General features: G+C 44.8%; 2 protein-coding genes and 1 long non-coding RNA gene across 7 annotated transcripts; 2 read left to right on the top strand and 1 right to left on the bottom strand.

The window, feature by feature from the left end:
- The first annotated feature begins 340 nt into the window (after positions 1–340).
- Positions 341–48940, top strand: LOC142564864 (uncharacterized). The gene is made up of 8 exons (XM_075676043.1): positions 341–498; positions 8662–8780; positions 13120–13182; positions 20277–20416; positions 24808–24845; positions 34425–34533; positions 38812–38877; positions 48811–48940. The coding sequence occupies exons 1-8, from the start codon at positions 390–392 to the stop codon at positions 48872–48874; spliced, it is 708 nt and encodes a 235-aa protein (XP_075532158.1). The 5' UTR covers positions 341–389; the 3' UTR covers positions 48875–48940.
- Positions 48941–59186: 10246 nt separating this feature from the next.
- LOC142564634 (uncharacterized) lies at positions 59187–141812 on the bottom strand. 3 transcript variants are annotated; one of them, XR_012824636.1, is made up of 4 exons: positions 141658–141812; positions 133874–133949; positions 118307–118392; positions 59187–59581 (listed from the first exon to the last, which is right to left on the bottom strand). It is a non-coding gene; the product is annotated as an uncharacterized LOC142564634 (long non-coding RNA). The 3 variants fall into 3 exon arrangements; XR_012824634.1 differs by lacking the exon at positions 118307–118392 and adding an exon at positions 82880–82968; XR_012824635.1 differs by lacking the exon at positions 59187–59581 and having other exon boundaries at positions 115896–118392.
- LOC142564632 (uncharacterized) lies at positions 95859–133905 on the top strand. 3 transcript variants are annotated; one of them, XM_075675701.1, is made up of 10 exons: positions 95859–95969; positions 108051–108113; positions 118452–118630; positions 119025–119087; positions 121474–121604; positions 123847–123923; positions 125602–125652; positions 129764–129872; positions 130352–130414; positions 133737–133904. In XM_075675701.1, the coding sequence occupies exons 1-10, from the start codon at positions 95906–95908 to the stop codon at positions 133807–133809; spliced, it is 873 nt and encodes a 290-aa protein (XP_075531816.1). In that variant the 5' UTR covers positions 95859–95905; the 3' UTR covers positions 133810–133904. The 3 variants fall into 3 exon arrangements, with proteins under 3 accessions (XP_075531816.1, XP_075531820.1, XP_075531819.1); XM_075675705.1 differs by lacking the exon at positions 118452–118630 and having other exon boundaries at positions 133737–133905; XM_075675704.1 differs by lacking the exon at positions 125602–125652 and having other exon boundaries at positions 133737–133903.
- Positions 141813–144179: the final 2367 nt, after the last annotated feature.

The following is a 144179-nucleotide window of genomic DNA, read 5'->3' as shown; positions in this document are numbered from 1 at the left end:
TTTAACCAGCAACTGAGGAGGAAGCAAGGTAGGTTAGAGAATTAACCAAATTCATTATGAAAATCTCTCTGGAACTATCGAACAACAGAGATGAGTGATTGAGGTCTTTTATTGAGATCCGTTGAACTTGTCACTGAAGGTGCCCTCTATTGTCAATCGGTGGAGGCCAACAAAAATGCTTTACGAATGAACAAAAGGAATCAGTAAACACTTCCAAGAAAATCTTCTTCAGCGTCATCTATAACTATTCTTGATATTCTTGGTGAAATGAGCATCGCTAAAAGCAGTGACGTCTATTCGACACTGTAACTAGCATTTTAAAACGCAGAGTTAATTTGACTCTGTGGAGTCAGAGGTAGTATATATAGAGAGAGCACAGAGAACATTCTATGCAGCGCCAAGGTCTAATCTTTTTCTTAGTAAGCATGGAGAAAACTGGCATTCTCATTCTGTTCCTATACACATGTATGGGCATTGGGGCAACCTCCACAAAGAGAGGTAAGCACTAGTATCCGCCTTATGATGTTTGAATCGGCAACTGAACAAAGCAGAGTACACTCAACCATCGATAGAAAGAGTAATGCAAGCCTTAACGTAGAGGTTCAAGAAGGCAGAATTGTGTATTACAAAGGAAACAATGGCAGTCGATATTCTATAGTTCATATTACGCGCTGAAATGGGAGTGGTACGGACAGATGAAAGGTTTACAATTAGATTCACGGATCTTTGCCAAGAGAAGGGAGTTGCGGTTGTGGACTTCAGGTATTTAGGTATTGTGATGAAATTACAAAATTTACAGACCAAAGATTGGGGTGGCAGGCGCAAGACAGGTAAATTTATATCATGGGAAGAGCCTTGTCTTCCACTGGACGTAAAACGCTGATGATGATGGCAACCGTGATTTTTTTTTCTGTAATGCAGTAAAACAATATGTTGGAGCAAAGTACGAAGTAGTATTTTTGAGAACCTTCCGGACACGAGGAACAGACTGAAAAAAATGCAATACAAGGAGTTGTAAACAAATGTCTACTAAATGGTGAAGATATCTCCAATTTGGACAATTCATTATTGGCTCACATTTAGATGTATTGAAAAGTGGCTTGGCTCCTCTGCTAGTTTATCACATACTAAAAAATTGTATATGTTCAGTAACTTCGAGAGGCATCACAATATTTGTTCACGTGCCGAAAGTTTCCTTACAACTGAAGTATATCAGCCAGAATATTGCCACGGAAATCATTTATTTTTTGTTTTCTTTTTTTTGCTACGCAGTATTTTTTTTCACGGCGATACACCCGGTAAAATATTGCTTTGGTGAAGACGCCTCGTATTAAGAAGAATGCCCGACGCGAGAGGGACAAATTGGTCGATGCGTCAGTGACCGCCGCATACGCATCAAGGATACCTTCAAGTGCTGATTGTTCGAAGAGATAGTAATATGCGCGCCGGTCATATCTACGAAGCCTTCACTGTGCTTTGCTACGGGCATTCAGGTGTCGGCTTGCCATCAACCTCCGTGGTTGACATAGAGACTAGCGTAACTGGCATAGGTTCTTTTTTAAGGCTCACTTTCAAGGCGATCCAATGCCTTAGAAAAATCTAGAAATATTGCGTCACCTTGAAACCCAGCGTCTACCAAGAAGTGCCTGTCGTTAATAAAGCCGTCAAGTTTGGTGTCGCATGACCAACCTTTGTGCACACCGTGCTAATGCTTAAATATATTGTTATGGTCTTCAAGGAAGTAGAAGGCTTGCCTGTGTAATATATGTTCCAGCTATTTACTAATAGCGCTGTTTAGGGAGATGGGACGATAATTAAGCGGGAAATCACCGTCACCTGATTTGGGAATTGGTATTATTTCAGCTATGCGACAGTCACTAGGAATGCAGCCAGTTGACAGTGACAGCGAAAATGATGCGGTCAACATGAGCCAAATACTATGCGATGTATTCTTTAAATTTCTTTTATTGAAGCCGGACGATCAGCTATAGATGATGTTTTAATATTGCTCATTAGAGTGATTACACCAGGCTCAATGATGTCTATGTCGCGCGCAGTGATTCCCACTAATAACCTTAATGTAGGAAATGAGTTACCATTTTCAAGAGTGAAAATTGTTACAAATGTTATCTTTATTAAGTTGGGCGCATTCTGAATTGGGGGCAGGAATACCACTGAAATCAGTAAGGTGATGTCAGCATGAATTCTAGGTTTCACCATGCAGCGAAAACTATGAGTAATATTTTTTTGCAAGAATGGTAAATCATGAGAAAAAAACTTATGGCGAGTACATTTTGGCAGTGCCTTAGAAGCCTTTTCATACGTTTCATATATAACATGTGCACTCACCAGACGAACGAGCTTGGTCTGCTATGTTGCTTGTTGCTACACCAAGGGAAACAGCTTTTGGAGGAAATGGATAACATGGAAATAAACTTGTCGATGAGGTGACTGAAAGTGACTTTGAAGTGGACCCAGTTCTGTTTATTGGAACGCGAATGAAATCAGGGTAGAAACTAATCTGAAAAAGCTCATAATTCAGTGTTTATTGCGTCAGAATTGGCGTTGGCGCAACATCTCATTTTATTTTTTGGTAATTTTCCTGTTTCTGCCACGAACATTATTGCATCCAGTGATTACATCATGGTCAGGGATACCGTCTTCATGAGATATCGGGAACTATATCAGGGTTGTTAGTTAAGACGAAGTATAGTATATTGGCAGCAGTTTGAGTGGGTGCTTTTTGGTTGACTAAAGAGGGGTGTTAATAAATACCCCAGAGAAATGCTCTGAAAACATTGTGCGGCTGCATTCATGGCCGATACGGAGACCCTTGACGAGTTAATATTTGGAAATTGAAATGCACCCATATTGCAATAACAACATTCGGAAAAATTGAGCACACCTTTCTCACAGCTCGATGATACTAATTAGCAAACGCACCAGGCATGTCGAGTACACTGTGTAAAACGACAATTACCATACTAAATGACACACCCTGCAAGGAAAGACAAGCCCGATCAAGAAAACAGTTAATAATGTTGGGTGCAGCTATGAATTCTTGCTTTATCGCGATGAGCGCTGCGTCCCCTCTACGCTGTGGCCTATCACCGCGAAAAAACTTGGAATTGGATGCACTCGTTTAGATGTAGTTATTGTGAATGGCGTCGTTATGCCAGGTCCCCTTAGGCAACACTACAGAAGCCTGTCATATATCAATGAGCCATGAGAGCGCAATGCCATTAGTGACGACACTTATTGGCGACGAGTATTGGTGCATATAAAGCGGCACTTTTTATCGGCGCCACAATGCGCTCTTACTGGCGAGCTGGTATGTGAACCTGAGCTTAAGGAAACCAAGGAGCAATATCGTTCATAAATCGTTCAGTTGTGTTCCACTCGTAAACGTCATTGTTAAGAAGTGTTTGTTCATAACGAGCCGTACTCAATCACGATCGTATTAAATTTTTCACAAGAACACGAGAAGCTTCCATCGCTTTTCACGAACGCCTTCCAGGTACCTTCGAGAAAGGCCCAAATTAGTGTTTTTCAACCTATAGCCTCAGCCCAGAACAAGTTCAACAGCCTTTTTATGACAAAATCTGCCTATAATAGGCCGCCTTTTCTCAGACAAAAAGCGGCCCACACGATGTGCTCTCGCGATTGACGTCACCCTAATCGCAAGTTTATGAAGATAAAAATTATTTATTAGTCGTTCTTACTTATCTGAAGTTTCAGACTTCACCGAATCTGTTATGCCATAAAAGAGAACACTAGGCCTCGTAGAACAATTTTCTAGGTCGTCAATTGTTTTTCTTGTACAACTACCAGACCGTTGTCGGTCTTCACGATGGACTTGTTGGCCTGGAGTCCCTTTCGCTGGCTTCTTCCTTATTGAATTCCAACGTTCGTTCGGTCGCCTAATCATTCCCTTTTTCGGTCACTCTCCATACCGTTCTTACTTTCGTATGTTTCTTTCGTTCGTCACTTGTAGCTTTAGGTTCTTTGTGCGTTCGCTCGCTTATTCGCTCTTTTGCACAGGCTTTCGTGCGGTCGTTCGTTCATTGGCACATTCGCTCACTCAGTCATACTTTCGCGCTATTCGATTACAATGACAATTACGTCGATAGTTCTTAGACACTTCTTCTCTAACGGCCGCTCGGCCCCGGTTACGTAAAGAAACAGTAGCTGCCATGTCTTGATTTCAGCTTGGCCCACCTAACAGGAACAGCGCTATCCCCGGCGAGGCTCTGCAGTTGCGATAACACCTCCTTATCTGTCGTAGCGGATGCCTACATGGACACAGAGACACATTATAAACAAGTGATAGTAAAGCTGCCTAAGGTATGGGAGGTACACTACGGAATGCAGGGCAAGAAAAAAAAATATCAGTGCCCTTCTACTCTGCGAAGGATGACCGGCAAAGCTGTCTATGTGGCCCCTTAATGGCGAACAGTACCTGCGCCGCGGGTCAGCCTGGCATTGCACTATCTACGGCATCTGTCCACGTATAAGGAGGTTTTTGCTTACAATGACACGAAAATTTCCTTCGGCGATAGAGGTATACGGCTTCGCTGTAAAACGCTATAACACGAGAACTGTTATCGTTTTATCAGCGCGTGCGTTATCGTGTTATTCTTTGTTTTTTCCTGCGTCAAAGTTTTGCAGAAAATAAAATGCGCCCTGTGCAGGTTGCCTAGTCGCAGACGCCTGTCGACTGGTACTACATGCCCCTTGTGGTTGACTCAATAGTTTTCATTTCGCTAGGAATTATAAGGAAGCTACAGGCACATTTGTGCCGACAACGTCCAGCTGTAATGTTCCGTATGAAGTCCAAGGGTGATAACAGTGTCGCAGAGCATGGTATCATGTACGTGGGAATGAAAGCGTGAGAGGGTGAGCCGACAAAGGCAGCTCAATCTCGTCCGCGCAAGGGTAGGAAAGCGCGGAGCAAGTGCGCCGTCTTCCGTCGCGCGCGACGCGACGGGTAGTGGGGAGAGGAGGCGGGGGTTCCACTCCGGCGGCTGCAGCGTATGGCGCGGCCGCGCGCCCCCGATCTTGCAAGTGATATGCGATGGAGACACAGTACGAGTGCTGATAGCTTGATATGCGCTGTGTTTTCGCCGCTTGGTGCGCGTGGAAGCCATAGACAGCACGAATATTAATTTGCTCGCTCCTGCTGCTGCGCTTCCTAACTCAAGTGCTTTGACAGAGAGCTTCCGTGATAATGAATTACGTTCGTGTTTGCTTGTCTACCAGTTACACCAGGCTTGTTAAGTTAGTAACTATGCCAATGTTTACGAGTTCAAACTGCCAAATAATGCACCATCATTACGACGTATATTTGTCTACCGCTATGGCAATGGATGCTTCGTTCTTAAGGCAAAACTGCGACTTTTATTTAAATTTAGCCTTGTTTTCGGAGGTACAACAACTTATTACAACAATTATCTGGAAAGATACCACCATGGGACTTCAGTCAGAAAAAAAAACAGAATTTATTGTGGTACCTCGTTTGGGTAAGAATCTACTCTGGTAAATACCATTAGCGTTATCTTCGATATTGGGTTGTGTTGTGAGAAGATGAGGTCACCGGTGAATAGCAGCCTAACATAAGAAGTTGCGCTGTCGGTCCGATGGTGGCTCATGTGTGTTCCGTTGACGTCCCGAATTCTGTGTGTTCTCTATCCCAGTAATTTTTCGCTGAGTTCTTCCCAATTAACTATGAAGGGCAGTAGTATATTGAATTGCTGCGTAACAGCGAGCTTTCGCGCACAAATCACGGCAGTACTCGAGCAGCAATTTATTTTTGTTTTTGTTTGAGCTGCCACGAGTAAGAGATCCGCGCATCAGCCCAGAATCGCGGGACGCCGTATGCTTAACCAGGACAGGCTCAGTGAACTGCCATTGCAGTATTTGATAGCCGCCATTTGCAAAGTTGAAAAAAGTATATGGTCTTAAGGGTCAAAATCCATTTCTGATTATGAGGCAAGCCGCAGTGGGAGACTCCGCAAATTTTGACCACCTGAGGTGCTCTAACGTGCACCTAAATCTATGTACCCGGGTGTTTTCGCATTTCGACCCCACCGAAATGCGGCCGCCGTGGCCGGGATTGGATGCCGCGACCTCGTGCTCAGCATCCCAACGCCGTAGCCACTAAGCAACCAAGGCGGTTCTCCACTGTTGAAGATTATTAGCTTAGCATTGAAGCAATATAAAGAGAACCGCGTTGTTGGACTACTTGGTGCATTGTGCTTAATAAAAAGCCAGCCAAAAAGGCGTACACAGCAGACATACAAGAAGATAGGAAAGACGCCTCTTTCCTGTGTTCTTGTATGCTTCCTGTGTGCCTCTTTTTGGCTGTTTTTTACTGAATGCAATATATGAACGCTATGTATTGCCACGGCCGAAACGCCTTGTATATGAGGCGTGTACTGCAGCGTCACTCCTGTCCCGTGTTTCCCCATGACCACTTGGTGCCATCTGGTGGCGCGGGCACGACGACTGCGCGCGACTTCCGAAATGCATAGCACGACTGGGCATGCGCTGAGAAGCTCATCATGCCCCAGCCGCGCTCCTCATTTGCGCCTCTTTTGCACATGCTGCGCTAACCAGTAGCGCTGCCGAGAAGTCGGCGCCTGGCCGCCTAAACAAGAAAAGGCTGTGAATGATTCTCTTTCTCACCGCAGACTAAAGGGCTAAATACAGGGGGGCAAATTGGTGCGGAATTCATCGAAGACCGGCACAGTTCGCAAAAGCGTTGGTGTAAAAGAAGTTCATTGACAAGCGCCTCATTCCCGGTGCATTTGTAGTGCAGCTTGCTACAGGAAATATTTTCACCTATGTCTTTTTCATAACATTTACCATCATAAGCGATACCTGTTTTCATTGTTGATACATGCCACATCTTTCATATCAGCGTGCCTCGACCACCATCATAACGTTCATGTTCCCAAAAGTTACACAGTTACCCATTCCTTGTCATTTTTGGCTAAGACTGCAAGAAATTGGAACCAGCTCACTGGGTATATAACAGGCATCGGCAATCCCTTACGTTCTAAAAACGCCTCAGCACTTTATTAGCCTGTCTTCAATCATTATTTAACTATATTCTCTTTATTGTATTTCTGGTTGTTGTATTACATATTTACTATACATATTGCAATTCTGAGGTTATGTATTGCTGTTATATTTTTCAATCCAAGGTATTTTCTCAATTATTCTTTGCCTATTATGAGACTGACACATTCATGTAAGATTGCCCCTCCCTTTCTTGAGGTGCTGCGATGTACGCTGAGGGTAAAATAAATAAATACAATAAAAAATTTACCGTCGGGCTTTTGTTGTTTAGGAGCATGCTATGAAGTAAGTTTGATTATGCCGAGGCCAAGGCAAATTTGAAAGGCTTTCTAATGGCACATTCGGCTGGTCAAAATTGGCCATCGGGTACTCCGCTAGGCGAAGTGCAGCCGGGCTCCGCTCCCGCAGTATTGATGAAAGTGTACGCTTCTTTCCACTGCCCACATTGCGCCATCTATCGGCCGTACTGTAAGGTCAATGCTCTGCGCAGGTTTGAATCCGCCTAGTATCGGAGAAATGAAAGTGCGTTTTTTGTCTATTTAGAGGGGCCCGTTCCCAGTAACAATTACAGACAGACAGACAGACAGACAGACAGACAGACAGACAGACAGACAGATCCCAGAACATCTGTGGAGTACATAATATGCATTGGTTACCTACGTTTCTGCAAGCGTTTATATAGCTTGTGTATTATGGTCGCGGGAGCACGTTAAATTACCGGTCAGTGGCGGTGATGACATTATCAAGGCCGTCGTCGGTACCACTTGAGCACAGACCTATGCTACAGCAAGTTCTTGCGGACAACGAGATAACTCACTCAAATAATTTGTTAAACATATGATAACACAATATTTTGCCGGTGAGAAAGCTTTCAATAGGACTGAACATATTGGTTCTTAGAAAACGTTACCGAGGTTTCTGTCCAAGATCGTACGCATACTATGGTCCCCTGTACGCAGACAATTCATATAACATTTCAGATGTCTTGTTCAGGCTTTCCTTAAGTACGAAATACTGATAAAAATATATTCGCTTTTATCTTGAGCTTCTGCACGCTCGAGAAAAAGTTTTCAACATTTTGTTGTTTGAGGCTGCATATTGTAACAAATCCGTAGTGCCACGTGATACAGGATGGATAGCAAATCTTTCGTGTCTACTTAGACTATGGTGGACTTTATTCAAATGTAAAAATAAAAGTGATAAATTATATAGAACATTTATTCCGGCAGAAAAATTAATTGATTTATGACACCGTGGCAGTGTGTGCGTCATAAACTCTTAAGGATGTGCAATAACTTATAATAATAATCACCCCGGTTAATAGTTTTACAGCGCACAACTGCAGACTAGCATTAATGCACTTGAGAGTGTAGCGAACAAAATGATGTTTGCACAGAAATTTACCTTTGAGCGACAAAATGGTTGGTATGAGCGCGTATTTAGACTTCTGAGAATTTCCAACGAACCAGCCTGAGCCTGTTGAAAAAACTTAAACAGCTAGTTTGCCATGTTGTACACATTCTGGTTGAACGTTTTTTTTTATGTATAAGCAATCTGAGTTCAGCTACACCAATTTTACAGGATATCCGACAGACCCAATAGGCCAAGGAATCAACGTGATGGCGCGTGTATTTTACGACAGTCATTTCAATAATTCTGATGCCGATCTCCCGACATACTTCAACCATACATTTCAAAAGGTAATATACAATTTTCTCTTCTGGCAAATATAGTAATAAAAAGAATTTTTTTTGCTTCCTGAACGCACTTTAATTCGTTCGCTTTGGATACCGTAGTGTTCTTAAATGGTGTACATACAACGCGACCTAAACCTTCAGCACAACGAGAAACTGGTATATTTATGCGAAACTTAATTCAGAATGGCTTTTTTTGTGCTTGTATATCATTCAAATGTAGCAAAAAGCCGAGAATATAATGAATGGGTCAAGAGTCTATAGTTTCTGACCCCAAAAAAAATGTTTGTGGTAAATGGAAACGAACTTCTAAATCATTTTGATATCAAGCTTTATTGATACAAGGAAACGTAAGAAGACGGCTTGTATTGCCACATGCTGATGCAGCAAACAATGTGAGGGAGTGACTAAAGTGTTTGACAATTCCAATACTCCCTGATGCGAAATTGGAGCGCCTCTCCCCATGTGACTAAATTCCGCGGCATACTGAGGCAAAGAATGTGACCGAAATCAACGCACCGATTGACAATGGGCTGGTGCCACCAACCCCTTCACAGTAGGTGGCGCAGTATGGGAATACCGACGTGATGAACAGTATCAGAACCGGCTGTTGAACAAGACAACGAAATCGCGCGCAATTGCAGGAGCGTGTTTGCGAGTTTACGAAGAAGGACGACGACGCTGAATCGAGGAACGGGCGCCAAACAGCTGCGCTCTAAAGCTTTATTTCAGACACCGAGCTCTTAGTGCCCAGAGGTGGATCACAACCCTATATTATATAGTCGTCATCTGCTTCACGAGCCATAGCTGGTCCTTAGAATTTGAGCTTGCATGTTGGGCCTCCCAGTGGTTCTCTGTACGTAGTTGCGCGGCCGCAGTCTGTAGGTACTTGTTGCATTCCCACAACATGTGGTAGACAGTGCTTGCGTATTGCAGGATTTACTGTCTAATCTTTGCGTTGAGAAATACATCGCCTTTAATACAGAACCGTAAAAGTAAATGCCTATTCGAAGTCAGCATAAGGTTATCGTTTCTTCTCTGTTAAGCTTGCAGAGTCGATCTGGGTATTCCCACCTCTTCATACAGTGTTCTATAATGTCACAATGTTTGTCTGTACGCTATCGCGCAATCTGGCGCTACACGATGTCCTGATGAGGTTGCCTGGCGTAAATCTCCTGGGGGGGGGGGGTGAAGGGGCATTGCCGGGGAACTGAATTTTTAGCAGCGGTTCGTCCCAAGGTGCAGACGATGTAAGTTACGGGGACACGTCCAAATTGATGATATTGATTGTAGGTTTGCTAATTATTCCTGCGAGGAAATGACGACAGGCTGCCTGCGACTCTAGCCATAGGATAAAAAACATCATATTCCTCCACACTAGAAAAATATGTGCCCCATCAGGAGCGTGAACCTTCTGACAAACAACTGCTGATTTGCAGGATTGATCACAACATAACAGCACAAGTGTTTTCCCTACTGCGGTGAACTAATGTAAGAAATTACTCGTGAAAGTTGTCGCTAAGGCTATTCACTCAAAATAATGCATGCCTGCAAAGCTGAAAGTAAAGAAAATGAAGAAAACCTATTCTGAAAGTGATTTGTGGCTATCGCTTTAGTGTGTTAACTTATACCCTAAATGAACTATTTATTCTTGTAACTAGCAGGCTACACCTGCACTTCTGATTTTGAATTTGATTTATGACAGTCTGTTTGGCTGTTAAACTACAACGATCCAAAATTTCTTGATGACAGTCACTGTAACTAATCTTCAAGCTATTACAACAGGCATCGTGAATGAGTTTGTTAAGGTTATGCAGCAGTTTTCTAAAATCAGACTAAGGTCGAAACGGTACACTAACACGAAAGATGCACAATTGATTCTATGTAAGGAAGTGTCAGAACTGTCAACTAACGTTACATTTATTCTTGATGATTGAGCCCGCATTATATAGCGAATGCGGGCAATGGTAAAGGGGAGGTGTTGGCATAGAGCCATCTGAACTAGCAACATCGGTGGCAGCATACCTCCCGAGTAGCTATGCCTTGTCTCCAGACGAGCAATTTGACATGAGCCCTTTCTAGAAGCCCAGTGGGGCTCAATCTCATGACCTTATTACAGCCACCCTTCTTTCGTTTTGAAAGCTTATAATTTGTCAATGAAGGACGGCACTGTCCCGCTGTGGGCATCTTGCATAAACTAAGAATTTAAACATCTATATAGACATATTGTAATTAGGGCAAGAATAATTACGGAGCTATTTATGCCAAACGAAAGCATGTAACGATATTTGTTTGAAGTTTGCTTGCGAACATTAGTAGGCGAGCTCACTTGCGGGAAAGCAGCAACGCAACGAAGTACGCAGGAAAACGACACACATCGGTGTATAGGTCAAAACATGTATATTTCTTATCAATGAAACTGCATGTCACCACTCATAAGTAGCAAAGGCAGACGGAAACATTAATTTTTGGGAAGCCCCATTACAGGCCCCTATATGACATAGTAGTTCTGCGGAAACCCGCAGGGTGGAGAGAAATGTTTAACAAAGAGAAAATCAGACATCCAGCCGTTCATAGCAATTGCTACCAAGGAAACCCATATGGGTTCCTCGAAAGAAAAGCCTCGCAGTTGAAAAAAATCTGCGAGGCTTTTCTTGCGAGGAACCCTTATGGCCTTCCTTTGTAGCAATTCCTACGAACCGGTGGATGTCTGATTATCCGTTTATTAAGGTTCTTACATGTGTGGGCACCTAAACACTGTTTCAGCCGGTATTAGCTAAAAGCATGCATCCGTTAGATAAACACGGTGCATACTTAGGATTCTTTTTTCGAGTAATCATTCGTGTGTTAAATCTTGGCTTTGCTCTGCAGCGCCAGCTTACAATGAGGATTGGGACACTTATGTAGTGGGGCTGATACTCCAGACTAAACAGCGTCCCATACGACCAATGCTTGCAATTGAAGCGTTTGCCTCGAATATGTCAGATATGCCGTCAGTTTTGTTGACTGGGACTCAGACTGCTTTTTCTCCCACAAAATGCGGTGGTTCTTTTCCGCGTTCTTGCGGACTTGCTTTTTGTTGTTTTTCCAACTCTAAAGGTACTTAAATATGTGAAATATGGGAATGAGAGCAGGCTGCTATGTTTAACATTAAGAAACATCGTTGCAGCGCACAACTGAACACGGACAAGAAGAGAAGGATAACACGTTCGTGTTGTCCTTTTCTTTTCGGCCGTGTTCAATTGTGCGCTGGAACGATGTTTCGTAATGCCAATCACAATCAACTAGCCCAGCTGTCCAGTTCTTATTGTCCTTCTCTCTTCTCGTCCATGTTCAATTGTGCGCTGGAACGATGCTTCATAATGCCAACGACAACCAACTAACCCAGCTGTCCATATTTAGTGCAATGTTTGAACATGTTCAAGCAAATTATTTGTCTGTCATGAGCAACGCAAACGCTTTCTACTCATTTATTTTGATTTTCCATATTTTGCACCTTATTAATAATGAGCTGGCAAAAAGGAAGCAGTGCCGCTACATCATCATATATGATGTGGCTGGGGAACGTGGAATCGCAAATTGCTTCCTTTTACAAGGGGATACACGCAGCCAACAGGCAGCAATAGAAATGACATACAGTCCACGCACGATGAATCGCGGGGAAACTTACGTAGGTTTTAAAGAAGCTTGGGTCTGGGTGGTTGCATATAAGTTCCACAACTGTACTATTTTTTTATGAATGCCAAAATTGTTCTTTTTTAATTCTAAAACAAGTGAAATGTTTACACACACCTGCATTTCTAGTATAAACGTATTCCCCATATAATTTTTTTTATTGTCCGAGGGACGGAAGATTTGTGCCACAATTGCTACAAAAAGCTGCTCATGGCAGATGATTTCATTTTCTGTTGTCAAAGCGCTTGCATAGAACACGACTGTATCATTGAGTCTAAATATCAAGCTCCAAGATTATAATGTAAATCTACCTTACCTTTCGAAAACATAATGAATAGCAAATAGGATTTTAATAGAAGGCTTTACATTACACCTCGCTGCCGATTATGCCGCGCTCATGTTGATTAAAAAAGTGAAGCACTTGAGTCCTCGGCATTTCACTGCAGTTATGCAAGGTTCCATTGCATTGTTTTTTCAAGCGTTAGGTGAAAGCTGAGAAGGCTAAAGTTAAAACTAAAATGAACTTTCTCATTCACTGCCACTAAACTTCACTACCTGTGCGGCTCTTAGCACTTAACTATAATGTCCGGAGGTAAATTTCTTCTGCCCTAATTACAAATAACAATATTCGGAACAATAAATATACTTTTCATTTGTACTATGCTTTCAGGTTCAAGAAGGGTTGAACAATCGATCCATCATGCTGAACTTTACACTGCAAGAGACTACACAGGTAAGTATATCACAGTTGTAAAGTAGGTATTATAGACGCTTTTCACCACTCCACAGTGGACGCCGCAATGGTTGATGACCGTGTGACACGTTTACTGCTTCCTTCAGGTGGCCTTCGCTGCCTCTGTTTACAAAGGAGGTGCATGACGATGGCAGCCTGCAGTGCATCAGTGTTTACGCATTTGTCACTAGAGTAGCGGCGTGAAGGGCCCGGATATTTGGCTGAAAGTTCAGAAAACAGCTATGAGATGCTTATTTATCCTTTCGAGCTCATTACTCCTTGGCCAAATGCCTGTTCACTGCCCAATTATTCGCGAACCAGAAGAAATGGCTATAACTTGTTTTTATAGCAAATGTACGTACTATCAGCCATTGTATTAGGCAAGCATTACGGTGATTTGCTCATTGTTACTTGTTTATTAATTACCAACGGTCTGGACCACCGGCTCTCCAGTGTTTAGTTCAAAAACGTTTATGTTGGAAGGTTATTAAGAAGCTTTGGCTGCGTACTTACTCATGAATATGTTGTAACAATCCACCCGGGTTGGTGAACGAGGGAGCGCTCGAGGCACCCTCGGTTACATGCTCCGAATCGTGGTAGTGATGAATGATGATTGACCACCGAGCAGGTATGCCGTCGGTGTTTATTGGTGCGGTGACCAATGTTGCCTACTGAAGCTGACAGGCCACTCAGCCTCGCGGGCCAACGCAGATTATGCCCGAGGAGGCGTCACATGCTTGTCACACTCCTTACCCCCAGTTTGTTTGTTAACTAAAAGAAACAAACGCCCAAGTTCCGAGCATAAGGCTCTCCAGCCGTCCCAGACAAGCTGATGGTACCTGCTATCCGCCTGGGTAGCTGCGTTGACTGGCCGCGTGTGGCAACACCGGGTGCTGCCTGAGCCGACTCCGCTCTGTCTGGGGGGTCCGAAGTGGTGGCCTTGTGAGTGGTGCCGGACTTGACACGGGCTCAACGGGCACCGCACCACTGGCAACGCTTGCTGTCTCCGAGGCAGGCAGCGCTCCTCTGTAAGCGACTGGGGTTGCCGCTAGACCTCCTGCGGGCTGGAACTCTGAAGTGGCAGTGAAGGACTCTAGCTAGGTCCCGAGGCGAGGCCTAACATGGTCGGCGTGTCTGTTCCACGTGACCCCATCTGGCATGCCGACGTGCAGCGACGAGGCGCTGGCAGGAGACACCACCTGTCCGGCGGACCAGGGTGGGCAAGGACGGAAGTTCCTCGCAAAAACTGGAGTGCCCGACTCCAGCAAAGGCCCGGGACGGCACCCTCGGTCAGTAGCCAGCTTCTGTTTCAGCTGCTTCAGGAGCACTGAGGATCGGAGGTCCGGGTGCATGACAGGACGGCATGACTTCAATACATCTGATTTCTCCATTTAGGTTACCTAATTGTCGCAGTAAGTGGTAGGACCAGGTATAACAGGCTGTCGGATCGCCCTACGTGGCAGCTTGGCGACCCCTGAAGAACGATATTGTCATGTAGTAGTCACTGTGAAGAAAGCAGACAAAGTGAGAAGGACGAAACTAGAGTTTTCTTGGGCAAACTTGTGCCCTCAAAAACAGGCTACACTCAAAGAGCGGCGACAGCGGCGAACACAGTCGGCGATCGTCGAAAAATCTGATCAGTGGGTCAAGCGCGTCGGTTTTTATACATCAGTCGTCGAATGTTCCAGAGTAATCACTGGCACCCGCGTGCTTTTCACAAAGTTCTACATTATTCGCGTCCCGCACACATGCGATCATATTACACAAGGTTCCGTCACACACAGCGCATGAAAGCGTCGATAACATTCCAGAAACTTCCGATACATGTAGGCGCGTCCTGCGCTGTGCGATAACATTTGTTAGGCGGTGAAACGTGTTGTCCGATAAAGACAAACAAGTGCACGTGTCAATAACCCCCCTCTTAAAAAGCATCGACCTGATGCTGCAAACGAAATTAATAAATGGAAACACAAGTAGCAAAGAGAACAACAAAATAAGGAAGTTCGTCATTGCCTGTAAAATGGTTTACGGCGCCCAACTTGGGCCACCTCAGATCGTGCGCGGCGCCACTGCGCGAAATGCCGTCGCCCACGACCTCATAGTCCAGTGCGCAAATACGCGTGAATGACCTTGAAGGGACCGAAATAGCGTCGCAATAGTTTCTCACTCAGACCTCGTCAGCGTATAGCGGTCCAAACCCAACCACGGTCACCGGGCTGGTAGACGGCGAAGCGTCGTTGGAGGTTTTGTCGGCTGTCGGTACGCTCCTGGTTCTTGATCTGTAAGCGGCCCAGCTGTCGGGCTTCTTCGGCGCGCTAAAGATAGGTAGCGATGTCAAGATTCTTTTCTTCAGAGACGTGCGGCAGCATGGCGTCGAGCGTCGTCGTCGGGTTCCTGCCGTAAACCAGCCAAAATGGCGTGATCTGTGTTTCTTGAACCGCCGTGTTGTAAGCGAATGTTACCAACGGCAGGACGCCATCGCAAGTCTTGCCTTCGTCGCAGCCTCAAGTAGCCTCGATCGCCGACATCGTGAAAGAAGAGGTGCACCGATCGCTTGGAGTTCCTCAGGTGCAACCATAATCACCCCGCACCTCCACAATTACGCGGCGCTACCACGTGACATCTGGTGGAGGTGCGGGGTAATTGTGGTTGCACCTCAGAAACTCCAAGCGATAGGTGCACCTCTTCTATCACGATGTCGGCGATCGGGGCCACTTGAGGCTGCGACTAAGGCAAGAGCTTGGCCAGTTCTTCGCGCACAATGGCCCTGATGGTCTGGCGCAGATCGTCCGTGGCCTATGATTGAATTTCTGCGTAGTTGGTAGAGTTTGTAAGGCGGTTGAATTGCCGGTTCCGCATTTCGAGTGCGTTCTCGATGCTGGTGGCCTCACGAAGGAACTCTTCTACGGTCTCCGGTGGACTTTGTATTATTTCGCCGAAAGGTTCTTCCTTCACACCACGCATGAGTAGGCAGACTTTCTTCTCTTCGGGCATATCCGGGTTGGCGTGGCGCAACAGACGGCTCATTTCTTCCGTAAATATGGCAACGTGCTCGTTAGGTAGCTGCACTCGGGCGTCCAGCATAGCTTCGGCCCTTTCCTTGCGCACTACGCTTGTAAAGGAGTGCAGGAAGCCGCTACGGAACAGGTCCCATGTTGCCATGATCGACTCCCGGTTCTCAAACCACGCTCTGGTGGCGTCTCCTAATGCAAAGTATACATGCCGCAGCTTGTCGTCGGAGTCACAGCTGTTGAAAGTCGCGATTGAAGTCGTGACTGTGAAGAAAGCAGCCAAACTGAGAATGACGAAACTAGCGTTTGGTTGTGCGAGCTTGTGCCCTCCAAATCAGGCTACGCTCAAAGAACGGTGACAGCCGCGGCTACAGTCGGCGATCGTCGAAAAAATCTGATGAGCGGGTCTAGCACGTCGGCTTTCATAATCAGTCGTCGAATGTTCCAGAGTAATCGCTGGGACCCGCGTGCCTTCCACAAAGTTCTACATTATGCGCGTCACGCACACATGCGATCAAATTACACAAGGTTTGGTCAAAGACAGCGGATGAAAGCATCGATAACATTCCAGAAACTTCAGACACATGCAGGCGCGTTCTGCGCTGTGCAACAACATTTGTTAGGCGTGAAACGCGTCACCCGATAAGGACAAACAAGTACACGTGTCAATATTTCTCTGAGAGAACTGACGCTTTTGGTGGTGCCTATCGTAGCGAGCCTTTTATGAAGCCTGAAACGCTGCAAGTCACTCACAGACAATCTGGTAAGCCACGTGATTGCGACCAACCGCGTGATGGGCGTATTCTGTCATGTATTAGACACCTAAAATAGCGGGGTATTAAAAGCCATAGTGGAATGGCGACCAAAGATAAGGTAGACGGGATTGAAACAGGTGGCATCATGACGTGGCGAATTGCACACCAATGTCCCATGCGTCAAAGTGCTGGCCCACTAAGAATGGTGTTTAACCTACATAAACTTGTCTGTAAGACTGCGATTCACCTGCTCAGTCAGTCCTTTAGTTTGTGCTGAGACGCTCTTTGGGCTTGTGTTCAGCGCAGCTAGAATGAGGCGTCTTCGAGAACTTGCGATGGGAACTAAAGGCCACGATTTGTCACCAGATGCGCTGGTGCGCCGGGCAGGAAAAAATACTTCCTGAAGTAGAAAGTCTGCGATATGTGTAGCGCAGCTCCTGGGCAGAACACCTGAAATATAAAAAAATATAAAAGCGCGTCGCACAGACTATTGCAAAGACTAACCTTTGTTCTCGGTTATATACGTATGCAAATGGTAAAGAATGTCCGCATAGACACATCAGAGAAGATCTGTGGGAACATGAATTGAACAAAGGTGGCATGCAGGTTTCTTATTGTATATTCTAAGATGTATTACAGTCAGAGCAGAGACAAGCTGGGCTCACAGCAAGATACAAAAGAACAGAGTACTTATGAAAATTCAAAGACGTGAAACAGAGAGCCAGAAATAAAATAGAAAAGAAAAGCTTTGCGCACATGGCCTGTTTCACCGCTGAAAGAGGTCACAAGCCACAATGTAACGTCGCACAGAGTAGTACAGGTCTGACCCGCAAAAGCGACGTCCAACTCTGCCGTATACGTGGGTGGTACTAAGGTACTCGGCAGTGGTTGCGTCACGGAGCTCAGCGAGAACAGTACAACGGAGGTGACAAGGTACGACTAGCAGTAAATCTGGTTCATGTGCATCAGAGGTAATGTTGTCAGAGGTGATGTTGTCGTCATAGACCACGTGAATTTTGACTGAGCCATCTGATTGGCAAATAGTGAAGCCCTCTATGATCAACCATAGAGGGCCTTCTTTTCCCTGCTCGGGTTATGATGTCCCAAAATTCAGACGTGGTAAGCACGAAAGCATCGGCATCCTGCACACCGTTGTCAGGAGGATCGAAGGAATGAGGATAAATGTAGCAGGTGTGAACATGCATGATGCAGGACTTGTGCATCGCAACAAAAGCTGGCTCCTAAAGTCAGAGTGTCCAACTACCCAGGCGGGCATTCAGGTCTTTCAATGACAATGATCAGCAGCGGATGGTCCATGGATAGGTGGATGCCTGCATGAATGGATTGATGGATCGACGGATGTATGGACGAATTTTACTGTGGTCGTTTAGGGTGTGCGTTAGCAGGCAGCGAGCCGCTACCACGTGGGGACGTAAAGGCCGAGCCTCTCCGCCGCGGCGCGGGCCCGTTGGACAACCCTGAACAATTTTCGAGTTTCGGCCTGCCTAGAACTGCATCCCAGCGTGAAGAAGTGTTGCTTTCATAGCCGTGCAATGCAGGACACCACGAGACCTAGATATCAATTTTCGCTATACATTGCATAGTGCACATGCATTTGTTGACTTAATTTCGCGGTAAATCATATGAAGAATTACGGGGTTTAGGTATGTGCCCGTTTGTAGAAGCCATAGTGTTAAAGCCACAAATCTATTGAGTTCTTAGTGTGGAAGGGGGTAGATACTCCGAGCTAAGTAAAAATGCTTAGCAAGTTCCTTGTACGAGCAAGGAGAGACCCTATTATCTTTACCCCCAACGTCACACTGCACGGAAACTACGTGGTCGATGATTCCTCTTGCAGCATTGTGTGCCGACTCACTGAGTTCGTGCGGGGCAACCTCAACCTGTCCCGTGTGGGCTGGAATGCAGATGACTGAAAAATAGGTGAATATTATTGGCGGCACAAATAACGGTAAAGTATTACCCCTCTCAATGCCAGAACAAGGATTTCGTGCTTGTTGAAACATTTTGCTCTCACAAGAGGGAGAGGCGGCTGGTGTGCGATTGAGCGCTCGTCTCCTTCGTGCTTTTGGGCCAATACGCCACCTATGGCTTGGCCACTGGCATTGTGTGAACTTCAGTTTGAGAGAATGGATCAAAGTGACCTATTATTGGTGGCCTTGTGAGGAACTCGATGAGGGTGTAAAAGGCGTGGGCTTGTTGACGACTCCACACAAGTACAGTTTCCTTCTCGAGAAGGTTCATCATTGCCCAGGTGATATCTGCCAGTTTCTTTTACAAAAAACCAAAACTAATATCGCAAGGCCACAAAAATGCGTGTATAATGTCCATAATGACATCCTACTACCACGATATGGCTGACAGCATGTCACGTGGCATGTCTCGTGTTTTTTCTCTTCGCAGAGAGAAGCTTTCCTTTAACGGCATGCACATACGCGATGCCTCGTAACAATATAATTGCTGTCGAATCTCTGATGTGATGGTCAGCGGCACTCACTATACATACCTGACTGTATATGACTTGCAGCTCGTGCAGTGAAACCATTCTGATGGTCTCGCGCCGTTCGAGGGAGCCTTGCATTTCGGCTTTGGCATCGGTTGTCATCACCTTGCAGCTGCTCTACCGAGCAAGTGATACACAATATTTTTCTTCTAAGTATAAGCTAGTGAATCCTTTGCGCAAATGTAGTAGCCGCACTTACATCTTATGGTACCCGCTGTGGCTGCTCTGTGGCTATGGTGTTGGGCTGCTGAGCAGGAACTCGCGGGATTGAATCCCGGCCGCGGCGGCCGCATTTCGATGGGGGCGAATTGCGAAAAGACCTCTGTATTTAGATTTAGGTGCATGTTAAAGAACCCCAGGTGGCCAAAATTTCCGGAGTCCTCCACTACGGCGTGCCGCATAATCAGAAAGTGATTTTGACACGTAAGAAACCCCATAATTCAATTTTTAATTACATTTTGTGGTAAACCTTGCAACTTGAACAGGAACAAAGAACAAAAACCAGACATTAGGAAATGAATAAAAGTAATGGAGTCCTTGCATTATGGGTTACATAATCAGCTACAAAATCACGAAGGACCACCATGAAAACCACTCTTTCCATACATTTCGAATCAGCAATAGCTTCTGTCAAATGAATACGAAGAGTTGTGTCCAAAACAAAAAAGAAAGCAAAATGTGCGTATAAGCCCTAGCAATGTGGGATGCAAGCTCTCGCCAGTGTTGTTAGCTGCATTAAAAAAGCAAAAGAAATGATTCTTTGTCTGCGCCATAAAGCACGTGTGCTCCTGGGCTCTTTCTTTTCAGAATGACAGTCTTGCTGTGTTTCTTCCTAATGACACAAGGCGGCAATTAATAATTAATGGAAGTGCCACACTGGAAGCCCTGATAACTTTGGCACGCACTGAAACTCCAAACCTTACAGCATTATATTATTACTTTTCTGGGTGAGTAAATAATAAAGTTTTGTCAACTAAACCAATCTGGCAAATTTCTACCGAGTAAATCATAATAATAATCATTATAATATTCAAAAACAACAAACAATTGTGACGGCGTTAGCAGCTCGAGTCAATTGGGATGGCACATGCACCACTGCGATTAATAAAAAAATGGTAATCGATGGAAACCAACATGTCTGTCCCCCTATCGAATGGAATTGTTTTTGTCCCCGTTCTCCTCTATAGCAACAATTTCTTATGTACAATAAAACACTCACCGTCACAGATATAGCAACTCTATTTTCTCCGACTGACTGCTTGATTCTCCGTCGCAGTTTGGTTTATGTTGTTTCCATTTCGTTGATGACGAGAAAGAATTGAAGTGAAATTTACGATAACAAAACGGTGGTACATGGCGGGAGGTAATTCTAGGATCAGTCTTTGACAATGCTAGTTCCATCTACCACAATATATCGCGGCCTAACGACCGTGAAGCCATGGCTGAGCAACAGTGCACTCCACTCCAAATTGTCCTAAGCCTACAGAAATGATCTACCAGGTCATGCACGGATTGTTACAAATCTTATGACTGCAAGTACTGACATATATATGAACAAGAAGAAAGGATATCGAGGGGCCTGATTTTCATTAGGCGTACGTAGGAATCCAAGAAAGAAAGAGACCAAGGATATCATAGGAGCAAATATGTGTACCGAACAAGGGTCTGGATCCGAGCGAGTTGGGCAGGCATCATTGTCATTAAGGCAGGCCAAGCGCACCATCCCACGGATGGTGGCATGAACGGTGCTTCTTCCAACCTATTTTATTTGCAAGAACCTCCGTATATATATATATATATATATATATATATATATATATATATATATATATATATATATATATATATATATATATATATATATATATATATATATATATATATATATATATACTTTCTGTCTTCCCCCGACCGTGTCTTTGTGCGCCTGACCTGCCTTCATCATCATCAGCCTGGTTACGCCATTTGCATGGCTTAGGCCTCTGCCATACTTCTCCAACTACTCCGGTCATGTACTAATTGTGGCCATGTTGTCCCTGCAAACTTGTTAATCTCATCCACCTACCTAACTTTCTGCCGTCTCCTGCTACGCTTCCCTTCCCTCGGAATCCAGTCCGTAACCCTTAATGACCATCGGTTATCTTCCCTTCTCGTTACATGTCCTGCTCATGCCCATTTCTTTTTCTTGATTTCCACCAAGATGTCATTAACTCGCATTTGTTCCCTCACCCAATCTACCATTTTCTTACCCCTTAACGTTACACCCACCATTCTTCTTTCCATAGCTTGTTGCGTCATCTTCAATTTAAGTAGAACCCTTTTCGTAAGCCTCCAGGTTTCTGCCCCGAACGTGAGTACTAGTAAGACACAGCTGTTATATACTTTTTTCTTGAGGGATAATGACAACCTGCTGTTCATGATCTCAGAATGCCTCCCAAACGCTCCCCACCCCATTCTTATTCTTCTCATGATTTCAGTCTCATGATCCGGATCCGCCGTCACTACCTGTCCTAAGTAGACGTATTCCCTTACCACTTCCAGTGCCTCGCTACCTATTGTAAAGTGCTGTTCTCTTCCGAGACTGTTATACATTACTTTAGTTTTCTGCAGATTAATTTATAGACCCACCCTTCGGCTTTGCCTCTCCAGGTCAGTGAGCATGCACTGCAGTTGGTCCGCTGAGCTACTAAGCAAGGCAATATCATCAGCGAATCGGAAGTTACTAAGGTATTCACCATTAACTCTTATCCCCAATTCTACCCAATCCAGGTCTCTGAATACCTCCTGTAAACCCGCTGTGAATAGTATCGGAGAGATCGTATCGCCCTGCCTGACGCCTTTCTTTATTGGGATTTTTTTGCTTTCTTTATGGAGGACTACAGTAGCTGCGTATCCGCCACAGATATCTTTTAGTATGTGTACACACGGCTCCTCTACACCCTGATTCCGTAATGTTTCCATGACTGTTGAGGTTCTGACTGAATCTAACGCTTTCTCGTAATCAATGAAAGCTATATAAAAGGTTTGGTTATGTTCCGCACATCTCTCTATCACTTGATTGATAGTGTGAATATGGTCTATTGTTGAGTAGCCTTTACGGAATCATGCCTGGTCATTTGGTTGACAGAAGTCTAAGGTGTTCCTGATTATATTTGCGATTACCTTAGTAAATACTTTGTAGGCAACGCACAGCAAGCTGATCGGTCTATAATTTTTCAAGTTTTTTGCATCCCCTTTCTTATGGATTAGGATTATGTTAGCGTTCCTCCAAGACTCCAGTACACTCGAAGTCATGATGCATTGCGTATACAGGGTGGCCAGTTTCTCTATAAAAATCTGCCCACCAACCTTCAACAAATCTGCTGCTACCTGATCCTCCCCAGCAGCATACCCCTTTACATAGCTCCCAAGAGTTTTGTGGTATTTCGAATTCCTCTAGACTATTCTCTCTTCCATTATTGTCGGGGGTGCCACTGGTACTGTATAAATCTCTATAGAACTCCTCAGGCACTTGAACTATCTCATCTATATTAGTAACGATTTTGCTGGCTTTGTCTCCTAACGCATACGTCTGATTATTGCCAATTTCTTGTTTCTTCACTGCTTTTAGGCTTCCTCCGGGCCTGAGAGCATGTTCAATATGTCCATATTATACTTCCTTAAGTCAACTGTCTTACGCTTGTTGATTAATTTGGAAAGTGATGCCAATTCTATTCTAGCTGTAGGGTTAGCGGCTTTCATACATAGACGTTTCCTGATCAGATCTTTTGTCTCCTGAGATAGCTTACTGGTATCCAGTCGAACGAAGTTACCACCGACTTCTATTGCACACTCCTTAATGATGCCCATAGGATTATCGTTCATATCTTTAACACTAAAGTCCTCTTCCTGAGTTAAAGCCGAATACCTGTTCTGTAGCTAGATGCGGAAATCGTCTATTTTCCCTCTTACCACTAACTCATTGATCGGCTTCTTATGATGCAGTTTTTTCGCTTCCCTACTCAAGTCTAGGCTAATTCTAGTTTTCTAGTCATTTCTAGTCAATTCTAGTCACTGCAGGGCACCTTGCCGAGCACGTCCACATCTTTTGTCATGCTAGAGTTAGCGCAGACTATAAAGTCTATTGCATTTCTAGTCTCATCATTCGCGCTCCTCTACGTCCACTTTCGTCCATCCCGCTTGCGGAAGAATGCATTCATTATCCTCATATTATTCTGTTCTGCGAACTCTACTAACAACTCTCCTCAGCCATTCCTAGAGCATATGCCATATTCTCCCACTTACTTGTCTACAGCCTGCTTCTTGCCTACCCTGGCACTGAAGTCGCCCATCATTATAGTGTATTTTGTTTTGACTTTGTCCATCGTCGATTCCACGTCTCCACGGAAGCTATCCACTTCGTTGTCATCATGACTGGATGTAGGGGCGTAGACCCGTACGACCTTCAATTTGTACCTCTTAAGGGTCACAACTAGACCTGCCACCCTCTCGTTAATGCTATAGAATTCCTGTATGTTACCAGCTGTGTCCTTATTAATCAGGAATCCAACTCCTAGTCCAGGCTTATTATGGATTAGACTTGACTTATGACATTACCCTCCGTTATGTAAATGGAAATATTTTTACTTTTTTAAAATAATTCTTCGCATTTTAAGCGCGGTTCTCTCCCCAAATGAGATAGCGTGGCGCCGTTTTGCTAGCCACTTTCTGCTGTATTCATTTTTTGCTATTAGAGCTAACCATAGCAGTGCTAGCCAATGCCACCACTCACTGAGAAGAAAAAAAGGTTCACAAGAAAAAACTACTTTCAGGTATGAAGGCATGCTTAAAGAAACAGGCTATTTGTAGCCGTAACTGCATTATAAATATTTCTGGAAACGAGGAACTCTGCAGACGAAAAGTTTCAGTTACGTAATCCTTCATTTAAGGTACCAGAGCAGGTTATCCAAAATATTTGCAGGTACTGCAGGTCACCGCCTTAAGCCCTTTCTTTCCTTTGAAGCATACTTTAGGATACAATACTGACCGGGATAGTTCGAGAAGTATGAGAGAGGACTTTGCCCTGCAGTGGGCGTAACCAGGCAGAAGATGATGATGATACTTTAGGATGCTTGTTCATAACAATTCTTGCACTTGGAACAGTGCAAACACGTGGAAACGGACAAAAGCCTTTCTTTCAGCCTACAACTTGCGCAGTACCGTATTTAAATTTACCATGTACAACCCACCATATTTCTTATTCTTTTCAAAGACCCAATTGAATTCGTGTACTCTTTCATTGCCAAAATATTAAAATTGACAGAAATTCACAAGTATGTTTATTCTTCATGTTTTTCAGGTACGAAATATTCGAAAACTCTACATATCGTGCTGACGGTACGGTTTCTGATCTTATGTTTAGGTTCTTATTTAAGAATTTTCATTTATAGCCTTCTTCACACAAAAATTCACTTCGGCAGTGCTAAAACGTGTATCGTTTACATTATATGTTTTGACAAGTCAAAAAGTCACAGCCATGCTAAGCTTTACTGAGAAATGTAGATTGCATGCTGCTTTCCTTATGGTGTTCGTACTCCAGAAATGTTTCTAACATCAGGCATCTCTTTTTTAAACAATTTCCTGTGAAAATCTGGCTCTTGGTGACCGGCAGGCGCTGAACTTATTGGGTATTAGTTCAATTGTATTCAGCCTTAGTCAACACCTACCAGCTGTTTTAAATACGGACAAAGAGCCTGAAAAGCCTTGACGGGGTCGGTGCACCATAGCACGAGATACAGTGGCACCAATTCCACACATGTAGAGGAGAAAAACAGTTTTCATGAAAAGGAAAACCTTCAGAAATATACTAAAACAATGCAGACAACAGGCAAACATATGCACAAAGAAAATCTTTAAATATACAAAACTATTATGAGAAATTTGTTGTATCAGAAATTAGAAAAAAAGTAAGTGGTATTTCAACAAAAAATAAAAAAATGGCGAGGTATACATATATGTTGCGTAGCTCACTCAAAAAGATGAAATTATATCCGTGCCAATTTTCGACCAACTCATGTAACGATGCTGGTAATGTGTACCTTAGCATTTGCTTCCCGTTGGTTGTGCGGCATATATCAACTTTCCATGTTTCCGGATAGCGTGTGTTGGATGTAGGGCAATTTTTGAGCAACCTCGCCAGTGATTTCACAAAGTAATTATACTTGTTTGTTTCCAGCTTTTGTTGTCGAAGTAGACTGAAAGTGCACATACATTGTATGTTAGCAAGCTTTAGCTTGTTGAACATGGTCTCTGTGTGACATAGATAAAGTGCTTTGAAAACAAGGCCTACTGCACACTTCTGAAAAAAGAAGTTTCATCCATATTTTCTTTAGTTGTTGTCCCCCGAATTGATGTTTCATAGCTCAGCGTAGAAGAAAATAAACTATTGTACAAAATACTGTTAATGGTAAGAATAAACGTAAATGTATGCTGACACATAATACCAGTTACTCTGGAGAGTTTTTTCGTCAGGTAATTAACGTGAGCATCTCAGGAAATAATTGGTAGAAAATTACGCCAATAGTTTTAAAACTTTGTATGACTGCTATTTCGAACTCATTTAGAAATAGTCGGGAGATTCCGCAGAATTTATTTCGTGGGTGACAGAAAACTGCCGTGGTTTTTTACTAATGTCCACCTGTATTTCATCATTTGTAGCCCACAATTGAATGCCACGAAGGGCTTCATTTGCGCGAAAAGATGCGACATCCAAGTCGGTAAAATATAGCCTAGTATCGTCAGCCTATAATATATACTTGGTGGTATGATCAATGTTAACAATATTGTTAATGTAAAGAACCATGAGAGAAGGACCGAAAATGCTTTCCTGGGTGACACTAAATAAACTGGTTTCACAAAAGAAGATTGCACATTTATCATGACAAAGTGCGACCGATGCTGTAGGTACGATGAAATAAGTGACAGAGCTTTTCCTCGAATGCCATAGTATTCATATTTTTTGTGAAGTATGTTGCGATTAATACGATCGAGTGCTTTTGTGAAATCCAGAAAAATGCTAAGGACCAAGTTCTGACTTTCAAACATTTTGAGTATGATTTCACATTGCGTGAACAATGCCAGCTCGATAGATTTATCATTCCTTAAGCCGTACTGCGAGCCAATTAGCATGTTGTAGCGGTTAGTAAATTTAATATAAATGCGTTAAAATTATTTTTTCAGGACGTTTTGAAAAGATGGTAGAATGGAGATTGGACGGCAGTTTCTAAGGTCATTCCTATCACCTTTTTGTAAATTGCTTTAATTTTTGCGCATTGCATTTTGCGAGAAAACACCGCACATGAAAGACATTTGCGAATGATATGCGTTAAGCAATGCGCGATCTGGTCAACAACGAATGTTGCCGCTTTTATCTGCAGATCCATCATATCTGTAGCTGTGATGTTTTTAAAGTCGTATACGTTGTAATAATTTCCGATTCAGATACCGACCGCAGAAACATTGTGTGCTCCCAGCCCGGCTGCATGCAAGACAGGCTGTCACCTCCAGAAGATGATGGGAGATTAGAAAGAATGGAATCCTTAAATGTGTTTGCTTGCACTGCTTCAGACATTTCCACGCTGTCTTTCAATCTCTTTGTAATAGGTTCAGTATTTTTCTCAAATATCGTATTTAGTTATTGCCACATCTCCCCAGAGCGGTTGCTCGAAGAAATGAAGCGGTTATAATGGTACCTGTCTTTAGCAATAAGAAGTTCTTCAGTGACATGATTTCTGTGTTTTTGAAAGCACTAAGCATACGACATCTAGCTTGAATGGATCTTCTGTAAAGCTGCTCTCGTTTTATTATTAGACGCAAAATGTAAGTAGTTATTCATTGCTTACAGGCTTTCTTTGGTCGGGTAAATGTGCTTTTTTGTGTGTGTGGAAAGCATGCATTGTAGATGAATGTAAACTTTTCTAAGAAGCTGTCGTAGGTGATTGCAGGATTATGTTTACTGTGAACATTATCCCAGCTTGCATGTGCGATAGATTTACGAAACGGGTTTAATGTAGGAGAGTTAATTGACCTGTGAGAAATATGTGCTACTGCTGTAGAGTGGTTAATAATTTTATAACGTTCATATACATAAAAAAATATTGGAAGATGGTCACTGAGGCACCGGTTATTGACACCAGAGTGCGCATGCCGCAAATCAACATTTGTAATGAAGAGATCAACAAGAGTTTCTGTTGTTGTCAGCCTCGTTAGTGAAGTCGCTGTTCATTGCACGCAGCCTTCTTGTCTTTTCAAGCGGGTCATCTCGCTTCTGTCGTCACCTGAACTGTAAAATAGTGCCTTTCTGGCATGAACACGGTGACAAGCTGAATGTCATCTGGTGCAACGCTCACTCCAAAAAGCTGTCCAAGTTTGCAAACAACAGCAGTGACGTCCTCGTGGAGGGTTTCCTCGATAACTTCAATTTCGATTTTTTCTTCCTCGAATATTGTTCGAAATGTTGTAAACGATACTCTGCGTATGCAAGGCGTTTTTTTATTCCATCAAGTTCAGCGCGTAGCTTACTATTTTCATCCTTGAGCTCAGCGGTTTCTGCCTTGTTGGGGTCGCACCTCTGTCAAATGTCTTCCAAGACACCATTCAAATGATCCATACTGCGAACATCACCACGAAGTGCTGTTCACTGTGCTTTCATCTGCGTGTGAAAGGCCCTTTCTAGAGCCTCACAGGCTGTATTTAGCTCCTGGCGTAGTTCATCTCTAAAATCATTCATTGGCGCCTGCACGACTCAAGAAAGAATTAGCGCACACAAAAGCACACGTGAATGCAAGGTGCAAAGTAAAATGTAAGCAAATGCAGCAGTGACAGCTACTGGACCAAAAATGGCACCCGCACACAAGCATTAACCAATAAAATAGGCAATCTAGATGCGTGAGATGCTTTGACTGCTACGCTGCCACTGCTGCCAAAGAAATGAACGACCGCGTAATAGCTAGTTTTAAGCAGCCTGGTGATGCTGACAGTGCCAAAGGCTGCAGTGTTCAGATACGCAGGTGAACCACTCGTGTCCAGACGCTGGCAATGCGCAAAAGCGGTCGTCGTTCTTATGGCTGAGCTGAATCAGCGCAACCGATAGCAACGACAAAATTTCCCGGACTGCCTTCTAAAGCATTGCAGTATGTTGCTTGTTGGCAGCAGATACTGCAATGTATCTGCTGTAAGTTGGCAGCAGTAATGTAAGTTGGCAGCAGGAAACAAGCTGTAAAATAGGCAACGTAGATGAGTGAAAGGCTTTGATGGCTACGCTGCCACTGCTGCCATAGAAATGAACGCTCGCTGGATAGCTGGTTCGAAGCGGTCCAGTGATGCTGACAGCGCCAAAAGCCACAGCGACCAGATACGCAGGTCACTCACAGGACTTCAAGACGCTGACAATGCGCAGAAACAGTAGTCAACCCTACGCGCTGAGATGATTCAGTGCAACCGAGAGCAGCGGCAAAATTTGCTGGGCTGCCTAATTGCATAATTACATTATTAATACAGCCGCTAACCATAAGATGTGTCATGGCACCATATGGTAGCATACACGTGCAATCGCTATTAGCGGCGAGAATTAGGAGTGGCGCCCTCTCGCGATTGCCGTCATGGACAGGACGCCGCTCGCTCCGGCTCGCTCGGCTGCCGCGCGCGCTCGTTCCCTTCATGTATGCTTGGGTATATGCCTGGCTCGAGCCGTACGTATTGAAGGATACGTCGGCTTCTTTCAGCTGCCATGCCTCAACCACAGTTTCTTTTTCAAAAGCGCGCGAGTCGAGAAACTTCGCGGCTTGGATATCGCAAGCTATGTAGCGTTAAAGGGGTCTACTGGTTTTGCAATGCACATATGCGCAGTGTCTATCCGTAAATTTAGCGTAAAAAGAATCGCTGCAAATTCAACACGCGAAGTTGTGTATGATGCCTCGCTAAGCATTTAACATTCCCTTAGTACTTAGCTATGAGAGACATTGCGTTTTACGTGGAAGAAAAATCTTGGTAACTGGCATCAGTATGTTATCCGATGTTAGAAAGACACTGCCCAGCGAAGCTGTAATCATGATTCTTATTACACTGGTGTGTTGTTCTATTCAAATATGGCAATTCATTAATGAGTAAAAAATAGGCGCGTTTTGCTTATGAAAAAGCTTGCTGCTACTTTCATCCTCCTCTGAAACAGGCCTCCAAAAACGCATTGTTCATGGCTGCTAACACGACGGCGTCTCATGTAGAGTATTTACATAGTTATTTCACAAACACCATAGTAGCAATCACCCGAGAGAAAAGCCTCGTTGTTAAGATCGAGAGCGAATCAATTGAAAATGATAAAATGTTTCATAGTGGCGCTCAGTAGCCTTTATCGACAATATGGCACACCCATGATCACGTAACGGTAGCAATCGACTGTCGGCATGGCGAGGCACGCTATGTTCGCGAAACCCATCAGTTCACTACAACTTCGAATTGAAAACATAAAGCATTCTTTACAGCGCCAACTGGAATGGCTAAAGTATTCTCGAGCTACTACAGCGCAGCTTGGATTGCCTAGAAAAGAAAAATTCAAGCACCTTCTGTCTCACCATGTCTCCATCCAGCGTTCTTTAATTATACAAACGGATAACTATTCGCTTCGTCGGTACATAAAAGAGAACCTTGCTCAACTGCAGGGTAAATAAACTTTGCTCCAATCCAATCGCAAACATTCATAAAGAAAGCACCACAAGCCTTGCATATACTTTCATTTGATTTCTGACCCTCCACCGGGGGAATTTCGATGTCTTCAATATGTCCCATACTACTCATGATTGACGCTTAGGCTTCTTTCTGTCGGCAGCCATGCGGTCCAACAGGCATACTTCACTAAAAAAAATTCGGCCGAGCAGCCTGTGTCAGTTCGCCAAACAGATTCGTCATGTATATTCCTCAAGCAACAAGCACCAGTGAATTTCTCAAGCGAGTTGAACGTGTATCACGGAAAAGGAAATATATATTGGTACATTCCTATTTGTATTTTGTAAATAGCTGTTAGCCTTCATTAACTTTACTTCAAATTTCCGCCGCTTAAGATAAACAGGGGAAGAACCACCTAATGTTGACAAGCAGTTAAAGAAGCAAGTGGTGCTTGTATAATCTAAACTCCAGTATTATTTAAGTCTTACTGCCGAGCGTTTCTGTGAAGAAATGCAAAAATTCGATATTATACCATGAACTACTCGTCGTGAGCAGACCTGTTTTAAGGGATAAAAATCAACTTAACTGTTGCAGAAGTCATATACAGCACCGTTTGTGACATACTTGTTGCATCGCGGCAGGTTTGGTATCATAACTGGATTCCTGTATGCCATGTTTTTGCGATTGTCCATCCGCGCATGAAAAACCCGCAATGGGCTCTTTTGCGCTTCTTCGGCTGGCACTGTAGCGTTGCCTTTGAGAGCTGCATTGTTGTCTAAGAAATTAGCTCTTTCAATAAATGTTCGCAAAGGAAGACGCCGTAAAAATATATTTGAGACGACCACCATAAGTATACAAGCAGATATAACGAGGGCGAAAAAACGGAAACACCACAGAAAGCGCCCGGACAACACCCGAACTGTAGCAGACGACAGGCGCGAGTCCCTACCCTGACGTCACGCGAGCGGCGCTCGCAGCGCCCCTGAAGTTCGTTCTCGGGGCTAATGCTTGTGCTGTCTCTAGCAGCAGCAGGGTCTGAATGGAGCACGACTGTCAATGTTCCTTCCACCCGCAGCCGTGTACTGCAGCTGGCACATGGGCACAGTGTGACAGGAGAACCTGAGGGGTATCTACATGAAAGCTCAACCAGATTATTAAAACCATAAGACGCCACAAAGCTGACACAGGACAATCCGTGTGTCTCAGATAGCTGATCGACAATGCACTATGCACCCTTTGCAACTGTGGGTAGGTATTGAAAGCCTCACCAGCAACCGCAGAAACGGGTGAACGATACAATGAAAGCCATTCGCCTTATCAGAAAATTGCGTTGCGACCAACTAATGGTGGAGCCGACATAGGCTGCTGCAGTCCGTAATGCGGAAAGAATGTGGAAAAAACTTAACACACGTATCCTTGAGACCTCGAATATAGCTTCAATTTCACCTGTGAGGACATACGAGTAAAACTTTCCGTGGCATCGAAACTAAAGCGTAAGAGGTAGAAAATAAGAAATAGTACTCAAAATGGGAAACATTGAGCCAGTTGGTCCCACGTGTTAATGAGGAAGGCAACCGCGACTTGAGACGAGACGTGACGAAGAAATGGACAGGACGAGCGGTACCGTTCGTAGACAAGACATATTATTGTTTATTGCTGATTGAACGAAATGTCACTAATGTGTTTCACTGGGCTCGCACATGTTAATCTTTATATATGTTTCTATATTTCGATAACAACCGCATCCGCTTTGCTTAATTGGGAATGACGTAACTGAATGTCAATAAATCACAATTACGTTCGCTTACCGCATTGCGAACTTCACAGGTGTCAAGATAATAGAAAGTCAATGACGATTCAGGAGTTACTGCCGCAGAAATGTGTTACTATTACGGTACACCTTCTTGAGGTCCAGAATGCATGACTTACCTAGCGTTTACAACATTTAAAAGAGTTGTTGAGGACCTCTGTCGACCCTTTTTTCGCCTCTTTCTGAAGCGATGTGTAAATGAAGATCGCGGGGAGGAGACCATCGACAGCAGCGCTATGTACGTACAAGGTATCCCTACAACTGTACTACAACATTTAAAAGTATTCAAATGCCACGTAGCTATACGTACCAACATAATGTTTGCCGTAGCTTAGAGATTGTTCAGATTATTTTTCGCATTCGACCTAATTACATAATTAGTCCTCATCATTTTACCTCTCAAATGTTATTACTACATGAAAAGTGCTAATGAAACAATTTTAGAACAACATAAAAACTACCAATGCAGTTTTCTGTTGCTCAATACGTGCTGCATAAAAGTGTTTTTCTGAGCGTGAAGCAAGCCTGCGCATACACGCAATGTACCTGCAAGTGAAAAGTCTTAGCATGTTGAAAAGTTCCAACACGCTACAGCAGCCATCGCCTCGCTCAAGAATGCACACCGCCGACGCTTGCAAGCAAAATGCACGTTATGCCTACGGTTTGGTTCAAACAAAGGTGGTCTCAAACCGAGCGAAACTGTTACATCTATCGTCCGATGTCCCAGGAACTCCACGTTAGGCAGCCAGATATTGGGTCTAATCCATGCTTCTGAGACAAAGGTACGACGAGAGAGTTTTGCAAGCAATCACAAGGACATTTGCTGCACCTTTCATGCACTAATTACTGCGAGCCGAATCAAATCACATATACCGACGAGCGCATGACAAATCAAGGATGTCTAACTCAGCGCAACTGGATAGCGTAGAAAACTGTCGCCTCTTCACCCTCATCATGAACACCACCACCTAATGGTTTGCGCGTACGGTCTCGCGAACAGTGGTGGGTTTGTTCGATCGTGTTCGTCCACTCTGGTATTCGGCTCCTACGCCTCTTCTGGGACGCTCCCGCGAAGCCCAAGAGAGGAAGAGCTTACGCCCTGTCGCGCCCGACTAACCCAACCGTCAGGTGTCCCTTGCTACGTAACATTTGCGCCATCTCTCGTAATATGCTGCAACCATACCGACCACCCCCAGCGCTTTGCTACGGAGAGAAGGCGGATTACAGAAAACCTGAGAGCCATGCTGGGAAACCAACATCAGGGGACGCGTGAATGTCGATCAAGTATCCCCACAATACATACATACATACATACATACATACATACATACATACATACATACATACATACATACATACATACATACATACATACATACATACATACATACATACATACATACATACATACATACATACATACATACATACATACATACATACATACATACATAAACGTGCGGTAAGCTGAGGAAAGTTCTGAAACAATAATAACAGGATTGAAATGATTTCTAAAAACCGCAACATTGATTCTATGCTTTCTATCTACCTCCTTTCGTACTGCGATTTGATATCACACCTTGGAATTTAACAATGAGGACGAAAATTAAGGACGAAGACAGAAGAACCCGCTCAGCCGCTTAGACAATAATTGAGAGCTAGAAAGAAAATAACAGCAAAATGGGGCAAAGCATACAATACTATACATGCTTGGCACTATTCTATTCTCTAACAAGGAAGTTCACGCGCTTCTTAATTATACGCAACAATTGTTGACATATGATAGCTTGAGTGAGCTCTCAGGCATACCGTGCAATAAACCCATGCGCACGCTCACTTTTGTATTCTCCTTTACTATAAACGGCAATTTTTTTGGCAGAACAATACAAAATGGGCGCGAGCACGCTTCGCTTTACGTCTACCAAGTTGGTCCAGCGGCTTTGATTTACCGCTCGATAAGGGAAACTAGCCTAATATATTTGATGACAGCAGGAGCTTTCAAAAGGCGCCGTACATTGTAAATTATGCACCATAAAAACAAAAGTATGCATTTATTTTATTGCATTTTGTTGCTACTTTCGGATGAACAATTTTTATTAATATTTCCTACACTTTTTGTACATGGTACCTGGGGCCTGGTACAATGGTACCTTGCTATCATTCCTGAGAACTGATTTGCCATGAGAATACATTATACAAATCATATAATTTTTTTCCTAATTTCATCTGCCTGTACTAAACGGAGTATGTATAAAATAGATTCAAGATATTCTAATTATTTTTTCATGTGTTTTCTTTTGCAATTATTTTAAATATGTTAAGTCTAGCATAATGCACAATCACCATAACTTTTAAATATCTCTAATGAAACTTTCACTTGTTGACAAATCCTACTTCTTATAAGATTTGAAGCTATTGTTGTAACTCTACGATTTGTTCTCTTGTAGATCTGCACACCAATAATACATTTTGTACCGGGGTGCCTGCTGCGACAGTTCTTAATACGCTTCCCCTACCCGGCTTTTTCCTAACCGCTTACAAAATGACAATATTTACGTGAGTAAAGCTGCTTATTTTTCGAATACTTTAGTTAATACAAGCTGATACCTTGACAACAAGATGAACCTTGTCAATTTTCATATATCTGCTTTTATTTCAAAGTAACTTTGAGATTGAAGCGGAGCAAAATATCATATTTTACCTATTCCAAAAGCTTTGCGTTCACTAGAACGAACAATAATTTTTCCCACTTATAAACTGGGTGCCAAATGGCTTGTCATAAGTGTCATGAAACTGTAAATGAAAGCGCAGAAAAGTGTTAGATTCTTTAAAAAAATCCGAATTCCACCAGAAAGGCGAAACATTGATTTGTATTGCAATGTATCAGACAAATACGGAAAGCTAGGTTCTTACTTTTTTAGCAGGCGTAATACCGAGTAATTATTCCGACACTAAATAAAAGCAGATGACAAGCATGCACAGTAACCAGAAATCTTACGATGACCATGTACACTCGCTGTCACACGGTGGCGTTATGTGCTCTTGCCGCGAGCATAACGCATACGCGTATAACGAGGTCTTCGTGCTACCACTCATTTGACCACTTTTACTACTGTCCCTTTCCCGGGCAGGTAATACTTGTTCTCTGACACCAGGCCTGCACCAAGACAGCACGGGAAAAAACATCAGCCACTTTGGCTCACCCTTAGGCCTGGGGCTCCCACCAAACATTCAAAATGCGGTGCGGGGAAAAGGTGTGTTTTAGGCTGCCAAAAAATGCTAGAGGATGAGAGGCATGTCCTTCGTTTCTCGCTAGTAGAGGAGCAGGGTGAGATTAGGCCAAGACCGTCCAAGATTGGACACGTTAGAAGAAAGCATGCATCAGGCCACCATCGACCTCGGTGGTCCCTTCGATGCCTCCCGTGCACTGACACGTCACGCAACCAGCAAGAAAGAACCCGGATTCAGCTTCATTCTCTTTGCACTTAAATGTTATTTGTTACTGCTTATGGACGGCCATGACCAAAATGTGGCTGGAAATGTCAGTATATTTACTGCAACGATAAAACTGCTTCTACACGACCAGTGAATAAAGCAAGGAAATCGCTCAAAGAAGCACTGCAGTGCGATGCTACACAGTTCTGAATATTTTAAGCGTGCTGAAATGTTACATGACTAGTGTGAGCGATATTCTCATAGCATAGTGCAGATGTCTTGAGAGACCAGTGTTAATTTTGTTTTATCATTTGATCTAGCTCACGTCAACTGGAATGATTAGACGCCATAATGTTCACTTACGTACTTTCACTACAATTTTAATTTTTGTTGTTAAACCCTTCCTGGAAGTTATGGCAGGAGTGAGTCAAATTTCAGATAAAGTATGAATACGTCCCAGCTCCAAGCACCAGCTACTAGACTCAAAGCCACAACGGTATGTTTGCTGCCTCTACAGTCATTTCTATGCATCGAGACATCGGTCCTTTGATCTGTGGGCCGGCAGAATGGGTAGCAGTGAATTCACTGCTACTCTCTCTGCGGAGGCTGCTGGCCTCTTGGGAACCATTACATCATAATAAACTAACTCGGACGTCATGGCTAGCGGGTGCAGACAGTCAGGCGCCCAGCTGCGTCACTGGCAGTCTATAGCAGAACGAGGTGTTACAAGTGTGTTGAGGCCCGTAACTTGACTGGTTCGCAAAAACACACAATTTCAGCCTCCGAAACAATCTATGACCAAGTGCCAAAATGAGGAGCCGGTGACCGAGGCTGTTGCCGTGTCACTCCTTTCGCGTACAACGTACAAATACCTGAAAGGTCACGCTGCGCGGATCGGTGTGTTCGTTGCATAAACTCTTGGTTTCGGTGCTACCAGGATGTGTCGTGGAAAGCGACCAATCACTCATCGCTGGGTTTGCTACTTCAGAGGAAGGTCTAGCTCGGAGGCTCTTATCTAAATAATTGGAAAATGAGAAATTGTTCCTCTCGGTAACCCATGCACCAAAGGCAATGCGGTTGGTTGCATCCAAAAGAAAAAGCTAAAGTCTGGTGAGTTTTGGGAGGTTATTTGAAATTGCACTTTAAACCTTCGTTGAAAATTGTTGAATATAGCACAACTGCAGAAAACTATCAGGTTTGCAATTGCAAAACTAAGCTATTAAGAAAGTCATCTAAATTTTGTAAATCACATCTAATAATATATTTAAAGCGCACAAAATTTGTCTCAAATCTACCACTGATGTGTCTGTAATACTTGGCAAAACCGTTGTGGACGATCTACCCATTACAGGTACGATATCAATTTATACATCCAATTCCTTAGGTTTCAATGTTCTAACGGACGCAGTTGACAGAAATGGTATAGCTGGTTTTGTAGCAGAGCTGTAAATTTGTAAAACTTTTGCTTCTATGGTTTCAAGATTTACTAAGTTCTCACTATTTAAATTCAGCCGTAAAATGAAAGTTTCTCGGATGACAGTAAGTAGAATCTTATCTTTTCACTGAAATGCAACAAATTTGCTTCAAATCGGCCCAATCGTTCTATCGGCAAAGCCTTTGTGCGTTTAAAAAGTACTTGAATAGGCAACATCGGATTATAACCTGAGCTAAAGCTTTCTCTTAGCCAGGCAGAAGACAATGAGAATAACAATGCGTTGTGAACGATTCTGAAATCACGGTCACTGTAGCAGATGGTTCCTGCCGCTTCGTGCCCGACAAAACTATCTGGGTACCTCAAATTTGGCCATTCCGCACTTGCCACCCATGACACTCTAGTGTTTATTGCCCTGAACCCTGAGGATGCGCAACCGTTTGGCACCAGTGGATGTGAAGACCAGTCCTGACGCTAACCGAGTTTTCCCCATGTGGAATCCGCGTGACTACATTATCAGGGGCATTGTGGCCACGGAGCCCTGGCTAAAATATCCAAGTCCGAGACCGCAGCGTCTAGCCACAGCTCGTTGAATTCTTGTCCGGTTCCCTTTTGCCTCACAAGCTGCGATGTCGATGACGCTGATCACGTTGCAGGTCCAACAGTCACCTTAGTTTTCCGAAAACAATGACACTGTCCCGCGGAACCTGTAGTGAGAGTACACCATCCGAACAACAGGCGGAACCTTGCACATTGGTGTATCGAAAGTGGACATGGTAGAGTAGGCATCCTGATACTCGACAAGAATTTTCAGGTTCCCGAACGTCCAAAATCTGGCTAACTTTACATGTTCAAATTTAGTATGGATTCTGCAAACTAGTTGATGGAGCCTTTCAGTTTCCAATGTCCAACTGGAGCCAGGAGTACCCTTGAAACAGAAAGGATCTCATTCCCAAACTTTCTTGTGAAAGTAAAATAGTAGATAGCATGAAGGTTGCCTCTTCTATGTACTGTTAGGAGAACGGACAGCCATCTCAGATGCGCTGATAACTAGAGGGCAACCGCCATGCGATAGCTGTGAAGTCAAGCCGCTCAATGCACACCTGGATTCTGGAAAGCAGCGGCGTCTTGTCATTTGTACAAGGTGAGGCTACAGCCATTTGCAAAAACATCTCCACGGCGCTGCCAACGATGCCATTAAAAACTATTTTTCTCTACCTAAACCCAACTTGGTCTGAAGACTGAACAGTGCTCACTAAATTCTTCAGGATAGCTCGAATCAGTCGTGTGAGAGCCTACGCACAACATTGCAGGGGGACGCCAATGCTTGTGAAAATAGTATTGCGCGATTGCATTAGTGGCCGCTGTGGCCTGCTCTCAGTGGCAGTGGAGGGAGTTTAACATGTTAAAGCAGCGCGGGCGACCCACGCCTCACGCAGCCTCATGGTAATAACAGAATGGACGCAGGTGGAAAAGAATTGCTCATTATCCCCAGCCAGATGTGCAGCATGCACCGCTGAGGACATGCTGTTCGTCGGGGAAGAAGTTGCAGTGGAAGGGGCGCTATAGCCTCCAGCAAAGCCATGGTTCCTGCTCATAAGCAGCCGGAGCCGCACGTTGAATGCCAGATTTGGGAACAGTGTAGCTCGAAAGTCCAAGCCAATGAGTCGAAATTCTTGGCGAGTACCTTCCGCTCACTGGTACCCTAGTATGTCGTCCTTTTCTCCTGGACTTGTTGGCTGCGATGACAGAAATTATTGTGGCAGACCCCAGTAAGTATAAAAGAGTGAGCTTTGTGATCTCTTGATGCCAAATTCTAAAGACCCCGTGTAAAGAAACCACACTACGAAGGGCAATATACGAATTTCATTCACGTGAGAAAAATTTACATCATAATATCCTCCTCACATAAGTTGTGTTGACCTTTTCCTTTTACTAATTACTCTTGTTTGATGGTAATTACGCAGGCTTGGTTCAACTCGCACGCCACAGCCGACAGAAGAAGATTACAACAGAATGAACGCGACCTTCCAGTACGTATTATTCGATATTTACGAGTTTTATATAGATTGAACTCCTGCAATACTTCAACATTTTTGGGGCTATCTCTGCTTGTACGTAGGTTCGTATTTCAGCGTTTCGCCGCCTACCGGGTTCACCTGCCAGTTAGTATTCTGTGATGAATTACTCAGCTTTCTGAATCATTGAGCCTATGTGGTCAGAGTGTGCCTTTGTAGTGTGTACAAATTTTTCACTTGGGTAATATTGTTCTGAACTGTGTATTAGACGCACTGTAAAGCGCCAACGTCAGTTCACATATAGTACTGAACTATTGGTAGTCAACCTCTCAACTACTTAACCATTGCCATTATCATGGCGAAAAAACAGCGTGTTGTCATAACTCTAACCTATGCGGCAAACGTTCGAACAAAACAGAGAATTTTGAGAATCAGCTAGGAATCGCACTAACAAGCAAGTGTAGGATTCTGAGACGGCAAAGTAAAATATCATGCAAGAAGAAATAATATCCCACCTAAACGAAAGAGCTAAATGTAGAGTTCAGATTCTAACAAAACCTTGCCCGAAAGATATAGGCGTGTATTAGAGGAACAATATTCATTGTCAAGAAAGTGAGAGGGTGCCGATAGTAGCATATCATTAGACCTTATGAAGAGGATAGAGATATATAAAACTAGATTGTGAAAACATGTTGAAACTTTGCTGTGCTCAGTACCAGACAGCGATACAGTAAAAATAGGCTAAATATTTGCATGTTCGCGTTTCTATATTTTTGTCGTCCTCGTGCAAATGTTGCGCTGGCTATACCAGCCAAATTTCACGCACTTCGATAGGCTGAATCGATGAATATTCATACCTTTTTATCCAAACAATATTTTCGTACTTTTCAGGAAATAATATGCAGTTTTTTCTTCAGAAACTCAGAACGTTGAGTAGAATACACGTACAAACGCTTGCATGCATTTTTATATTACGTGTAGAATGTTATACAGGAAATGTCTGCAACCCACGAAGGTATGAAATCATTACTGAAGAAGCAATATTGCAATCTTAAATAGTGCTATTTTAAATCATTCATTTGTGAACTAGGGTGTTAGGTATGATGTCATAAATGCAAAAATAAAAAAAAACATGCCTCTCATAATTTTTTTTACATTTTTTCGGGACCGAACGCATAGCCATGAGAAACCACCGTGAAAACGGCAAATATTAAAAAAATATCGCAGTTTGGTCCGAAAGGCGAAGCATTCATAGTGATACCAAATTAGTAGACAGATAAACAAAGTCAGGATAGTAGTCTTTTTGGTCGGATGATCTTAACATTCGCTTAGTAACTAAATTACCGAGCACGCACACGCGCACAAGCAAACATAAAAACTTTTTACTTGATGATCACGGGAACTCGCTGTCAAAGCGCCGGAGTGAGGGAGCGCAGAAGCAGTAGCAAGCGAATTGACCTTCGTGCTGCGTCTCGTTCAACGTTAACTAACTGGCGTGAACATAGTGCCCAGGAAGCTATAAGCCCACAGCACACCTAGATAGATACTGCACTCAAGTTATATCGCTCTCAATATAGGGCCCACGAGGCCGCGTCATACGCAGCAGCCGCTGGAGTAGAACACCCTCCTCCATCCCGCCTCCGATAGAGCTCGCATGGTCAGTTCACATTCGCATGATTTCAATCGTACACACACCACACGGCACGACGATAGTGTTGTCGGCCTTGGACTTTTGCAATGACCATGAATGAACGGATAACGAAGACGACAAAGGTGGAGAAGAGCATGATGACATAGAGGATCGTAATGGCAGCTGACTAGTGTAACTAAATTCCGGAAAGATATTACCGCGCGTTAAAGCACTGTACTTGGCGCAGCTTTTGGCACAAACAAGACGTGGATGACATTGCAACCTCGCAAGATGCGACGGTCGCCCCTTATTAAGGGCCATGCTTTCGAATGTGAGAACTTCGTTGCGGTGATGGAAGAGCTTACTACACTTGGCCTACTCGCAAGCGCAACCAATAAAGCCAAGGTACCAATGAGCGACGTCACCAAAAGAGCCACCGTGAAAATCAACATGGAACTAGCAGAACATCAATGTATGAGGAAGCAAATCGGAAATAATTGTGACGTTCAAGGTGATACAGATCGGAACCGGTTGCCGGCTCTGCGAGGCATAATAAATAAAACAGAACAGTTAACCCAAACGCCAATGCAGTTGATGAAAAAGCAGCAAACAAATTTTATTGTACTTGCCGCAGCCACAATAAACCGAGGGACGGTGAAGTTGAAAATGTTCGATGATAGCACAGCTGGTCCGCTCTCTCGGTCGGATACCTAACATGCCCCCGTACCTAAGTTGCAACGCTAATAAGTATGATTTGCACCTCATGCAACATTTGAAAAAGTCATTGGAACGTGGAAACAAAGTTCACCAACAATTACGCTACTTGCTAGTGGAAAATTTTAGCACAGCTCTATATGTCTTCATTTCACAATATTTTGGCTCGCAAGGCACCCTGTTTCCTGCGGCGGGTTGTTAAAGGGGCCAAGTGCAGCGCGACTGCCTCGCTAATCTGGAGGTTGCGAGAGCCAGCGCGTGAGTTACGCGAGGGCGCAACTCGCAGCAGCCGCAGCCCACATACCTCCCAGATGACTCGCGCTACAATGGCGCCATCTCGTAGTAATCACCCCCGCTCTACGCTTTTCTTCCCATGCTTTTGACATAATGTCCTCCGCTTTCCACCTCGTGGTTCCGCAACACCTCCTTTCCCACTTTCCTCTTGGCGTCTCTCATCCCCACTGCGCTGCACGTTCGCTTTCAACTTTCGCTATGCTCGTTCACTCGGGTACGTCACCGCTACATCCGATGCCTATGCTCGCCGCAGGAACGGGCGACTAAGAGCTGGGTGATAAAATACTTATTCAGGTATTTCAACAGAACCAAGTGCGCCTGTCGGAAAAGCAGCTTTTTACAAGCAGAGAGGCCGCGATTCACTGGCCTATTACTCTGAGAGGAGGCGCCTACTGCGATTGCGGATCTCTCACTTATAGATACCTACATAGTGCCGCTAGTGATACACATGATGATAAACGATTGCCACAGTCAAGTCCAGGTTAAATCATGGTCCACTTCGGAGGAGCTTGCCTATTGCTTAAAATGTGTATCATTCGAATCGCGCCCTCAACACCCGCCGATATGTGAGGTGCAAAACAAACCGAAAAGGGAATGAACATAGTACAGAAGAGGTTACACTACAAATATGAGTTGTCAGATCTCTAGTCAAAAAGAACCTACCTAAAAATGTTCGGTATATCCGTCACCGTCAGCACATCTGCGAGGGAGCTACCAATATTCCTTGCGAATCAAAACATTTTCTTTGCGACCATCAGAATCAATGATATCGAGATTACCACGGTCACTTGATTTGACAAAGATTAAATATTTGCCGGAAGAACTCTCAAAGCTCAAGGTTCATAGAAAAACTGTCGAGAGCTCGCCAAATTGACAGATGCAGAAGTGACAGTCCGAGATCTAGAGCTCACCGTGAGAAGCCTTCTCATGTGAAGAGTGGAGTTCAATTTTCTCTTGTCCCCGCCTGACATAAAGCTGTCCAAGATGACACTTTCTTGAAACGGCGTTGTGACCACCGAGAATTCCAACCTTACTCAACCACAAGATAGGACCCTCACAAGCTCCGACAAAGTATCCTTACAATTTCTGGAACTTTTCTTTGTCGGCACTCATTCCTCTGCAATGACAGGAATCAAAAAGCGTTTCAAACTTTGAAACAAATGTGTTGTAAGGAAGGAAGCCTTTGGGTTAAGCAGTGAAAAGAAAGTTTGGCTTAAACAGGATCTGCAAGGAATGTTGGATTTTCGTATCTACACACGTTCGACCTCTCCCTTTGCCTCACTCATTATCGTAGTACCGAAAGAAGACGGACCCTTTACCTTGTGTGGACCCTTTACCTTTTCAAATGCAACAAATTGACGAAAAATGTATGTCTGTATAATTCTCCATGCTAGACCTCCGTAAAGAAAATTATAATGTGCCCGTGAAAGGCGTAACTCATTATATACGCTGCCTTCATTACACCTTTCCATATCTACCGATACAACCCGATACAATTTGTGTGGAAGAAACTGGCGGATCCGACGCACTGTGGGAACTGATCGAAACTTTTTATGCTATCTGTTTTGATTGAGAATTATTAGCGGTGATTTTTGTGGCGAATGTGCAATTTCTTCAGCTTTAGTCTAATACGAGAATGTTGAGTTAATGCTACACGTTACCTTGGGTGCACCACCACTGTTTCTCTGCGTAGTCTACAGAATTCTTAGGGAGACGAGTTTGCTTGAGGCTTTGGGAGTCATCTTTAATAAGGTCTGAGAAGGTTCATCCTTATTATTGCATCACGTGGGGCAGGGTATCGTGCCAGAAATGTTAAACTTTAATGGAATGATGCGGCTGTATCTAATGCAACTATAATAGTTGTATGTCTACATTTTGTACAAACATTCACAGTCTTCGCTGCGCAAACCTTCTTTCGGGTCTGGGTGTCCTCGACGCTGAGTGCAGGCATTCGAGTCATTTTGCTGGCACATGTTTACGTGCTCCTTCTACAAACGTGGCCAGCATGCTGTTGTGGCGGCAACTCCAAGCAACTTACTCAAGCTTTTGCCGATTGTATTGTTTACAGTATCACCTCCCAGCACGCGACCTCCACAGTCCAGCAGCTGCAATTTTATCGCAAAGGAAAGAAACCACAAACTGTGTAATGCAGCCGCGACGGTGCTGGCTGGGATGCGCAGAGGCCAGCGCCATCTGTTAGCATTTCAAGAAACGCAGCTGAGCGCACGACCAAGACTACTGGCGAGCGTCACTTGGTGGTGTTAGCCACCAAGTGGGTTAGCCACCAAGGGCTAGCCATTCACTGTGGATTAAATACTCCCCACAAGAACTTTTTTAAAGGATGTTGTGGGCTCTATTCCTCCTGGTCTTGGATCTTCAGAGGGGACGCCACGTTTCTCCCACCGCCATGGCTGAAGACAGTACGCCGTCATCGCAGCCCGCGCCCACCGCTCCGGCAATCGTCATTCTTTCGCTTCCCCTCGATGCCGGCACATTTTGTGGTACGGACAACAATGACGTGGACAATTAGCTCTTATTGTACGAGCGCGTCAGCAAGCACCACTAGCAGGATGAGACGCCTATGCTCGCCAACGTGCATCTCTACTTACGGGCCACAGCTCGCGTGTGGTTTAATACGCTCGAGGAAGCACTCACGAGTTGGGACGTGTGCAAGGAGATGCGCGAATCATTTCGCCGATCGGTCGTACGAAGAATGACCGCCCGGCAGGAACTAGCGGCCAGCGCGCAGACGTCGACGGAATTGTACGTCGTGTATATACAACACGTGCTAGCCTTGTGCTTGGTCATTCACAAAGATACGCCGGAGGCGGGATAGGTTGGCCACGTGTTGCAAGGCATAACTGACGATGCCTTCAACACACTCATGTGTAAGCACTGAAGCACGGCTCACTATCATAACCGAATGCCGTCGGTTTGAACAAGCAAAAGCAGGCGCCTTACTCTCCGCTTTGTCAAGCTCCCGAACATGGCTGCGGCATCCTCATGCGAAGATCCCGTGACGCCGCCTCCGTTCTCGACGCATAACCACGTCAACTGGATTTTTCACCAGGAGCTTCAAGCGATAGCTCCAGCCGCTTATCAGCCACCTTCTCACGACAATTTGGAGATAATATTCCTCATTGCAGTCATCGTTCGTCAAGAGATTGAAATATGGGCATTACACAAGTCACCTGTGACGCACCTCAGCCCATGCGCGCTTCCGTTCCTCGCACTGAACCCTTCACCGCCCCAATTGTTGCTGCTGCCGCTTCCGCTTCCCGGTTCATACCCCGTTACAGAAATCCATCTGAGCGGAGGACACCAGAAGATCGACGAATCTGTTTTTCTTGTTCTCGGGCCGGTCACATTTCACGCCACTGCCGCAATTGTCGATATTACCGACAAAGCTTCCACGGTGACCGTCGCCGTAATCGTGGCCCGTCTTCTAGCACACCTCTTGTCGACAACCATCTTCCGGCCCTTGAACCTCACCTTCTATCCTGGCGCTCTGCACAGACATACGCCGGTATTGTCGCTCCAGGACACTGATCTAGCCGCTCGCTGTTACCTCAGTGTCGCCAGTCACGCTCCCCTCAACGTCGTCGCTCTCCCTCGTCCGCTTACTCAGGCAATCACTCGAGAAACTAGCCAGTGCAGCTCCGGGAGGTGAGGCTGCATTGACGACAAGACGGAAAAACCTCTTAGGAACCCCATTTCAAGACGCAAGTTGCCCGTGGTTATCGTCCACGGCGTGACCGTTACTGCTCTCATTGATACTGGCGCTCACATATGTGTTACGAGTTCTACGCTCCGACGCCACCTACGGAAATTGCTGACACTTGCCGTCTCTCCTGCTGTGCGAGTAGCTACCGATACCCGAACAGGAGTTCTAGGTTCATGCACTGCCTAAATTATTGTTGCCGGCCACCACACTTCAGTTGGCTGTTCTCGACGCGCGCCCTCATGATATCATTCTTTGCATTGACTTCTTAGCCACCCACTCTGCCCTCATCGATTATTCTACTGGCATTTTGCGGCTGCAACTGCCATTGTCTATTGATGACGCTGCATCGCGTAACGCTTGCCTACGGTCTGTGGAGTTTCTACGACTACCTGCTCAGGCTGTTACCTATGTCCTTCTGTCAGCGTTCCCCCAGTCTCTTATGGGGACTATGTGGTCGCTCCCCTCACAGATGCTATCCTCTCGCGCAACATCGCACTTCCTCACCCATAGTGGTTATTGCCAAAAACACAACGATGCTACCAGTCTTCAACTTCTCTACTTCGACCTATATTCTTCCTCAAGGAATTTCACTAGCCGAACTGTCACCCCTGGAAGAATGTACAGTTTCTCCATTCGGTGCTGACACTGAGACCGTGCCCCAACCTTTAATACTGGCACCAATCAAGGCACTTCTGAAGAGTATCATATGCCCCGACCACTTACCTTCCCAAAGTAAAGCACTACATGCTGTCCTATTTGCTTTGACATTTTTTATGCTGAGCAAACTCCACTAAGCCCTACATAAGTCATGGACCTTAGCATCGAAAGTGAAGATACCAGCCCCCTTCACAAGCACCCATACTAAGTACCTCACTCTGAGCGCCAAGTCATTGAAAAGGAGGCAGACAATATGCTTGACCGAGACATGATAGAGCCTTCCTATAGCACTTGCGCATCCCCTTCGGTGCTTGTTAAAAAGAAGGGCAACAGCTGGCGGTGTTGCGTCGATTATCGCCATCTCAACCCGTTAATGAAGAAAGATGTGTATTCTCTGCATCGAAGTGATGCGCTCGACTGCCTCCATGGTGCTCCATGTTCTGCCTCCATGGTTTCAATGGTAGATTCCCGCTCGGAATATTGGCGAAATTGCCGTTGAAGACCGCGACCGCGAGAAGACCGCCTTCATCACAACCGACGACCTTTACCAAGTTAAGGTTATGCCTTTTGGGTTGTGTAACGCAGCTGCAACTTTCGAACGCTTGATGGACACTCTTCTACGCGGTCTTAAGTGGTCAACCTTTCTCTGTTACCTGGAGACGTCAACGTTTTCTTCCCCAGCTTGGAAAGCCAACTCCTTCACCTGTCGGCCATTGTCGACATATTTCGCCGGGCTGGCTTCCAGATCAATTGCTCTAAGTGCGCCTTTGAGCGCATATTGACACCTATTTGACGCTACTGGTGGCCAAGCAGCTCTGAAAACGTCCGTGCCGTCCGTGAGTTGCGGGTCCCGCGGTCCACACATGAAGTACGCAGCTTTCTTGGGCGCTGCTCCTAATTTCGCCGCTTTGTTCTCAGCTTCGTGCACATGCTTGGATACTCATGGACCTCCTGGAAAAGAATGCGAACTTGGGGCGCGGCCCAAGTGACTTCCTTTGCATCGTTGATTTCTGCCGTCATATTACAACCTGTGCTGGCTCATTTTGACCCAGCTGCTCGAACAGAGCTTCGCACCGACGCAAGCGACCATGGCATGGGTGCTATCCTCGCCCAAGAAACAGAACGGATCTAACCGTGTGATAAACTATGCTAGTCGCCTCCTGTCACAGTCGGAAAAGAATTACACCATTACTGAGCGGGAGTGCCTAGCTCTCATCTGGGCTGTCGCGAAATTCCGTCCTGACCTATATGAACGCGCGTTCTTGGTCATAACAGACCATCACGCACTCCGTTTGCTCTCAACACTTAAAGACCCCACTGGGAGGCTCGGCCGTTGGGCATTACGACTACAGGAGTACACGTTCTGTTTTGTACCAACTTGACAAGTTACACATTGACGCCGGCTGCCTATCCCATCACCCCGTTGAACCAACCTACTCCACTGAAACGGACCCCGACATCTACGTCTGAGCAATCATAGACTTCATCCATAAGGCCGACTAACAACGTAGAGATCCATAGTTGCTCTCTTATTGACCATCAACAATGCGGAACCCTCGACTTCTTCCTCCAATTGTTCTTGCTTCTGGATAACGCTCTTTAATGGCGTAACATGCACCCCGATGGCGCAGAGCACTTGCTAGTGTTCCCATGTCCTCTACGCAGATATATCCTCGTTCTGATTCATGACACCCCAACTTGTGGGCACATAGGCGCCTCCAGAACTCATCTCATACGATGACCTTTTCTAGAAGAGCCTTTATCATTACGTTCGCCGCTACGTAACATCTTGTGACCTGTGTCAGTGCCCAAGAAACCTGCGGCTCAACCTGCTGGTCTCCTTCAGTCAATTAACGTTCAAACCGAGCCGTTTTATCGAGTAGGCCTGGACTTGCTCGGCCCTTTCCAATTTTCACGAAAGCTAACAAATGAATTGCAGTCGGTAGAGATTATGCCACGCGAAATGCACTTACTCGAGCGTTACAAACCAGGTGCGCCACGGACGTAGCCGGCTTTCTACTGTACGACGCCGTGCTCCAACATGGTTCTCCACGCCACCTGCTCACAGATCGCGGTAGCTTCTTCCCGTCTCGTGTGGTTGACGATCTACTTCGATCATGTGCTACCCATATATATATATATATATATAACTTCCCCACCTCATATCACCCCCGAACCAATAAGCTCACCGGACGACTCCACCGTACACTGACCGACACGCTTTCAACATACGTTTCTGATCATCACCATGATTCTGACGTTGAATTTCCGTTTATCACATTTGGATATAATTTATTGCGTCATGACACTGCCGGCTACTCAGCCTTCAATCTTCTCTTTGGCCGCCATCCCTTATCACCTTTTGAAACCTTGCTCCCTTCTGATCCGACGTTAACGTCCACGACTTCCTATGCGCAAGATGCCATCAAGCGTGCGCTCGTCGCGCGCACTAGCACGCGCTCGGCTCTCGTCATCGCAGACTGCACATAACTACCTTTATGATCGTCGACACTGCGATACTGCTTCTCCACCAGGCTATCTCGTCCTTCTCTGGCTCCGATCTCGTCGTGTCCGCCTCTGTGAGATGTTAATATCGCGGTAAGTCGGGCCTCTTCGCGTGCTACGCCTGGTGACCTCTGTCACCTCTGTCACCAAACCACGAAATGGCACCTTACATGTTTCTCGCCTCAAGTGTTATAATTGTCACAACCCCTACGAGCACCGGGACGGGGCTTCACCGGCCGGGAACAATGTTACGAACAGTGTCGAAGACAAAGATGTTGTAATGGGGCTGGGTAAGAGTTTCTCCTGTCGGACTGAAGGACCTGCTAAAACCTGTGTATCCTGTGCAATCTTGACTAGCCGAGTGCTAGCCGTTTACTGTGAATTAAATACTCGCCGTAACAATATGGTTGCTTGCATTTTGCAGGCGCTGCATGAAAAAAGAAGAGGAGGCCAAGGAGACGACGACTTCATACTGTTACCCTTGCTAGACGAAAGCAGAATCTTTAAAGTTTAGAAATGTTTCTGCGATCAGGAAATAAAGTCAAGTGAAATCAGTTGAACCTTACTTATTTGGTTACGCCAACTGGGTCAGAGCTGTTGGCGAAACCCACTCTGGGGAATCGGCCATGAATCGGGAGGTGAAAAACTTTCATCAATCTTTTTCGGTATAGATTAAGGTGAAGCTAAATTAGTATCTTGCGAACGGGATTTAAATTGCTTACTGCTACGGATAAGATTTATTGAATATCTAAGTATTCCATCAAAAAAGAATCACGTGAGCAGAATAAGTATTAAGAAGGGTTCTAACGGGCAATTTATTTGTCTCAAGCAGAAAGATGCAGAGGGCTTCGCAAACGTTCGTGTGGCTGTAACCCAGTACTGTAGCCCCAATGGAAAGAATTACAGGAACATACAAATTTAAGACTAGCTTGTGAAAGGGCTCTTCAAATAAAAAAAAACTTTTCCGTTGAATAAGGCAACGGTGGCAAGTCCAAAAGCAGTGTTACAGAATTTTACTCTGATTGCCTAAATTACCCAATGTGATAGAGCCAGACCTGATCTGTGGAGGTAAAGGTTCAGTTCACTCGGCACCACAGTCTCGTAATCGTTACTTCAATTTTTCTTTTGGAGCATAATTTGTTGTTCCAAGGAAAATTGAGATGCGGAAAATCAGACGTTGACAACAATTTGCATATTTGCAGTAGCATATTTTCTGAATCGCGCCGCAATAACAAAAGCTGACGTATCTAAAAGGTGGATTATAGGACCATCGCGAGATGCTAGTTCCAGTGTATCTGCATATTCGTTTAGGCCTATACCTTTGTGGCATGGCACCCACCCTAAGCGAACACGACGTGTCTTAGGAGAACAGAATAAACAGTTTCTTATAATTCTGACAATTTTGATGTGCTTAGTTAAAAAGAAACAGACAGGCAATCAGTTAAGATTGCATCTGATGACAGAGACGATGGTAGTTTGCGTAAAGCTAACACAATTACCAATAATTTCGCCTGAAAGATAGGCGTTAAGTCAGGTGGTCGAATGAAGAAAGACTAATTTACATGTTATGATACAATGCCCACACCTGCGTTTTCTTCAGAGACAGAACCTTGAATTGCTCTAACGGTTCTTGTATCCACTTGTGCAAGGTAGTCTTTCAAAATACTTCTCAGCTATTAATTGGGCAAATGGTCAACATTGTTAGAAGTATATCAGGAAATTCAGTTTTAGCGTCTGCAACGCAGCAATTTAGAAGACCACCTCGCATAGGAGAACATTTTTCGGGTACAATAGTTTTTGTACGAGAACAACTTGAGGGCCACCTGAGCGATACCACAGATGCTAATATATGAGGCCAATTCAATAACGAAAACGTATTGTAGCCTCCGCTGTGGTCATCCATATACTTTTACAAAAGCTTGTACTCTTCGGGTAGGATTCCGCATGAGAAGAAAAGGAAGGCGTGCTTCTTGATATACGGCATCATTCGCGGCAAATTTAGAAATCCCCAGACATAAACAATGTGCATCTCATTCTAATGTAACCAGAGGCCCAATTTTGTATGCACGTCAGCCAGAAAAGAAAACGCAGCTGAACTCTATAATCGAGAAAAAGTGCATGCAATACATCATAAGGCGAGCATACCGATGCAGCACTTATCGACTGCTTCAAAGTCTACCAAGAATTCCTCTTGCCTGTGCTCCCATTGAGATGATATGCTATATATTCGGACTCCAATTAAGTTTTTCAGTATACATTGCACCCGAATATTCAGATAAATTTGCTTGTGGGATACTTTCTTCTCGGTAAAGAGTCAAATTTTGCACAGGAACGCTTTCAGAGAAAATTACGATGGCTCTTTATCTGATATTAGGAGAGAGACTAATACCATCAAGCCACAATTATAGTCAGCTCCTAAAGGACTGCAGAGTTTGGTACAAACCATGTAGATGTTCCGAGTGAGTAAAAACATGTTATGTCTTCAGCGTATGCGTACACATGCACATAGTGTTGCAAAGGTACAGTACACAGCAAAACATTAAACAGGAATGGCGATAGGGTTGATCCTTTTAGTAGACCTCTTGACGGCTGATGCGTTAATGAAGACAATCCGCGTTGAGAGAAGTAACACTCCCTGCCGTTTAAAGATTCGTGAACTCACGCGACAAGATTATTTTGCATCCGAAGCGCGTTTATTAGGCTTGCATGATCTAGACTCATACGCCTTAGCGAAATTGAAGGTGACAAACGCTACATATTTTTTGTCTGACATCAACCTCGTTCAAGACGACTTCCTTGTTTGACAAGGACACATTGATCGAGCACCCACGTCAGATGGCAATATGGCATCGGCTCAAAATCAAGTTCCCTATCAGGCAGTACCCTTGTGGTCATTTAATGTTCTTCGAAGAGCTATACTAGGCTAGAAGAGATATGGGCCTAATAGTATCTAATACATAAGAAGCACCTGGCTTTTTCAATAATGGGATTATTTTTGTAAGTCTCTATTCTGGAAAAATCAACGCATTTTCTATACAATTGTTTAAGTTACAAGTATTGTGTGCGAAGGTATCTTAAATGAACTTTTTATTATTCCCGTACTAATGCAATCGGTACCTGGCGCTCAATTAGGGAGCTGGTTTAGCAGATTTTTTTCACTGCGGAACTAACTTCTTCGTCGTCTTTACCATGAGGAGGTGGCGCTTCATGATAGTGTAAAATTCACCTAAAGCGCCATTCTATAACTTATGCGATATCTTGCACTAATTTGGCCAACTCGCATGGTGCTGGTACCACATAGTCGACGTTTATTTGTGCCTGAAGGACCGTTTTATTTCTCAAAAATTAAATAAGTGCCTTTGTGTTGGCGGCCTTTGAAAGAGAGCCCTAGTGCTTACAATGAAAGTAATCTTCCGTACTTGAAAACAATCTTTTAAATGTTGCTTCCTCGAATTTACAGTCTCTTCAACTCCTAGGACATTGGTGATGGAGTAGTTTTTTTTTCAAAGCTACCTTTCTTATTCTGCAATCACGTGATTACTTTGTGTTCCACCAAGAGATAGAACACCTACTTTAGTGCAGTGCACAGTCAATTGAAACTTTTTACTGTATTTTTTAAAATAGCAAATAAATTTATGGCTGTTTCTTCAATGTCCAATTGCCGATTATACAAATCCATATGTAAGACATTTCTGAATTAGCTGAAATTAGCACAAGTTTTGAATGCATAGTAATTTTCCACGCCACCCTCGCCCTTAACAAGTTTTTCTATCGTGTTGCGCTAGGACTCATTAACCGCGCCCGGCTAGGCGCGGAGCGGTGGACCAAACTCTCAGAACTCATTTTCATCACCTATTCTTCTTATGTTTAAGGAAAGTTAGACCCGGAATCTGCTATCTATCTGTGTCTACTTGTGCAATAAAACTTCAATACATGACAAAATCTTTCATCTAATAATCCCTGCTTCCCGGCTCATGAACTCCATATATAATTTGAATATGTGAAATTTTTCCACTGTCGCAAAGTGCTAACAGATTCAATCTGAGTGTGAACACAAGGGTGCGAGGCCAATAAGGTTCTTAGATGCACGAACATTGTGTCCAGTAATCGCGTAGAAACTGTTTGTAACACTGCCTTGAAAACAAAAGCATAGGTTTGCCATGTAAAGGATGGTGTGAAGTTTGGAGTACCAAATAATTCATTCGAGGGTTTTACATTCCACAATCACAATATGATAATGAGGCACGCCGCAGTGGGGCGCCCCGAAATACTTTTTAGAGCACCCAGCGATTCTTTACCGCGCACCCTATTCACCAAAGCTGGGCATTCTTGCATTTCGATTCATACGAAAAATGGGCACGGTGGCCAGCAACGACACGTTCAAATCACTATGCCCCAAGAGTTGGTAACCTAAGTGCGGGAACGTCACAGTGTGGGATCAACGAGCGAACGGAAGTAGCCCCCATTCAAGTTATGATTCAAAATATTTAAAGCCACCTTGCAACGTACCAGGTAAAGCTTGTCCAACGGCACCGATGACATTGCCTCATTGCAGCAATTCGGTACATCGTAGAGAGTGCGTGATGTAAAAGAGTGACTCTATGATACAATAGTAAAATTGTATTGTCCGATTTACGTTGGCACGATGCTCGAAATATTAGTACTGTAAAAAAAGCTACGAAATTACCTGTAGAGCCATTTTTTCCGCATTTCAGAGCCATGGAACAAGCGTTGCAACCACGGTGGTGTATCATGGTGTGATATTGATATCAGTGGTATAAGCTGTAGATTTGTGTGCGTTTATGCCTCGAGCAAATTACATTAGCGAGAATGCCTTCTTTTTATATCCAGAACAACATTTCAGTACTGATTGTGCAATGGTCCTTTTTGGAGACTTTATTTGTGTGTCAAGCGTGCAAGATCTTACGGCACTGAAGCTGGGACGCGATCGAAGTAGTGATGCATTCCAACGCTCGAGGTGTGATTACGACCTTGTAGGCACTGGGGAAAATGAAAAGGCGAGATGTCGCTACAGGAATGTCTAAGGCATCATCATCATCATCATCAGCCTGGTTACGCCCACTGCAGGGCAAAGGCCTCTCCCATATTTCTCCAACAACTCCGGTCATGTACTAATTGTGGCCATGCCGTCCCTGCAAACTTCTTAATCTCATCCGCCCACCTAACTTTCTGCCGTCCCCTGCTACGCTTCCCTTCCCTTGGAATCCAGTCCCTAACCCTTAATGACCATCGGTTATCTTCCCTCCTCATTACATGTCCTGCCCATGCCCATTTCTTTTTCTTGATTTCAACTAAGATGTCATTAACTCGTCTTTGTTCCCTCACCCATTCTGCTCTTTTCTTATCCCTTAACGTTACATCTATCATTCTTCTTTCCATAGCTCGTTGCGTCGTCCGCAATTTGTGTAGAACACTTTTCGTAAGCCTCCATGTTTCTGCCCCGTAGGTGAGTACTGGTATGACACAGCTATTATACACTTTTCTCTTGAGGGATAACAGCAACCTGCTGTTCATGATCTGAGAAGGCCTGCCAAACGCACCCCAGCCCACTCTTATTCTTCTGATTATTTCCGTCTCCTGATCCGGATCCGCAGTCACTACCTGCCCTAAGTAGATGTATTCCCTTACAACTTCCAGTGCCTCGCTGCCTATTGTAAATTGCTGATCTCTTCCGAGACTGTTAAACATTACTTTAGTTTTCTGCAGATTAATTTTTAGACCCACTCTTCTGCTTTGCCTCTCCAGGTGAGTGAGCATGCATTGCAGTTGGTCCCCTGAGTTACTAAGCAAGGCAATATCATCAGCGAATCGCAAGTTACTAAGGTATTCTTCACTAACTTTTATCCCAATTTCTTCCCAATCCAGGTCTCTGAATACCTCCTGTAAACACGCTGTGAATAGCATTGGAGAGATCGTATCTCCTTTCCTGATGCCTTTCTTTATTGGGATTTTGTTGCTTTCTTTATGGAGGACTACGGTGGCTGTAGAGTCGCTATAGAAATCTTTCAGTATTTTTACATACGGCTCGTCTACACCCTGATTCCGTAATGCCTCCATTACTGCTAAGGTTTCGACAGAATCAAATGCTTTCTCGTAATCAATGAAAGCTATATATAAGGGTTGGTTATATTCCGCACATTTCTTCATCACCTGATTGATCGTGTGAATATGATCTATTGTTGAGTAGCCTTTACAGAATCCTGCCTGGTCCTTTGCTTGACAGAAGTCTAAGGTGTTCCTGATTCTATTTGCGATTACCTTAGTAAATAGTTTGTAGGTAACAGACAGTAAGCTAATCGGTCTATAATGTTTCAAGTCTTTGGCGTCCCCTTTCTTATGGATTAGGATTATGTTAGCGTTTTTCCAAGATTCCGGTACGCTCGACGTTATGAGGCATTGCGTATGCAGAGTGGCCAGTTTCTCTAGAACAATCTGCCCACCATCCTTCAACAAATCTGCTGTTACCTGATCCTCCCCAGCTGCCTTCCCCCTTTGCATATCTCCCAAGGCTTTCTTTACTTCTTCTGGCGTTACCTGTGGGATTTCGAATTCCTCTAGACTATTTTCTCTTCCATTATCGTCATGGGTGCCACTGGTACTGTATAAATCTCTATAGAACTCCTCAGCCACTTGAACTATCTCATCCATATTAGTAATGACATTGCCGGCTTTGTCTCTTAACGCATACATCTGATTCTTGCCAATTCCTAGTTTTTTCTTCACTGTTTTTAGGCTTCCTCCGTTTCTGAGAGCATATTCAATTCTATCCATATTATACTTCCTTATGTCAGCTGTCTTATGCTTGTTGATTAACTTCGAAAGTTCTGCCATTTCTAATAATATTTGGGGTTTTACGTGCCAAAACCACTTTCTGATTATGAGGCACGCCGTAGTGGAGGACTCCGGAAATTTTGACCACCTGGGGTTCTTTAACGTGCACCTAAAGCTAAGCACACGGGTGTTTTCGCATTTCGCCCCCATCGAAATGTGGCCGCCATGGCCGGGATTCGATCCCGCGACCTCGTGCTCAGCAGCCCAACACCATAGCCACTGAGCAACCACGGCGGGTAAGTTCTGCCATTTCTATTCTAGCTGTAGGGTTAGAGGCTTTCATACATTGGCGTTTCTTGATCAGATATTTCGTCTTCTGCGATTGTTTACTGGTATCCTGCCTAACGGAGTTACCACCGGGTGCATGCGGTGGCGTAGAGGTAGAACACCCGCCTCGCGTGCAAGAGGTCCCTGGTTCGAATCCCGGTGCCGGCAATTTTCCACCCGATTAAAAAAAACCGCGTGTTGATAAAATTGCATAAACAGGCCTGGAGTGTGGCCTGATGCCGGTGACCAGCACCAGTAACGCACTCCCTCACCAGAGCAGGATTGGCCACCCTGGTGCAGTACTTGGCCACAACCTCCTATATCAACAATGAACAACATGTCTAAGGCAGCTGGCATGCAATGCTTGATCGAAGTTACGTTTCACTTTATGCTCTATCTCCTATTTATGGTTACACAGTGCGCACTGTATCCTTTGGTAACCATTGTCATGACTCAGCATCGTTGTATAGCCATCGGTACCAAGGGTGGCGTTCGTGCTGGGAGTTGTTGAAGTTTAATAAGCAATTATTTCCACGTAAGTGTATCCTGAACATGCTACTGAGCTTAACGCTCATCTGTCGTTCCACCAGGACTTGACTCCCTTTGCTGTGTGGGAATTATTCAAACAGCAAGGTAAAATGACAGTTATCAAATAATCATCAATATTGGCCTTTTAAAAAAAAAAGAGTAATTACAAAGCACTGTAAAGACTTCTGACTGAACTGCATGAGCTTAAATGCCTGCACCAAGGTTAATATATTTATGGAATCCATAGAACCAAGGCGTAGTTCCAAGCTTTGCGCACAAAATACAGAGGTGAAGTAGTGCGCGCGCGAGCCCAGCGTTTTCTCGAAGAACAGCCTCCTAGTAGGTCCCTAGGGGATGCGCGCCGTCACGCGCTCTCTAAACAAATTCTAGATATATAGTATGGTAGAATCATTGTTATTGAACCGCCCCTATTAAATAAAGCGTTTTCAAACATTATCAGAAAATATTTCAAGGCCATAATCCATTGGATACAAATGCATCTGCTAGCAAATTTGTATCATTGCTGCCCCCAGTAAAATTAGATGGTTATGGTAATACAAATTGAAACATTGATATTATTGAGGTAATTGGATGCATTGTTTCATTAGCGAAAGGCAAGACGCCCGGCCCGGATGGCCTTACTGGCCAATTTTAACAGAGTTGTCGTTCGCGCTTATGACCATCATTAGTTCGGATATACCGTGAGACCTTCGAATTAGGGCGCCTAACCACCACAATGTAGGAAGGCGAAACTGTCCTCATAACCAAAGGCCGTTTTTCTTGTACTAGTAAAAGAATGTAAAAATTACTCTAACAATCAAAGATTATTTGTGGCTTGTGGTGCTAGCGTTTACATAGAAAAAAGTTGAGGCTTTGGTTTTGACTACGGGCCGCAATGTCATCGCTGTCAGCGCGTGCACGGACATGATAAGACACAATCATCTACATAAAGAATAAAGTTAAAAGAGATGGTAACAGGCAAATTAATTATTTCGATTAAAGAAAGTTGTGACCAAGAATGCAGCCTTGGGGCACTACACATGTCACATCTACAGTAGTAGAGACAAAATGGTAGCGAAGAAAAAGAAAGCCTGAAATCCAGTTAAGTAGTTGAGGAATATTCACTACATGATCCTGATATGTCCTTAAGGATATCAGGACGTGTTTCAGGCGCTCAAGCTGTGTTTAAATATCTGGAACAAAGACGACGATATTTTAGCAGGCAGCAAAGGCATATGTCTCACTTTAAGCTATGCAGCATAGAGTCCATCATGCGCTCGAAGATGGCAGGCGCATTGTAAAGGTCAAAAGGCATGACATCGAATTATTAAAACCCTTCAGGTGTAACATAGACAGTGTCGTGGCGATCGGCATCTTTCACGGGTATCTGCCAATACCCAGAGCGCAGATATAAAGATGGTACTGGGTGCGTTGTGAGCAATCAAGGGCATCATCGATTCGCGGCAAGGAATAAACTTCTTTCAGGGCGATATTAATAAAGCGGCGGCTCTCTACGCATAAGCGGATGGAACCATCCTTTTTCTTTACAAGAACAAGTGCAGAGGCTGAAGGACTGTGTGATGGCCCGAAGACGTCCCGTCCTTGCATGTCACCGACCTGCTCTGTAATATCGCGGCTTTCTATTGCGGAAACATGATGTGCGCCTTGACGCAGCGATAAATTAGTACCAGTGTCTACATGGTGAAGAACAGTTCAGGTGGAGCCAATCACAGGCTGGGCAATGTCAGATGGATTGCGTAACTGGCACAGCAGATTGAGAAATTCGTGGCGTTCAAGATGAGAGCTACGGCGGCGATAGATGTAACGAACAGATCTATAGTCGAGGAGCCGGAAAAGTTGAGTGCCCTCTGTACATTAAAGCCGCTGGTAGACTATTCATTTCGCCCGTTGAAAATCTCTCAGGAGTCAATGTGTTGCATGCATCTAAGTGATTCTTCTCAAAGCACCTTGACGGGAAAATGAAGGGGATTGGTGATGAAGAAGGTGCTGGAGCTGATCGAAACAGCGAGAGTCGCATAATACAGAAGAAGAGGTTCCGAGTGAGAATAATGTTCGACGGCTCGAAGATTACGACTTCGTCCGCATGGCCGCTGCTGATTATGGATAGAAGAACTGAGGTGGTCGGAGGAAGATCCATGCCTACCTTGACAACGAGTTCGCTTCTAGAGTGATGGATGTTGTTCAATGATTCATTATACAGCGGGAAGAGCTCTAGTTGATGGTGGGCGCACCCGATTGCGACACTGGGAAGCGAGAGAAAGTCCCAGCCAAGTATGATGACCTCAGCGAAGTGCACTGGTTGCGGTCGAGTACTGTCTCGTGCAGTGCGTTCGCGATCATGCTTGCGCTTCGGCTGGCCTCCTCTTCTTCATTGCACAAAGAAAAAGCACTTTTCTAGAGGAAGTGAAGAAGTCCTCCAGTGACTAAGACTGGGCGGCCAAGGCATTCCCCAAGACGAATCGTTTCAACGTATTCTGACTTCTCATGTGCTACGTCAATATTTCTGTTACATCACTGCTCATACAGGATCTCCTTATTGGCGCTGCAATTGCTCAAAGTTATGACACGAAATAAAATGAGGCTACGGACTATAAGAAGAGATTTCAGTATGATATTTGTATCCAAGGCCTCCGTCTCCTGCTAAAGATTATAACTACATCCGTATGGCATAATACTGCCGCTATCAACTGTTCAGTCAATATACCGTTGTTACCCTACATCTGTTCGTTTCCCCTTGTTCGCGCTTACAACAAACAATGACTTAAACTCGGAATAGTGGCTGTTATATTATACGAAATTATTCTTCACATTTCTTTTTTTCTATACTGAACATTTCCAGCAATAACACGATAAAATGTATTGAACTTGCAAATGTAGGTCCAGTTTTACCATCAAATTCCCATAATTTCCAATTAAAATGAAAGTATATTTTTTTCTGGTCTGGATAAAGATGCGATGAAAAGTCTATAGTAGGTCAAATGTTACTGTGTATACGTTTTTTTTTATTCTATTACTTACACCATACATAATGAGGAACAGGAAGAATTGAACGGTAAATGTCAGGTTGAGAAGGTGGAAGGTGCATTTGAACGTTCCGTGGATACCTGCTACGGAAGATATACCAAGCACCTTTCTTATTGGAAATATATCAATTCGAAGAACATTAAGATCATACTTCAAGGGCCTTGCTCGCGACATTCCTAAATATATGAAGAGAGGTATTTAGCCAGAATAACAGCAACACTTCATTTATATATGTAATAAGGACCACCATTGTTGGTTGTACTCGCCTCATTCAAATAAGGCATTTCGGCCATTTGATTCACGTCACTCCATCCCGGTCTAAAGACGTATTGGGGTGTCATGCTTGAGGTAATCTCTTGCCAATTCATGTCGCCATAAAGTCCAAGGTAGTTTCTCCTCCCCTGTGAAACGTTTCCGTAATACAGGTTTTCCGCAGCACCTATTCGAGGGCATAGCTGAGTCGCTGTAGAAGGCCATATGCCACCATACCACCGACACTGGTGCTGAAAAAGGAGAAAAGTGAGAGAGGCGAACGTTTTAGGTAATGCCATATGTCAATAAGTTATCTCATGGGACTAAGAGGGTGACCGGGAAATTTGGTGCATGTAATTTTTTTGAGCACCCTGAAAGTTGTAACGGTTATGCGCTATTTTCAACGTGGACAAACTCAAGAGTGATGAATCTGGCATAAAACACAAGCGCACGTATTTATCCTTTAAGAAGAAATGCAGTGTATGAGTTTGCGCTAACCTGTGGAATGTTTTATGAGGTAAAGCGGGAAGATGTGATAAGTGCTTAATGCAGCAATCTAACTCACTGGAAGATGGCAGCGTAAAGCACCTGCCTGTTCGTCGTACCTTATGCGTGAAGAAGCGCAAGCCGAATTTTGATAGCATGACAGCGCTAGAGTGAGCTAGTGGCCAAAGGACACGCGAAATCTTAGAAGCTTCCTTAATAGCAAGATATGGCCCATATTGATGCGTAAGCGAACAATCAGCCAACGTTTTCAAGGAAGAGCTTGATTTTTTGGTGTAGTCAGAGTCTTGGCTAGGGAGTCTTCGACGGTCACGCGTTAGTGATTTTGCTTGCGGATGCGCATTGTTTGAAGAGGCCGCATTGTTTGCTTTTAATAAACCAGCTGCTAGTGTGCGTTCGCCCTTCCTTCTACTTCGGTGGCTTGTTCCTAGCGTAGCTTAACTTCGCAAATTATGGGTTACCAACTAGCCTCCCAAGACACTCTCCTTGAGTTCATTTCTATGGTTCTAGACAACACTTATATTGCATTTCGGTCCTAGCTGGTTGTTCAACTGCAAGGTCACGAGAAGGATCCGCTCCGTCAATGCGATTTCATTGCAATGAAGCACTGACTGTTCCAGGCTATGTCAGCTGGTATAGCCCCCAGGTAAACGGGAATGGAGTCACGAGTGCCAATTTCTCCCCTTGTGCTTGGTAGGCAAAACTGCCGAGACAAAAAAGGAAAAGAAAAATAATGTGTGCGACCATGGCTACGGTTCGACGAGCTCACGACTCTCTCTACAGGCGTCAATGGAAACCAACAGAATTTGCATATAACTTTTTAGGTTGCTTTGCTCCTTGAAATATTGTCGTCTACGCCGTTCGCCTTTCAATTTTCTTGTCGTACTCACAACATGTGTACAAGGCATCTCCTGAGAACTCTTTTTTCAGCTCAATATGCACTAACCAGCACTCCATGGCGTGCGGTATTTTGTTTCGCCAAAGCTTAAGTAAACAGAAAATGTGGTATCTTAGTATCGCATTCAGTATAAATAGGTGCATTCTTTACTGCGATCTCACAGGCAGAAGACAGCTTCCTACAACTGCTCAGACAGAACGTTACTACAGAGGTCATGTTTGTTTGCTGTGCACAATACGGCTCTAAGAATGAAATTTTCGTTGCAGAAGCTAATTGTGAATAATAAAAAAGATTATCCAGAGTAGCAGATCGGCATCTTTCATATAGTAGTAAAAGCAACTTCGTTTTTTATTTTTACTGTTTAAGTGAACCCTGTGCCGCCGTCATGGGACTTCGCTAAAACTATCATCATTAGCAATGGCTCGAGCGTTGTCTTCTTCCACATACGGCTCCATTGCCACTCGTCATTCCTGCGCGGAATTTCACTTCTACCGTCGTAAAGGCGCCGCTTACGCGTGTATGAGCCATTGCTTAGGAGGTATCTTGCGTAGGCAGTCTGATAGATACCTACGCAAGCTACCGCAAGGGGAACATCTCTCCCGCGGCACTAGCGATCCTCACCGAATGGAAATCACCGGGATGGGCCGTTGAGCTCGTGTGGGTCCCGGCTCACTCGCAAGTGGAAGGCAACGCACTCGCCGGCCACTATGCCCGAGAACTGTCAAGCCGGGCTGACGATGAGCCAGAGCTACCGCACCCCGTGACAAGTTACAAAGAAAACACGTAAATGTACAGAAGCGGCAGATATAGGCTTCCCCGTGCGCATCCGCAACTCAGTCGAATGCGGCAAACGATCGTGCGACGTACGCAAGTGGGGTCGCTAGCGCATCCCGTGCTCTTGCACAACATGTTCCCAACAGAGCATGACACTTCATGCCTGTTTTGCAGACGATCAAAAGGCACTCTAGCACACATCCTTGCTGAGTGCACTAAGCTCAAGAACCCCCCACCATCCCCACTCCCCACCCTCCCTACCCACCACCCTCCCCAGCCCCAACACCCCCGGGCGATGGGAGACCTCGTTGTCCAGCTCCGACTTACCAACCTAGCTCGCGCTGGCGACTAGGGGCCAGGAACTGCTGGACGCATATGGGAACTGAGAAGAAGGTTCCACCCCATCTGGTGCCAGCGCGCACCAACCTTTACTAAGCGCTCAGTATAAAAGTTGATTCTCTCTCTCTCTCTCTCTCTTAAGGAGGTATGAGCCATTCCATGTCTTACGTGACAGACATGTTTAATTCTGAAGCACTAGAATTTCATTGTGAAATGTAAACGCTGGCGTTTGCCGTCAACTCAAGGGCAAGGAATGCAAGGTTCGGCGTCTCAAGACAAGGCACTGCAATCGAAGGAACCCCGTCACACCTGTCATTGGCCCATAAGGCAGTGATAGCGCTTTTATGTTTTTTTATATGACTGGCCTGCGTGAGCGCCTTCACCTAGGGGTAGTGCTGTCTCAAGCACCTGCGCATACTCACCGCCTTCTTCTCTTTCTTATTCTTTAATTTCTTTCCCACACAATAGGATATCAACGAGACGTTTTTTCTGGTGAACAATCTTTTTCTCCTTTTTCTTTATCTGCTTCTCTCTCTTTCTCTTCTAGTGACGCGCACCCATCGTGTATAACTGGTAAAGGTTACAAGTGCGGGAAATAGCCTAATAAAATTTTACAAAATATATTAGCTGGTTTCTGGCAACTCATGTTGTACCCTCGCTCTCTGAAGTAATTTTTCAACTGAAGAGAATGACAATGAATATGGTTCCTTCTGCAGAAAATTATTTGCAGCATCAGTTCCATTTCTAATCATTTACTGCATGTTGCATTTATGCATTTACATTGTGTTCTGTCTAAAGGCTTCCATCTTCGCCCCCTGAATTCTTGCTAGCATTATCAGATTACATGTTAGCTGATTACTAATTATGGCTGGAGATTTTTTTCCTGACATCAGTTGATTGGGCTTCCAGCCCCCATCTCACCCGCTCGGCAACAGATTACAAGATATAATGCTGGCAAGTCACATTGTTCAAGTTGTTCATGAAACCATGCGTGAATCTGAAGGGGGTGGTGCAATATGATATCTTGCATTATTCAGCAAAAGTATTGTTGATTATGTCTTTTGTGTAGAGTATGCTACATCTGACCATAAGTTGGTTCTTTTTTCATGCACCCTCAATAAGTGCGTGAAGTCTCTGCTTAATAGTAAAACTGTCCAAAACATTAATCAGGCAAATGATAATGCGATTCTAACGAGCTCAAAAGACAAGACAACTTGCGAAACCATGATGTCATTACTTTGTGGAATAAATTTAAATAAACAGTTCAAAAACGCATTTACAATTCGTTCCTACGAGTACAATAAGCCGCTTAATTATAATCGTTAATTGTCCCTGTTTTTGCAGCAAGTCACAATTAGCACCTTGATATCTTTTATCGCTGCTTCAACACGTGAAAATCATTTCAATGGTAAGTCGCCCATGAGCATGAGTTATGCTCATTGGTCAATCAGTGCTAATGGTAGTTTATGATGGCTCATATGTTGACGTCAATGCTTACGTGAGCATTCTTCAATAATCATCGACTGACTGAGCAGTTAAAATTGGCGGTTAGGTTAGGGGGGGGGGCGGGGGTGTTACGTACCCTGGCAATGGGTGCTCGATGGATGACACCTATCCGAGTTTAAAATGGATGTCTGTAAGGTACGCAAGCTTCTTAACATCTGGAGATGATTTTCTTGGGTTACATTAAAGCACCCGATCAGGCGTGATGCTTCAGAGGAGGTGCTTTCGATGAGCTTTACGAATTATGGTGGCGTTGACAAGTGCACACGAGTAAGCTTTTATGATCGCGTGCGCTCAACAGGGATTGAGCTGGTACCAAGGTGGCAGGTATGCTGTGTTAGGATGCGTAAGAGGAAAAGCATCGTGATTTTATGTTCGTTGAAGTTTGACGGCATGCACTATGTAACGCACCAAGCTGTGAATAAATATACACACCAAGGGAAATAACACCCACGGTGGCTGATTGGATGTCGAAACACGTTTTTAGCACACTTCCTTTTAGTAAAAATATCTAATCAGCGTATACGCGTTTACGCAATACCCTAAGTGTTCCATTTATTATTTTCGGTTCCTTGGACGCTGTTATGTGCGAAACATGCTCCTCACAAATTTTAATAATGCTGTGGGAAAGTAAACTTTTCCAGCAAGTAAAAAAAAAGCGTACACCATTTTTTCCACGCGGTTGTCAGGAAGTCATTGTTACAGCACGCCATATAGTCCGGGAATGTTCCCGGAATAGTGTCATTCTGTGGGAAATAAAAGCACGCGCCTGTGCCTATAAAGGAATTGATCAAGCTGCACGCATCTAACACGAGTGGACTAATAAAGCGGCGGGGTGATGTGAGAGCTCATTGACCAGCAGATCCTGCTAGAGTGATAAAGCGTCAGAAATCGCCTGCGTATTGAAAAAAAGAACGCGATAGACAAGCAGTAGATTTGCGTCGTATATCGTGTGACGTTGGGTAAATCCGCCAAGGAAACTCTGGAAATAATTCGCCAAGAGTACGTCATTGCTGCTATAGGACGCAGTGACTGTTTTGAGTGGGATTCTTGATTTAAGGACGACGAAACCTCAAAGCAAAACAGCCAGCATTTACCACGGTGACCAACCAGAATAACACCGGATAATGTTGCGAAAATTGCAACACTGATTCGAGAAGTTTGTCGCCGAACCATTCATCAACGGTGCGGATTGGTATGAATTGATTACAGGCAGTGTCCAGCAATTCTCACTGAGACCTGCAAATACACTGCCTCGACAGGAATTTCATTCCTTCAGTTTCCATGGCCCACCGAAAGCAACAGTGCATTGATTTGCGTATGGAGCTTCTATCACTGCGCGTGCGCCCACTACCTCTATCAACCAAGTCATCCCTTCTTATGAATCGGGCGTTTAAAGGCTGCGGCCCTGACAGGAAGCAGCAATTTTCGCACTTGAAGAGCGAGTTCAATAAGACCAGAAAAAGCAAAATAACTGAGGAATGCTATCGTTTGCAAGCTCATCGTTTGCAAGCTCATCGTTTTCTTTTATTTTCAAAGGGCAGACTGTTAATTCGTATTTCTACTGTGTCGGTCTGCGACGCCCACATATCGAAATCCAACAACAATTACTTGAAACTGGCTGTTGCAACAGCGCAACACGCCCAGTCACACCTCCATCACTAACATCCCTTTTGCAGTAAAGAGCACCACGGCAATTTTACCCCATCATCCCTATATTGGGCATGGCCGTGCAATCAGCATGCGCATGGCCAGATTACACAAAGCAGTTTGCAGTCTATTAACTCTATGAGTCACAGACGTGGGATATCTTCTCTGAGAAAGAGTGACCGTAAAAAAAGGAAAGCCCACATCAAGCGCACTGGTTCTATACGGACAGCGTTGTATGTGACTTCACGCTGGTGGCAATGGCGGCTTTTTTGCAGTTCCAGCACTAAAATTTCATTTTCAAGAGCGTATTATAATGCATCCAATAATATATAGAGCATAAAATTTTGCACAGAGGTTACTGTATGCCCAAGTTATGTGAAAGTGTGTTTTTCACACGGTGGAAAATGTTCTTGCACTTGGCCTTTATGGGAGTTTTCACCGGATTACTTTTTAGCTTGACCGATTCGGCGTTATAGCAGCAGCAGCCGCGCTCAGGAAAGTCTAGGAAAGGTTAGCAAAGGGGAGGAGGTGGAGGAGGCAATTACGTTTATTCATCAGCAAAGACGAGTACTCAATGCCTAGCTCCTGGGGACTATACCGTGCTCTAGGCCCGTCGTATCAGCTATCGCTGGTCGTTTGGGCTCGAGTTGTACATAGGGTCTTCCCACGGCTCATGTGCAAGGCTGGGCATTTTAGTGGGTTCCTGTGCTTTGGGGCAACCCCATCTAACATGCAAAAGGTAGGTGTACCCATGACATACGGGTCTTTGGTGCAGCATTGTTTTGGCTGCATGGTGTGTAATATGTGCAAGGGAGGGATAGGTGACCTCCTATAATGCTTTTCGCATGATAAGCTTTTGCAGTGGCCAGTGCACTCGACGAATGAGTCGGTGGTGCCTCATGATGGCATTGTAATGTAGGGGCGCTTGCTCAAAGGTTGGTCTAGCACACACTTCGTGCATCGCCCTGATGGCAAGAGGAGCAACTGCAGTGTGCGCGCGCTAATTTTAGGCGAGAGACTCGGGGCCTGAAGTGCATACGATGACCAGGTAGGCCAGTTGGCTGTTTGCAAGCATGTGGTGTGCAATGATTGATATCCTGCCTCATCTGTAAATCCGCGATGCTGTTAGTGATTACATTAATGTGTATATGTGAACCCATGAACTGCGGTGAAGATTTTCGCAATATCGATGGCCGTACCCTTCGCGTCGATGGTACTGGTGGTACAATTGGGGCCTGACGATACCTCTTGCAGTTGTTCATCGACTACGGAGACCGTCATTGCCGGTCTGCATAGGAAGTTTGTTTCGTCGGCATTTTTGTATCAGGCAGGCGGTCCTATACTTACTCAAGACGCTTCGCTCTTTCTCTTTTTTTGCCTGCATGGTGGTCCGGGTTCACATACAGTGAAATCAGGGGCATGTTGTATGCGTGCTCTCACGTCGGAATCATGATTGACGTTTGTTTGTAGTAGCCCTACTCCGAAGGACAACATAGGTGCGTTAGCACGATCCTGACAGTTGATGATACGGCGAAGCGCTCCGGCTAACTTGTTAGGCCGCGGTCTGATATTTGTCTAGTCTTACGTGGACCCACAAAGCTTTGAATTTGGCTGTGGCGGTATTCGGAAGTACACCCAATAATTGTTCCTAGAATTTTTATAATAAAACATCGTAGTAATATTCATCATGGAGGGTTTGATACGTTTAACTTTCAATGAAAATGTAAAGGTAAACTATGTTTGAACGTAGGCGACGCTGCGGATTATGAGAGATTGTACTTGAATGTCTCGCTTAGAAAGTACTCTTCTTTTTTATGCAGATACAGATTCTCCTTCATCAGGCGATGTTCGTTGGTAGAGATTCAATTTTTCGTACTGACTAAGTTCTTTACACAGAGCTCAGCTTTGGATTTTTCTACTTTTGTATGATGATGGTATATTGCACATTATGGGCCCAGTAGATTCGTAACACTTGTCACTATAGGATGTTGCTGCAACAGTACTGACCTCTTTCTATGGCATGTGCCTCAGGGCCCTAGCGTTCAGTAGTCTATATTAAAGTAAAACTTGACATCCACCCGAATTGTATCCTCATGCTGCGGTGCGGCTGGATCTTACTGTTCCCTTTCGTGTAAATTCATCTACCTTGCGGGCGTCCGCAGAAATCATTTGCCAAAAGTATGTGCTCTGTCCGAGTGGTTACTTCCTACACTGTTGAAGCCGCAGGACTCCTTAGCCAATAGGAAGGTAGAATGCTCATCGAGATGTGTTTATCCCGACCGCGTCGTCTGCTAAGCGTGTTCATGACCAGCTGTGTACACCTGCTTCACGGTTGCTGTACCAACACAGGAAATGTTTCGGCACTGTAACCTTCAGCTGTGCTTCACTCACCGTGGTTACTTAGGGAATATAGTGTTTCGCTGCTAAGCACCATGTCGGGTGATCGTCGTCTACATCCGAACATAATTTACCTTCACATTTTCATTGAAAGTTAAGCGTATCAAACCCTCAATAATGAATATTACTTCGATGTTTTATTATAAAAAGCCTAGGAACAATTATTGGGTATACTTCCGAATACCGTCACAGCCAAATTCGAAGCTTTGGGGGACGACGTAAGACTAGACAAATATCAGACCAGCGCACGGCTATCCCATTTCGGTGGGGGTGAAAAGCAAAATGACCCGCGTGCTTTGACTTGACTGCGTCTTAAAGAACCCCATGTGGACAAACTTAATCCAGATTTCCCCAGTATGGTGCTCCACATAATCAGGTAGTGGTTTTTGGGCGTAAAATTGCGTAATTCTTTTCAGCTGCGTCTACATGAATTTGACAGTGTGCCTTCACTTTTCTCCTCAGGTCCTTGAGCCTCGTTAGCCAATAGTAACAGCTAACGAGGCTTCTAAAGTTCACCGAAGCTACAGCATCTGCTCGGCGTTCATTTGGCTTTTGTTGGCCACCATCGTTTGCCATACTATTGGCGCTGGTCAGCTGAACCAGTTGTGCCATCTGTCGCAACCGCTGGTGTTACCACCTCACTGCCTGAAGACTGAGTCACCACTGTACAGTGTGTGCTTTCACCAGCTCAGGCACAAGTTTGCCCAATAAAAATTTATTTTATGACTCGCTGCTTTGTCACTCTGTGGGTGTTCACCGTCACTACAACGGAACAATGCCTGTCTTAGGCTGATTGTAGCGCAGACCAAACGTACTTGTTCTCCGACGTGTAATGCGTCAATTTCTTCATGTACTTCAAAAGGATGAAGGTACCACAGGGAATGTTATGCACGCGTCAACTCTAAATATCTGAAAGACTTGCCTGCAGCGTTCGCTTCGCTTCTATTCCTGTAAGTTCACATGCGTTACAGAGTTCACCTTGGTGGAATGTAACTGTGTCATGCGGTGAAGCCTTAAAATCCCAGCGATTCGCTTCAGTGAGGAGTGGCAAATCATGCGCTCTGCAGCTGCTGCTCCTGGATTCTTAAGTTACGAACATGTTGAAATTTAAACTTAATTGCTCCTATCCACCCGTTATTTTACCATTAACTACCCTGAGCGGGGAAGCGCAGGCTTTGCACCGGACAGCTGATCGCTCGTCGCCTTTAGTTTTTTTTTTTAAAGGACGCAACACCTTTGTCACTTGCAAGCATACATGCACATGCCCTTCTGTAAAATCGGTGAGAATATGTAAATCGCCGCGAGAGAATCGAGCGCCGGCGGAGGAAGGCGCCTGGAGGCGGAGAAGAAAACCTGGCGCCGTGGACAGTATTGACGAGCGCGCTGGACACACTAGAGTTCCTGTATTCGGGAGCAGAGTTGTGCATAACTTTTCTGGCGCCGCTCGCACCGCTGTTCGCCCAGCGCTATCGCGTGGTACAAAAATGACGTCAAATGTTCCACTTCGCCGCGGCGAAGCCAACTTTACGGGCGCGGCGCAGATTCCTTTTTGTCAGTGCCATCCAAATTACAATCAGCGGACCGTCGAGCGTGCATTCCACTGATTAGCTGCAGGTTGAAGGTACGGTACTCGACGATATTGTGTTAATAGTTTCGGTTAATTGGCACGAAAAACATCATTTTGACAATTGTATTCCTGTATGTCGTGGTGCAGCGCACCAAACTGCACAAATCGCACGGAAGGTGGCAAAGCTTATTACGCGATGCCGGTGGGATGGACGAGACAAGCCAGCTCCGAAAGAGACCAGGATATGCGAATTGCGTACGCCTTGTTTAAACAGGTAAGTTCGGCTTGTTTACATTAAAACAGCATTTATCTCGAGTAACACTCCTGTACACGCTGAAATGCGTACGCCTGGCATGAGAGGTTGTTCAATTGTGCAATTTTTGGGTATACGTGCACCGCGATACAGACACGGGACAAAGAATGGACGACACGTCTTTGTCGCGCTGCACGTATGCTCAAGAATGCTAACTTGCCAACTCGACCAAGTCGTTGTGTAGCTGTACGATTGTTCTGACAACGCGGTTCTATAACAGTGTGTTTAAAACAGAGTGAATACAAGCAGATGCAATTTTCCCGCTGCATCCTGGCTTTTCTCCACTTTGTTCTTTTTAATTTTTTGGTCGGCGTTCTGCTTTTTTTCATGTAAGGTCGATTATTGCCCTCGTGTTCATTGTTTTGTACTATGCGAAAACATCGCGCGCTCCCACTGGTGAGACAGCTGTGATAGCTTAAGCATTTACTGCACGCAATAGGTTGCTTGTTCGATCAGCCTAAGTCGCCGTGAGGAATGCGAAATTTTTTGTACGTTTAATAAGCGCTGTGTTCTAGAAATACAGCCCGTGTAGTATGAAGTGATAAAGAAAATTGTGTTGTCATGTTACAGTCTGCAATCTGTGAATAATGACTTAGTAAGTTTGCCATCCTATGCGATTAGTGCAATAAAAATAGCCTGTTATTAATAAGCTGTTGTTACTCTTAATAACTTGTTCCTTTTCCAGTGGCTTTGCATTCTGCCCGCAAGGCTCCAAGAACTAGCACTAATCCTCTGCTGCCACCAGCCATTGCTCATCCATTCTCTTGTACGAGATAAATTTGATCTAGAAGCTCGTGCATCTTGAATAGTTTTCCACTTGGAGATTTGCCGCTACGAAGCAGCTGTTAAGTCTGCAGGATTAATTGTAAAGACAAGCTTTGCATAAAACGTGCGCATGTGAAGACTTGAAATGCATTTAAGTCTACGTGTCTGTACCGCATATATCGAAAACGTACAGCAGGTGTGAATGACGGTTAGTGATGAATGAGAGTCACTGTTGACGGTCGCTGACATAACTGCAGGCATGATATTCTCTTGGTATGATCATCATTCGTCTGGTTTCAGCAACCAAAATCTGCTCACATATTTATCCACCACACGTGTGAGAAGTTTTCTTTAAACACCCTTTAAACATTCCGTGCCCTCAGGCCACCGCGAGGAAACTTCCTATGCATGCTGAAAAACAATGCACCGCTTTTTGTGGCAAGGATCAATTCTTGGTCCGCTTCTGTTTTTACTTTATATAAATGACACTGTGGAACAGATTTATGTGGGTATTAGGTTGTACGCTGATGACTATGTCCTGTACGAAACATTCCTCTGTTACCGATCAAATAAGACTGAATGATGCCTTTAAAAACATAGTAACATTGTGCAATGAATGGCAAATGGAAATTACCTTCCATAAAACGGTCTTTCTAAGGATATCGTTAAAAATAACCCTTTATTGAACAACTACAATGCCGAAAACATCATGCTGTCTGAGGTAACCGCATATAAATACCTTGGCCTCTGCATTACTAACACTCTCTTGTGGAACAAACTTGTTGGCATTATCACAGAGAACTGACTTCGAAAACCATTTTTCCTAGGACGCTCTCAAAAATTTGCTACATCTCCTGTGCGTTTCCTTTCTTACAACGCCATCATTCGGCCAATGTTGGAATACGCGATTTTCATATGGGATCCCTTTACTAAAAGAAACATAACAAAACTGAAAAATTTCAAAAAATGGAAGTACGATTCATATATAATTCGTATCGCCGCACATAGTTAGAGAGCTCCTCAAGAGAAGTGGATTGCCAACTGTGGCACAAAGGAGCCGAACATGCCGCTTAAAATTTTTATTTCAACTCATAAAAGGGCACTACAACATTGATACATCGCGCTTTATGACTTTTTCTACTGGTTATACTACACGTCATCGACACTCGCAGACAATAACACCGTTAACTACTAAAAAGAATTGCTTCACATTTTCGTTTTTTTAGAACTATTGTTGAATGGAATAATCTTACTGATGACGCTGTAACCAAATGCTCACTGCCATTATTTGAGTCACATTTACGTTTATGTAGTTAGCGATATACAGTGTAACTGCATGCCATTGTACATAGCGAGTGACCTATGTTATGTACCGCTGTATTTATTACCTAAATTTTTCGATTTCACTTTGCATGAACCCTGCTGAGGTTCGGGGGACAGGACCGCAGTATCAATAAATAAATAAAAAAATTATTGCGCGTATGCACGCGAATTTTTGAGCTGTTCCACCCACGGGCATATTCAAAATTCTGTTTCGAGGGATCGAGGGGGTCCTACTCCTATATGTACGTTCGTGCGTGTGTTTCTATATCTGCATATATATGTACATACAAACTAAACATTTCAGGGGGTTGGCACCCCTGAGGCTGAGCCAGTCGTTCGAGCGTAGCCTGCATTAAAAGGTGTCATCTTGCTCATAGCTTGGGAACAATTGCCGCAAGTAGCTCATCACCAACAGAGAACAACGCAAATAGAACACCGCGCTGCATTTGCTTTGTGCGCGCTCGAGGAATGGCTTCACTGCAGAGCTGGAACACAAGCTACACAAGCGGCAAAGCAGCGCCACCTGTAGGAAAGTCTAGGAAGCCTTGAGCGAAGCAGGTAAGTATTGTTCCAGTAAATGCTCCTACAGGGAGCTCGCATAGCTTCGCCATTGTGTTTCAACTCCGCAGCGAAGCCACTCCTCGTGCACGCAGGAGGCAAATGCCGCGCGGTGTTCCATTTGCGTTTTTATTTCCTAGTCGCGAGCTACATGCGGCAGTTCACAGGACTGCACTTGTTAATGCAGGCTACGCTCAAATCATTGGCCTAACAGGAGGCTCGTAGAGTGCAAATCCCCCGATATCTTTACTTTGCTTGTACACAAATACACCCCCATACACAAACACGCACTGACGTACGTGCAGGGGAGTAGGACTCCCCTCCTCTCGAAATAAAATCCGGACTTCGCCCATGGCTTGAACCGCTCAAAAGTTTGCAACAATACGCGGTGCAATATGTTTCAGCGCGAATATAAAATTTTCTCGCCGAGGCCAAAAGGCAAGAAAGATTTTCAAGGACGTTTAAGGAAAATTTCATACACGTAAAGCAGACAATTATGCGAGGGCTTTTTTGTAGCCGACACCAGCCGATTAATACTTGCCACCAAGAAAGCTATCACCCCGGCATTTACACCAGAGGTCGTTAACAGAGCATCATTTATGCCAGTGTTAATGAGTTTGCAGTGGAGTTATGATTTCTATGAAGTTGAGCTGATGTGCCTGTAATGAGGCCTGAAAAGTAGTGGCTATAAAGGGCGTAAAATCCATGTGTAATAATATTATGGCAATGTGAAGGGACGGGTACTATGTGCATTAAGATGAATTGCGAGAGAATGCTACGATATAGAAAATATGTCTGGCGCTAAAATTGGCGAGAGCACTACTGCCTCATTAGAGCCCTCGAAACACAAGGGCTCGGAAGCATGTTCTATAGAAAACAACTATTACAGCGGCATCCTCTGGAAATAGGATGCCGCGCGAGCCTTCGGACGGGGAGGTATGTCTGTCACACAACCAGACCTGTGTTGAAGACCTACTGAAATACACTTCCTTCGCTTCCACCCGGTGAGTGCTTTTATTCCGCCTCACGTTGCGTGCACCAAGGGTCTCGTACGGGGCGTAGACTCCCGATTAAATCCAACTGAAACCCTGGGCACGCTGTCCACAGCAGGCGTCATTGCGATTTACCGTTGCAAGCGACTGGTAAATAACGAGAGGATTCTGACGGAATCAGTAATAGCAACGTTTGTGGGCACATAATGTCCGTCGGAAATGAAGGTGTGGCCTGTTTTGTTCCCTGTAGAGTCACTCGCGTCACGTCCAATCCTATGTCATATTTGTTGGAGATTCGGGCACATTGCAGGAGCATGTAAGTCGAGATTGCGTTGCCGCACCTGTGCAGGTGGCCATACTTCAAGTGAATGCTCTGCACAATCTCAAAAGTGCTTCCTCTGTGAGGGAACACACTCAACAAACTATTCGAACTGCTCAGCGCACGCTCAAGAAATACAAATTCTTCAAATAAACGACAACCGCCACTGCTCCTGAAGAGATTAAATTGCAGTTATCAAAGACAGAGCATTCGCACACTCTGGCGTTACAGCGCGCAACCACTCCAAGCAAGTATCTTAATCTTTCGGAAGCAATTGATTCTGCTGTGGAAAAAGCTATGGCTAAAGGTATGGATAAATTGATTTCCAGCCTATCTGACTGCTTAGCCCAAATCATTTCCAGCCAGATGATGCAAATAATGCAGTCCACTAAGTCACCGATGCAGTCCTCTGTATTTAACGCCAAACCTCGAATGCATAGAGATGAGGTAGAGACGCCTTCTACATTTGTAGAAAATTTCACAGACACTACTCCGCTAGTCTAACCAGGCGAGGATGAGCCCTCTTATTCAGACACGGTTAGTGTCACAGATATGGAACTTTACCCTCGAGCTCCCAAACGCATGGGATCTCCCCCCCCCCCAATTTCTACAATTATGAATCCAAAACCAAGAAAGCGCCAACCATCTCTTATGAATAAGGAAGCATTCTAAAGGTGGCAGTTGCCGCTAATGTTCGATCAACACCATTGGACAATTGAAAGTACAGCTTTAACATATTTATCTTGCCTATCGATTCAACTTATTCCTGGTGCCATACTTCAAGAAACATGGCTTCCACCAGAGGAAAATTTTTATTTTAGAGGTTTTCATTCTTTCCGATTAGAACGACACTCGCGAGGTGGAGGATTACTAATTATTGCTCCTAGTAAAATTTGTCACAAGGCCAAAATTTCATTTCGTATCATGGATTCCAGTTGTGACATTTTGGAAATAGATTTGCGCCTCCCATGGTATCATCCATTTTCAGTTATACATGCTTATTTCCCCACCGGTGTGCAAAGCACGCGTCAATTTGATATGGCTGTGGCTGCCAGTAGAAAATAAATTTTGTTTACAGAGCATTTTAGTTCGTATCACATGTCGCATTGGCAAGAACAGATTTGTGGCATAAGCGACTATGGGACTGGGCTATTGATAGCCCCTTTCATGTCAGAACACAGGACAACTAACATTTGCGAGAGGTCACTTTCGTTCCGTCTTAAATTTCACATATTGTAGCGCTGGCAACAAGCTTTCGTCGTGGGTGGCAGCTGACTCAGCAACCAACAGTGGTCATCGTCCTGTGTCATTTGAAATGATTCTTCCAATAACATCTTTAAACTACAAGGCATGCGCATTTGTGAACTACAAGAAATTTAAGACTCCCTGGCATTCAGCCGCTTCAGAACTTGCTTTTGCCAATGATACGAAATCGCTTCAACCATTCGTTCAATTATAGAGGGTTCCCAGAAGCAAGCTGGCTTTGTAACCCTTCGGCTAAAGGCACCAATTTTTGTTGATGAAATGACTGTATGCGGGACTATGGAAAAGGAAAGCTGCTTGGAGAATGCTTCTGCACAATGAGTGCCGGACAAATTTGAAAAATAATCAGTTTCACCTGGTGTAGTTAGGTGTGCTGTTTCTTGACCCAAAGATGAATATGATATTCGGCCTTACAATTATATATCAAATGAAAAAAATAAGCGTGATCTATTCGCCTGTCTTCGAACTAGGAAGGTGCTACCAACGCCCTTAGCATAAACCTTGGTCGTTTTGACCCGGCAAGAATTGAGCACCTCCCTAGAAGAGATTGCCAAAGGCTTAGAAAGTCGATTTACTGCCCGGCTTCTGGATATTTGTTCTGCATTAGATCGTTCGGCTGGATGTACTCCAATTTCCCTATCTGAGCTAAATGAGACTCCATTATGCTCGCCGAACACAGCCCGTGGCCCTGGTGGCGTCAGAGATGCAATTTTAAAAATATTGTTACAGGAATCGCCTAACATTCTTTTATAGCTGGTAAATTACTCAAATACGGTTGCAGTGGAAGCTTGCGAAAGTAATATTGATGCCTAAGAAACAAGAAAGAAGGAATGTATTAGAGAAAATTAGGCCCATTGCGCTTACATCAAACGTAGTAAAATTAATTGACAGACTTCTTCACATTCGCAGCATGAAATTTATTAATTATAATTCTATTCTTAGTCCCTGTCAGATTGGTTTTAGGGCCAGCTGCTCCATCTGGCATGCCTACTTCGACTTAGCCGCATACAACTCGCTCGACGTCACAAGCAATACGCTGCCTTAGTGACTCTTGATGTCGCTAAAGTACACGACACCAAGGCGCACACTCCATTGATAAATCGGTTAACATCCTGTGGTGTTCCTGTGCATATAGCAGCGTGAATTCAGTCATATTTAGGTGAAAAAATTGTAATGCATCAAAAGCGGCTTTTCTTCTTCTATTTACAAACAAACGGGAGGCGTACCGCAAGGCTCAGTCCTTTCCCCGGTGTTTTTTAATATTCTCATGAGCACCATACCGTGTAAACAAGAAGTGACTACTCATGTTTGCGCAGACAAAATTGCGTTTTTCGCATGTGCAAACAACAACCACACGCTATACCAACGACTACAAACTTACGTTTGTGCTCTGGAGAGGAGGTTAGATGTTAATCACTTTATACTCAATGCCAGCCCATGTTATGCGCGTTTTTACGATACATGAGAGAGTGCACATCTCACTGTCTTACCACCTTCAGTATACACCACAGGTAGAGCCTGCTAAATACCTTGGAGTTATTTATAACGCATCTCTCAACTGGCGCCCACACATAGATAAGGTGAATAGAAAAGGTACCCTTGCAATTGGCATATTGCGCAGGCTAAGCAGTCGTCGAAGAGGACTGAGAAGAGATACACTCCTAATGATATATCGTATACACGTTCGCCCTGTATTAGAATTTGGTTGCGTGCTCTTCTCTGGAGCTGCAGCCTACAAGTCCCGTCCTCTAATCCTATTAGGAAGAGAAGCGTTATGTCTCTATTTGGTCTTCCTAAATTTGTTGCAAATCCTGTTCTTTGTGTAGAATCCCGTGTTCCTCCTCTTTCGAGCCGGTTCCGCCTTTTGACAGCACAGACCTCCTTCAGCATTTATGAATCACTGCTGCGACGTCCCAAAGCAAAATTCATTTCACAGCCAGCGTTGTTTTTCGGAGTCATCTGGCCGCGATTACACACTCCGCGAATCACATTTCTCCCAAAGCTACTTGATTCTTTGGAGGTCCGCATATGCGATATTCGCGGCAAAGCTGTTGCCATGGATATTAAATTCGATGACATGTTTTCTAATAATGCAAACTTACGTCCACATCGTATTCTAAATGGTATATACAAGATAACTTGAAGAACCTTCAAACAAACATTGTAATTGGGGCAGATGCTTGACAATGTTAAGAAAAGTTAGATGTAGGAGTATTTTCCCTCATTCTTGATCGCACATTTTCTCTTCGGCTGCCAGCTTTCATACCGATCTTTTTAGCTGAATTCATGGCAGTGGTGCTGGCATTACGCAAATTTGAACGATTAATTACGTCAGCCATGGTAATCACTGATTCGTTATTATAGCGCTCATCCCTTAGTGCATCTTTTGATTCTGACGTAATGAGGACATTTCATTCATTGGTACCTGGATAACTGAGAAGCGCGCGTTTGATCTGGGTGCCTGGCTTTAAAGGAATAATTATAAATGAAATTGCAGATTCTCTAGCCAAGCCATGGATAAGTGGCCCGATTCTCCCTTATTGCCCGTTCACTACGCATGTTACTACTGCTAGATTTAGCAGGAGTGTCATTATGCAGGCAGTATCAGTCTCCGCAATTACAAACTCTGTGGATTATAGACACCTACTATATCCTTGGCAGAGATTTTTGCCAAACAAAAAATTGAAGTGTCCATTAGGAGGCGGCGCTGCCGTATACGTACGTTGAACTTCCATCTACCCAGGTCTGGCCTGGTCCCCTCCCCATTATGCTCATTCTGTGGCGAAGCGCAAACAATAGACCACTTCTTGTTGTGTTACAGTCGTTATACTGTAATAAGACTACTCGAAATCCCGCTTCACAATATTGGTCTAAGTTAATCAGTGCCTGTGATACTATCTTTTGGAGCCTCCATTATGTTGTTCAGTCACAGAAATGTTTGCTTGGCAAGCAAAACTTACCTAATTGAAACCAATCGGTTACCATATTAGATTGATCGTCCTCCCTCCCCATCATAGCTTTCTTTCATTTATTATATATTCTTAGATATTATTTATTTTATTTTTCTTCCATATGCGGTTTTCTTCTAATTCTTTTTCGCCACAGACAAAAAGTTTACTTTTACGCACCAAAGTTCAAATTGTTAACTCCTTTGTTTTTATACACATATTTTAAACACCCGATTCACGACCAATGCCCTACTGTGGGTATGCGCCACAGCCACTGATGACAATACCAACACCAACAACAGCACCCCTATGCCAAGGTCTCGCTAGTTGACTTCGTGACAATATTTGTTATTTCTTCAGTGTTGAAATTTCGGCTGCCCATTCTCCGCTCCTTTTTCTCTTTCCCAAGTAAATATCCTATTTACAAAATGATGCGTTTATGGCCATAGCCTCTGTTGCTATGCCCTTCCTCAGCAATGACCACTTCTCTCAACTTATCATGATTTCCTTTTGTCATCAGGCAGTAATCAATGGTGGATTGCTTATATTCGAGTTGCCCTGTGATGTCGCCATCAAATGTGGGCGCCGTGTTCACGATAACCAGGCTACGTTGCTAAAAGAAGTATAGCTTTACCTTCACGTTGTTGTCCGTATAACTGTCTAGATCCTGCGTGTGGGCATTCATACCACCTAATAGAAAAATTTCGGCATCATTGCCTAAACTCAAGATCAGCCCATAGGCATTTCACTAACTCCTGATTCTTCTCTTGGCAATTTTTTCCCGTCCACATATACGACACGCCCAGCCTTATTTTCTTTCCAATCAACGTGCCTCATAGCCAAAGATGCTCTAGGCACCTTGAATTTACTCTTTCCCATTCGACTCGCAGATATATGAGCATTCCGACTCCCTTTCGTGTGTAATTAGTTTCCTTGCACCTTTCAGTAAGGTAATGTTCAATGGGTGGTGGCTCTTCTAAATGTCTCATTGGTGTGTTTCTCATACTTCCATATTTAACTGCTCCTCTATCTACAAACCGTTTTCCTCTCTTTTGTCGCCCTACATTTTACTGTAGCTAAGTGCGTGGTGAACTCTGTTCTTTCTTCTATTCCTCGTTTTTCTGTCATTGATGATGCAGCTAGTCTGAGGTTCCTCTTGGGACCGTCACTTTCTTTACTGCTTACCCTTGCCTCCTGAGTACCCGTGGGCCCCCCGAAAGAACAATTGTAGGACCAGCAAACCACCAGCCCACTTCTCTTCCAAACGTGTCATTGATATGGATTCCACCTCGTTGAAAACCACCATACCTTCTCCCTTCCTTGTTTACTTCCACAACCACCAAACATTTCTCTCGGTTCGCTCTCCATGTCGCCTCATTAGTGGCCCCAGCTCAACTTTGTACGTTAGTGTCACATACAGGCACCTCCGGCCCCGTGCGCACCCCACTCTGCACCCGATGGGGACATTTCGTGCAGGTCGTCTACACCCTTTTCCAAAGGCTGGGCTAGTCCTGCCCCTTTCCTTTTTAGCACGTCATTTAGGGTGGCTGCTACCACTCCAGGGTTGCGTCCTTGTGCATTCTTCACGAGCTTTTCTTTAGCTCGCTCCATGGCATAGCCGAATGTCTGCCCTCGAAACGTCCCCACCACATCATTTTGACAACTTTCGCTCTTTCCACAATCGCCTCTGAGCACCTCGTTAGATTTGAGTCACTGGCGATTCTTATCTTATCACTCTCACCTACTGAACAGGTCGCTTCCTACTTCTATTTTTCATCCTTTTCCGGTGATTCGGATTTGACACGGGACACTGGACCCTTCGTCCCTGCTTTCTTTTGTGGTAGCTTCAAGGAAAACGAATCTCCGTCCAGCTACCCATCCCGTGCGCTCCTCGCATTCCACGCGCTTTGTCGCCCCTTCCGGCCTCATCACGCCGGTATACGGCTTTCCATCGTCACTACCATTTTCCTTCATGAGGGCAATCCTGTTGAGTTTTAAAGCGACAGCTTATGATTCCCAAATCCCGGAAGCGCCTCCTACTCGAAAACTTTCGCCATATCTCCCTCGCTTCATGTGTTGGAAAGGTGCTCGGGCACGTCATCCTCACACGCTTACACAGACACATGAACGACAGCGTCCTCTTTTCCAATACCGTGGTTGGCGTCCGCCCGAAACTTTCTGCTAAAGATATCAGGATTCAGCTCAAGCACCAAATTATTGATGGCGAAAAAAGCTCCAGGCTGGACACGAGAGCCATTTTGGGCTAGGCCTAACCAAGGCCTTCGATAACGTCACGCATGAGGCCATACTGAACCAACTGGCACAACTCCAGGTTGGACATCGAACATATAACTACATGAAGAATGTTCTTACAGGTCGCACGGCCACCATTACCGTCGGAGGGTTCCAGTCGCCAATTATTCACTTCGGCAGCAAAGGCACGCCGCATGGATCGGTTCTATCCTTTTTTCTGTTTAACGTGGCCTTGTTCGGACTACCGCCTGCATTAGCTAGCATCCCCAACCTCAAGCATAGCCTCGACGCAGACGATATCACCCTGTGGGTTACCGGGCGCACCGACAGGGACATCCAAGACACACTGCAGCAAGAGATCAGCGAGATCGTTGCATACGTAGAACCGCGCGGCCTGGCGTGCTCCCCACAGAAATCGGAGCTCCTTCTGTACAAGTCTAATTGGGGAGGTCGAGGTCCAGACCCTCACACGCGTGAGATAGAACTCCACGTGCACCAGCAACGCACACCTACTGTACCTAGCATTCGTATCCTTGGCTTACGCATCCAACAAAACGGCAGAAACACGGAGATACTCAAGCAATTAGATAATCATGTACACCAAACCACTCGCCTCATTGCACACATCGGAAATCGACATCACGGCATGAAAGAAAGCAACCTTACACGCCTGGTAACCGCCTAAGTCCTGAGCAGGATCAGCTATGTCGCCCTGTACCTTAGCCTCAATGCAACTGACAAGCTCAAACTCAACACCATGATCAAGAGGGCCTATAAACAAGCCCTACATCTTCCCATAACCAACTCTAACGAGAAACTGGACGCCCTCGGCATTCATAACAGCATAGATAAGCTTATTGAAGTGCAGCGTATTAGCCAATACGAACGGCTCACCAATTTCAATACGGGCAGGCACATTCTAGGCACCCAAGGCATAACCTAGACCACCGAATTCGGACCAAAAGTACTCATCCCTCCAAATACTCGTGCTCAGCTAGTTATGCCGACCATACTTCGCAATATGCACCCTGAACACAATCCGGAGTGACGTGCAGAAAGAGCTAAACAACTACAAAAACGCTATGACCAATCCGCTGACGTAACTTACGTGGACGCAGCAGAATACCCCAACCAAAACCCCATTGCTGTCGTCGCACTCGCGGGTTCGCAGTACCGCCTCGCCGCGGCCGCATCAATATTCACCACGCAACCCGAAGTAGGAGAAGAAACGGCCATCGCTTTGGCCTACGCGGCTACCAATGCACACTGCATCAGTGATTCAAAAACGGCCATTCGTAACTACGCAAGAGGACTGACAGCACCCCAAGCGCAGAATATTCTCTCTGGCACTTCTCCTTGAAGGTGACGCCGCGTGCATATCATCTGGGCCCCTGGTAATTCGGGTCTGCCTTGAAACAAAGCCGCCCACGATGCCGCCCGAGCTCTCACACACCGGGCACATCATCCTTCTCCTGCGTCTTCCGATCCCGACCAGCCATCTGTTCTGCATCGCGGTTACGTGCGGGACCGAATTGTCACGTTCAGAGAAATTCTCCTGCACTAGCGCAGAGAGCGGTCACGCTACCCCCAGCACAGAAAACACTGAATAAGTCTCAATCCACCACTTGGCGACATTTCCGAACTTTTCACGAACTTTTCCGAACCCCGTGATTTACAACCGCATGTACCCCGATGCATACTCCCCATTCTGCAAAGCGCCCGAGGCCTGCGCGGACCTCGATCATATTATCGGGCAATGCCCCAAAGCCTCACCCACCAACACCTCCCGCACTAACACACGCATCATAACTACGGCAGAGCAGTGGGAGACATTGATGCTCAGCTTGGACCCAGAGGAGCAGCTCTGGGCCGTCCGGATGGACGAAGACCCCGCCAGAAAGCAAGGACTGGCCGCCGTCTGAGGAAGGAGGGATTAGCGGTTAGTCTCCCGACCCCCGCCACCCCTGAACCCCATCAAGAACATAATAAAATTTTATCTCTCTTTACTCACCGCGTCGAGCGGATTCGTGCCGTCGCCAGCAATTTGACCTTTATTTGACAGCAGCTGTGCCGTAGCCTTCGCAACGCATCACGTGACTTGCCGCGACGAGCTCCGCCGCCACCGCCTTGGCGCGTGCGCTCTCCGGAGCTAGTTATACGTCGACGTCTGAACAAGTGACTCACTGCGTACCTGCCTAAGAGGAGCGCCGCGCTCTTCTAGCCAGTGCAAGCAGGCCCCGCAGACTCTCAAGTTCAATAAATGGCCACAGAGCGCGAAGAAATTGAGCGCGCGCCGCTGCTAATGAAACAAGTACAGTAGAAGCACTCAAGGGATGCCCGTGTTAGTTTTAATATTTCATGCTAGGGGCGCCGTAATAAGGCCAATTTTTTATTACCACCTTTCTCCTACAATTACTGAAGCATGTTTATTACATCAAATAGGCCATAGAATTATCATTACTAATTAGATACTGTACTTTTCATTAGTAAGTGTACTGATGTTTGTCAGTATAAACGCAAATAGCCTTCAGCATCATCGATCCTCCACGTGACCTCCGTCCTGGATTTAAAATTTTTGCCGGTATTCTTGAGTGCATGGCAGCACGGATTACTTCGTTCGTACACTTAGACTCGTTCCCTCTTTGTTGCTAAAACTAGTTTATTGCGCTTCAATGTCTCCCGTTATTTACCTTGTAGTGAAAAGTAACATATTTGCAAGCGGTCATGTAAGCCCGAAAGCTACGTTTCGGTCGCGAGGCATGCATCTGCATCGAAACGGGAACCCTATTCCGCAACTGAGGACAGCAGTACCGGTGAGTCTAATATCGCTGCCTGAACCTTTATGTAGTATTGCTCTCGTTAACTTACAGGCGGAGGCAAGTTAACGAACTAGATTCTGAATTACATATGGGCTGCCAGGACGTTCCGTTGCTGTTTGCGAAATAAACTTATTTGCAAATTCCCGAAAGAGAAAGCGATATCGGAACGCGCGTCAAATGTTTTATCTCGTTGTAGCTGTAGCCATGGGTGAAAGAGTAGCCTTATCAATGTATTTTATTTTCGAGTCCGCCCGCAAGTTCTTTCGTCCACAGAACCGAATAAACCCTTGATAAACTGAAGCAAAAGTACTGAATTTAATGTATCAAACAGTTTCACGCATGATAATTCACCCATATTTCGTACCTGTTGGTTCCAAATGTTCTTGCTGTGCAGTTTGGTTTACCTGAGGACATTTATTTTTGTAGTAGTGAAGCGGTGAATCACGTTCCTTCCTGCAGAAAAGGATGCATCATTTCTAATAGCTTCATGTCTTTCATACACTTGCTTGTGAAACCAGAACTGTGATCTCTTGTAGTGCATAACTGAGCGCACAAATGTTCTCGTTTGTGATCTTAAAAACACTTAAGCTTTCGGCATGTATTGTAGTTAGGCAGACATCAATTTTATGGAGAGTAGCAATATTTATTTACCATGCTGCTAAGCACCCTAGAACAAACAGTGTACATTTGCATGTGCTATGTAGTCAGAAACCATTACAATGTATATGTCACACCTTTTCGCATTTCATATTGCAAAATTGTGCTTATTCCATTTCCGATGCAGCCAAAATTTCTGTTCCAGACATGCAGTAATGAGGACGGCACCAGTATAAAGCAACCAACTCCACGCACTAAAGAGAAGTTGCTGCCTGCTACAACAAGGTCATTGTGTGGACTTTGGCTGCTACTACAAGATAAAGAACACCTGGTCCAGAAATAAATATGCTTGATGTATGCTGTATTGGCTTGCTAGTCTTGAGATGCATGCAATTTGTTTGTAGCAGATGATATGAACGTTTGTTCGTATTTACAGTTCAGTATAATTGGTTCGAACATAAGAGAAAACACTACATGACTTTGGATAATCTCTGCTGTATCTCATGTGTCACTGTTCTGTCCCAACAGAGTCTGTGCCAAGCACATCTTGGTCATCACGGGAGCCCCCATCTACACCAACAGGAAGGGACTGAAGCCGAATTCGCAAGGCTTTACACCACAAACCAAGAAATCGTTCCAGAAGTATTTGGATGAGATATCAAATCTATAGACGACTGTGTCAAGAGTGAAAAGAGCCTCTGCCATCATTCCACCAGCACGGATATTGGCCGAGTCACCCAGGTACCTGAACAACAAATATTCTGGGTCTTCAGATGTACCTGCAACCTCTTAAGCACGAACGACGATGGCGAAAAGCGTTCCGTCAGCTTGCCTTTCCTTAGTGAGCTTCCTGGTATTGTCAAATACCATTTGTGCCAAGTATATTTTTTCAGTGAATGCAAGCTTTGTCATCCCACATTCTTGTTAAAAATCATTCCTCTTTCTCATCCCAACATAAAAGGCCAACCAATTCTTTGCTCATACTTAATGCCAGTCACTGTCTAATAGCATAACATATGTGTAGCAGTATTTTCGAGTGTACGTTGCTATGTGCAATTCCTCTTCTGAAATAGCTGATGCGGCATTGGCGCGTGTATTGCATTAATATTTGCACTGTGTGCTATGTAGCATTAGACTTTTCCTAATGTTTTTGGCTTTCAGTGTTTGCAAGGTAGAGTGGCTTCTTTCTTGAATGCAAGCTTTCTCATTTCCATACTTAATTCCTAGTCTCGTTGAGAATTACTATTCCTGCTCGACAGCCTGTGTTTTTGCGCAAGCTACATTGAAGTGATCTATTGGGGAATCTTGTTTCACTGCTGTCGCAATTGGTACTCCTCGCTGTGTTACGTTTCTCGAATGTGGGAGCCGGGTCAGTTGCATTGGGAGACAGTTTCTCGAAGCAAGTACCTGTTCCTGCAGTCTGCGCAGCGACATAGACTCCGAATTTACACACGCCATGATTCGTGCTTCCCATTGCGTCCTTTCCCGCTGCTGCCGTGTGCAAATTTTGCTTGTGGCCTTCCTCGGCCATGATTTGGCGTCAGCGGACATTATCATACGTGAAAACATGGTCAGTAGTGTATGAACTTGATAGTCACTTGGGTGGAAAGGCCCGAAAAAGTTGCTGCAAAATGAGGATGCCCGCAACACCGACCATGTCCATATTTAGAGAATTTGGGGCACCCAGTGTGAGTTCCACACCAGCGGCACGCAAAACAACAAAAATAAATGTGCAGGTTCGAAAGGAGGTAACGCTAAAATGCCGGGTACTTCATGTCGCCATGGTGTCTGCGGCTGCAGATGCTTGCTTCGCTCGATTGCTTTGCAATGCAAGTTGCTAATCTTCAGTGGTGACTGTCCGTGCAAACAGGTAGGACACACTGTTCAATCTGCTTGTGCTGCTGGTTGTTACTTGTTACCAGACTACCATGTGCGACGAAGCCAAGCACTATGCCTGCAGTGGGACGGTTGAATGGGCCGTGAGCGACCCGTGTGCGTGTATACTCACTGTTGTCATGTGAATAATAGCCAATGTATAGTGTATAGTGCCAATGCATTATGTTAGAGGTATGATTGCATAGTTACAGTGATTAGAGTGATTATGTAATAGTGATTTGCTTGCATAGCCTTATTTCAATACTGTGCCACTTGGTCATGGTTGCCCTGTTGCATTTCCCGGATGTGGCGGCCTGGTCAATTGCATTGGGCAAAAGCATCTGCTCCTGCAGTCCGCACATCGACATAGACTCCCTGTTTACACACACCGTGATTGAAGTTCCCGTGCCGTCCTTTCCTGCCGCAGCCGTGTGCAAATTTTACTTGTGGCCTTCCTCGGCCATGATTTGGCGTCAACGGGGGCTATCATACGTGATTACATGGTTCGAAGTGTACGAGGTTGATATCCACATGGGTGGAAAGGCCTGCAAAATGGCGATTGCCACAAAACAGACCATGCCCATATTGAGAGCAGGTGGTGCACCAAGTGTGAGCAACACATTAGAGGCCCACGAAAGAACAAAACGAAACGTGCAGCTTGGAAAGCGGGTAACGCTAAAATGCCAGGTAGCTCATGTCGCTTTGTTGGCTATGGCAGCAGATGATTGCATCACCCAATTGATTCGCAATGCAACTTGCAGCGACTGTCGATGCAAACAGGTGGGACACTGTCCAATCTGCTTGGGCCGCTGGTTGTTACTCGTTACTAGACTCCCATGTGCGACGAAGGCAAGCACTGTGCCTGAAGTCGGATAGCTTAATGTTCTGTGCGCGGCCTATAGTGCGTGAACGCTTACTGTTGTCATGTGAACCTTAGCCAATGTATGGTGTATTGTCTGAAGCTTATGCGGTGATTGAATGCCGAGTCTCATTTGATCATGGTTTCCATGTTATGTTTCTTGGATGTGGCGACCTGGTCAGCTGCAACAGTCTCACGAGGTAACCATCTGCTCCTGCAGTCCACACAGGCACAATCACACCCAATTTACACACACCTTAATTGGTGCTCCCCGTTCGACCTTTTCATCCTGGGGAGTAGGCAAATTATGTTTGCGGGCTTTCGTCAGATGTGATGTGGCGTGAACGGAAACCACCATACGTGATTACATGATACGAAGTGTATGAAGTTGATAGCCACATGGGTGGAAAGGCCTCTGCAAAAGCGGCTGCAATATGCTGATGCCCAGAAAACCAACCATGCCCATATTGAGAATGTGAGGCACCAAGTGCGAGTTACACATTAACGGCCCGCGAAAGAACAAAAAAAAAACGTGCAGGTCGGATAGGAGGTAACGCTAAAATGCCGCGTAGTCCATGCCCCTCTGATGGCTGCGGCAGCAGATTACTGCGTCACTTGTTTGCTTCGCAGTGCAAGGTACGGCGACTGCCGATGCAAACAGGTGGGGCACTGTTCAATTTGCTTGCGCTGCTGATTGTCGCTCGTTACCAGACCACCATGTGCGACGACTTAAGTGAGCTTCTCAGCGTATCTCGAGATGCAAGGTATATTTCTGCTCGTGAACGAGAAGGCGCACTGCTTTTCTTCTGCCAATAAAGTCGCACGTCCTGTTCACTCACTTGTGGGTTGTTTGTATGGGCGTCAGTAGAGACCCTTTGGTCTCCTGGCAATTTGAATGCTCCAGCTACGCGGCAGCCTAGGCAATGAGGCATGCTGCATAGGCAGCAGGGCGAGCACGGTGCGTACCAGCGCATGCGACCGGCAGAAAACGGCCATATTGGATTTTGCTCTAAAAAAACCCCTTCCACTTCGCGCAAATAACGAAATTACGCAGCTCGATCCGCAAGCAAAAATTCACCGAAAACATCAAAGAGAAGGCGTACCACCGTCCCGTACTGACAGCCCTCGCCAACGCGACCACGACTAACACAGAAGTTTAATATGGCCAGAAAAACCTTAACCAAACAAGAAAGTCTAGACATATGGCAATGGAACTGCAGAGGCTACCGAAGGAAGCAGGGCCTACTTCAACAATATATTCACACACAACAAACCGCACCCAACATTACTGCGCTTCAGGAAACGGCCACCACACCAACCCTAGGAGGATACACAAGCTACGAAACCCAGGAAAAAGGAAGGACGGCAATCTTAGTCAACAAAGCGATCATAGCCATAAGCCACAATAGGATAGCCGAAGAAGACATAGAGCACGTGATCGTAGAAATTGTCCCAAAGAAAAAGAAAGGGGGTAGCATCTTCATCGTAAATACCTACAGCCCGCCGAAACAAAAGAAAGACAATTTCCAAGAGCTCTTCCAAGGCGCCAGCAAACTGGCAAAGGGCAACAAGCTAGTCGTCTTAGGTGATTTTAATGCCAGGAACAAGACCTGGGGATACAAGAATTTCAACGTTAAAGGAAAGACACTAGCAGAAGCGGCAGAGAATGCAGGCTACATCCTCCTCACAGACCCCGAAAATCCGACCAGAATAGGCAACAGCGTCAGTACCGACACTTGTCCGGACCTTACTTTCATCAAAGGACGAAGGCAGGCGAAATGGCAAAACCTGATGGAAAATCTGGGGAGCTTTCACTATATACTCAAAACCCAAGTGACTTGAGACAGACTTAAACAGCAGCTAGGAAGAGTCAAAATCACTGATTGGAACGCATTTAGAGAAGCATGTGACGGACACCTCAGCGAGGGAGGGATCAAATCGATTGAAGAATGGGGAAACATACTCAAGCAGAAACAAGGCGAGCACACCAAAGAGGTCAAAAGAACAACGCAGACACCCGAGGTGAACGCCAGGCTTCTTAGGCTATGGGAAGCCAGACGCGGCTTAGCCAAGAGGTGGAAAAGGCAGAAACACAACAGGAAGCTCAGACTTAAAATAGCAGAAATTACAACGAAAGCAAAGGAGTACGCAGCACAATTGGCGAGAACGAACTGGCAACACTTCAGCGACTCCCTGAACCGAACCCTGAGCACAGCTAGGACGTGGCATATTCATAAAGCGCTCATCGATCCGACTAAAACCAAGGCAGAGAATAACAAAGCAATACATCGGCTAATCCACCAATTCGAGGGAACCGACGGGGAACTCTTGGGCAAAGTGCGTGTCAAATTCTTCGGGGACATCAACCCGGCGGCAGATACAGGGGGTTACCGGGGAAAAGAAAATCCAAGTTTAGGCAGACCCATCACTCGTGAAGAGGTCTATGCAGTAATCAGAAGCACAACTAGAAACACGGCAGCGGGTGCGGATAAAATTAACAACGCATTCATCCGCAATCTCAGTGACGAGCTAATCGCAGAACTAACCGACTTCCTCAATAAGCACTGGGCAGCGGAGATTGTCCGCGAGGATTGGACACATGCATAGGTAGTTATGATACCAAAACCGGGCAAAAAGCTACAAATCGAAAACCTAAGACCCATCTCCCTCAGATCATGCATAGGTAAGTTGCACGAGAGAGTGGTCACGATAAGGCTACAACAATACATAGAGGATCACGAATTATACCCCCACAGTATGTTCGGATTCAGGACCCAAGACGTACTATTACAGGTCAAGGAAGAAGTCTTAAGCAACGTTCCCAGGAACGGAGAGAACGTGATAATGGCATTGGACACTAAAGGAGCCTTTGACAACGTGAGCCACGAAGCCATCCTAGCGGGCTTGGACGACCTAAACTGCAGTAGGAGGGTTTTCGGCTACGTCAAAGCTTTCCTCTCCAACAGAACAGCTACGATAGGGCTAGGAGTACTCCGCTCGGAGAAGTTGCATACCCCCAACAAAGGAACCCCCCAGGGATCGGTCATTTCACCAACGCTATTTAAGAGCAATGATCGGCCTAGCGAAACAACTCAAAGAGGTCGAGGGCATACACCATGCCATATACGTCGACGACATAACCATTTGGACTAACATGGTACCACTCAAAGAAAAAGAAGAAAGACTACAAGAGGCTGCGACTTGCGTAGAGAATTACGTGAGGGCAAGAGGGCTAGCCTGCTCCACCGAGAAATCTGAGCTGCTCAGAGCCTGGAGAGGGAAACAGAATCGCATGGTCCCGACTAGCGGCGAGCTCAAGCTTGGCGTCTACCTCGAGGGAAAACTAATACAGAAGAAAACGCTCATAGGAATTTTGGGCATGTGGATACAACCGAACCAATGCTACTCACGCATCCTCGCTCTACTCAAGGTATCAACTCTACAAGTCGCTCGCATGATAACGCGCCTCTTCCGCAGACGCTCAGGCATGCGAGTGGAAGACACGCTAAAGCTGGTTAAGAGTCTGGTGATCAGCCGGCTTACCTACAGTCTCCCTTACTACAACCCAATCAAGAGCGAGCTTCAGCAGATAGACGCGATCATACGCAAGGCATACAAAACCGCGCTTCACCTACCACAATGCACATCCACGGAGAAGCTCTTGGCACTAGGACTTCATAACACTTTCGAAGAACTCAGAGAGGCACAACATGTTGCTCAGCTGCGCAGACTACAACAGACTCCGCCTGGCAGGGAGCTTCTGCAGAAGTTGAGATGCAGCGAGCAGATGCAGGAAATCCAAAGAACCACGACTATCCCGGACAAAATACGAAACACAATCAAGGTAGCTCCCATTCCTAAGAACGTAGACCCCAATCTACACGAAGAACGCAGGAAGGCGAGAGCCGAATACATCCAAAAGTCACTAGCTCCCCAGGCAACAACGGTATACGTGGACGCAGCCACATACACCATGAGGGCAATACAGACCAACCCGAACGCAGCAGCGGCGGTGATAAACTGGCACATGCGAGAAATCGTCAGCGCGTCCCTACGGGACTGCCCGGTCGTCGAGGCAGAAGAAGCGGCCGTCGCTCTAGCGGCAGCGGAAGGCTATCGGACTAGGCGGTCCTTAACATACTAACCGACTCTCAAACAGCATGCCGAAACTACATGTTAGCAAGAATAGGTCAAAGAGTGCTCCTCGTACTCCGCTCCGAAGATAACCCCACACAGAACCCAGAAAAAGAACAACTAATTAGACACACGATAGTGTGGACGCCGGGTCACACGGACGTGGAAGGCAACCGTGAGGTCGACAGGGTAGCTCGAGGATATACTGCATACCGAGCAACCTCCGCCAATGACCTCGAGGAAACTGAGCCAGTCCCCAGAGAATACTCGGCTATCCTAAATCACTATAAGGGCAGCAGAAGCGGTATCACCCGCCGCATAGCTCTCTCACTAGAGAGGACTCCGCACCTTGGACGCTGCTACAGCCGGGTGCATATCCGAACTTAAACACACTCAGCAAAATACAACCCACACAGAACACTGACAAATGCGCATTCTTGCCAGGAAACACCCACGCTCTACCATATAACGTGGGCCTGCCAGAAAACAAATGCGGCACCAATAACAACAAACCCGAGTGCGGAGCAATGGGAAGCAATGCTCTCCAGCGACCGTCAGGACGTCCAACTAGGGCTGGTCTGACGGGCCCAGCTGGCAGCGGCATCCAGCAGAGCCCTGGACTGGGGGCAGACGGCCAATGCTAAGCAGATGGAAGACACCATCTGACTCCGCGAAATTCATCAAATTTTTCCAGACCTCAGTAAACGTTTTTCCTCCTCCTCCTCCTCCTCCTCCTTCTGCTTCCTGGTTGAGCACCGCCATCTGGCGTCCGCCCCACTTAGTTGCCACTAAGTTGCGCTGCCGCTGCTTATTTTCGTACCCCTGTGGAAGGTACAGTTTCCCTTCTCTAAAGTTGGTTCTTTATTCTATGGTGCAATCTTGGCCATGAATGCGAGCGAGGCCGGCCGTTTTCTTTGAGTTTTGCGTGGGAGCGCGAGGTTTTCAGCCGTCGTCGCCAACCGGCGTCTGATCACCCCGCGGATTGCGGCCGACGAGCTGCTTCACAGGAGAAGGTCCGGTATACAACAGGCGCCGCACCGTCAAGATCAATGAGCGGCCGCATTCGCGCCCTGTCCGCTTGTGCTTGGACGCTGCGCATGTTCGCGGAGTTTCTTTGCATGTCTAGCACGTGCGCTTTCCCTGAGGCACAACAGGCGTCGCACCGTCGAATGATGCGTGTCTACCCAAGCCTAATCCCAGTCCTTCTAGCCACCATTCTAGGCACAGCCGTCATTCTGGCTTAACGATGATTGTATGCCTAAGTATAATATTTACAGCTAAATCAAAGGTTTACGAAATGAAACCAAGACTAAAGGCTAAAAGCAAAACCAAGCTTTCGCTCTGCATATCCAAGGTTAACTGAGCAAGCCGCAACCAATTTGTTCCTCGGCAAAATCGTAGTCTTTCTTTTACCGCCTTGCGTGTATCAGCCTCCATATCGAGCTCATTTTAAAGCGTTGCGACTCGTTTCAGAAACTCATCGTGGACATCTTCCATTTTATGTAGTCCAGCACGGACGCCGCAGTGTATGCCCATGAACTTGATTTCCTCTCCATTCTCAACCATCCCCTCGTCAACCTTTTGTGACCCTCCGTGCGCTGCACGCTTTACGACCTTTGTTGCCATATGTTTAACTTAGCTTTGTCTAATGCTACCGCGCAACCTTTTAAAGCACGTAGCTACAAGCAAAGGCCGATACGCACAGAAGACACATCTTTAAAGTGCGACATATTATTTATGTCACGCTTCGAGGCATCAGTACCCTGCGCCCTCTGTGGAAGCGGCATCGACCGCAAAGGCCTGTTCAATGACCCGGAAAAGCTGACCGTGACGGCGAGAAAGGAACGAGTGTCAACGCCTTTCATAGAAAGAGCGTGAATCCCTGTTTTTAAATTCCCTTGTCCTTGCTTCAGAGCAGGGTTCGATGGTCGGACATTAGGTACCAAGTTCTGTGAAAATCATGACCCCTCTGATTGGCCGCACCAATGTCATCTAATTCCTCGTAGAGGAAACTAGCGAAAACGATTATTTTAACAGGGGACACGTTTGGTGCAGTGAGGTATGTGCAGACGTGTATTCTGAGACATGTAATGATCTAAGGCGTTTAAAGAACTCCTGCACGGATTGTGCTGCCATATCAGGAGCCAGTTGTCTATATGAAAAATAAACCTGTTTCTCCTTTTCTTCAGCCATCTGGCCTCCTGTCCTGACTGTCGAGCAACCCTCAACGATAGTGTGACGGACGACGTCGTGGGCCCGTTTGAAAGCTTCATGAGCTCAGTATAGTGCGGGCCAAGTAATATGTTTTTAGCCACCCACTGGCGTAGACAAGTTACAATATAATTTACGCTCGAGTCTAAAACCTCGAACCCGAAAGCCGGTTCATGATAGCACATAACGCAAATTTCAGCAGCGGAAGCCACAATGGTGTTGCGCAGATTGATGCCATGTTTTTATTTTCACCAGTTTAGTAATAGTCAAAGCTCGAATGTGGACTTTATTTTCTGAAATTGTTTCTTGCGGACGTTATACTCACTTAGATGATAAAAACAGTGCGAAAGGCAGTAATACGAAGTCAATACAGGAGCTTGAAAATTCGGCACGAAAACTATACTTTACATAAAGAAGGACTAAGAAAGGCATAACTATGAGTATAGAAATAAATGTGCCTGTGTACTTCTGCAATTTCGTAATGTTATGTATATATATATATATATAAAAGTGAAAAAAGTTAATTTTTTAACTGAACAGGCTGAATGTTTGATTTTTCAAACAAGGCTACGTGACAGCTTATCGATTATACTGACAGTTCTGGTTACCACCACACTATTTATTAGAACAGTGCGTCGAACCCTGAGTGTATAAAGAAATATTCGCGTAAGTTAGTAGTAGCTTAGACAGATTTCCAGTAAACATAATGCTCTTTGGCAACATACCGAATTAATGTGCTCGCTAGCATGTGTACCGGTATACAAAGTACATCTCGTTAGTAATTACATTATTGCCATTTCTTGGGCGTGTTCACAAACTGGAAAGCATTCGCTGGCGCTAAATATGCTTTCCAATTAAGTTACATTATTGCTTCAACTCGTTGCACAGAAGGATGCGTAGAATCTGTTATGATAACAGGAATTACAATATATTTTTTTTACACACTGGGTAGAAACGCTCATCTTGGCATGAGTCTTCCGGTGCAGGCTCAACCTTTCAGAACAAAAAGAATATTATTGTTATATACATAGCCTTTACTTAATAAATTACCATAGTTCTTCTACAGGAAGCATGTGGAAGATAAGCAAAGATTAGTACAATCTGCGCGTCATGAGTGACATTTGAAGAACATTCCGTCGAGATCTTTCCTCACGGCTTCTTTCTAGACAGAGCAATTAAAGTGATGAGGCCTGTCCTATTTTAGTTTATTACAAACGGGGCTTACCGCCGTGAAGACTGCGGCAGGAAGTGAACAAGGGCCGAGCTCGGACCTTGATGCCATTTACTAAGCCTATGAAGACACATTCTCGATTTAATTGTATTAATTAATTTATTCCCAACCTTTCTATATTGAAAGTTCATGTGAACATATGCCTAGAGATGGTATGGTATGGTATGATTAACTTTATTCACGTCCTCAAGATCAATCCTTAGGTTGACACAGGCGGCTTCCACGTCGGGACAGTAAGGTTTAACCTTATCACCGTATCGGGCGCCTTCTGGAGGGCCTGTACTTGATCTAAAAGAAGTCCGCTGTGAGGGACTCGTCGCCACCACTTTCTTTCCTATAGGACTTTCACAGACTGTGACAATTGTCACAGCCTGTGAAAGGCACGGGCCACTGTCAAAGCATATGATCCAGTGTAATGATGCCATTACACTTCTCACAATTGATTGGTACCTGTCTTTCTGGATATAACTTGTTATTAAATTTTAGGCTTGGATAAGTTCTTGTCTGGAGCAATCACAGAGTCAGTGCTTGAGCTCTATTGAGCTTAGCGTGTGGCACTCGAAATTCCTTTTTTTCATGTAGTAATGCCTTTTGATTACAAAGCTTTTGGTAAAGTCTTAAATAGCCATCTTGGAGTCACTGTAAATTCGTGTCGACTTACTATTCCTTGAAGCCCATGCTATCGCTACTGTGACGTCATGACTGTAATAGCATCCTGAGTGACACCATCTGCATCTACTACTACTGCCGTAATTGCTTTTTTTCCTCTATGACCCATGCAGCATCTACAAAACCCGCATGTTATCTGTCATGTTCTATCTCTTGCTGGAGAGCTCTGGCCCTTGCCTTTAGTATTTCCACGTTGTGCACCGGGTGCATATTTCTGGAGAAAGGGGTCATCTTGATTACCTGTCTTTTGCTCTCGTTTAGTTCTACTGTGTCTTCACCTGAAATTTTCGATACGGTTGGGCACCACCTTACCACTTTTTTCACGCGGCCACATATGTCTGCGCCGTGAAGACTAAATTACTCATAGGGTAGACCAATTTCTAGAAAGGCTGCAAAGGCGCAGCGTTAACAAACAGAGCGAAGCAGCTAAGCTTAACGTAGACACGACTTGTGCACAAATATAGTTACGTGCCTTCTCATAAAACAACTGCCCCATTTTCGAAAGAGGTGTTAATTACATCCATCAAATATGTCAGCCCTCTCGTTTTTCTGCCAATGCGTAGATATCAATCACATGTAGCCTCGGCACTGTCCCTATCATTTCTTAAGTTTGATTCCAATATTTTCTGTGGCATTCTTGGGTAGGTTGTCAAGGTAGCCTTGGTAAGAGGACAATTTAATACTGCAATAATTGTTGTTGTTGTTGTCCTGTATAGATGTGGCACAGACCCACAGGGGTGGATTGGCCACGAATGGGGTGTTTAAATCAGGGGCGAAAAATAAGAAGAATTTCTGAATGCTCTAGCTCCGTCTTTGTCTTCATCGCCACGGACATTTGGTCTTAAGGAGAATGGTCGTGCGAATCTTTTTTTCGGTGGTTGAGCAATTCATATTGTGATATATAAGACAATAAGTAGCCCATCTACCAAAGGTCACGTCCATGAGGCAGTATGTAAACAATACCTAAAAAAATATGCTGAATTCCGTTAGTGAAAGTGGTCCTAAGACCTTCTAACTGCGACGCTGCTTCTCATTATCGCCAGTGCACGTTCTGAACAATTTCGCGATAATTCCTGGAATTGCAGTGTTTGTAGGCCGTAACAGGTAAAATTCACGTTCGACAAGAAGAACCTTGTCTTTAAATACGAAACTGCCAACATCGAAACCTAAACCCAACCTGCTGAGGTGAATCCTACCCTAGTGAAGCCAGCGCTGCAATTATATATTTGCCAATGCATTAAAAACAACGTACGATATCATTGGTCAATAAATAAAATATGCAAGATTTACGAGCCCCGTGACGTAGCAATTCCCAGTAATCACAATGTCAAACGCAATGAACAGGTACTTTTACCATTGCACGAGATAGCAGAAAATACTGTTATTTTTCACCAGCCTGCACTTCAAAATATATATGCCAATAATCGGCGCGATTTATTTTTCTAACCGAACCTAAATTCTTCCTTGCGTCACTTGTGCACCACTAATGACTAATATATAAAATTACTGTGAACATTTATTTCTATTTGCCTACCTTTTGCTTATTTATATGTTGTGCCGTAGTAATTGTTGACATAATACGACATGTTCCTTACAGTCTATAATACTGCCGATATCTCAATGGCGGCATGTCATTTTGTTAAAAGGTGCATTTTCTAGCACGCTGCTTCCTACAATTTTGACGGCTGACCTTATACCGCAAGGCGCCTCTTGACATTTTCGGCAATAAATAACACAGCACCGTAAAATATGATTATATAGGGGGCAGGGAACTGCTAAACGGGCTCTACTATTTATTCTTATAGTTCTTTTCGATGTATACGCTACGTCTCATCATTTTTTGCGCCTGCTATTGCAGCTATGCTGGTGCCAGAAATTGTAAGTTTATTCAATGGTTTGAAGTAATTTAGCCATTCAGAAGCATGCATTACAGTTGTCCCTATGCTTGGTCTCCCAAATCTGTTTTCAATATACCTTAAAATCACAAATAGCACGATGATTTATCAGTGCTTGGGTGAATACGCCAGTTGCTGAATGCTTGCGAAAGAAGGTGTTTCGCATGACACAAATTCAATAAGAAACGTGGATAATAAGAGAATAATAAGAAACCCGTGTCAAGCTTTATTTAGTAGATCTTTTCATGTAAAGAGAACCATCTTGAGCTGCTTCTTCTTGGAAATCTTCTAGGAAAATAAAGATTTAAAGGCTTGTACGAAAAATTCTTGAAATCCAACGCACTCCTTGGTTTGCGTGCAAAGCGGCGCTTTCGCCCCGTGGCTTATTAAATGCTATAAACTTGCCCACTTCATCTTTGGCTCGTTCGCGTAATGAAACTGCCGCAACCACTAGTGCTCTGACGCACCTATGTTTCGCAGTGTGAAACACGCGATGACCTTATTACATCAAAATGCTAGTCGACGTTGTCACAATCTATGTATGTGTGTTTCATGACCTATTTTTGCAACCATGTTTTCACTGCAACGGTTTAGAATAGAGCCGATAAGAGAACCCTATAAAAGCCTATAAAAGAATATGAACTTATCGAACTATTTTCGTTTCCTCTCTTAACTACCATCTAAGTGATGTGCCGGAAACACACGAACATTGTCTTACTAAGTGCAAGGACCCCATCCTCCCTTCAAAAACATTTCAGCGAACGGATAAAAAAGGATTTGAACACCCCCATCCCCCACTGTGCGATATCTTTCGTTAACTGTTTCAGATGAAGTGTTTGTTATGTTTTGTTTCTAGTGAAATTGCGATGCTTCTGGTAAACGTGGTAAACACATATGCATGATCGTCACGCAGAAACAACAGTTCTCTCAAGAATTACATTTGCTTGATATACATGTCTATTGTGGCCATTTACGAGCTATTCTTTGTCATCTGTAGGTGATCATCATCATGTGGGGTTTATATGGGGTTCATCATCGCTTGTGGGGCTGGCTCTCGAGTGTGATCCGTGCTATGGGCGTGATCGGTTCGCCGCATCTTCGACTCGGAATAAACGTAGCGACAACTGCTGCGTCACAAGTGGTGAAATGTGCTCTTCGGTCCTCCGTCCTCTGACTCCCCGCTCAACCTCCTGGAACTTCGATCGGGTCGCCGATTGTGCCAGCTGTCCTCCAGCATGTCGCAGGACGAGCCAACAGGCACATCTACTTCTACCATCTGGGCCTCGGCTAGCCCAGCCTCCCCGTATTGGATTGTCAGTGAACACCCGCGTGATCCCCATCTGTTTGCTGGACTTCGCGGTGAAGACGTCGAGGATTGGCTGGATGACTACGACCGAGTGAGTTCGGCTAATCGTTGGGACGACGCGTCCAAGCTACGTCACCTCGCCTTTTATCTGACAGGAGTAGCGAAGACTTGGTTTTTCCACCATGAGGTTGATTTCACGAACTGGGGCGCTTTCTAACAGCAGCTCCGCTAAATCTTCGGCACACCAGCTGTTCGTTCCGCCCTCGCAAAAAAGACACTCGACACTCGCAAGCAACACCCCGGTCAATCTTATACGTCGTACATCGAGGATGTGCTTCCTCTTTGTCGACGCGTGAACACGGCCATAACTGAATTAGGCAGCGTTCGCCACATCATCAAAGGCATCGGAGCTATTGCTTTCAATGCTTTAGCCATCCAGAACCCCGCCACCGTCGCTGATATCGTCGCTACTTGCCAGCGCCATGACGAACTTGAATCAGTACGTTTGCAGCCAGACACCACTGCAAGCACTACCGCCAACGACCCTACGTTACGAGCAATGATACGCGCAATAATTCGAGAAGAGCTCCAGTATCTTGGCTTAGCCGCAGGGCCCATGCCTTCTCATGCCTCCGAAACCAATCTGCGAGACGTTATCAAGGAGGAATCGGCATCCATGACTGGTGCAGCGTACGCGGACCCTCTAACCCCTAGGGCCCCATCAACGTACGCACAAGTAGCCGCAGCTACTCCAGTCATCGTTCCACCGATGCCTCCAAAACCAACACTGGCCCACATCGCTTCCATGACTACCAGCGCACCTACCCAAACCAGCTATCCACAGTGGCGTCCTCCTCGTCCCATCTGCTACTACTGCGGCTATCGTGGCCACATAGCACGTTTTTGCCGCAAGCGCCAAGACGCACGTTTTTGCAGCATCGCAAGACGAGCGTCGCAGATATGACGTATACGAACAGGATGACTTTTCACCCGGAGCTACTTTCCAACGTCTAGGGAGCTTCCGTGACCAACGCCGTCCTTATGGTCCACCGCGCTGACGCTCTCCATCGCCTACTGTAGCATCCGAGACGGCTCAGAGGTACCGTCCTGCGAGACGCCGCTCGCCATCACCCCTTCGCCGCTCTACGTCCCCACTGAGACCTGCTTCTCAATTCGCCGACCGTCGTCCGGAAAACTGAATTTGGCAGCTTTAGAAGGAAAAGGTGCATCGAACGACAGGACAGAAATTCCTTTATCGTGTCCGTGCAATGTGATATTGGTTGTAGTAGAAGGTGTACAAGTAGAAGCTTTAATAGACACTGGAGCTAGTGGTTCAGTCATTCACCGCAAATTGTGTTCGCGACTTCGGAAAGTTACGACCCCTGTGATGGACCTACGCTACTCGCCGCTCAAGGGACCGCCATCAGACATATGGTCATGTGCACTGCTCGTATTTCCATCGATGGACTTCTGCATTACGTACAATTTGCAGTGCTAAGTTCGTGTGCCTATCAGCTCATGTTGGGATTTTCTTTCTACGGCCTCCGCCTCCGTCTGCTGTGGGCAACGTTCTCCACATGACCGACACGACCTATTCACCTCATGCAGATGACGCACCACTTCACTTGCTTGCTGCAGAAGATACCGCGCTACCTCCTCGCCTTCAAAGCATTGTTACTATGCCGTCGGATGTGATTGACTGCGGCGACGTGATCGTATTACCATCTGCATGCTGTCTCGCAAGAGGGATAGCCTTTGCATCAGGGCTCGTTAGGTTATATCATGGCTCTGCACTTCTCTACGCTACAAACTCGACCTCCGAAAATAATCTCATCCCTAAAGGCACTACATTTGCTTGCGCCACTGAATCGGAGTCTATATCAGTTGTTTCCTTTAAAGCAGCTTCCTTTGAAATTCCTTGTACCGGACGGGCCGCATCTCCTTCAGCTCTTGCAGCTGCCAACAGTTCCGACCTGACACCGTCGCAGTCACAACAATTGCTCGCTTTGCTCCGAAAACATGAAGCTTCGTTTGACGCGCATTCAGCTTCCTTGGAAAAGACTGATTACGACCCTTCGTATAGAGACAGATGGTACATCGATCGTGCGCCGTAGACCATATCGCGTATCGCTAGCCGAAAGGAGAGTCATTGACGAGGATGTCACCGACATGCTCCAACGCAACATAATACACCCCTCTGCTAGCCCTGGTCTTCCCCCGTTGTTTTGGTTCGGAAAAGAGACCGCTCTGCTTGATTTTGTGTCGACTACCGAGCTCTTAACAAGATCACACGCAAGGATGTATACCCTATGCTGCGAATAGACGATGTCTTGGATTCATTGCAGGGTGCTGAGTATTTCTCCAGCATCGATCTGCGTTCCGGCTACTGACAGATACCTATGCATTAGGACGATCAGGAGAAAACAGCGTTTTCAATACCAGATAGGCTCTACGAGTTGAATGTCATGCCATTCGACCTCTGCAACGCACCCGCAACGTTCGAGCGTACGATTGACACCGTTCTTCGTGGCCTGAAGTGGAAGACTTGCCTATGCTACCTGGACGATATTGTCGTTTTCTCGCCAACCTTCTCTCAGCACCTGCAGCGTCTGGATAAAATCCTCACATGCCTTGCCAACGCTGGACTTCAGCTAAACACCAAAAAATGCCATTTTGCGAGCAGGACGATCAATGTACTTGGTCACATTGTGAGCAATGATGGAATTCGTCCTGATCCTGACAAGGTTTCGGCAGTTCGGCACTTCCCTCGTCCCGAAAAGACCAAAGATTTGCGTAGTTTCCTAGGCCTCGCTTCGTATTTCGCCGATTCATACGAGGCTTCGCCTCGACAGCGTCGCCTCAGCACAAATTACTGGGTTGTAATGCTCCCTTTGTGTGGTCTCCCGAATGTGAATCTGCGTTCACCCATCTGAAGCGCGCTCTCATATCTGAACCAGCACTACGCCATATTGATAAAGCTGCCCCTACCCTCCTGCATACGGATGCTAGTGTTCACGGCATTGGTGGCATTCGCCTACAGCGAGACGACACCTTAAGAGAGAGGGTCGTCGCTTACGCAAGTCGCGTCCTGACAAACGTCGAAAAGAATTACACCATCACGGAGCAGCAATGCCTAGCTATCGTTTGGTGTGTACTGAAGTTTCGACCTTATCTTCATGGCCACCATTTCACCATCGTTACAGACCATCATGCATTATGCTGGCTTTCGACGATGAAGAACTTGTCTGGACGGCTTGGTCGGTGGATCCTTCGTGTGCAAGAATATGACTTTACTAGTACCTACAAGTGCGGAAAAAACACCAGGATGCAGACGCGCTTTCTCGCTGTCCGCTTCCTACGACACCATGCAATGGACCTCCAACTACCATCCGTGAGAAGCTTTCGCACGAACCCTGTTCACATGCTTTCTTGTTGGCCACTGTAGACAAGATGCCTACACACGACAACAGATTCTTCCAATCTCATCAACTTGCTGACTCTTACTGTCGGCGCATCATAGAACACCTTCAAGGAGCTTCGCGCCCGCCTAACGCCCGCCTTCGTCGACAGCTGACGCAATTTAAGATTGACAACCGCGTCCTGCACCGTCATGTCTATCACCCTGATGGTCAACGCTGGGTTCCTGTCCTGCCACGCTCTCTACGTGCTCACGTCCTGCAGGCTTCTCACTACGACATGACTGCTGGTCACCTTGGTTTCCAGAAAACCTATAACCGCATTAAAGGTCGCTTCTGCTGGCCTGGATTGTCCGCCAGTGTAGCGAGGTATGTCGCTTCTTGCACCCTAGGTCAGAGTCGAAAGCTCCCTACATCAGCTCCAAACGGACAACTGCAGGCGGTTCCTTGTCCGTCGCGACCATTTGAAGTCGTTGGCATTGACCTGTATGGTCCTCTACCTGTGAATCTCACCGGTAAACGATGGATTGTAACAGCCCTTGATCACTTGAAACGCTACGCCCAAACAACTTGTGTGAGTTCTGCCTCAGCCTCTGAAGCTGCTGCATTCATACTTCAATCCTTAATACTGCACCACTGTGCTCTTCGCGTCCTCCTGAGCGGCCGTGGAGAAGCATTCCTCTCGCAATTGGTAGACGAAGCACTCAGAGCCTCCGGAACCATCGACAAGACAACTTCCAGTTACCATCCGCAAACTAACGGCTTCAGAGAGCGATTTCATCGCACGCTGTCAGACATGCTAGCCATGTACATCGAACCGGATCACAGAAACTGGGACGCAATTTTGCCATTCGTGACTTTTGCGCATAATACCACCGTTCAACGCACGACTGGTTACTTGCCATTCTACATTGTCTATGGTCGTTCGCCCTGTTCCTGTCTTGACGTCTCTTTCTTCACGCCAACTGTCAATCAATGTCCATCCTCCTGTGAAGAATATGTGTCCCGCATTCTGCGTTGTCGCCAGCTCGCCCGCATCAACACCCAAGCACGGCAACTGCACCGCAAGCAGCATTACCACGCCTCTCATCGCGTCGTGTGCCTCCGCCCTGATACCGAAGTGCTACTCCGGACGCCAGTTCGTACTCCTGGCTTGTGTGAAAAGTTTCAGCTTCGGTTCATCGGGCCCTACAAAGTCGTGGAGCAGACTTCTCCGGTGAACTATTGCGTGGTACCAGTTATTGTTCCAAATGAATGCCCCACCGCTCAGGTTGTCCACGTTTCCCGTATGAATCCTTTCACGAGGCGTTCGCCACCCCTTTGAATTGCCGCCAAGATGGCCGCTCTCGCGCGAGGGGACACTACTGTGGCCATTTATAAGCTATTCTTTGTTATCTGTACATGATCATCATCATATGGGGTTCATATGGGGTTCTTTTTCATCATCGCTTGTGGGGCTGGCTCTGGAGTGTGATCCGTGCTGTGGGCGTGATCGGTATGCCGCATCTTCGACTCGGAATAAACGTAGTGACAACTGCTGCGTCACTCTATATAAAACACATTTATGCAAAATGTGACATGTGAGTTTCTCTTTTTTATTCGCGCCTGCGCATGAGGTTGCGTCGGAGGATTTTTCGACATACAGGTGACAGAAGGAGTGGCGAATGAATCAGTCCTACACAACTTCACTGCAAACTGCCACTAGTAGAGATATTAGGTTTTTGCAACATTGTGCAATGCCGGCTGCAATTTATTTAATACATTTTGTCTGTAAGGTGATAAGGTGAAACAGCAGATAAGGGACAGATGCCTGCAGAAAAAGAGTGCGCTCAAAAACAGTGAACCGAAAGTTTTCATTCAGGAAAATTTAATTCGCTTCCACAGCGAACTTCGTCGAGCTGTGAAAGAGAGCGCAATAGCAAAACGCTATGATTTCGTCTGGTATGTAAATGGCAAAATTCTTGCTCCAAACTCCAGTGGAGCAGTTACCACTGTTATTAGGTGTAAAGACGACCTTGGTGAACTATAACGGATTACAGGTTTGTTCTTTTGTGTTCAAAGAAAGTATGATAAATGAGACTCGCTATTATTTGTCTGATGATATTAACCAAGCAGTGCCAAAGTTTTCGACGGCTATTCACAAATTTATTCACCTCAATACTAGGTCAGTGAAAAACAATATATTGTGCTTAGAAGAATTTTCTGTCGGCTTCTCTTTTCAATTTTCTGCAATAATGTTAACAGAGACATGGAGCACTTGTGACTATGATGTTTTCAGATTGAAAGACTATACTACTATACATACTACGTAAATAGGCAAAATGTCCGCGGTGGTGGTGTTGCACTATTGCTCAGCAAGAATTTAGAAGGTCAATTACTTGACTCGTACACTGCAATAACCGGAGATTATGAAATTATGTCGGTTTGTACGCAAAGCACTGTGTTTTCTGTATGTTACCACCCTCCGGACGGTAATATTTCGTCATTTCTGGAGTTCTATGACCTGTTTATGGCTTCTGTTGTTCAGCGTCACAATCAAAAAACATTAATAGCTTGGGGCGACCTTAATATTGATATGAATATTTCCAGTCCGTCTGCTAGAGATTTTATTAAATGCATTGTGTCTAATGGTTTTGTTCACCTGATTAATATACCAACAAGAGTCACAAGTGAAAGCCATTCTGTGCTTGATTTATCTATCACTAACTCTATACAGACAAATGTTATATCGGGCGTTTTATTGTGTTCCATTAGCGATCACCTTCCTGTGTTTGTTTGCATAGAGAAACCTGGTGTAATGCGGAGCAAATCTGCATCACTCACATACCAAGCAATTACAGAGACATCACTGACATCCTTCGGGGACCACCTTGTGAAAATAGATTGGAGCACGACAGCTGAACTAGATGACGCAGATTTAGCCTATAATGCGTTTATTTATACATGTAAACAAATTTATTACGACTGCTTTCGTCCTGTGACCCGCATGAAAAGTCGCAAAACTCGCAAGCCCTGTATAACGTTAGAGCTCCTCGGAGAAATACCAACCAAACAAAAGTTACACAGAATTTCTTTGTGCAATCGTCAGGCAGAGGACCTTGCGGTCTTTAAGAAATACAGGAATAAATTGACTTAAAAACTGCGATCTGCAAGAATTTCCTATCACCTATCACTTGTAGATGTCAAGAATGCTCGACATAGTGCACTATGGGCAAGATTAAGTACTCTCTTACAGCGTAATAGTGCACTTACAGCATTAACCAAACTAATATTGAATGAAAGGAAGCTTGTGGTTTGGAATTGGCTAATGTATTCAAACGTTTTTAACAAACCTGACTAGTAGCGCTGCTCAATCTGATTCTAGCAAATACATGGACATTCCTATTGATGAACCAGTCTTCCTGCATCCGGTTACGGAAGGTGAAGTAGTGTCAGTAATAAGAAATTTCAGCAACAGCAGTAGCTGTGATGTTGATGACATGCGAATTCTGCCGGTCAAGCATGTAGCTGAAGGTATCCCTCCCGTACTTCCTCACACCTTTAACATCCGTTTAATAACTGCAGTTTTCTCAAAAAAGATATAGTTAGCCAAAGTCGTTGTCCTTTTTTAAAAAAAGGAGATCGAAATGTTCTTGCTAATTACAGACCAATTGCTATTCCACCACTGTTCTCAAAAGCCTTTGAAGGAATGCTTCATCTAAGACTGTCTAACTTCATTCATAAACTTAACCTTCTAACACCATTTCAGCTCGGCTTCTGCAAAGGCAAATCAACTGTGTCTGCATTGCTCGAACAAAAAGAATGTATAATACCGCAACTAGAAAACAAAGCTATTGTCATTGGTATGCTTGTGGATTTTTCAAGGGCTTTTGACCTCGTGAACCATAAAATACTGCTTCATAAATTACAGCACTATGGTATCTGAGGGAAAGCACTATCATTATTGAACTCTTATCTATCACTTAGGCAACAAGTGGTACCAATTAATGGTATGAAGTCTGAACCAAAACCTCGCATGTGCGGTGTCCCTCGAGGAAGTACGCTAGGACATTTACTCTTCAACATTTTGATAAATGATATAATAAATATTAACCATGATGTAAAGTTTGCCATCTATGCGGATGATACAAGTCTGTTCTTTGCCGGTAATAACATTTCCGAACTTATTGATCAATACAACGTTGCAATGAAAGCCCTCGAGGATTGGTCCATTGCTAATTTAATGAAGATAAACGAGGGTAAGACTAACGCAGTCATTTTCAAACCAAAAAATAAACATATCCCACCACATGAAGATATTATCTTGAATTCACGTCCTGTAGAAAAAATAGAGCAGTTCAAATGCCCAGGGGTTATATTTTTCTGCAGTGTGTCATGGGACTATCACGTTATTTACGTCTCAAACAAAAAAGCTCAAATCACTGGCGCTCTAGGTCGTTCAAAAAACATCCTTCATGCACAAACTAAAATGCTGATTTACAACTCAATCTTCAACTCTCATTTGAAATATTGCCACTTAGTTTGGGGTACCACAACCTTCACTAACTTTGAAAGTATTCACCTAATCCAAAAAAGGTATCTCCGACATGTGTATAATACGTCATACCGACATCCAGAGAGACAGAGAGAGAGAGAGAATCAACGTCTATACTGAGCCCTTAGTAACGGTTGGTGCGCGCTCGCACCAGATGGCATGGAACCTTCTTCTCCGGTCCCATATGCGTCCAGCAGTTCCTGGCCCCTAGCCGCCAGCGCAAGCTGGGTCGGTAAGTCGGGGCTGGACAACAACGTCTCCCATCGCTCGGGGCGGTTCGGGCTGGGGAGGGGGGGGTAGGGACGGTGGGGTGTTCTTAATCTTAGTGCACTCTCCAAGGATGTGTGCTAGAGTGCCTTTTGATTATCTGTAAAGCGGGCATAAAGTCCCATGGTCTGTTGGGAACATCTTGTGCAAGAGCACGGGATGCGCTAGCGACCCCGCTTACGTGCGTCGCACGATCGTTTGCTGCGTTTGGCTGAGTTGCGGATGTGGACGGGGAAGCCTACTCTGCCGCTTCTGTACATTTGTGTGATTTCTTTGTAACTTGTCACGGGGTGCGGTAGCTCTGGCTCGTCCTCGGCCCGGATTGACAGTTCTCGGGCATAGTGGTCGGCGAGTGCGTTGCCTTCCACTTGCGAGTGAGCCGGGACCCACACGAGCTCAACGGCCTGTCTCGGTGATTTGCATTTGGTGAGGATCGCTAGTGCCGCGGGAGAGATGTTCCCCTTGCTGTAGCTTCTGTAGGCGGTCTGGGAGTCTGTGACCGCGGTTCTCACTCCCTGTTGTGCGAGTGCGAGGGCCACGGCCACTTCTGCTTCGGCTGTATTCGTCGTCCGTATCGACGTGCCTGTGACCAGTTTATCGATGGTGGTGACTACCACTGTTGCTCTGGTTCCGAGCTTGGGAAGCGAGGCGTCCGCGTAGAGAACCTCGGGGTCCTCTTCCAGCTGTCGAACCATTGCCTTGGCCCGCGCAGAGCGTCTCTCGTCGTTCCTCCCATGTTGCATCTTCCGGGGGAGGGGCTTGGTCTTAATAATGTCTCTCCACGTTGTGGGGAGTGGAACCGTTGTCGGTTGCTGTTCAATGGCTCCTATCTTGCTTCGGGCGACCTGACCGTGCTCTGTCCGGCTCAGCCTTACTCTGTGGCGGGATAGTTGTGTTTCCACCAGCTCTTCCGCCGTGTTTTGGGCACCCACTTCCAGCAGCTTCTGCGTTGACTAGTAGACTGGGATGCCCATGGCGAGTGTGACTGCTTTCCTTATCGTCGTGTTCAGCATCTCGCGGTTCACCTTCGCAAACTGGAGGTACGGGGTGGAGTACGTTACGCGTGACACGAAGAATGCCTGCCTCAGGCGCAGTGTGTCTTCTTCTTTGATTCCTCTGTTCCGGTTGGTGACTCTACGGATCATGCTCAGGACCTGCTCTGATGTGGTCTTGATTTTGTTGACGGCTGCGTGCGCCTTGCCGTCGCTGCGCAACAGCAGGCCCAGTTTCCGGGTCTGCTGCGTTGGCTTGATCTCTGTGCCGATGATGGTGATAATTATGTTGGGCGGCGGCTCTTTCTTTACTCTTACGGGCTGTACCATGAGGAGCTCCGATTTCCGTAGAGCGCAGCTCAGGCCGCAGATCGTGGCATACTCGTGGACGGTCGTTGCCGCTCTCTGCAGGGCTTCCTCCGCCCAGGCATCAGAATCCGCGCGGTTCGTCCACACCGTTATATCGTCGGCATAGAATGCGTGGCCCACGCCCTCGATCTGATTGAGTAGTTCGGGCAGGGGCAGGAGTGCTAGGTTGAAAAGCAGAGGCGACAGGACCGACACCTGTGGGGTACCACTGTCTCCGAGCCCCACAGGCTCTGACCGTTCCTTTCCTATCCGGATAGTTGCCGTTCTGTTGGTTAGTAAATCTTTAATATAGCCTTAGGTCTTGCGGCCACACACCGTCTTGCGAAAGTTCTCCAGCAGGCTGGCGTAGTACACGTTGTCGAAGGCCCCCTTGAGGTCCAAAGCCAGTATACCCCGGGGCGCGTTCCTCGTTGCTCTTTCAATCCCTAGTTCGTGTAATTGGATCAGGACGTCTTGGGTGCTCAGGTGCTGGCGGAATCCATACGTGGTCGCCAGTTGCCGGAGACCATGTATGGATTCGCTCGTCACATTCTAAGACTACTAAAACGTAATCAACAAATCTAAACACACCTAGTACTTGCAGGGGTATTAGTCGCTGTTATTTATTTATTTGATACCTGCTTCGCCTTTGAAGGCATTACAGCAGGGGGATACATAAAATAAGCATCTTATATGAGACCAATATAGAAACTAATTGCACAAAGCGTGGTAAAAATCATGATTCGACAAAATGGATACAATAATAGGCGGAAGATGATTCTACTCTGTTATACATCTAACAAAAAATGAATAGCGCAAGACGTCACCTGAAAGGAAAATTCCTTCACTTTGAGACTGTGTTCCCTTCTTTGGTATATATAGGACGGCATGTTCTGTCTAATCACACAAAGAAATTGTCACTCAAAACGGGAGGAATACACGATTCAATGTAGATACTGTCCTTATGCTTATTTTTCTTCTTCTTCGTCTGGTTCCTTGTGTTTGCCGACGATCCTTTAATGTGACATCGGCAGGCTCACGAAGGAGACTTTGCACATGCGATTTGGGTACGTCAAGGAACACAAGTTTGCAAAGGATAAACCATACATTATTTGCACATGGTGTCATTTCGTTCTTTTTGCGCATTATAAGTAAGTGGAAGCAACTGATGTGTTTAAATATTCCCGTTTTTTATTTCCAGCTAGGCAAGGTCAACCTTGGCGCAATTGGTGGGAAGCTGTTGAGGCTACACCTAATCCAAGCCGTAAATACACCTCCCGTTTTATACTCGCATTTCACCCACAACATTCACAACAAAAACTTGGACAGGAGTTAGACTTGACATAAAGGGAGTGTTTTCAACCTTTCCGCTATCTACGCAGACATGGCGCCTAACTCACGTGGCGCCCACATACGGAACGGCTTATCCGAAAAGAATAGCGGACGCAAACATTGCTTAAATGGCTAACTTTGTCTACATACTGCGACCACAAAATGTAGTTGTCTTCAATCTATTAGTGCTGACAGCATCTTTGCAGCTGTTGTTATTTCTGCTAGAAGCATATTGTTATGAGTGGCGGTGGCGAGCGGAATAACTGCAATAAAACCCTTTACCTAACAAGAAAGTTCCTATGGGGAATTTGTTTACTTTTTTATTTGTTTTTTATTATGTAATTTTATACATACCAAATGAAACATCAGCCAGCTTCTTTTACAGTGAGAAAATAATTCGGCAGTCAATTGAGACTGGAAATCTTGCTGGAGCATTATTGATTCATGTTTCTAAAGCGTTCGATTCAGTAGTTCATAAGATACTTTTGCATTAATTAAACTCTATTAGTATATCTGGCCCAGCACTCCGATTATTACGTAACTATTTCAGAGATATAGAATATTGTCACGTGTCTCCAAAATGGACTGGGGACGTTTAATGGGGACAGCTGGCTTATGAAAAATAACGGTGACAGAATCAGGCTATCAAGCGGGCCGGTGGTTGCACGCGCACTTCTTCCTTCTTAGCCTTACTGTCTCTTCTTTCGCACTGTCCCCACTACTGCAGGTGGCATTTCCCCCCTTCTTTGAAAAGAGAATTGGCAGGATGGTTAAGAAACAGTGTAAACGAAACAAAAACTTTGCCAAGCAGATGCTAGCGCAATGAACACAGTGACCGCCACAGGAAAGACACAAGTACAAGAGTGCAAGCGCGACGTGCACAGTCTAAAGAAACGGGCGTAACCACATTAGCTGCACATATGAGCTCAAATATAAAGAAAGGAATAAATCAAGAAAACATAATCAGGAACGCGCAACATATGGCTTCATACGCACGACGTGAACAATGTCCATATATGTGTGCGTGTGTGTGAGCCGCAGTGTCCGGAGTGACTTCGTAGTTCACGTTACTAATACGGAGCAGCACTTTGTATGGTCCAACATACCGGTTAATCAACTTTTCATTAATGCCACGGCGTCGAACGGGTGTCCACACCCACACTTGATCGCCGGTGTTGTAGCATACTTGTCTGTGGCAGATGTTATAACGCCGTGCACGTGTGTGCTTCTGTTCACCCATGTGAAGCCCCGCAAGCTGGCGAGCTTCCTCAGCGCACTGGGCAAATTTTTCGGCGTCACTTGTTAGGCGCTCGTCGTCTTGATACGGTTGCATAGCGTCCACCATCGTCTGAACTTCGCGGCCATAAAGGAGACGAAATGGTGTAAAGGGCGTCGTTTCTGGTACAGCGGTATTATACGCGAAGTTCACGTAAGGCAAGATATGATCCCATGTTTTGTGCTGGACGTCGATGTACAGTCAACCACAAAAGTTTACGGGACGCAGGATCTGCCGAGAAGCTGAATTCTCGCGAAGCGTGGCCACACAGCGTCGATATAAATGTTCCAGCATGTAGTAGCCTTCCCCACCTAAACAGTGATTCATTCAATACGAAGTGCCATGCCTTAGTAGTACAGGAATTCACATTTGAAGGGGAAACCGGATCCCGTAAACTTTTGCTGTTGACTGTACATATAAATCACGTCCGTGATGGCCTCTTTTAAGTGATCCGTAAGTCCATTGGACTGCGGTTTCTTAGCAGTAGTCTTTCGATGCGTAGTGTTGCTCAACTGAAAAATGTCGTCCATGAGCTGAGCTGTGAACGCCATCCCTCGGTCTGTAATTACAGTGGGATCATGACGCAAGACAATGAGGAACATGAAGAACTGCGCTACCTCAGAAGCCGTGGTTCGTGGTAGCGCCTCTGTCTCGGCATAGCGGGTTAAATAGAGAGTCGCGACAATCATCCATTTGTTGCCGTCGGTTGACAAAGGAAAAGGCCTAAGAATGTCCAAGCCGACTTGGTCCAATGGCTTATGCGAGGGTTCGATGGTTCGCAATAACTTGGCGGGCTTAATGGGCGGTGACTTTCGCCGCTGACATTCGCCGCAGCCATTAACGTACTTTTTAACGCTTGCCGAAAGCCCGGGAGAGTAATACACCTCGCGTACTCTGGCAAGCTTCCGTGAGGAGCCCAAGTGGCTAGATGTGGGCTCGTCATGGCAAGCGAAAAGAATGTCATCCCGCTAATTTTTTGGAACTACCAGGAGGTAGCCTCGGTCATTTGAACGGGCGTTTTTCTTGTAAAGCACTTTGTCTCGCAGACAGAGGGACGTCAATACGCGGCATAGACGGCGTGGAATGGCTGTTGGCCGGCCCTCTAAGTGTTCCATGATAGGTTGAATTGCAGTGTTGTCACGCTGCCGTCTTATCAAGTCCGAAGCAGTAATGGCGCCCAGGAAGCCGTCATCGTCCTCCGACTTTCAACTGACAGATTCGGCGGGTGCACGCGACAGCGTGTCAGCGCCTTCGTGCATGAGGCCAGACTTGTGAACGATAGCGAGGTCAAATTCCTGTAGACGCAAGCTCCACCTTGCCAGTCGTCCTGAAGGATCGCGTATGTTTGCCAACCAACATAGGGCATGGTGGTCAGTCACCACTTTGAAAGGCCGCCGTGGAGATAAGGGCGAAACTTAGTGATCGCCCACACAACCGCGAGACACTCTTTTTCTGTGGAAGAGTAGTTCGCGTCGGCACGGGACAGCAAGCGGCTAGCACAAGATATTAATCTTTCATTGCCGTCTTGACGTTGAACGAGTACTGCACCAAGACTGATGTTACTGGCGTCAGTACGTACCTCGGTGTCAGCGTCGTCGTCAAAATGTGCCAGGACCGGTACTGACTGCATGCGTTGTCGTGGTTCAGCGAAGGTCGCTTGTTGCTCATTTGTACATGATAATAGCGTGTCCTCCCTTGTAAGGCGAGTCAGGGGTTCCACCATCTGCGAGAAATTGTTAATAAAACGGCTATAATAAGCACACAAACCTATGAAACACCGCACGGCCTTCTTGTCGGCCGGAGGAGGAAAAGCGCTTACTGCGGCAAGCTTGTCGGGATCGGATCGGACTCCTGTAGCGCTTACGACGTGTCCGAGAAACTTCAGCTCTTCATTGCTAAAGTGGCACTTTTCTGGATTAAGTGTGAGATCAGCCAACGGGATCGCTCCTAGCACATTCCGCAGGCGATGAAGATGTTGCTCAAACGTTTCAGTAAAGAATGATACGTCATCGAGATACACGAGACAAGTCTGCCACTTGAGTCCAGCGAGGACAGTATCCGTTTTCGTCAGAACGTAGCTGGAGCTGAACACAAGCCGAAAGGGAGCACTCGAAATTCATAGAGACCGTCGGGAGTCACAAAGGCCGTTTTCTTGCGGTCCCTTTCTTCTACCTCCGTGTGCCAGTATCCGCTTTTCAAATCGAGCTACGAAAAATACTGGATGTGCCGCAGTCTCTTTTAACGAATCGTCGATACGTGGCAGTAGTTACACGTCCTCTTTAGTTATATTGTTGAGCTTCCGGCAGTCGACGTAGAAACGCAGTGTTCCGTCTTTCTTTCTGACAAGAATGACCGGAGACGAACATGAGCTCTTACACGGTTCGATAACGCCATCTGCAAGCATCTTTTTTACTTGCGCATGAATCAATCCGCGTTCTTTCGCCAACACGCAGTAGGGCTATTGGCGTATCAGGCGTGCATCGTCGCATGTGATAATCCTGCGCATTGTTGTTGAAGTCTGGTGAACCTTACACGAACTTTCGAAACATGCCCTGAATTCAACCAAGAGCTAGCGCAGTGCTGCCTGGTCGTCTTGCAATAGCTCTGAATTAATGTCGATGTTACCCAGTGACTTGTCAGCCATCCCCACTGCTTCAGAGGCAATACATTCAGCCACGTTCTCGATTTCGTCGGCAAACGCAATCTAAGAACCGCAGAAAGGGTGTCGACGCTCGTTACTGATGTTGGTGACAAGCAACTGAGAACGGCCACCACTATCATCATGTCACCATCATCACTAGGAGCACACTCCTAGCCGCAGAAACACGTTGCATCAGTATATGAGATGAGTTACTTTCTGCTATCACATCACCTTCGCGCATTCCGCCGCACATAACTTCGACTTGGACACTGGCACGGGGAGGAAGCGTAACACTTTCGGCGGAAGCACGAAGGGCGTCGCCACGTCGGCTCTCATCGTACCCGTCGATTGCTCGGTTGGCTTAGTAGGTGACTACACCTCGCCGTAGGTCAATAACAGCACCCTATTCTTGTAGAAAGTCAACACCGAGATTGACGGCACTGGAGCATTCGCGTAGGACAAGGCAGCTGACAACGAATGTCGATCCTCGAATCTGAACTCTATTCGTGAAGGTTCCCATCAGCGCAACGACATGACCACCAGCCGTACGAATCTGCGATCCATACCAATGAGTAATTACGTTCCTTAGGCACATCGCCATCTTCCCGCTTATAAAGAAAAAATACAAACCGGTATCCACTAAAGCGCTAACAGCGTAACCGTCGGTCACCACCGGTATGTCGAAGGAAAGCCGGTCATTCCGTTCACCTGCAGTTTACGTCGGATCGGTGGCCCTCCTTGTTCGCATCGATCGGAAGTCTTCAGCGCGTCGACTGCCAGCGGCCTTGCCCCCAGAGCTCGCTGTAATTAGTTTTCTTGGAGATCGTGTGCTCGAATATCCCTGGGGCGGTGGTGCAGATCGCCCAACAGTTACGGTTACGACAGCGTTACTGTCGGCTGGTAGGCGGTGGCATGCGCTGTTGAGCCAGATAATGCTCAATATCCTGGGGTTGTTGACCAGGTCGGGGTGGCGGCGAGTAGGCGGAAAATCGCCGGAAACCGGCACGTCCGTATGGGCACTCGCGGTAGAAATGATCTGCTTCACCGCAATGGAAGCACCGAGGACTGCGCTCGGGTGTGCGCCAAACATCCGACTTCCCAACGGTCATGTGTCGCTCGTCGGCGTAATGCGCTGGATGCTCCGGCTGTAGAACTACACGAGGACCGGCAGGTGGAAACGCTTGAGGCGTGTGTTCTTCTGCAGTGTATGGTACCGGTTGGACTGGTTAAATTGCAACAGGATGAGTGACTTGAACAAACAACGGGGGTGACGAAGCAGAGCGTTTCAGGGCTTCTGCGTAGATCGCACGGTGGTGTTCAGTCGGTGCAGGCGTAATGCTAGCAAGAGGCAAGCTGGACCGGAGTGCTTGGTGTACTTCATCTTTTAGCACATTGGCGATGGACCTCATCGTACCTTGTGATGCGCGGTAAATCTGCATTTTTTCCCGCACAATAGCGCGAATGAGTTCTCGGAGGTTATCACTGTTGCTTCCGGCCGCTGGGAAAATATCGTAAGTTCTGTTCAGTTGCCGCTCATAGAAATTCGACCGCTACTGAAGCATCTTCTCCATACGTACGGCCTCCGATAAAAATTCGGCGACACTCTCCGGACGGCTCCGCACAAGACCAGCGAAGAGCTGCTCCTTCACTCCTCACGTCAGGTGACGCAACTTCTTGTCTGCGGTCATTCCAAGGTTTGCTCTTCTGAAGAGGTGCGCCATATTTTCAACGAATGTGGTGACACTTTCATTGGGAAGCTGGAGGCGAGCCTGGATCGCTCGTTCTGCCCATTCGCGAGGATCAGAGCAGGCGTAGGTTTCTAGCAGCTGACGCCGGAACTCAGGCCACGACGTCAGTTGCTCCACACGGTTTTGGAACCATGTACGCGAGCCGTCCTTCAGGCATGAATAGACATTTCTATATTTAATAGCGTCCTCTCATTCACTGTACTCGGCCGCGCGCTCAAATTTGGCCATCCAATTTTCGACATCTTCCAAGACCTCGCCATGGAACGACTTTGGGATCCATAAATTCTGAAGTGTGTACCGGGTTGTCATCGCGCTATTCATACCAGCTGAGGTGGTTGGAATCCCTGTGTTGTCTTGTGGAGGCAGTCCCCTGATCCTGCTGCTGGCCCGATAGATGGGAGTCTCTATTCGCCCTGTGCTGGTGGTTCCGCTACCAGGAGCACCAGTTTGTCACGTGTCTCGAAAATGGATTGCCCACGTTTCATGGGGACCAGCTGGCTTCTGAAAAACAACCGTGACGAAATCAGGCTATCGATTAGGCCGGTGATAGCACGTGCACTTTTTCCTCCTTAGCCTTCCTGTCTCTTCTTTCGCACTGTCGCCACTACTGCAGGTGGCAATACGCTGTTTCGATATCGGGCACTTACTCACACCCTAAAACAACTAACATTGATGTACCACAAGGTTCTATATTAAGACCTCTGCTGTTTTTAATATACATTAACGATCTCACACAGTACCTAAAGTCCTCTGACTGCCTCCTTTACACTGACGACGCTACCATCTTCTCCTCGGACAAAAGTCTTGATTCCTTAATGTGCAAGCTTAACCACGACACGGCTTATATTGTAACCTGGTGCCGACTAAACAGACTACACATTAATGCTGCAAAATCTAACTTCGTCATCTTCTCATCTAAAACAGCATATCTCACTGTAACCGTCGCTAACATTTGCTTCTAGCACACTTTATCCTACTGACTGTGTACTGTTTCTTGGCGTCATATTAGATAAACATCTAGAATTTGATGAACATGTTTTATCCTTAACAAAGAAGGCAGCATATGGAATTAGAATATTTCAATTTCGCAATTTCTTTGATGTGAACACACTCATCTCCCTTTACTACGACTTTATTCACACGCACATTAATTATTGCATATCATTATGGTAGAACGCGTATCCCACACGTTTGTCTCCACTACAGTATACCCAAAATAAAAAAAATTCGCATCATTACGCCTAGCACCTACACATCGGAAGCATGTCTATTGCTCAGAGCGAAGGGTATTTTATCGTTACAGAAACTAAATAAATGCTCACTGGGAATACTTGTTTACAAATGTGTTAAAGAAAAGCTCCCATTCCCTATAATTACTAACAGCCAGTATCCGCATTCCCGTCTGCCCGTTTCGCTTCTACCAACCGCTAATTAGCACCAAAACCTAGAACTAATTATGCTAAATTTACTACTAATTTTTCAGCCACACAGCTTTGGAACTCATTAGCGTGTCATATTAGGATACTCTCTCATTTTTACACATTCAAATCAAACATTTGTAAATTTATGTACTCAATATACCAATTTGATCGTTATCATTATATTAGTAAGTGCTTTGTGTCATTAAATATTTTACAGCATTAGCTAGTGACTAACTTATTATGGTGTCTTGTGTGCTCGCATATAGCTGTTTTGTATTTGCATATTGCAGTCATTTGTAATGGGAGGTCCCTTGTACAGTCTATTGACTATGAGACCTCCCTCTGTATTTATGTAAATCCGCATTTATTACCTTACTTTTATGCACAATAAAAAACTATCAACTCTTAAAAGATACTTCATTGGTAAAATAAATATACGTGACCATAAAATACACTTCTCTTCAATCCGTTAGAGCTGATAGTATGTTTGCAACCACTGATCTCTTTGCTGGCAGCACAATGTTGCATTGTTGCATTGCACTTAGAAGATAAGAAACTTCTTGCTTAGAGAAGGGTTTAAATCTGGGCCAGTTGATACATAGCTACAGGAAAAATAACCAGTCACAAAACACAAAGGAAAAGAAGAGAGGTTCACACCACAACGACTCCACAACCAGTCGTGTGATGTGAACCAGTTGTGTGATGTGAATATTCGTTGTTTGTGACTGGTTCCTTCCTTCATTCTTTCATAGAATTTGCTGCCTTATTCTTTCTTTATGATGCATTGTTACAGATAGCGAATGAATATCACATTCTTTCTAATAAACTAAGTGAGATACGGTCGATCAAAATTAATCTTTGACCTGCCAGTTATCAGTATTTCTAATAATAATAATAATATTTGGGGTTTTACGTGCCAAAACCACTTTCTGATTATGAGGCACGCCGTAGTGGAGGACTCCAGAAATTTTGACCACCTGGGGTTCTTTAACGTGCACCTAAATCTAAGCACACGGGTGTTTTCGCATTTCGCCCCCATCGAAATGCGGCCGCCGTGGCCGGGATTCGATCCCGCGACCTCGTGCTCAGCAGCCCAACACCATAGCCACTGAGCAACCACGGCGGGTTATCAGTAATTCTATCGTTGTTGATGGTTGTTTTGTAGTTGCCGAAAAAAAAAGCCAGGAGCGCAACGTTTCTTTGATTGATACCATTGATTAGAAGTAACAAGCAAAAAAAGTTGTTTGCATTGCTGAAACACCGCGATGTATTGCTTTTTTAACATCTGAATTGAGAATCATCTCAGTGGCATATCAAGATGACCCGTTGTTTGAATACTAGCTGTAGGGGAACAGCACGAGTGCTCTCCTTCGGTAACTATAGACAATCTGCGACGGCTGTTTATGGCAAACCATTTCGGCTATCTCGGTATTGTTCCTTGTTCTTGAGCTTGACACACTATCGTTTTCCCCTACTTATAATATTGCCATTGTCATTGGTGAGAAGTTGACTAATCAAATGTGAATTTTTAATCCGAACCCCTAATTTGAATTTGTCTTGTTGCATAGGTTTCTGTGGGGTCAACAATACTGTTGAGCTGCCAGATAACGGGTTCACGGGAGGTTTTGTAGCTTTGAATTAAACTACGAAGCCTCTGTATGGGTATGTTGCGGGGACGGGAACTACGCTCTCCAAAACATGATTGCTTACTGCCTCTGCACATCGAGGTCGAGGAGAGTATCGTTCAATTCGTCAATATCTCAAAGGTGGCTTTCTACTAGGCTTGCTGTTTGTTGTCACTGCAGGTTGAATGCAACTTAGCAGGCTCGAAAATGAAGATAACCACAGTGTTATGTTCATTAACACTATTGCCTACCACAATGGTCATTGAACACTATGCTCACACATAAGCCATGCTTTGTGCAAGTCAAGCCCGCGAAAGATTGATCACTAATAGGTACACAGTCTGTGCACGTGACCCGTGCTCTAAAAATGAATATTTTCAAATGTAGTGTGCCTTCCTTCTTGCGTCGAACAACCATAGTCAGAATTCAACGCATGTGGTTAGTTCATAACCTTTTATTTGCGTACTGCGTTATCCACGGCTTTGACGTACAATTACATTTCTATTCCCAGCATGTATTCATAATCGCAGAAGAGGCGCTTTCCTGTGGATGAACGCAGTGACAATAATACTTGCGCATGATAGACGAACAAGTTCTAAAAAGAAAGCTTGGCAAACGCAACTGTGACCTTTACGTATTTGCGTTTTTGGTAAGGTCAGCATTTTTCAAACAAAGCGACACCATTGGTAAATGATTACTCATGACTGTCGCACCGTAAACTAATACCTTTATTTTTTATGCGCGCGCTCTCACTTACATTTTAAATGACAACATAGAGCTAAAGTATAAAAGTAAAAGGCAGACAATGCGTGGTGGCTCCAACAATAAGACTGCAACGGCTAGAATAAATTATTGGAGCATATTATTTGCCCCTCCTCCTTAGTATGTTGTATTCCGTGTTGTATACCTGTTCTAACTTATTTGAAAGCAATGGTTCCAGAATAAGTACGGAGCTTTTCATCACTGTCTCCCATTTAGCATGGTCCGTATAATTGTTCTAGGAAATAGGTGTAGTAAGCACCGTATCCTTTCTTTGAAAATGTTTTGTGAAGCATAGACCCATATGTGTATTGAAGGGGAGGATTAGGAAAAAAATGCGCGTATTGAAGCTATTCGCTTCAGCGCAATGCCATAAAGGTAAAATAAATACGCCATTCTTGAATTTTTTTAGGCAGGAAAGTAAAGCACCGTCGGAAAGGTTTCATTGTAATATTATTGACATTTACTGATGTCGTGGGGCTTCAATTCCAGTAACGTGAGCTGATGTTCAGTGGCATCTGGTGAAGCACCAAGCATGGTTTATGAGTTACACTCTGACAATGTTGCATATATATTTGAGATCTGTGTTATTAGTTCATGCAACTGGGCTCATTTCTATCAACTGCACGTCCAGTAATTTCACTTCCTTACTCACAGTCTCGAAGCAAAACAACTTGGCATGCACACGGTCTTCTGTATGGGTTTAGTAAATATAGGAGGTAGCATTCAATGCGCAATCACCTAGAAAACCAACAACATACGTTGATTATTTATATTCTCATGAACAACTCATCTTGCAGGAGTCAACCTCACAGAAAAGATTGGAGAAGGCATCAAGTTGCGCGCCCAAGTATTGTATGATTCAAAATTTTTGAGCTCAAGAAATGAAGTTTCAGAGTTGAGGCGCAAAACTGAAAATAATCATCGAGCAACGGGAACAGACAATTTGGAGCGTTATTTCCGTGCCCTTTTCAAAGAGGTTGGTGCTTATTTTATGCACTAGAGATGAAAACTGGCTCTCCTGAATTTCAATAGTTATTCGAACTATGGCACGCCATCAAAGCCAATGTTTGCCACTAAACCAATGCATCTTGATACCTAGATGATGCAAGTGCAAAGAAATGGTCAGATGTGGAGGCACTCAGTGGGGCGAATAAATCGTCACTCTAAATGTGCAAAATAGCACGAAATCAAATCTTAAATATTCACGCGTCAATATCACACACAAAATAGCTGTTGATTTTGGCGACAGCAACAGCAATAATTTTGAGACCGCTTCAAGGACAAAAGTTCGATATGTGCAATTGTGTCCGATTACACAACGAAAGTTAAACTTCAAAGCGACTGCTTTTGTCATGTGTTTACTATTCCAGGTTCAACAGTACTTCAACAACCGGTCGATAATGATCAATATTACAGTTCAAAACGTTACGCGGGTAAGTGATTCACCGGTATATTGAAATTGCCAAACTTTTTTCTAAGTAAAATAAAATGCAAATGTTCCTTTCCTCGGTAAGCCATATGCTCTGTGAATGCAAGACCTCATTTTTAAGTTACAATTACCTGTACAACTCATGCCTAACATTTATATCACACTGCGGCATTTTCAACAAATAGTGTATTGCTACTTTATTGATCGGGTTCTTCCCCATTATAATTGCAGCAAAAACTTTGTCATGCAACTGTAAAAAGATCGAAATTTGATTTCTCCTTCATGGAGCGCTTTCGTCGGCGTAGATGGTTTTATAGATTCGCTGGTCCTTGTGAATTTTGGCGGGATATGCTGTTGCACCTTGCCTTTCTCTCTTACGAAACTACCAGTCAATCATACTGGTAAAATTATGTGGCACCATGTGCTCAACCTTCCACATTGTATATCCAAATGGAGTTGTCTCAGAGCACTCTGTCATTGTTACGAATGTCGTTAACGACAGCATGAGGTTCAATTTTAAGAATAATTGGTTAAAATAGAGTAACCATTGATTTATTCTCATCATTCCACCACTCGTTTAATTCAGGAAAGCTTAGTATTCACCTCACCACTCGCAGAAACAGCCCCGCGAAACAACCAGGAAATAAGCCATGCAATCTTTCAAAGCGTGAAGCAGATAGAAATTCTTTTCTAAGAAATATTCAAATATTTTCACTGCCATTTTACAATTGCAAGACGACAATAAGCAGTAAATAATCGAAAACAATCCATTGGAAAGGAAACACGAAGAATCGTGAAGTATCGCAATAAAATAATGAAAATCGATACAGATTGTATCCGAAACGACGCTCACAATTTGTTAAAGACAAGGGAGGCGATATCTCGATAGTAGGTTTTTGGCATTGGCTTCACCACAGCCGCGTGCGGCTTAAAAAGGCCTGAGGTAGTAAATATAGCATTTATGGACAATATAATGAATGTGTCTCACGACAAAAGCCCACAATTTGTCACTAAGCAAAACTTGAATATCGCCAACAGAGGAGTTCATAATTGCTTTCAGATAGACCAAAAGCGGATGCCGGTATTTGTTGCAGCTCAATGAACACCTACCAGAACTACAACTAAAATGTCCAAGTGTGGCACTGTCATGCTGTTAACAGGTGCCCAAATATGCCATAAGCGTAAGCCTCACGATCAGACGAACGTGAGGTAAATGAGACTGAAGCTTGAAAGCTGTAATTGCTTTCTGCTCCCTCTAGAGTGAGCCCTAAAGAGCGTTTTTTTTTTCTCATGGGCCTCTTAAGTGCGTAGCTCTTAGGAGGCCCACGAGGCTTTTTTTATTATTATATGGCAAAGACCACTGAGTTGCCCCGCTTCGTCCATTCTTGGTAATGGACAGAGCCTGAAATGTCATTGAAAACTTACATGGCCAAAAATTCGTTTAAACGCAGGTTGAATCATGACGTGTTAGACGACACTGTAATTCTTCCTGTTAATTTTACGGTTTTATTAATGGTCTATCTGGCAGTACGATTAACGCAGCCTCCAGAAGTAGGGTAAGGAAAGAAATGCTTTGAGCCACAAATCCAACAATACGACAAAGGTCCACCACGCCTCTTCGCGATAGGAAACTAAAGGCGACTTGAAGCGTGGTCAGTGGTGCGTACTGTACGGAGAGTTGCGCATATTTATTTTTCTCGGTATACTTACGCATAGTATTTTCGACTTCCACACCTTCGTAATTGTGAAATGGAGCAACACTAAGGGCTTTCCACCAGTAGCGTAGTGGACTGGTTGCAAAGCGTATTTCCAGTATTGCTCCATTTGCGATAAGCACACGTTGTCATAGTCTCGCATCAAGGGACACTGAATCCAATGCGTATTTTAGCTGTGAAAAATCACTTTACCTCTATGAAACCAGATGCGGAAGTTGTTACAGCAATGATGAGCATGCCCATCTGCTCGGCTTGCGCCCAAAATGCACGCTGCACTACAACCGACACAGGGTATTGTTGACACGAGAGAAACATATATTTAGGCGTTCAGCGTGCTTATGCTCGGCGTACCTTAAAGGAGCTATGGAAACTTCGAATTTAATTACAAGCATTTTCTTATCTGTCTAAAGCACCTGTAAGGAAAGTTGCGGGTGGAGGCAATAGATGCGCCTTTAGCCACAACTTTATTTACCAGGGTCAGTTGCAGGAGCTGATTTTCCGAATGTTTGTTGCAGAAATTCGACAAGCTCGATGCTCATGTGCTTTATTTATATCATAAATGAAGTGTGCAAAGGGGCTTAAGGCCTAACCTCCTGGGAGTTCGATGAATTTCGAGATATGATTGATTACACATAGGGTACGCGCTATAAATTTAAAAATGTCTATCTTTTACAGAAGGATGATTTAGTGGCATATTATGACGATATGCAAAACGTTATTAATGCTCGTGAAACACTAAACAACGTCGCGAAGTACGGGCAGTCTCAACGAGCGTCCAACGATACTGTATTTTACCTCTTTACCTGGTTTGTATGAAATAATATTTTATCTTCATGTTTCTCGAGCGCGTGTTCCCGTTTACCATCAGTAACATTTCTTTAATGTAGCCGGACAAGGTAGAAAACATATCTAAGGGCTCTATGTTTTCAATGGTCCAAAATAAGGACCGCGCTGGAAAGGTCCTGGGAATGGACGCAAATCTATTTGTCTAAAAACAAGTACAAGCAGTATACCAAATGCCACAGGTCATTTTTTTCTCCTAATGTAAAAATTCGAGCGCACAGGAGATGACGGACAGTACAAGATGAATGAGTAGTATTATTGTTTCCGCTATCACAGAAGCCTCGAAAACTCACTGCACCCCTCTACCCTATGGTTATGCATGTTGTCTATATAGTATGACGTGGCTTTTACTACGTCAGCAACAGTTCTCTGATACATGCTCGGGAGGGGGGGAGGGGGGCCGGAGGGAGGCGCGGTTAGGTCAGCCTGGCTAGAGTTTCTTTTGGCGTTGAGGCGGACAGAGAATCCGGCGCGATGTGTCTGCATGTGCTAGTTTCAGCAACCTCAACAATTTTGAAAATACGCTTGAAGCGGCGACAATTAATTATTTCCCATATTTGTTCCCGAAGAAAACGAAGTCACCACCTCGTCAAGAAATGTGGAGGACTCACCCTCTACACCAGCACTCCACTTCAGAACATATGCCTCCAAGAATAGGCACACAAGAAAGTATTATATCTTTTACGAAGCTTGATTCTTAAATGCTTCCGCAAGGGTACATATTGACACATGTACATGTTGATCTTTCTCGGGTGACCACGTTTCACCGCTTAACAAATGTTATCGCACAGGGTGGTACGCACCTGCATGTATAGTAAGTTTCTGGAATGTTATCGATGCTTCTATCCGCTGTCTGTTGTTGCCGAACCATGTGGTATCTGATTTCATCGCGTGACGCCAATGGTGTAGAACTTTGTGGAAGACACGCGGGTCCCAGCGATTAGTCTGGAACATTCGACAACTGCTGTGTAAAAGCTGACGCGCTTGACCCGCTGATCAGATTTTTCGACGATCGCTGACTGTGTTCGCCGCTATCGTTGTGCTTTAAGTGTAGCCAGATTTGTGGGCACAGGTTCGCCCAATAAAAGCTAGTTTTGTTTTTCACAGCATTGCTACTGTGTTCTTTAACGTCTCTAGAACGTGATAATGTGCTACAACCAACACAAAAGCTTCAGTCAAGATAATTTGCTAACATCCACTGCAACCTTGTGCTTCGTAATTCTTCTAATTATAATAATTTAATACTACAAGAGCGCCTGCAAATTTCCCTAAAGTTGCATAGCATACGACAGCGTATTGCGCTCACAAGTAAATGCTCTCATGGTATCCACTTTCATTTAAGCAAATTTGCGCAGGTCTCATCGTACGGGTCATAATACGGCTAGAAAAAGGCTCACCTCCGTTCACCCGTTTCATGTGCTTTTGTGCTGAATGCCGGCCAGTAATTGCCTCTCGCCTCTAATCGACATATTTATGGCGAACAAAGAACGAGGAAGAACTATTTATTACTGTAGAAACGTTACTTCTTAATGCAATTGTGTGCTCAATGTTCGCGAGTCAGTACCTCCGTAGTAAAGCTGTCCCAAAACAACAACCATAACATAAACGCTGATTATCAATACATTCCGGTCACAATAAGCAGTCCTTTCAAACGGCGGCAGCGTACCTATTTTTTGAAGTCGCATCCCACGTCCGAAACAAGTTCCTTAATTAGCACCCAGAAAAAAGGATAAGGCCTCATCAATACAATAATTTCTCGACGAATTATAGCTAATCGCTGCACCATCGCTGGTTTGCCTGTTTAGAATGTAAATTATGCGTACACGGATCCCGGAAAATAATGCTTATGATTTAAAAGCGACTGGTTGCTTCAGTGTCCCTAGGATATAAAGAAATTTACAGCAGCCGGAGATGTGGTTTCCTAAAAGGAACTTGCCGTTACAAGCAAACTCATGTGCCTGTGTTAGACATTGGTAATGAATTATCGAGCAGCAACTACGAAAAACAAAATAGTAATAAAAAAATCACCGTCGGTAATTCTTAACAACAGTGAAGAACATTCACTTTTCTAGTTGTTACGAGCTTGATTACATTTCTCTTATTGGTGTAAATGCTTGTATATGCGAAAACAGTCATTGGAGCGCGTTCCTTGTGACATTATACAATTTTATAGAGGCGTTTATCTATCCACGTCGTTCCTTACAGGCCTTCTGCAGTGCGAAACCCCAACAGATTGTTCGACTACATTGTCACTCCACCTAACCATAGGTTTGGTGTGTCAGGTGGGCACAAAATAATTTCTCGCTTTTAATACTTCATCACGTACTAGATATCATATATTACCTACATGTCCCTTAGGTGATCGCTGCCTGATGTACAGCTGCTACACTACACAAATTTCATATTTGCTAGGTGGTTTAGAAAGTGTGAAGGGACACTTCAAATTTCATGAAGGCATAAAAAGCGCAAGCATTTCTATGATGACTATGACTACTGAGTGGCGATAACTCGCCATGCTTCTTTTACGGGACGGCTAGTGTTGCAAAGCGAAGATGATGACTGCGTCACCGAGTTCCGGGCATCTTATCTACCGCATACTTCACCAGATTAACGTTGGCGCTGCAGGGACTTCACCCAGCACGAACTAACAGAACCAAAAACGCAAGAAACAATCAGTATAGAGGAAAGCGGTACTTGCGTACAAGAGGGTGGCATAAAATTATGCGCTATTGCCAAACTATGGAGAGCAATTCATAATCCAGAGATAAGTCAGCACGGCCCAGGTGGTAACTGTCTAGCCGGACGTTGATCGTGTTCTCTGCCACGTGCCGAGAACCATTGGTCGTCCTGGTCACCACCACATTACAGGTAGTGCTACTGTTTAAACGCTATTCAGAAGGTAAAGCCTAGCGTGACACTGCCACCGCCTGCCTTTGCTATAGACGACGAGAACGCGCGCTTGACTGCTTGATCACCTGAGCTCAAACAATGAGAAAGACGCGTAGGGCTTCTTCTCCAGCAAAAATGTCTTGACAACCTGCGAACTCAGTATCGTTCACAGCAATCCTTATTCCAGATATTACAAGCAAAAGCGAACATTATCGCGCGCGCAACATAGTGCACAGAAATCCAGAATCTCGTTTTATTTTAATTTTTGCTGAAGTCTGCCGGTGGATTGCTTTGGTAGAATAATACAAACACTTTCTTCTGCCACGTGGTGACGGGTAAGAAAAATACTCCGTCCCACCTCATAAAAGTTACCTAATTATACATGATGAGCGAGACACCTCCACCGAAAAGAAACATATTGGAATACTGAAAGTAGCCACGGTAGCTATTACGCGCAAGGAGACAAGGCGTGGAACAATCTGGACGTGTTGTTTCATTGAAATGAATCCACGAGAAAAAACAGAGCAAAAGATAATATGTGTGTAAGTGCACGTTGTGTCCCTTTTTATGTACGCTTAGCTGGAAGAATGCCTTTTCTCTAACTCTATGGTTTAGAAAATTCATTGTTAAGGTTAGTAGATCTGGATTCAAAATTTCTCATGCTTGAAGGCCTAGTTACGGCGTCGTAGTAACGAACTTGATCCTAGTAGTAAGCATGGCTTCTGCGTTATATCTATTCATTGTTTTCTTCTGAAAGCTTGAACCCAATCCTCTTCATATCTGACTGTCATTTTCTCTGGTTGAGAAAGTGGGACTTTGGATATTACGTCTGTTTCAATACCATACATTACCATAATTTAACCATATAGATTCTCCTTCAAAACAATTTCGAGTACATTCGCGTCAAATTTAATTGCTCTTCCTTCGAAGGGTCTCACTCTCAGCCTGTTTTTGTGGGAGAACTAACAACTTATCTTCGAGCCGAAGAGGTGCAAATCTATTATTGCTGGCTTGCTCTGGCCAATAAAATTGTAATCCCTTATTAATTATTGCCCTCTGTCCATGATTTAGCTGCTTGGAGTGGAACACAACCAGTTTCTCCTGGGGTTTTAGAAGATGATAGTAAGTCACATGACTGTATTTTCCTTCCTCGCGTTACGTCGTTTGACTTGCTGGTGTGGTTACTTTTGTTTCTTCAGATAAAAGTTATGTGCCATGGTTTGCAACGCTTACAAACGACGGTTGCCATACGATATGCTGCTATGTGTTTCGTCTTTTGCATCTGCAGCACATCTTTTCCTTCAAAGTTTTTCGCTTTTGTCTTCAAATAGAATTGATCGGTGGCTCCCCTCATTGAAGCGGGTGTTTTTGTTATAGTAGCAACACCGTTTTGTGACTGAGCTTTGACAACGAGAAGTCGTGGTCGCAATGTTTGATCGACCAACCCATCTTCTTCCAGCTCTTTCTCCGCTGTCTTCGAAGGAATACAGCTACTCCCTGTACCTTAATCGTTATTGCGAAAAGTTATACAACGTGCCCAGTGACTCTGCGCTCGGCATCCCTCTGTTCATTTATGCTGCCGACTCTTTGACGCTGCCCCACGTATCTTGAAATCACTTTCCGTAAAATTGATAGTTATTGAACATTTCTTTCAGCGTGGTAAGCTTTAAAATTAGCATCATTACAGAAGCATGCGAATTTCTCTCCGAGCGCTTCCATTAGATCAGCGTGAACGTTTACGTTCTGGCAGTATTCTCGCAAACCTTTGACGTCTTTTCGTTTACTGGCTCTAACATGATGAACGCATTCATGAGGTTTTATTTAAGTTTTTTTTTCGTTAACCAATTCTTCCTTGAAAAACTTCATGGCTGCCTGTTACCTCTGTTACCTCCCATCGGAGCACTGTAGCCTTTCAATAAGTGCAGCTGCCTTCTCGTGAACGATGGAGAGTTAGTAGGGAAAATCTTGGCTATCTAGTGAAATCTGTTGAACATTAATTGCGCTTCTAAACTGTGCTCAAAATCTCTCCCGCGCCAACTTATTACCATCGAACGTCACCATTTCTAGTTTCGGTAGCTTTACGTCGCTATCAAAGTCAGGAGCCCAATTAAGTGACGCAGTCTGTCCACTTTCTTTTGCTGGATTACTTTGAGCAGCCATCCTTACTCTCATTCTTCATGCTCGACTCTAATTTTGAATTAGTTGCAATTATCCTAAGCTATATTATACTACTATGTTACATTCATTTGTCGGTGTTGCAATCTGTGACACGTGGCCCCATCTATTCGTTTGCAGCTCTTCAATTTTCTGCTGTGCATTTGATTTCACTAAGGCTCATAGAGAATGTACGTACTCTCCATTCCTCATGTTTATTTCGGCCTGTGTTATTAGGTTTGCTATCCGCATCCTCAATGTTGTTCCCTTCTGCGAAACGACGTTTCGGCTCATTTTGAAGTGGAAGCTGTACATTCACACTGTTTTGGCGCATCTACTCTTCCTTATTCGGTTGGTGTCGGCTCCAGGGCGTCCTGTCGCTGTGAGCAATAGCCAGGCTGCTGTCTTTTTTCTTCATCTGGGGTTTGGCTGTCCAGGTCTAGGTTGTGAGGGTTGGCGCTTGCAATGGCACCACGTTGTGAGTGAAGTAATCTGGAAGCCGTAACTGTTAGAGCCGTCTATTCTACCCATCACAACGTATAGCCCTTCCGATGAAGTCTCTGCTTCGTCTTTTCTCCGTTTTTTTCTTATTCTTCCTGCTTTTCGTACAGCGCGTAAATAGCGATTTTTGTATTTTTCACGTGTAACAATATTGAGTACTCAAGCACTAATGGGTGTGTTCGGAAGTACCTTCACAGTAACCTCTTAATTTAGAATACTTTAGACTGAAGGGATAAGGGGTCGAACCGAAATGCACAGGGTCGAGCCACGCTTGTAAAGCTCGGCCTGTCCTGGTATGGACCAGGTTTCAAATAACCAGGTCGAGCTCATACGGGTCAACGCGTCACACATTCTCGCTCAGACCAAGCCCCTACCTAAAAAACGGCCCATGAAGTGCTTTAGTTTCCTATACCGGTATCTCGTAAACATCCGTTCAGTATTTTAACGTGTGCACTTTAAATGTGTAACAAAGCGCCAATCAATAGGGATGAAAGTTAGGACAACCCCACGCGTATCTTTTCTACAGTCCATACCTGTTTGTTTGTGCTGTGTTACAGGTTCAACATTAATCATAGAATTCAGTTGAGTGGGTAGCAAAATTATGCGATTTGCTCTTGCCCATGTTTCATCCCCTACGTACCAAAGAGGTGAAAACAGCGACCTCACTGACGGGCCTCACGTGGTCCGCGGGGCCTTGACCCAACAGATCAGTGATGTAGCTTAGATTGACCACAGACGAGGGGACTCTGCCACATTCTTTCTGCCCGTATGGGCAATAAAACGTTTATCTCTGTATCTTCACAACTGTTCCTCTTCGTCTTCTTGTTTCACGTAGCACGGAAGCTACACCGGAAGCTCAAATATCGGGAATCGAATGGGCTTCGCTGTCCTTCATCGTACCTTAGAAGCAAAGTACGGGTATTTTCTCGACAGTCCAAATGAGACTCCATATTGATATTAGGTCAAACGCCTATACTATGAGGCACAAGTGATTTGTCATCTCAGTGGGTGTGGAAGGGCTCTCTTCGCGCAGCTTATAGCCATTTCGTTCGTGGCATAGCGCTCCTTGAAACAATTTATGCACTGATAGTTGTACACAAACTCACGAACGTGTCAAAATGCTTCATTATCATAGTCACAATAGTGCATAGGAAACGAGGACACAAAAGCACATGGGTAATTATTACACGCAGCTTGAGCACTATTAAAAGAAAACTTGAATACGCACAAGTCGGACACGGAAAGAAAAAACATCATAATTGTCAAAAGTTCTGCGGGTGTGGCCGCTAGTCCTGATGCAAGGTTTCTCTTTAATATGTAGTTTGTATTATCGAGCAGAAGCACTGCTTCCTTTGCTCAGCAATGATAGAATAGACAAGGCAGTGGTTATCACTGACACGTGCAAATGTTTAAACGCGCACACAGCAAGCAAACTTACGAGCAAGTTCAAGTAACATATTTCAAGAGTAGTGCTTGTGGCGGGACCCATGAGGTCACAACCACAGTACTCAGTTCAACGCGCAGTAGCACGTCAATGCATGAATTAGTAAAACAGTCAAGACTACTTAATAAAACGCCGGACCCTAGCCGTCGTTCTTCGGGATACTGAGATGAACGGACACGTCTCCGTAGTGAGACCACTGTATTCACCACCTGTTGACCGGATAGTAGGGGTAAGTGCATGGTGCTTTCCAGAATGCGGCTGGGACGCAGGACACCTAACGCAATGCAATAGAAAAAGTTGCTGAAGTGTACACATCGATATCTGGGACATTTCAAGTGTTTCGGGGATACAAAAACACCTTAGAAGAAAAGCGAAAAAAATTGCAAGGTACTAGGAACACGGTTCCTTGATCTGTCATCGTTTCTGTATTTTAGAAATATGCATTTCTTGGGAAGTCAGCGACTTCCAGCCCAGCAACGCAATGCGTTAAACAGCAATCTACCACACCAGGTTCTTTGTCCTACGACGATATTTCTTCCCTGGAGTTTTTGAAATGTCTCCGAAGCCAATGTGCAAGAAACACCGTATATGCCTGCGTATGACAACTATTAGATGTGCCTTTTTGCCCACATCAATTGGCGCAGTAATTTTTCTTTATATACATAGTATTTAAAGAATAACAGATTCCCTGGTAATAATGGTAACTTTCTGGCACCCAGAGCGTTAAATTCATAGCTAAAAAGTATTCAATTATCACACAGTAAATATACACTAAGACATGAGGTTTAAAATACTAAATGAGTTAAATGAAATCAAGAGAAAGCGATATCTTTGGGCTTGCAACTTAACGCCAAGTCTTGTATTTTGAAAAATAACACTACATAACAATAACACTAACAAACTACATATTTTAGACAGAAATTAATTCGAAGCAATGCTTTTGCTAGTGCGTTATACTGCCCTATAGGCATTGAAGTGGAGCCGGCGAAGCAGTTGTCTATAGAAAAACGTTATTGCTGCCCCAGTAAGCGGCAAAGGTGTTCTTCTGCCCCGCTGTACAATAAACGAGCTGCCGCTGCAGTGTTTCAGCGTGGCGCTCACAGAATGTCGCTTACTACAGCCCTTCTTTTGCAGAGGTCGCCACAAACGGAACATTTTGCAGCAATACTACAAGTGCTGCATTGATAAGACATCGTTACGGAGGCCTGAATTATTGGAGCAGCGCAAAGGCGACGCTTTTTCTGTGAGCAAAACCAAGTAGCATTGCCGGTTTTTTTTTCAAATTCCTACAGGACTCAAGCAAAGAACACTTAAGGCGCAAAACGACAAACCATTTATCTGTTTTAAGCACTCCTTCAGAAGTTTTTAATCTAATTTGCGTTAACTTATGTGAAACCTACATAGCATTAAATAAACCCTATCAGAGAGAGGGAAACAAAGGGTGAAATATTAATTTATAAAATTCTTAGTAACTACCACATTCACTGTTGACTACAGCAAAATTTAACTTTTAAGTAAAAGTAGATTTTGCGAACGCACGTCTTCTTTGAAAAAAATAATTAGTACGTATTTTCATTGATTACTGCTATGTGTAAACTGCCTTAAAGTTTATTTAGTGAGGGTTATCTGATGACTAAAGCCTCTTATTTAAGAGGTTGGCATGACGTTTATACTATATTAAGCATGTGCCCTAAACGGTGAATCTACCTTTTTGCTTGGCAGATTTGGCTCGTCACACTTTATATTTATCCATAAAGATACACAGAAGATGAACAAGACTTTCTCGTATGTAACATTTCGTTCTGTTTTTTAAATGTAGCTAGAACAGCTTGAGTGGGGACGTTACACGCTGCTCCTTGCTTGCATTTATTTCCCGTACAGCAAATAACGTTTCTGGAAGCATTGGCGTAATTTTATACAAAACTGCAAGGCATATGAATTCAAAAATCTTAAATCAACGCTGGTGTCGCTAAAGCGCACTAATATGAAAGGAGAGTTAGTTAGGCTAACTTATGTTAAACTGCGTGTTCCCGGGACAATGGGCACAACTCCTGTTTGCCTTGGTAACAAAAAATGACGGCGGCTGCTTGATGATGAACGTCCCTGTCCTTGTTCAGCAGTTTCAAAACATTACATACAAACCACAGGGCTTGATATGAGTGCTCGAATGTAAAACAGCTATGCATTGTTGTGCGAGTACCCTAACTGGACAAAGCGAAGGAGGTCATTTCGAAGCGTTAGCGTGTTATTACCGTAGGAGCGCATAGAGGCAGGCATTGTGCCCCTCCCGCTGGCAGCTGCCAGCCTGCGCCTCGCTTTCCCTTTCCTGGTAAATGTATATATGTTTTCAAAACAAATAATAATAATGGATTCCTACTTTGATGTCCAAAGAGCCTTTTACATTTAGCCTTCTACAAGGCAGTCGCTTTATCAATATTTTAGTGAGTCAATGTATATTTTCTAAGCGTGATGGCACTGAGAGAGCGGAGCATTCATGTTTAGTGGTAGGCTACTGCATTCTGTTTTAGCCTCGTGGTGCTTCGTGGTACTTTCACATTCAACACAAACCAGTAATCGCACCTTGCACAGGATGCCTAAAATAACCAACAAAAAACGCAAAGGCTGACTAATGCGCAAAGCGAACTGGAGAATAGGCAAATAAGGAAGAAAACGCTAATGTTAACTTTAGTGCCACTAAAACAGCTCTCACCTCTTCGCTGCTCGATAGGCGCCTGAGCATGTACCGCTTACACAATATTGCAAGGCGCACATAGTACGACCAAGCGGAAGAACATAACTACCAAGGACGTATTGACAAAAGGGGCCTAAACAATAATTCCAGTTTGCTGTCTGCATCCTGTGAGAATGCGTACACCAGCTTACTTTTTATAACGCTAGCGCAGGCAGAAGTCCTTCCTAGAATGCATGGGGAATGTGATGATTAATTGACCATTTAGCTTGCTGTCTTCGCACATGCACTACAAAAGGTGCCGATGAATCTGCTCTGATGCTAAGTAATGTGGCAGTTTCTCCCGAAGGTCGAAGCATCGATTGCGATGGCCAATAAGTAGACAGCTATGCGAAGTAAAGATTCTATCTAAAGTAAAGTTCTATCTGCCCTATAAACTCGAAGCATTCGCTTAGGGACAAAATTAACAAACTCAGTGCAACGCCCACACATGTAAATGATGTTACGGGACAGAAGAAGCCTACGGCTTTTCACAGATGGCTTTTAATGGCTGAGCCAACAAGCGTAGAGTAGCGACCAAAAAGTAGGCTCGTCATCGTCGTCTTCAAGGCCACCATCAGCGTCCTCTTCTACCCACATTACAGACTGTGAGAATATGAACAAATCTCACTCGATGACCGCGGTAACTCGTTTCCAAAACGCTGGAGTGAGGAAGCGTGGCCGTGAGCTAATGGACCTTCGTGCAGCCTCTCGTTTCAGCACAAACTAAGCGACGCATACACAGCGTATGCAACGCTACCAACACTCGACGCACTTTTTGAACATCGCAGATCGCTTTCAAGATAAGGCACCCCGCGTACGCGCTGCACGCAGCAGCCGCTAGAGTAGAATGACACCCCCCCCCCTCATGCCTCACCTCTCTCCGGTGCCGCGCCCACGACGGAAGGCGGCTAATTTCCTCCCGGCTGTCCTCCCTTGCGCCCGCAAGATTGAGCAAGGTTCATCGTGTGACCCTCGCAAGTTTTACTCGCACATAGAGCATACAGCGCACGGCTACTATGTTATCGTGCTTGGAATTTTAGCAGAACATTGCGTCGACGAAGGTATAAATGGTATAAATGATGTAAATGCGTGTCGGGTGTCCATATACCTGTCATCACCATATCAAGACATTTGGCTCAGTTTGGTATTCTCCAGAAAGTGCGTCCTTGTGGATTTCAAGTTTTCACCCCGAAATTATTGCTAACGGCATTACAGCAGTGATGTCAACAAACTGCTCTTTTTTTCACAGAATATATGCCGCCGTCTCTCTCGAAGAAAAGTATATAGTAAGCGCGCTCTTGTGACATGCTTATATCGATATGCGAAAATGAAAAGGACTCGCTGTTTTTCTATAGAATAACATAACGGCCATTCACAGTGTCTGCAGTAGTACTAAAGACATCGCATTTTAGGAAAACTAGTGCAATATCCAAGTGCGCTGAGACTGATAGGGAAATTACGGTCGCTCGGTAAACGACGCCTGCTAGCTTTAGCTACTGCAGTGAAAGGGGCTACACACAAATAGGCTCACTTTCTTCATTTCACCGTAATTACAATATCTTTTCCTCTCTGTCAGATTTCTTCCGCGCATACCAACAGGCTGGAGAAAGCTGTAGCAAAGGTCGAATTCTCTGTCATTCTGTATTATACTAAAAATTATTTATTAATATATATCAAATATATAAGCCTAGCGTTTACAACAACCATAACCGAATATTGGAAGACTTAAAGCGTAGCAATATTGTGGCCCTATTGTTTTAATATATCACCAACCGCATAACATTTTTGTTTTCATGTTTTACAAGTTCTCTACTAAATACTGTTCACAGTGATCTATCAATTCCGAATCTGCCCTTAAATTTGCAGATATTTTCACATAATTTGGAAACGTGTTGCAAACAATACCGGGATCATTTTTATTTTATTTCGCTTCTTCAAAAACGAAAACATTTCCTTTCAAATGTAACAAAGAAAGTAAGATCATTCCAATCACTGTTAAGCTCAAGCAAGGCAGTGTTGTTGAAATCAGGGAGGAATTTATGTGCTGCATTCTCTCTAGCTTTTGGTAGTAGAGTGAGTGACGTCAAAGTAATTTTACTACAAGTTTCTTTAGAGTACCAAACTTATCACGAAACAAAAGTAGAGGGATCGCCATGCGCTAAGCCTTCACAGGGACTAGCTCCAGAAAACTAGAATGAGTAGAACATTTATGTTCCTCAATTCCTATATTCTAAAATAAAAAGCAACAAAAACTGTTCAAGAACTATTGTAATAAGCAATGGCGCCTTAGCGATGTATGTATCAGCAAAAAAGGTATTTCGAACAAAATAGTGTGTACATGTCTTGTAAATTCAATTATTGCGGCATATTTCGCAGACGCTGCCCCCACTACAATCAAGACGATAAAGGGGCCACCAGTACGGAAATCCCAGAGCCCCCGGCTTGCTGAAAGATGATGGTTTAACTGCACTGCCAACTGTTTCACACCTAAAGAATAAAAACTGCAAAATTACCTGCATAGGCAATGGGCGTACTTGTCAATTTTTTAGAAGTGGATATCTACAGTCACATTTATTTTCAATTGAAAGGCTGGAAGAGATTAAAAACGATTAGGTTAATATGCAACTGGAGCGATAATGTCTTTAAATACACCGTGTGCCGAAGAAAAGGAAATACCAATGAATAAATAAGGTTTAAATGTTAACTAAAGGGAAACGCTAATAAATTATTTTTGAGAGAACTTCCGCTAATTTGTTCGATATTTTGGTTATTATTAAAAAGAATTATCTAGGTGAATGTTCTCTTTTCAAAACTGTGATTTTATTTAGTGATAACAGGTGGAATATACTAAAAAATGTTGTATAGCTCGCATTCGCTTTCTTTTATTGTCACGTGGTAGTGACGGTAAAGAAAGAAGGAATACGGTGGAATACAAAACTAGCTTTTATTGGTCGAACCTGTGCCCACAAAAACAGGCTACACTTATAGCACAACGATAGCGGCGAACACGGTCGGCGATCGTCGGAAAACTGATCAGCGGGTCAAGCGGGTCGGCTTTTATAGATCAGTCGTCGAATGTTCCAGATTAACTGATGGGACCCGCGTGTCTTCCACGAAGTTCTACACCATTCGTGTCACGCGATGAAATCTGATAACACAAGGTTCGGCGACAACAGACACGCGGATAGAAGCGTCGATAACTTTCCAGAAACGTCGGATACATGCAGGCGCGTCCCTCGCTGTGGGATTACAGTTGTTAAGCGGCGAAACGTGGTTGCCCGATAAAGATAAGTGCACGTGTCATTATTATTTCGCGCGAGAGGCGCAGCGCTGGTACGTCAATGTGAAATCTTAGATATGGAATATATTTTTTGTATTTGGGACAAATTGGTTACCGAAAATTCCCAAAACTTGTCGTGTAAATACTTGCCTCCTTTTTATGACGGATAAGTGCATATATAAATATAAACAATTAGGTAAGTCCCAGCAGGCTCCGTAAAAACGTTTACCAGGCCGGGATGGTAGGGTAATTTCCGGGAGATGTTCCCATTCAGTTACAGTTCCGTTTATTATTCGACATTCATTTCTGTGTCTTCACTACCTTAGTAATCCTCTTCTGGTAAAAACAGGGACTTTTCTGGCACTATACAAGGGCAATTTACCAATGCGGATGAAATCACATTCCTCCGAATTGTCGCTTTTAGGCTAGTATCTTTCATTCCTGCAATTAGGTATGCACAGCTTCATCAGGGTGTTCTCGAACACGAATACTAGGCAGAACTTAGCAGTTACTCAGGTCTGAAAATGCCTGTTTAAATCAGTAGTTGTATTAACGCTCATTACACATTTCCTTTGATAATAGTCTCTTACAAAAATGACTTTAGACTGTCTATAGAAAGTCTATAGACTTTTTTTAGACTACCTTGCCTTTCTATAGATTTGGACTGTTGTTGATACAATCTATAGATGGTCTATAGACGAAAGTCGATAAAGTTTCTATTTATTTTGTCCATTCGCCGTCTATAGACAGCCTATAGAAAAAAGTCGACATGGTGTTCGTTTTCTTTTTGTCTACTTTCCCAAAACAGGCACCTATAGACAAAAGTCCACACTGCTTCTATTTATTTTTCTCTATTATTTGTTTTGTGACTTTCTATAGACAAAAGTTGAAAAGTTTTCTATTTCTTTTTGTCTATTTACAGTCTATAGACAGTCTAAAGAAAAAAGTTGATAAGATTTCTATTTCTTTTTGTCTATTCGCAGTCTATAGACAGTCTATAGAAAAAGTTGATACGGTGTTTGTTTCTTTTTTTTCTACTTCCTCTCTATACACTACATATAGAAAAAAGTCAATACAGCCTCTATTTTTCTCTACTAATCGCTATAGACTTTCTATAGACTAAAGTTGTTCAGATTTCTATTTGTCTATTCGCAGTCCCTAGGCGGACTATAGAAAACAGTCGATAAAGTGTTTGTTCTTTTTTCTCTACTTCCCCTCTATAGACTGCCTATAGACGAAAGTCGATACAGTCTATTATTTGTGTCTAATATTTGTCTATACACATTTTCTAGACGAAAGTCGATAATATTTCTCTTTCTTTTCGTCTATTCGCAGTCTATGCACGGTTTATAGAAAAAAGTAGATATGGTGTTTCTTTTGTTTTGTCTACTTCCCCTAAGCAGACACCTATAGACGAAAGTTGATACAGTCTCTATTTATTTTTGTCTGTTGTTTGTCTATAGACTTTCTATACACGAAAGTTGATAAGTTTTATATTCCTTTTGGTGTATTTGCAGTCTATAAACGGTATACAGAGAAAAGTCAATAAGGTGTTTGTTTTTTTGTCTACTGCCCCTCTATAGATCACCTATAGCCAAAAGTCGATACAGACTTTATATATTGTTCACTCTTCGCTTTTACACTGTCTATGGACGAGAGTCGATAAGGCGTAGATTTCTACTCTACGAGTTCTTCATACACGCACATGCATACATTCACGTACACACACACACACACACACACACACACACACACACACACACATATATATATATATATATATATATATATATATATATAATTATTGCTGCGCGACTGGCCGCTCGGTCTCATTGCGTGTAATCGCGGGCTACTTCACGCTCGGAAACACACTTCTATGGAGCACGCGTTGAACAGAAAACTGTATCGGGAGTTTATAATGTTCCGCTACAATATTATTTTTGAGAATTTGCCTCCAATGAAAATTATTGAGAAATTAATTACCAGTAATTACCTAATCAAGGGAATGGAAAAAGATAATGTGAGTGTCTCGAAGCGATGGCAAACAGCAGTACCTTAGTTCTCTCGAGCTACGCAGCATTTGCATATCGTAAAAGCTGGCTCAAACTAAGTAAAACACCCCGTACACTTCTTTTGAATTCGAATTATTTCGAATTTCAAAAGGGTCGGACGTCACCAAAGGTCATGTTAACTTCTGCGAACAGCCCGTATAGCAATTGTAGTAAGGCGTGAGATGAAGTATAATACAGCCGATACTGTAAAATTTTTATTTCTTCAGGTTTACAAGGCGTCTGTAGATTGACAATAGACAAACATTGTTAATCTGGGCCCAAGCCGTGTACGCTGTAACCAAGCTCAGGTACCGCTGGATAATACGGAGCTGCGTTTTATATAAGCCACTGAAGTTGCATACTGCTGAGATTGCTGTAGAGCCTATTTGTAGACGTGAGTTTACTCATAGTGTATACATCCGCATTTGTTGACCACATGATATGATCTACGTAGTCGCTCTCGGCAATCGCAAGACAGCCTTCACAGTTGTCATAACATCACTTTTGCGGCAGTAAAATAAAGAAAGAAAAACGCCTATCCAATTGTAATAATAGATGTTATGAACGTCAGCTTTAGCTACAAGTGGATCCCAAACAGGCATCAAGCGAACAGCACAGAGACTTGTAATGTATGTAGTTGACAACGCGGAGTTTGTGAGTGTGCGAGGAACCGATGCCGCGCATGTGGTGTGCGCGTTGTGTATCGTCCGATTCTCAGATGCTTCTCACATTGTCTTCATTTCTCGGCTGCATCACTAACATAGGGTGGTTTTTTGTTGACTGATATCCTGCATTCTAAAGCTCATCAAAGTTTCTCATTCACTTAAATATGTGCCAAATTCTCTCAGCCCACCCAGTATTTCGCAGGCGGTATGCGTATGCGTAGGCGGTACTCTGGAAGATATGCTACAAATACGCTGTATTACTCGTCGTCGCTGGCGATAATGCGTCTGAAGCGTCTGAAGCGCCCTGTAACGGCTTTTTCAAACAGCGCATTCATCCATGTGTGCGTTCCAGTGTCATACGATGGCCCACAGCGTTTGTAATACAACCTGCCAGCGCATTTCCTTCGTCCGCGAATTATTGGGTACCAGTAGGTTTTTCTTCCCAAAATAATCGCCAAAGGGTTGCACCACTGCATCAAATGAAGCGTCCTTACAAGATGCGATGACGGATACCGGTGCTAAAGACCACGGCGGCAGCGTCACTCCCTCAGCAACGGCAAATATCTTTTGTGCAGCGGGTCGTAGATCCACGAGTGCTGATAATAAGGGATCCTGACAGGCATCGACTGAAGGTTTTCCGCTATTTACCGAAAGCTCGCCGGCACCACAATGAACTGAAGCCCTGCAGTTCTGCAGAAAGTCTATCATTAATATAACATTGTGAGTGCAGCGTTCAAAAATCACAAACTCCGTTAAATAACACTTGTCGGTCCATAGCACATTCAAAGCACAAACACCAAGGGAACGCAAGATTTCGCCGTCTATTCCACGGAACTGAGCATGCGTATCAAGGGAAAACATCACTTTGCATCGAACACGGTTCCTAAAAGAAAGGCTCACAACTGATCTCACAGCCCCGGTGTCCACCAAGGCCATTGCGCATGTACCGTCAATAATCACTTCCACTTTGTTTCTCAGCATCGTAACCACTAGAGCTATCTGTGTCGTGTCGAGTCTGGCGACCTCACCTCCATCGGCCGCGCAGTCTAGTTTCCCGACAGTGGTGGTGAGAATAAACGTCGCCGCCTCGTTGAAGGAGAGCGATGTTGACGAGAAGACGGTGGAGCGAGACTGTGATCTTAAGCGGGTGAGTCGCTGTGGTGATTCCGTAGTGGACTGTTGATGGGCATCTTTGAAGGAAAGGAGCGTAGAGGCCAGGAATGGTAGAAGTTACGACGTTCCGTGCCATAGGACGTTGGCTGTGACTCGCACCACATCGGTGCCCAACGACGTTGGCGACAGAATAAAGCGGCGTGTCCTGTGACACCACAGCAATAACACAAAGGAGGCTCACGGCTAACGTTCGGTTAGGATGCGGATGTCCGTGGCTCCTAGTAGGCAGTTTCTGAACAACGGGAATATCCCTCAGCGTGCTTGTTGCCGGTTCCCCGGTGGTAGTTCTGTTTAGTAAAGCAAAGTCATGTTGCGTTCTCATTAGGCTTCTCGAGGGGTACTCCTTGACAGTCGTTGCAGCGATGGAAAGGGGAGCTGGTGGAAAATTGTACGGATGTTGGCCATCACGGAACTCAGCGTTCAGTTCTGTGCAACGACATAGCTCGTCTCTAACAATCTGCCTGATGGTCATCGCGAGATGTACAGATGGGATGCCGTCTTCAATGCTTGCAATAGTTGTTACGTTTGTTGGCTGCCCAAACTACGGTGTTATGCAGCGCAGTTTGAAAGCCTCAAATGTACGCAATGACATATAACGTCGGTGACTAAGCTAAAGTGCTCGCTACCAATGAGAAAGTTCTAAACGTCCTCCGCGGTTCCCGTCAACAAATGACAAACTTTGTCGTCCACTGATATACGAAAGATTGGCCGTTCTGCATAGCTTGAGTACGTTTTCGATGTAGGTCGTGCATGTCTCGCCCGGAACTTGATCTCTTTGATGGAGCGTTTGCACTGCCTGCTTCTTCCTTGCGACAGAATTTCGGACTTGAGCCGATCCCATGTTGTCAGAGTTTCTTCGGGGTTGTAGAACCACACGAGTGCCGTGTCCGTCAGAAAGAAGACTACGTGTTAGAGTCACGTTACGCTGTCCCAACAATAGTGCTTGCTCACCCGTTCGTAGTGGTTAAGCCATTCTTCGACATCATCGCCCGACTTCCCATCGAATGTGCGAGGCTCTACCAGGTTCTGGCACTGCCGCGGACTAGCCATCGTTTGGATCGAAGAAGCTGCTGGTTCGGCGCGAGTATTGCCTTCGGTGCGGAAAATCTCAAACACCGGAAGTAATGGGGACAATCCAGCGACTCGGTGGCTTCGACGTAGATCAGGAGGTTGGAGAACCGTGTTGTCCGTGTTGCGTGGTGGTCGCGGGTACCCCGCACCTCCACCAAAAAACTGTTACGGATGATCGATGTTTATTGACAGATGAAGATCAGGATGAACGAGAGGTCACCACGATGTCGCCACCGAGATGTTTCCTTGTCTGCTACTGAGCTCGTCGTTCACCTCTTCTTCTATCTACTCTTGTTCGCCAGGTTACAGAGTAGTAACTACAGCTAAATCAAAGGTTAACCAAATGAAACTCAGAACCACGCAAAACCAAGCTTTCGCTTTGTATATCTAGGGTTTAGTTAGCTAAGCCACAACCAATTTTTCCTCGGCTAATCGAAGTCCGTTTTTTACCGCCTTCCGTGTACAGCCTCCATATTGAGCTCATTTCGGTTGTCTTCGACGCGCTTCAAAAGTTCATCGCTGACATCCCCCATTTTATCTTGTCTAGAACTGACACCGCAGTGTGTGCCAATCAACATGAACTCCTCTCCATTCTCAACCAACCCCTTGTCAGCCTTAAGTGAACCTCCGCGCGCTGCATGCTTCACGACCTTTCTTACCATATGTTTAACTTAGCTTTGTTTAATACTAACGCCCAACCTTTTAACGCACACACGTACAAGCAAAAGCCCATACGTCAGAAGCTAAATCCTTAACGCGCCGCATATTATATATGTCACGCTTCGAGGCATCAGTAACTTCCGCCATCTGTGGAAGCGGCAACGACCTCAAAGGCCAGTCTCATCACCCTGAAAAGCTGACTGTGACGGAGAGAAAGGAATCAGCGTCGACGCCTTTCGTGGAAACAGCGTGAAACCCTGTTTCTAGATTGCCTCGTCCATGCTTCAGAATCGGGTTCGAAGGTCGGACATCAGGGACGAGGTTCTGACGAAGCACGACCCCTCTGATTGGCCGCACAAATTTAATTTAATTTCTCGTATAGGAAACTACGGAAAGTGATTCTTTTAACAGCAGGCACCTTAGGTGCAGTGAGGTGTGTGCTGATGTGTGTGCTCAGACATGTAGTGAGCTCAGGCATTTAAATAACTCCTACATGGATTGTGCTCCCATATCAGGAGCCAGTTGTGTGCATGAAAATTAAACCCGTTGTCGTTTTCTTCCACCATCTGACCTCATGTCCTCACTAACAAGCAGCTCTCACCGACAGTGTGACGGACGACGTCGTAGGCCCGTTTGCCAGCTCAATGAGCTGCCTCGGTATAGCACAGGCCAACTAATATGTTTAGGCGCCCCAGTGGCGTAGACAAGCTACCATCTGATTGACGTCCGGGTCTAAAACCTCCAACTTCAAAGCCGGATCATGACAGCAGATAACGCAAATTTCTGCAGCGGAAGCCACGATGGCATTATGCATATTGATGCCATGTTTTGATTTTCGCCAGTTTAGTAATACTCAAAGCTCCAATGTGAGTTTTTTGTTTTCTAACATTGTTTCTTGCAGACGTTGTACTCACTTAGATAATAAAAACAGTGCAAAAGGCAGTGTTACGATGCAAAAACAGAAGCCTGAAAATTAGGCACGGAAACTTTCTTTGACTTAAAAAAGTATTAAGAACCGCATAATGGAGAGCATAGAAAGAAATGTTTCTGTGTATTTCTGCATGCAATTTCCTAATATATACCGAGCAAAACTCAACTACCACTCATCTATATATATATATATATATATATATATATATATATATATATATATATATATATATAGATGAGCAATGAAGCTCAATAGTTAGTATAGTTTTCTTAACATATAAAGTGAATTTTTGTTTTTTCAAACAAGGCTACTTGATAGCTTAAGGGTTAGATTGAGAGTTTCGGTTACCATCCCACAATGTATTTGAACAGCAGGTAGAACCCTGACTGCATAGAAAAACATGCGGCGTAGAAGAGTAGTAGCTCAGACAGATTTCCAGTAAACATAATGCTCTTTGACAACATACCGAACGAATGTGCCAGCCAGCTTGTGTACCGACCGGTATACAAAGTTTATCCCGTTAGCAGTTATGATATTCCTTCAACTCGTTGCACAGAAGGATGCGTAGAATCTCTTATGGCAGCAGGAATTACAATATATTTTTTGCTCCCACTGGGTAGAAATGCTTGTCTCAGTATGAGCCTTCCGGTGCAGGCTCAACCTTTCAGAACGCGAAAAATATCATTAGCATTTATATAACTTTGTTAATACATCACCATAGTTCGTTTATAGGAAGCACGTGGAAGACACGCAAAGGTTAGTAGCATCTGCGCGTCATGAGTGACATTATGAACATTTCTTCGGTATCTTTCCTCACGGCTTCTCTTCTAGACCGAGCTATTAATGCGATGAGTCACCTCTTAGTTTAGTTTATTACAAATGGGTCTTACCGCCGTGAAGAATAGGCAGGAAATGAACAAGGGCCAAGCTCGGACCTTGATACCATGTACTAAGCCTGTGAAGACACATTCTGTGTTTTATTTTATTATCTATTTTATTTCCCCCATTCGAATTTTCAGAGTTCAAATGAGCACATGCCTGCAGATGGTAAGGTATGGTACGATGAACTTTATTCAAGTCCTGTAGATAAACCCTTAGGTTGACGCAGGCGGCTCCCACGTCGGGACAGTAAGCTTTGACCTTAGCACCGTATCGTGCGCCTTCCGGGCGGCCTGTACTTTATCTAAAAAACTCCGCCTGTGAAGGACTCATCGCCACCACTCTATCCTTGTCACAGTCTGTGAAAGACACAGGACACTGCCAAAGCATATGATCCAGAGTAATGATGCCAATAAACTTCTCGCAATTGATTGGTACCTCTCTTTCTGGATATAGTTGGTAATAAAGTTTGGAATTCCATAGGTTCTTGTCTGTGACAATCTCAAAGTCCCTGCTTGAATTCTATTGAGCTTAGCCTGTGGCCCTCGAAATTCCCTTCTGTTCATGTAGTAATGCTTCCCGATTTCATTGCATGCGTGTAATTGGTCCCTGTTCTCCTCCAGCATATTATTATGGTCCTGGTCGTGTAGTGCACAGATAGTAAGTCCTCGTGCAGCTACATTAGCCACCTCATTTAAATGTTTCCGAAATGTATCGACAGACCCCGTGTGCGCAGGAAACAAGCGGATTTCGATCCCTTGACAGTCCATCTCACCGATCAGCTGGGCGACCCTTTTGGTTACAAAGCCTTCGGTAAAGTGTCTAGTAGCCATCTTAGAGTCACTGTATATTCACGTCCACTTATTATTCCATAAAGCCAGTGCTATCACTACTTGTTCCGCGACTTCCGTGTCTTTAATCATGACAGTAATATCATACTGAGTGAGACAATCTGCATCTTCTACTACTGCTGTCGTAAAGGTATACTTTCTTCTGACCCATGCAGTATCTACAAGAGCCCCATGATGTCTCTCGTGTTCCATTACTTGCAGGAAAGCTGTGCCCTTGCCTTTTGTCTTTCCAAGTTGTGCTACGGGTGCATATTTCTGGGGAAGTGAGTCGTCGTGATTACCTGCCTTATGCTACCTTCTAGTTTTACTGTGTCTTCACCTGAAATTTTGGATTCGGTTGGGCACCACCTTACTTCTTTTTTCACGCGCCCGCATAAGTGTGCGCAGTGACGTCTAAATCACTCATGGAGTAGGCCAATTTCTACAAAGCCTAAAAGGCATAGCGGTAATAAGCAGAGCGAGGCAGCTAAGCTTAAGATAGACACTACTTGTTCACAAATATATGTGCCGACGTTTCCATAAAACTGCCCCAGTTTCAAAAAAGTTGTTCATTACATCCGTCAAATATGTCAGCCCCCTCGTTTTACTGTCGAGGCGTAGACATGAATCACAAGTACCCTCGGCACTGTCCTTATTATTTCTTAAATTTCAATCGCACATTTTCTGTGAGCTTCTCGGGTAGGTTGTCAACGTAGCCTTGGTAAGAGCAATATATAACAGTGCAATAATTTGTGGATGCTCTAGTTTCGTATTTGCCTTCATCGCCATGGACATTTGGCCTTGAGGAGAATGGTTGAGCGAATCTTTTTTTGGTGTTTGTTAAATTCATTTTGTGATACACAACTTTAGACATTACGTAGAACTACCACATGTCATTTAAATGTGCTGGTACGTAAACAAAACCTCAGAAAACAAAAAAAGATATCCCCGAACTAGGTTGTGTACTGGAATATGACGTGTGAAACCAACTAAAGGCGGCGCTACTTCTCGTTATCCCCAGTGCACATGCTGAACGTCGCCATAATTCCTGAAATTGTAGTGGTTGCAGCCCGTAGTAGGTAAAATTCTCGTTTGCCGAGAAGAAACTTGTCTATAAATGCGGAACTGCTATAGTCATGGTGTAAAACAAACCTGCTGAGGTGACTACTACTCTACCGAAAGGAGCGCTGCAACGATATCTTCGCCAATGCTATGATAACACAACGCACGATACCATTATTCAATAAATAAAATTCGCATGAATAACTAGCCCCGTGAT

This window comes from Dermacentor variabilis, chromosome 11 (assembly GCF_050947875.1).
Source record: "Dermacentor variabilis isolate Ectoservices chromosome 11, ASM5094787v1, whole genome shotgun sequence".
Taxonomy (NCBI): domain Eukaryota; kingdom Metazoa; phylum Arthropoda; class Arachnida; order Ixodida; family Ixodidae; genus Dermacentor; species Dermacentor variabilis.
The sequence above is the reverse complement of the archived record's forward strand: the minus strand, read 5'-3'. Positions and strand labels throughout refer to the sequence as shown.

Bases quoted from the DNA above. Each gene is read 5' to 3' on its own strand.
- LOC142564864 (XM_075676043.1), top strand. From the start codon at position 390: ATGCAGCGCCAAGGTCTAATCTTTTTCTTAGTAAGCATGGAGAAAACT. The intron at 8,781-13,119 runs GTAATATACAAT...CTATGCTTTCAG, and splicing joins TCAACCATACATTTCAAAAG to GTTCAAGAAGGGTTGAACAA. The intron at 24,846-34,424 runs GTACGGTTTCTG...GTTCTCTTGTAG, and splicing joins CTCTACATATCGTGCTGACG to ATCTGCACACCAATAATACA.
- LOC142564632 (XM_075675701.1), top strand. From the start codon at position 95,906: ATGTATACGCTACGTCTCATCATTTTTTGCGCCTGCTATTGCAGCTAT. The intron at 119,088-121,473 runs GTAAGTGATTCA...TATCTTTTACAG, and splicing joins CAGTTCAAAACGTTACGCGG to AAGGATGATTTAGTGGCATA. The intron at 130,415-133,736 runs GTATGTAACATT...CATATTTCGCAG, and splicing joins AAGATGAACAAGACTTTCTC to ACGCTGCCCCCACTACAATC.